Consider the following 144,179-nt stretch of genomic DNA (forward strand, 5'->3'; position numbering starts at 1 on the left):
AATATATGAACACTATGATCAGGGCATTCCTCACAAAATCTAAAGCCTGCAAAACTTACAAGTAGTAAATTGTTCTCCAAGATCTAAAGAAACTTAAGAATGACCATATTTTTATTTACATGAACTCTGGGCTGATCACTATGCTGTTTTTCATGGCATTAAATGATGGTATAGTGAATATATACAGATTATATATTGAGCAACACAGTACAACAGTGAATTGCTCTCAGACACAAAATATATCAATTACCATGTTTTCAGACATGCTGATAACAAAAATAACATTAGTTTTTTGGTATCAACTAACATTGTTGAGATATTTGTATCGCACCCTATAGCGGGACTGTTACTTTCTTCGGGAGCAGAAGGCGCTGTTGTCTCCCTTGGTTTTATTACTCTAAAGGAATGTTAAACCCCCCCAGTTGCCTATTCTATTAATATGAAAGAAACATATGATAGTAGTATAGAAACAAGTCTTAAGGCTTGAACTAAATAGAACACAAGTGGCAGATTTGTGCAGATCTAAAAGTGATAAGTATGCTAACAGGAATGCAGCCAGGATTCACAAAATTTTGTTGTGTTCACTGTGAGTAGGACAGTCAAGATAAGCATAATAATTATAAAATTAGAGTGTGGTCATCAAAAGAAAGTATAGTATTAGGACAAAAAAGTGTTAAACCCTGCCACTTGCTGGTGTCACCAAAATCATTTTCCTCACCTTTGCATATAAAACTTGGGTTGATGAAGAACTTTGTTAAGGCAACAGATATATCAGGAAGGGTATTTCAAATATTTAAGGGGAAAATTTCAAAGGTTGAGTGAAGCAAAACTAAAGGAAGGTATCTTTTACAGGGCCACAAATATGTGATCTCTTGTATGATTCTGTATGAGAGGGGACTCTCATTCCTGTTGAAAGAAAAAAATCCTAGCTTGCTTTTAAATCGGTTTGTGTGAATTTTCTGGGAAACTATAAAGTAGACAATTACAGAGATATGGTGGAAGATTTGTTGAGGGCTTACACGACACTGGGATGCAACATGTCCCTTGAGATTCACTTCCTCCATTTGCACTTAAATTTCGTTCCACCAAACCTTGGTGAGGTCAGTGATGATCATGGGGAAAGATTCCATCAGGACTTATTAGACATGGAAAGGTGATACAAAGGGAAATCAGTGTCCAATGTGCTTGCCGATTACTGCTGGCAACTTATCACAGATATTTCAGAGCCATCTTATAGCCACAAGTCTTCGATGAAAAAGTTTTAAGAAGGCAAGATTCTAACTATATAATGCCGTAACTGAAACATAAATACAATTTTAGAACACTTAATATATTTTTGTTGTGTAATTTGGATTATAGATGATCTGGGTTGAAATTACACCAAATATAATAATAGAAAGTAATAGAAAACCACAAACAAACAACAGTGTACTATATAACCTATGCAGTATGTTGCAGGAAGTTCATCATGTCCTCTCAAATAACTGTTAGGTGATAGAGAAAAACAAGCTTTAGAGTCAAAATCAGCATATGTGAATGAACTAAAATAGCATAGTTTCATTTCTGAGAGCGAAGAAAAGTTTAAATTTGTTGTACTATGTAATCAGCCCGAAGGCTAGTTTGATTCTCAACAGCTCCATCATCAGCAGTCATAAGTGGCGTAGATGTCACTGCAGAGGCATATAGGAAAATGAGGAGTGAGGTAATTACAGATCCAGCGTTTGGACTACATATACCTCTATTTTGACTCTTTATCAACATTTCTAAACCATTACAATTTTGATTAATGGTAATCACTTAAATTCTTACAAATTCAGAAGGGAGAGAAAGAGCAAGCAATAATTATTCTCTATATAGTGTGGTCAGAAACAATGTGACTTGGTACATAACCTTTACAGGGTTGGTCATACTGATAAAAAAAAAATTTTAAAGTTTGATATCTTGCACCATTGCCATTTTATCAGCTGCTAAATTTGGCCAATCGGATCACTTCATGAAATGGACTTGTGATGCAGTGTTGCTAAATCTGCATATGCCTTAAGACCGGCTTGAGAGCACTAAATGAAGAAAAACTTTGCCAGGGTAGGTTTTATGAACATGAGCCTCCAAGCTGACATGATCGCGCCACAGCAAGTAGACTGCGGTGATACCAGCTGAAATCCATGGTATTGTGTTTGATGCTGATTTCTTGGCACTGGATGGAAGCTGCTAGGCGACTGGCCATTTACAGACATGTTTGTTAAGCAGCTATGTTGCATGCGTACAACAGACTTGCAACGCAAGCTTTCTTCAATTGGTGTTTTCAAGCTGGGTCTTACACCATGTGCAGGTTTAGCAACACCACCTAACAAAGCGTATTTGAATTCTCTCGCAAAGAAATCTGATTGGCTAACTTCAGCAGCTGATAAAATGACAATAGCGCGAGATACTGAATAATTTTTAAAAATGATTTATCAATAATACTAATCCTCTAATGCTCATGTACCTGGTTCATGATGTTTCCGACCACCCTACATAACACAAGGGAAGAAATTACTTGCAGCAGATTGATTAATTTCTACTCCATCATTGTAACAACAACAAAAAGAACAGGATGGTATGCAGTACCAAGTCTCCAAAACTCGTAAGCATTAATCCAATGCATGCTAATAAAGGTTTTGTAGTTTTTATTATAATAATAAATTATAAAACATATTAATAGTAAAACTTATACAACAAAGGTACTGTTACAATAAACTTCTGTAATCACTACATTTCCCTGAGGCAAAAAAGAGGAGTTAGCTAAACTTCTTTGTAAACATTCTAGATTTTTACAAATGACTAAATTAAAATAGCTTCTTATGGAACAAATGAGATTATTTTCTCCAATTCCTTACAATGTATATACTGTAAATGAATATCTATTCTCATACACCTGTCTCATACTTTTTAGATGTTGCAATATAGGTCAATTTATATTAAGATGGCAAATAACACAATTTGGTATTTGTCATTTCATCTACCAGTCATTAATCATTGCCCCAGAGGAGTGCGACAGGCTTCGGCAGCCGGCAAAATTTCTATCCTCGCCGCTGGATGGGGCTTCATTCCATTCCTGACCCTGTCGAATGACTGCAAAACAGGCTGTGGATTTTCATTTTCTGTCATATTTTATGCCATCTTTAATCAAACAAGAACAAAGAAAATAATATAAGTAAATTATAATTATTATTCAGGAAACAAGAACCTCACATCAACCAAGGTATATAGAATAGCAGATAAAGTAATGCCACTTACTAGCAGCAGAGAACAGCTGGTGAGTGTGACGTTATCACAGAGAGAAAGTTCTTGGCTGCAGGATTAAATACAAAGTTTGAAGTACTGAAAGCGAGTCTATGAAACGAAGTTACAGTTAATTTTTGAGACAATTTTGAACAGAGGAATGACTAATTTCTATATATCCGATGGGTAACGAGGAAAACAAACATATAAAAGAGATCTATAACTGTGAGGTTTTCAGGCTGTCAAAACTAAGCAGTTTAAATAAAATTAGAAAATACCTGAAGAAAAGTTATTTAATTAGAAAGAGACTGACATGTTTCATTCTTGAAGGAACATCATCACATTCTATCAAATCACACTTTTATTTTATTTTTTAAGAATTGAGGAACATTGTGATGAAGTGTAAAAATATTTTTGTTAAAATGCTGTGTACACTTTCCTAATAACTGTTGAAATGTTTGAAATAATCTTAATTTTTTTGCTAGTTGCTTTACGTCGCACCGACACAGATAGGTCTTATGGCGACGATGCGACAGGGAAGGGCTAGGAGTGGGAAGGAAGCGGCCGTGGCCTTAATTAAGGTACAGTCCCAGCATTTGCCTGGTGTGAAAATGGGAAACCACGGAAAACCATTTTCAGGGCTGCCGACAGTGGGGTTTGAACCTACTATCTCGTGAATACTGGATACTGGCCGCACTTAAGCGACTGCAGCTATCGAGCTCGGTAAAATAATCTTAATGATGTAGTCCTGCTGTGCTTCCTCATGGATCCAATTAGGATTGCATTGCATCGTCCCTGGTGTAACATCAGCTGGTTTGCTTACCGGTAACTTTTCATTACGCCATGCTCCAGTAATGTAAGGAACTGTACATGTAGCCTATTATTACTGCACGTGAAATTGCTTTGGAAATGATTTAGGGAATGTTTAATGAGCATTAGTTAATTAATAAATTATATAAGTTTGAATTGTTGTGCTTTACTGATACACGATTTAATTTAGCAGAGTGAATAGTGGGGAATCTTATAGGTGTGTGTGATTGAGGTTATTCTGGTTGGCTTCTTCTGCAATGTGCAGATTTATTGCCCTTTTTACATTTAATGATTTTATATTACTTGTGATGTGCAATATTTAAGATCTGTGGTGATGTCCATGAAATGGAGGGCACTGTTGTGTGTGTTCACAGAAGGCCTAGTGCCAGTTGTGTCTAATAGAAAGGCCTCTGAACAGGCTCAGTGTGAAATAAAAGTTAATGTGACGTCTACCAGTAAAGATCCAAATATAAACATAATGAGCTGTATCCCCAATACAGGTTTGGAATTTTGGAAGTACAGAAGAGCTGCTTTGAAGAGCGTAGATTTCCAGGATTTCTTTAAATGTTGCCATAGAGAAGTAAATGACCAAAAGCATAATATGCAAGATATCGTTACTGTTTAAGATAACGCTCCTGTTCACTCCCTGGTAGAATGATCAATTCAACAAGGTTGAAGTTTGCTGCTTGGACCCTTACAGATACACATTAACACTCCAACTTTTCAGTTTGTCTTAAACACCCAACCTGGGTCAATTTGACCCAAGCTATAAAATGTTGGCATAATGATTTTATTGTCGATAATATCATTTTTAAATTAAAGAACTATTATTTACGAACAGTAAAATTTATTGGAGATCCAACCATGTGAGTAGCTTCTTCATAAATTACAACAGTACTAGTATTAGAAATACTATCAAAAAGTCAGCAAATACTGAATTTACATCCATGATTTGGAGATAAAAAGAAAATATTAAGAGAAAAGAAAATTACTATGAAGAGAGGGGGAGAGCATTACTCATGCCTTTTTCAATTTATATTTCTGCATCGTTTGTGATAGTTCTGCCTGGATGCTTCGTCTACTGGAAGTACGAAATCATCATCTGATTCATCCGAACCTACATTTCCTCCAAAGATTCTCCATACATAATATTTTGTAATTCTTCCAGGATTTCATCTTCACACAAACATTTACGAGACGTCTTTACAACAAGCTTTCAAGAGAAGCAGACAATGACCACATCATGACAATCAACAAATAAATAGAAGTGTTGTTGCTTTTCTCGCATCTAATGGCCATTGTTGACTGAGTAAATCGGTGACATGAAGTATTTCACAATCGGAGATGCCAACAGTGAAACTTAAATCACTTACAAAGACATAGGTCAAAATGACCTACGTAAACTGCTTTTTTTTTTTTTTTTTTTTTTTTAAGTTCAGTATTTATAAACCTAAGATTTTGTAATAATGAAATATTCACAAAGTGAGTATAAGTCAAGAAAGGAAGTTCTCATAGATCAACTTCAAAAGTTAAAAATAAACTCTTCAACTTCAGCTCGGTCAAACTGACCCAGGTTGGGCGTTCTAATGTTAAATCCCAACGAACATATGTGGAATGTTGTAAAGACAGACATCAAGCGATGTCTCCAGGAGACCTTCCACATTTTAATCAGGGCAATTCAGCTGGTATTCTCACTAAAACTGACTTCAGAATTCATCACCTGGAAAACACTGCATATACTGCCATGCAACCAATTAGACAGAAAAAGTGTCTTCTGATTTTCTAATCACATGCTAAAACATTGTCCTGTCATCATGAGGATGGAAGACTCAACTGTAAAAAACTGAAGCAGTGACTTTGTTACTATAAACTATAGTTGAACCACTTTTTAACAAACCTCAAGTTGACTTGATATATGTTCCTTAAATCAGAGTTTTTCTTAACAGAAGGTCCATGTAAAAAATGCAATATATTAAATGAAATAACAATGTCATTGTTTCCTGAGATAATTTAATGGTCATAATTAGGAATGGGACAACCTATCGAAGAGTGCAACTACTCGAGTGGGACGATGTCTTGAGCGCTGTCTGCGAGCACTTCGGGCGGTCCAAACACAGGCTGGCTATGATTGTTCTTTATTGGCAGATGTTGATTCAAGTGCTTTGGCAGACGCATGTTTCGAAAATATGAATCAATGGCAAGAAGAACAAATTTCTCATTATGCTCACATGCAAAAAAATCTAGTTATTTAACCCTGGAGTGGTCGCGATGGGTCTACGAGACCTGGGCGGACATACTTATTGGTGTTCCTGTTGTTGGAATGCAACGAGCGCTTCCCCATCCCTGGTAGCTTCTTGGCTCCCGACCTTCAACCGAACACAGTAGCCCGCTCTCAGTTGCCTTGGAAACTTTGCGCGTAGCAGCTGTTCAGGGTCTCGCAGACCCGGTGCGACTGTTAACGTTGGTCTTTTTTTGTCAAAGTTCGCATTGTTAGTTTAGTACACTTTTTCTTCTGTGTAACAATGGGTGAAGCTAACTCTGCCTGCATATGTTTTATATTGGAGGAATCTGAAGATGAAGATGTTGGTCATATCTGCCCGACAAACAAAGAGGAAGACATCATTCATCTGCCCCAAGGGCCAAAATTTCATTTGCGGAGAACATGGACAACTTGTCTACAGAATGTGCATATAAATTGATTAGTGTGATGTTTCCCTGTACTTGGATGTGTTTCTAAAACTAATTTGATTTTTATTTTATGAATGATGATACATAATTCACACATACCTAAAAAAAATCCATATTTTTGAACCAATAGTTCAAGTGTGAAATTCTCAAAAATTTGTGGTTTTGACGCTGTGTAGAAAATAGATGAAAGTGTTGCTTTGTGCATGTAGATGCAGGAAAAAGTGAAAAAAATGACGTAAAATACATTTTACCTTTACCATGTTTAACCTTTCACAAGTTAACAGAAAACAATAAGTTTTTAACGCAATAATAAAAATACATTTTTTGGTTAAGAAACGGGATAGTTAAATATTGTAGTCATGTAAAGTGCTGTAAAATAAACGAAATAATGCCCTATAATACTGTAATTGGAAATAAAGTATAAAAATCTAATAGTAAAACACTGAGAAAAAAATGGGTCTGAGAGACCCGATGCGACCATTAATACTGACAAAACCCATGCGACCAGGGTTAATGTACAAATGGAATAATTTCAAAAAATCATCTCAGGTATTACAAAAATCAGGGAGTCATTTCAGAGCAGAAAATAACTTGTGTAAATTTATGGAAACCACAACTCTTGTGCCTGTGTCAACAAATTTATCTTCAGTTTCTCAACAGCAGTAAACGGCACATAACACATCATGAGTCAAGTTAACATCAGTATATCACATTCCATAGCATATTTTTCTTGAACGTTTTTGCAAGGACAAGTAGAAGACATTACCTTTATATTATGCATGTATGCTCTGTAGAATGCAAGGTATTATTCTTTTATTGGTATATTTACAAGCAGTAAATGGCAGCGACCTAGTATGCAAATCCTGCTCCGAGATAGCACTACTGTCAGCCTCATAGTCCAGCATCGATCGAGGGTACAGACTCACTCAAATGGTGATATAACTTAGGAATCTGAGTCCAAATTAATTATAGGAAAAAGATTCTACAGGACTTATACAAGAAACCTATGATGATAATATTTAAAAATCCCACATACTTTCAAATGAAATATTTTAACAAAATCTATAATATGCACATACATTGATAATATTTGTTACTCAATAAAATGTAAAATGATTCTGTATTTTAAAATGATGCTCCAATTCACATTTACGATTACAGTATTAACAGCGTATCTTAAGTAATATTTCTGAATGTTGTGGCTATTTATGAACTCTCTTGAAGTTCGAAGATTTGCTGGTCACTGGCTATGTCATTACCTTTAGACAGCAATTTGATTTGTTGAACAAGTTGTTTCCCTCCATGTTAGTTAGCTAACATTCTAGCTCACTTGTACTAGTCACCCCACTGAGTTTTGTTTAAAGAATGTCAGCGAAAGGCAATCACAGAGAGATAAAGTGATGAGGAATACCATAGATTAAACTACGCACTGAAAAGATGTTCCCCCAACAAAAGGTAGTGGGATTGTCTCACTCATAAGAAAAAGGTTACTTGTTCAGGTTTGTATATCATTCCCGTAGTTGTGTGATCTTGTCTGAGTTTCTAAGATAGAAGAGATATTTCCTTCAGTGTTCGCTGCTATTCTGTTTTTATTGAAACGCTGATTCATCATAAATGTGTGTGCAAAATAATGCCGTAAATGAAGTCTGGTACAAGATCGCGCCCTCCAATACATAGAGGAATTTAAAAATATTTTCACTACAATTTGAAAAATAATATTTTGCCAACTATGTGGTAAAGCAGCAAGTGCAAATCAATGTTCTCAAGTAACCCAGCATTTGTTTGGAAATAAGTGCAGTGCGGCTGCTTTGTGTGTGCACTTGCGAAAATTACTAACAGATGAACCAGTTTCTTCAAATGTAGGACCATCCAAATACTCCCAATATGATTTATGTCGACATTACTCTTGGCAAAATAATCTGGGACTGAGAAATTTCCTAACAAAATACATTAGTTTTAAGCCTCTACCCAAACCCACATTAAAGTAAAACTATCTCCCAAAGTGTTATGAAGAATCTCTAACAAAGAATTTAGGCAGTATGTGACAGCAAAAAACTGTGGGTGAATACTGACCAAACAGCTGATTCAGGTGGCAGAAAAGTAGGAAATTTCGTAGTTGGTGTGTTGTAGAAAGAAAAAAAATTGCTTGTGAACACCCTTATTTGCTAGTGTGTAAGGAAATGCCTGTACAAAACATGTCACTGTAGCTAGGTTGTTTGATGAAGCCATGCACTTTGGCCAAAAGGTGTAAAATACGACAATGTATTGGTTCTACTTACTGATAGTGCAGCTTACATTGACGAAAGCAGCCGAAGGCCTTTCTGTAAGCTTTCCGAAAATTACACTTAACTTGCGTAGTTCGTGCTCTACACAGATTATGTAAACTGTACTGGCTCAGTATCCTAGAGGATAAATTAGTGTCTAATGGTAAAAACGTTTTTGTAAAAGCATCTCCAAGAATCTATCTGTTTAAAGGGGAAAACCCATGTCTTGCACTTACTCGGTACCTGGCTTAGCGCTGTGGTATACTACACAGACAATTTCGAAAGTTTCACATCAGTTGTGAATGGCACTTGATAAAAAATGATGCGTAATCAATTGAGTCAAGAGCTACTGAAAGACAGCTCCTGAAAAATGATTTAGCATTTATGTCTGCCAATTTAAGTTTCCTGTGCAAAACCATAGACATAATTGAAAAATTCACTAACCTGTTGTGTGAAACAGGGAAGGAGGTGCATGATGCTGAAAATAAACTATTTGCTTTCAGTCTCGCAGGTACAGGGACTGCTAAAGGTCAAATATCAAAATTTTTTCTGGAAAAGGTGGGGGGGGAGTTTAAAGTGTGCAAATTTGCAAAGTATTGGATGGTTCTAATGTTGGTGACATTCCACTCTTTAGCTATACACGTCTAACGTGGTATGATGCGGAGCAATCGTTTTTATAGTGTAAGGCATTCTTTAGACATAATTGGTATGCACGCATTTGTGATCGCAAATTTGGAGATGACCTTTGGTTATTCAATGCAATTCTAGGACTACTTGCATGCGATTGGTAAGTACAACCGGTGCAGATTTTTCAAAGACGATACAGTAGAAGTCCCTTATAGTGAGTGCAGAATATAACAAGAACTCCTTTATAACGACAGCATTTTTCTGTCCCTGAAAAATTCCTGTATTAAACTGTGTATTATCCTTCGGTTACAGCAAGAACCATATCACTGATGCATCCGTTATTACGAGTAATTAAGCGTGCATAATTTTTTCTGTTATCAATATTTATGCACTCCAGCGATTATAATGAATGTGATCGATCATGTTCGGTATAGATTTTTTGCTATGTGCACTAGCGAACACTCTCGTTGACATTTGAACTCTAAGGCAATTTCAAAGTCGAATAGTAATACTCGTCAAATGGTGTTCTACAAACACAATTCGAAATGAAAGCGAACGTTTCTGTAATAAATGCGTAAATAACGTGGCCAATAGCAGTAGTTAACTCGTTAGAAATAGAGGCTGAAGTAAACGATCGCTTAATTTTAAAACTATGTACTGAAATTAAGCAAGAATATGATAACTTCAAAATACGGCGCATAGTGGATGACTGATTTTGGAGGTTAGTTTATTGAACAAAACATCATTAGGTGTTTCTGCAGGGAACAAGGAAAGATAATGTGTTAAGCAAGAAAACTTACTTTTGAATACACAAATAAAAACTATCCAACACAAATATGTAAACACTTGATTTGTTTCTATTTCTTCTGGCATGCATGCATTTTTCGTCGTGTATGCACAGGTACAGTGAAAGATATAGGCTATCTACCATTTCTAAAGAGGTCACGAGGTTATTAATAGGCATGAAAAAAAAACAAGAAATATGAAAACCTTTTCCATTGGGGCTTATTAAATAAAAATAGTGTATTAAATGGTGTGTAAAACACCTGACAACACATATAAAAAACTTTGGAGTGGGGCCCCATAAAAGTATCAGCACATTACTGCAGATCACACACTTTCCAAGACAAATGTCAGCTGAAGCCTTATATTTCGAACCAGTGGGTCAAACATTGTTTTCTGGTCACACTCTTCAACCATGAATTTGGAGGTTAAACTCAGGCATGTGCGAGAGAAAAGACTTTGACCGTAATCTTGAATGTGACAACACTTCGATGGACTTGAGTCGAAACTCGAAGGTGCGAGTTTCAACATACGCGCCAGTTGAAAGATGCGGATATCTGTCCACTTCCTGGATTTTATCTTCATTAGTAAGCAATTTCAAGACTTTTTCAGTATCTATAACAGGGCTACCACAAGACAAATATGCACCACGCTAGTCAACTTCACACGATTATGTTTCTAATCCTTATGCAGTCTATCACGCAACAAATATTCGCTACCCTTCACTGTGTTTCTCAACACAGAATATATTCCTAACTTCAGAATGGAATGCAAAATACAAACACAAACAGGCTTACTGGGTTATTCAGCAATATCAATGAAAACTGGAAAGCAAAACTGAACTTTCTTGAGGATAATGGCTTGCTTCCCAAAGCTATACTTTACTCTCTAAATTTCCGGAATTCAAGGCCATTTTCCATCTTCGTGTAACTTTCTCCTACCTGGCTCCAGTGGCAAGGGCCCTAATCTGTTGGAAATAACGTTCCTTTCACAAGGGATCACAAAGAACAATCTGGGAAACATGTGATCATATGGAGCGGTAATAATGAAAATCTGAAACGCAGTGTGTGAGGTATGTTCAAATAGATTTAATGCGACATGAATCGGGACTTTTGAATTTACGACGTGCTAAGTGAGAGATCGTCTTAATGAGGAACGCAATATGAGGTTTCCCTGTACCTTCTCGCGTCTGGTTAAATTTTGGAAAGGCTATTCTTGGGTAATTTATAGCTAAAAGTTTATTATTACTCTAGTGTTGCTTGAAATATGAGGTTAAGTTAGGTTAGGTGACTGTTTGAATAAGAAAACTGAAACAGTTGCCACAGAAGCCACTGGAATGACACTACTAACATTTTTCAGTATGAAACTGAACACGTACGTTCACATTGACTTGGAATTAGAAAAATAACTTACAAGTAAGCCGTTTATGGATATCTGCAAAAACGCAAGTTTTGAACAAACGGATTGCCATTCCATACCTATTGTAATGTGTGCAAGTTTTTCTCCCGTCAACATCATCATCATCATCATCATCATCATTGTGTTGAACTGTAGAAGTATTGTAAAAACTATTCCTTTCTAGGGATCTGCGCTCAGATGGCCTTCATTTCAACCGCAGTGGTACGTATAAGTTAGAAAATTTGTTTGGAAGGGTAATAGGGAGGTACATTCAGGGAAACGGGATGGCCTAGAGAGCGGTGATAAGGGAGCAGGGTACTGGAAATCAAGTAGGGATGACATAAAATTGTTAGTGTTGAACTGTAGAAGTATTGTAAAGAAAGGAATAGAAATAATTTAATAGATATATATATTTACCAGATATTGTAATAGGAGTTGAATTATGGCTGAGAAATTATATAATGGATGCAGAAATTTTCTCACGGCACTGGAGTGTGTATCGTAGAGATAGGATAGGAATGGTGGGAGGGGGAGTTTTCATTCTGGTGAAAGAAGAATTTGTAAGCTACGAAAAAGTTAAAGATGAGAGACATGAAATTCTAGGTGTAAGGCTCATTTCTAAAGATAATAGGCAACTTGATATATTTGGAGTGTACAGATCGGGAAAGGGTAGCACTGATGCGGATTCGGAATTATTTGATAGGATAGTCAGCTATGTGGGAAACGACAATGAAAGAAATGTGATTGTAGCGGGAGATCTGAATTTGCCAGATGTAAATTGGGAAGGAAATGCGCACGACAGGAAGCATGATCAACAAATGGCAAATAAGTTAATATGGGAAGGACAGCTGATTCAGAAAGTGATGGAACCAACCAGAGGGAAAAATATCCTGGATGTCGTGCTGATAAAACCAGATGAGCTCTATAGGGAAACTGAAGTAATAGATGGTATTAGTGATCATGAAGCTGTTTTTGTGGTAGTTAAAAATAAACGTGATAGAAAGGAAGGTCTTAAAAGTAGGAATATTAGGCAGTACCATATGGCTGATAAAGCAGGCATGAGGCAGTTTCTAAAAAGTAACTATGATCGGTGGAAAACGGTAAATAAAAATGTAAACAGACTCTGGGATGGGTTTAAAGAAATTGTTGAGGAATGCGAAAACAGGTTTGTACTTTTAAGGGTGGTAAGGAATGGTAAAGACCCACCCTATTATAACAGAGAAATAAAGAGACTAAGAAGGAGGTGCAGACTGGAAAGAAATAGAGTTAGAAATGGCTGTGGAAGTAAGGAGAAATTGAAGGAACTTACTAGAAAATTGAATCTAGCAAAGAAGGCAGCTAAGGATAACATAATGGCAAGCATAATTGGCAGTCATACGAATTTTAGTGAAAAATGGAAGGGTATGTATAGGTATTTTAAGGCAGAAACAGGTTCCAAGAAGGACATTCCAGGAATAATTAATGAACAAGGGGAGTGTGTTTGCGAGGATCTTCAAAAGGCAGAAGTATTCAGTCAGCAGTATGTAAAGATTGTTGGTTACAAGGATAATGTCCAGATAGAAGAGGAGACTAAGGCCAAAGAAGTAATAAAATTTACATATGATAACAATGACATTTACAATAAGATACAAAAGTTGAAAACTAGAAAAGCGGCTGGAATTGATAAGATTTCTGGGGATATACTAAAGACAATGGGTTGGGATATAGTACCATATCTGAAGTACTTATTTGATTATTGTTTGGTCGAAGGAGCTATGCCAGATGAATGGAGAGTTGCTATAGTAGCCCCTGTATATAAAGGAAAGGGTGATAGACATAAAGCTGAAAATTACAGGCCAGTAAGTCTGACATGCATTGTATGTAAGCTTTGGGAAGGCATTCTTTCTGATTATATTAGACATGTTTGTGAAATTAATAACTGGTTCGATAGAAGGCAATTCGGTTTTGGGAAAGATTATTCCACTGAAGCTCAACTTGTAGGATTCCAGCAAGATATAGCAGATATCTTGGATTCTGGAGGTCAAATGGACTGTATTGCGATTGACCTCTCTAAAGCATTTGATAGGGTGGATCATGGGAGACTACTGGCAAAAATGAGTGCAATTGGACTAGACAAAAGAGTGACTGAATGGGTTGCTATATTTCTAGAAAATAGATCTCGGAGAGTTAGAGTAGGTGAAGCTCTGTCTGACCCTGTAATAGTTGAGAGGGGAGTTCCTCAGGGCAGTGTTATCGGACCTTTATGTTTTCTTATATATATAAATGATATGAGTAAAGGAGTGGAATCGGAGGTAAGGCTTTTTGCGGATGATGTTATTCTCTATAGAGTGATAAATAAGTTACAAGATTGTGAGCAACTGCAACGTGACCTCGAAAATGTTGTGAGATGGACAGCAGGCAATGGTATGTTGATAAACGGGGCTAAAAGTCAGGTTGTGAGTTTCACAAATAGGAAAAGTCCTCTCAGTTTTAATTACTGCGTTGATGGGGTGAAAGTTCCTTTTGGGGATCATTGTAAGTATCTAGGTGTTAATACAAGGAAAGATCTTCACTGGGGTAATCACATAAATGGGATTGTAAATAAAGGGTACCGATCTCTGCACATGGTTATGAGGGTGTTTAGGGGTTGTAGTAAGGATGTAAAGGAGAGTGCATATAAGTCTCTGGTAAGACCCCAACTAGAGTATGGTTCCAGTGTATGGGACCCTCACCAGGATTACCTGATTCAAGAACCGGAAGAAATCCAAAGAAAAGCAGCTCGATTTGTTCTGAGTGATTTCCGACAAAAGAGTAGCGTTACAAAAATGTTGCAATGTTTGGGTTGGGAAGAATTGAGAGAAAGAAGAAGAGCTGCTCGACTAAGTGGTATGTTCCGAGCTGTCAGCGGAGAGATGGCGTGGAATGACATTAGTAGACAAATAAGTCTGAGTGGCGTTTATAAAAGTAGGAAAGATCACAATATGAAGATAAAGTTGGTTCAAGAGGACAAACTGGGGCAAATATCCATTTATAGGAAGGGGAGTTAGGGACTGGAATAACTTACCAAGGGAGATGTTCAATAAATTTCCAATTTCTTTGAAATCATTTCGGAAAAGGCTAGGAAAGCAACAGATAGGGAATCTGCCACCTGGGCGACTGCCCTAAATGCAGATCAGTATTGATTGATGGCATGATCATGATCATCATCATCATCATCATCATAATTTCCCAACTCCAGTTTCCCGGGTGTGGTGTACAAGAGCTCGCCATCTCCTTCTGTCTTCATACATCTTCTGATCCAGTACATCCTCCCATTTGTATCCTCTCTCCTCCACATCTGATCTTACAGTCTCTATCCAACGTTTTCATGGTCTTCCCTGTGGTCTTCTTTCTACGAGATTAAGGTCGAAATATTTTCTGGCAGGTCTTTCCCTGTTCATTCTCATTACATGCCCATACCACTGAAGTCTGCGTTTCTTTATGACACTGATAATAGGAACCTCAATACCAGCTACTTTCCTATTCACTTCATTTCTCCCAATGGTTACAAAATATCGGATATAACAACAGTCTGCTATAGAGAGTAAATTTTTCACTGTTATGAATTCTCACTATAACAGACTTCTACTGTACTTTGTTTTTGCCTTATTTAATCAAAACATTACTTTTTCTTTTTTTTTGTAAACACCATAATATCTACTCTGGTACACCAAATATTAATGTACCATACTGTACTTTTCCATACACAAACATCGTTTTGCCTTAAGGAGCATTTTTTATAGCAACTTATTTTACACAATACTTTATACATATTCACCTCTTGAACATGAGTGATTATGTGATATTTAGAGCTGAATATTTTAAATGTTTTATAAAATATTTTGTTATTTTAGGACATAAAAATCTGCTCCCTATTGCTTGAAGAGGATAGCTGTTAGGTACCTTTCTCTGATTACAGTTTTCAAGTTGAATTCATGAGCAGTTGTAGGATATCCAGGACTGTTCTAGCACCTTTCTACTGTATTAACAATTCTATACAGAAGTCCATTTTACCACAGAGTCCTCTAACAACATGCAGTATATTAAAAAAGTATAAAAATCATGTGGGAGAACAAGGTTTACATTCATAAGGAACAACAATTATTAAAAGACTACCGTAACAAACAATATCAAGCTGGAATAAGACCAGTTGGACCTTACTGAGGAAAAGAACAACATACACACACTCTGGTCTCGTAGCTGATACTATATTTACCCAGATAATTTCTCTCCTTCCATAATTTTCACATCCTTCATTTTGAAATGGAAATTTGGGGAAAAATTAAAACTTGCATAATTCTCCAATTATGATTATGTAAAAATGTTGTCATCAGCAGGTTTTCTATTTATCTTCTTGCAAAATGTGCAGTCAAGAAAACTTCTATTGTTTCTTTTTTTGCAAGCTGCTTTACATCGCACCGACACAGATAGGTCTTATGGCGACGATGGGATAGGAAAGGGCTAGGAGTGGGAAGGAAGTGTCCATGGCCTTAATTAAGGTACAGCCCCAGCATTTGCCTGGTATGAAAAAGGGAAACCACGGAAAACCATCTTCAGGGCTGCCGACAGTGGGATTCGAACCCACTATCTCCCTAATAATGGATACTGGCCGTACTTAAGCGACTGCAGCTATCGAGCTCGGTATCTATTGTTTCAACAACTGGTCAACTGAGAAGCACAAGTAGCAACAATGCTATAATATGACCGCTCGGCAAGCTACACATAGTGCCGGATTATGCACGCGTCACCAGTGCACTCATAGTAATCATGTGGGACGTGCACTTGATTCATAACATATACTGTCACCATATCAATTATTTTTATGTACATAAGTGAATACCGATTAGTGATGGGTAATAAAAATGGTAGTTACAACAAACTTTAAATCAATAGTGATCACGTTGATAGAAAATAATGGCAGTCCACATGTTAAATGTAGAGCCATCACATGTACTGTATATTACTGGTTTAAACAAAAAGAACAGTTGCAGTTAGCCATTTCAGGGACCAAAATTAGGCCAGTATAGAGAAATTGAAAAAGAATTGTTAAAATATGTAAACAGGTTAAGAAATCATGTCCATTCAGTTTCGCACAAACTGCTACACTTAAAGGTGTTGGAGCTTGCAAAGAAGAGCAATATATGAATCTCACAGTTTACAGCAAGCCAAGGACAGCTGTGTGTATTTATTAAAGGAAAATAACTTTTCTGCGGAGGAGGACATCTCTATGTCCGCAATTTGCCAAAAGATCTGAAACTGGTTCACATTCAGATTCAAAATCACAGTAAATTTGCATCATTTTGCATCTCTCCACTCCCCCCCACTTTTTTAAAGGTTAAAATATGCTACATTAGCAGGGAAATTACAGGACTAACTGGAGATTTTTTTTTTTTTTTTTTTTTTTTTTTTTTTTTTTGCCATCCAGATATGTACCAGGGAGGAGAAAATGTGGACAAGTACCAATACTGGTGAGACAAATGCCATGCAGCCATTGGCTGTACCCTTCTTAGAAAAATATAAGCTGAGTAAGACACCAAAAAAAAAATTAACATGACTGGAATCATGGATTTTTATACTGAATCCTTGCCTCAGTAAGGCACTTTTCCTCTCTATTCCTCTTCCTTTTCTTACTCCAGCTTGACAACCGTACAGTGTATACACACCACATTATTGGAGCCTTTAAAATTCCCCTTGAAATACTACAATTTCAATATACAACTATTTAAGGCACTTGCATGTAAATTACCGCACCGATAAATCAGTCTTGTCAATAAACTCTCAGCAATCAATATCGTAACAATGAAAACAAAGAACATATATGGAAATACTAAACAGAAAACGTGACAGAAATATATTAATATGAGATACAAATTCCTCCTTAAATCTGATGCAATTGGAAAACAGGCAATAAAATCCTATTTTTTTAAAGTTGAGCACAATGAAATCAGTACAAAACACAAGTTTTAATCAGATGGTGGCAAATGTGCCCAGTTGATAGGAGTTTTCCCATCACTCTCTAGATGTTTGTTGCACTGTGAAAAATGTTTACAACCAAAAAATCCACGATGAGCCGAGAGAGGTGAAGGATGAGCAGATTTGAGAAGATGATGCTTTTTCTAAAAGAAAAAAGAAAAAAAAAAAAAAGCTGGATTACCTCACAGGTAAACGAAGTGCAAAACTTATTAGAATATGTATATGTCTATTTCTGTTTAATAATAGAGAGGAACAAGATAGATAGATAGATAGATAGATAGATAGATAGATAGATAGATAGATAGATAGATAGATAGATAGACTTTATTTTCTGTGGCGAAGTTAGGGCTCTTGGCCCTTTCTTACACTTAACCACACACATATTATTATTTGTTAACGATGACACTGATTAACTTAAAATACTAAGAACTACAAATAACACTAATTTTTAAGACAAGAATATGAATATACACAAGCAAAGAAGAAAGAAAGGAAAAAGGAACTGCCTAGATAACACAGATTTGAAAAAATACTCATTTCAATACACAATGAAGGAAATACTAATATAAAAATACCAGTAAGCTTAATAAAAATATTAAATGAAATCTAATTGTATCCTTGCAATACTAGTCCAAATACTGTAGTTACTACTAGCTATGTTTAGGCTACTTCTACTTCGTAAATACAGTACAAATGCTTTTAATTTAATTTAAATTATCATATTAACTGAATATTTTATTGTACAATAATCTCATATCATTTTCACACACAATCACTCGTTGTACCTTGCTGGAAGCACTTAACGAGGAACTGCTGGTAAGAGGTTTTAAATAGGCTTTTTGATGCAGCATCCTTGATGTCCTTGGGAAGAGCGTTCCACCATCCAGAAGCGGTGGTATGTGGTTGTTCGGTGGACAGGTATTTCTAGGAGGGACACTGAGCGAGTATCATGGAGATGTAAAGAACCAAGGTGACGAAAATTGCTGAAGAGATAAGCAGGGATGCCTTCCGAAAGTACCTGGTAAATGAGAGTATTTGAATGTAGTTTATGCCTGTCGTCTAGTCGTAGCCAAGATAACTGTTTATAGTAGGGAGAAACTCGAGCATCATACCGTAAATCCATAGCATATCTAAGACAAGCGTTTTGAGTGCGTTGTAGTTTCAAGCTTAATTCATTTGTTATATCTGTAAAAATTACATCACAGTAGTCAAAAATGGGAAATAATAATGACTGAACAAGCTGAATTTTTAGTGATTGAGGGAATACATTTCTGAACCGTTGTAAGGGGTGCAAGCTGCAATAAACCTTTTTACAGATATTCTTAACTTGTGTTGACCAGTTTAGAGTTTCCGTTATAATAACTCCAAGGTTAGAAACTGATTCACAATAAGGTATAACAGTATTAGTTAAAGTTATGGGAGGAATGCAATTTTGTTTTAGAATGTGAAGGTTCTTTGATGTACCGATGATAATGGCTTTCGTTTTATGGGGGTTTAATTTAAGGTTGTTTTTAATTGCATAGCCATTAATTTGCTCAAGATCAGCATTTACATTACATATTGCTTGTTGTATATTATTAGTTCTAGTGTGGTAATAAATTTGCAGATCATCAGCATAAAGATGGTACTTGCAGTGCTTAATTGATCTGGTGATATCATTTATATATAAAGTGAACAGGAGATGGCCAAGGACTGACCCTTGTGGGCTACCAATATTTTTTGTTTGCCATGTTGATTTATTACTATTTGCAACCACACACTGCCCACGGTTCGTGAGGTAAGAATAGAAAAATTGCACCACTTTCTGGCTAAAGTTTAAGGACTGTAATTTGGGAAGAAGCAACCTAGGATCGACAGTATCAAATGCACTACTGAAATCTAAAAGAGTAAATATTGTCACTTGTTTGTTGTCCATTGCATATCTAATGTCATCTGTCACTTTCAGCAGAGCTGTCATGGTACTATGTTTCTTTCTTAAAGCCTGATTGGTAAGAGTCAAGTAAAGCATATTTATGTAAGTACATAAGGATTTGCTCATGTACCAGGCGTTCCAGCACTTTGGACAGGGGTGGTAGGATAGAAACTGGTCGGTAATCTGAAGGAATACTGGGTCCATCCTTTTTCGGGATTGGGATGACGAGGGCATCCTTCCACGCAATAGGGAAAATCCCTTGGGTTAAACAGTAGTTAATAATGTGTGTTACGATCGGCAGAATGGCGCCAATGATATATTTTTAGAAAGGCAGAGGTATGCCATCGTGTCCAGCAGCATTTGATTTGAGAGAATACATAACTCGCTTTACATCATTTATACCAACCTCTTTAAACACAAATGTATCTTGAATCGAACATTATTATTATTATTATTATTATTATTATTATTATTTGCTGTTACAGTGGATTCGGCCGATGTGAAGTGTAAATTTAAGTCATCAAGGGATACATTCGGCGCCTGGTTTAATAACTTTCGACCTATACCCATCGTTCGTAATTGTTTCCATATTTCTGTCGAGTTCTTGCATTTCGATACTTGACATATGCGTTTATATTTACTGTTTCTGATTAACTGTTTAACCCTGTTGCAGAGAACGCGGTAATTTTCAAAGTCATTAGCATTACCCGTTCGTTTCAACCTTCTGTACCATGAGTCATGCTTTGCCATTTCTGGTTTAATCTGATCCACCATTCAGGGTTGTTTTTTTCATTTTTCGATCGTTCTCTCCACGGTGAGTGGAGCGTACGAACAGGACTCGCCTGAGCTCGCAACAGCGGGCTCGGCAGGACTCTCCCTCCTCGAGGGAGCCTCGCCGGAGGAGAGGACCGTGCGGGGCTGTCCGACTCCTCCTTCTCGAAATGTTTTTGATAAAACAATTTCGGTAATGATCCTTCCACAGGTTCACCTACGGAAACCTTGTTACGACTTTTACTTCCTCTAAATAATCAAGTTTGGTCATCTTTCCAGACACATTGGAAACTGCGCGAAGCAGATCCCGCGCACCGGTCCGAAGACCTCACTAAATCATTCAATCGGTAGTAGCGACGGACGGTGTGTACAAAGGGCAGGGACATAATCAACGCGAGCTTATGACTCGCGCTTACTGGGAATTCCTCGTTCATGGGGAACAATTGCAAGCCCCAATCTCTAGCACGAAGGAGGTTCAACGGGTTGCTCGGTCCTTTCGGACTAGGAGGACACGCTGATTCCTTCAGTGTAGCGCGTGTGCGGCCCAGAACATCTAAGGGCATCACAGACCTGTTATTGCTCAATCTCGTGCGGCTAGAAGCCGCCTGTCCCTCTAAGAAGATGTGTTGTCGCCGGTAGCACGAACGGATACCGGATGCGACTATTTAGCATGCTAGAGTCTCGTTCGTTATCGGAATTAACCAGACAAATCGCTCCACCAACTAAGAACGGCCATGCACCACCACCCACCGAATCAAGAAAGAGCTCTCAATCTGTCAATCCTTCCGGTGTCCGGGCCTGGTGAGGTTTCCCGTGTTGAGTCAAATTAAGCCGCAGGCTCCACTCCTGGTGGTGCCCTTCCGTCAATTCCTTTAAGTTTCAGCTTTGCAACCATACTTCCCCCGGAACCCAAAAGCTTTCGTTTCCCGGGAGCTGCCCGCCGAGTCATCGGAGGAACTTCGGCGGATCGCTAGCTGGCATCGTTTATGGTTAGAACTAGGGTGGTATCTGATCGCCTTCGAACCTCTAACTTTCGTTCTTGATTAATGAAAACATACTTGGCAAATGCTTTCGCTTCGGTCCGTCTTGCGACGATCCAAGAATTTCACCTCTAACGTCGCAATACGAATGCCCCCGCCTGTCCTTATTAATCATTACCTATATTTACTGTTTCTGATTAACTGTTTAACCCTGTTGCGGAGAACGCGGTAATTTTCAAAGTCATTAGCATTACCCGTTCGTTTCAACCTTCTGTATCATGAGTCACGCTTTGCCATTTCTGGTTTAATCTCACTAGTCATCCACGGAGAAGGTGGTCGAATTACCCGGATCTCTTTCTTGGGAAAAAATCTGTCATACAGTTCTAACACCAGATCAGATAATTTATTTATTTTTACGTCAATATCATCCACGTGTAAAATATTGTTCCACGGCAGATAATATGCTTCATGTCGTATTCTTTCCTTGTCCAGATTTTTTATATCCCTATGTGTTATATATTTAGGTTCATATTTTGGCATCTTTAATGAATAGCAGACATATATTAGATCATGGGAAGAAATACCTGGCACTGCGAGCTGTCCGTGATTTAAAACTTTCTGAGGATTGTTAGTTATGATCAAGTCAATCGAAGTATGAGTCGTCCGGTTTACTGTAGTAGATGATTAGTAGCATTTAGAGGTAGGATGTTTAGGTCTAAGCTAAAGAACATATTTTGTAAATGTAATGAGTCGTTTGTCGCAGTCAGCAGGTTTGTATTAAAATCTCCCAGTATAATTATATTTTCGTACAGTTGAATTAACTTGGCTAAGCAAAGTTCAAGGTCCGATATATGTCTTACGTCTGGGGGTTTATAAACTACTCCCATCAGTACTTTTTGATTGTTAGCCGAAACTTCCACAAACAAACTCAAGACGATTGGAAATTGTCTGGTCTGAAGTAGCCACTATTTTACTTTTGAGATCATTACGACAGTAAATAGCACACCCTCCCCCTATACGTTTTCTTTGGTCTAGACAATGAATACTCATGTTATTTAGTTCAACAAGGCCTGAGTTTAGTGAGGGTTGTAACCAAGTCTCGGTTACACATATGCAGTGCAAGGTATTACTATCATGAATTGGATTGTATTTCGTCAATGTGAGCCATTAACGATTGCGCTTTAATATGACAACACTGTAGGGCTCGCTGATAGCTTGCAAGACTTTCCCTGAGAATGTTTCGCGCTGACGTTGTTGAAGGGTAGGGTGAGAGGGGAGACTGGGGAGGGGGTGGGAGCGGGTCACTGACATCAAGGACACTACAATCGGTAGAATTAACACTTGTATTGTGACTAGCCATTGTCTAGAAAATACTTCTGCTTACTCACCTTGTCTTCTCCACAAGTACTTCCAGGGGGACAATCACATTCACTCACACACTCACACGCACATTTACTTAAAACTACAAACTATAACATTACGCATTAATGGCATCACAGTAATAAGCCCGTTATCAATGCTCACTCGTATTTTACATTAAACTAGCAAGTTGTACCATTGTAGTAACAAACACTTTTCGTCCATTGTCACGTAGCACAACAATATGACCGTCCTGGCTCCAGACACAACTTAAGCCAAAGTGATCACGTGCGGGATTTAAGATGTTTTTCCTCGTACCCATGAGCGATTCCATCAGAAGAAGGAGCGTGCCTTTTAGCTGACGTTTAGCCCTCCGGATGCGGTCACTAGCAAGTGTCAAATCACCTAATACTGAACGATGGAAACTTAACTTTTAGGCTCTTTCCTTTTCCTGTGGTTAAATTACTTGCATATACTGTCAGCCAAAAAGAAAATTTGTAATCACTAGTGTGCCGTTTCCATTGTTCTAAGAGCAATTTAGCTGAGTCAAACTGCATGCGATTACCGCTAGTGAAATTAAACATTGTGCATAAAATGATAGAATATCAAGGAAATACGGAGTAGCGTGAAAGAGTTATAGTCACGATCGCAGAGACAGTGCATAAGACAAATTACTGTTCGAAGTGTTAACGTCAACACTAATATTTAAAAAATTACAAATGAATACACATCGATGAAAAGCGGATGAACTTCAGTCAAGAAAGAAGCAACTCCTTAATACATGGGAACTCATATAGCAGCGGAAGAAGAAAAGGATATATTGCAATTATATGCAAGAACAACGTATAATTACAATAGTAATATTAATAAATTCATGCTAAATATGTGAAATACTGCAAGATTTAATCAGCCAAGTGTTAAGAAGAAGGCACAGAATAGGCCTTAGCTTGTGAAAGAAAGAAACAACTATAAAACAACTATAAAATGCCATTTATATAAACTAACTTAAGTAGCAATTACATTCAACATAAACGAATAAAGCAAAAGTGGACATATTGAAGGTCTGCATAAAATTAGAGAGATAAACGTCTATTTAAACCGATTCTCGATATCATTGTTACGTTAGAAGGCTTTACTTATGTCCAGATGTTTCAACTAATATCTTCTATGAATTTGTATCTTCAAATTGCTCAAGACAACTACGTCATGGACCTGTAAGAAAAATGTGGGCCGAATGTTCGGGGAAAATCCAGCCGATATGACGGGCATGGGAGAGCTGCATTCCCAAGAACATCCCAGTGACTGGTGGTAGAAAGAACATCGAGGCTGACCAAGGCTACTGAAGGCTAGCCAGAAATAACAATCTCGGTGGCCAAAGGAAAAGATTAAGTTTCATAAAGATATGAATTTAATCGCTACTTTCTGTACGTGGTACATTCCTTGCATTTGATTAATAGATGGTAAATCGTGTATGTCTTTGAAACAAATAAAATTAAGATAGTATTGTCCCCTTCAAATTTGGCGATATTTAGAATATTTACGGCAAGTTAACATTAAAAGTTTTATTGTCCGACGGGAGCTGTATTTATCATTTGGAAAGCAGTCAGCGAGCTCCAAACTGGTTTTTTTTTTTTTTTTTTTGGCATTCAGAAGGGCGATGTATTGATTCGTCTTCGACTGAGTGCAAAGTAGATCACGTGACAAGCCTGTGTTTCTAGCCTGCCACGCGCGGACGACCTGGGCTGTGGGCAAGCTTCCACAACAGTCATAGCCAATTATAAGAGACCCCGTGAACCAATGATCGTCTTCAGAAAGTACACACCTCCCGAGCCAAGACTATAAAATGCCATGTTCAAAGTAAATCACTCTATACTCTACTCTACTCTGCTGTACTCTACTCTGGTCTACTCTGCTAATCTGATCTACGTTATTCTGGTCTGCTGTTCATCGTAACCACGCGGAGGAGAACTTTGCCGTGCAAGCAGACATCCGTTCTGCCGAATTTGGTGAAAGTTATTAACAACTCTTTCGGAGTGAATTCCAACATAGGAGATCTAAGTTAAGTGTATTTCTCCTGGAGAACATTCAGTAATACTACGCGTGTGAGCATATCTTAATATATGTCGTCTCAGTTACAGCCTACACTTCTGGAACGTGACTTCATTCATCCCAGTGATCGCTGTGTACATCAAGATGGATTACTCCTCTACGATGTGCATCTTAATTCCATCGTGCGACGTCTACTGCCTTGTCCCCATGATCTTCTAAGTATGTGAGGCACTTCTGGTCAAGGAAGGAGAGTGACCGGGGAAATGTTTGACTGCAACCTGGGATCGAACCTCATCTAAAACTTGAGTACCATCTAAAAGTTTATTTTCTTTCTCATCTTTGTAAAACTAGAGGATCTCTCTTCTTTAAATTGTAGCTCTATTAGTTTTTGTTGTAGATAGAAGCATTTCATTTTCCATTTCTTGAGGTGTCATGGTAGTCGAGTTACATGTGTGTGTGACTGAAATTTGGAACCTATTAGATTAGATGTGTAGTCTATCTTTGAGGGAGTTCCCATACATAGGAGTTTTATATCTAAAATCACTGACCACACGATAAACTTTAGTTATTTACCTGTAATATTGGAATTAATCTCGATTGAAGGTACATGTAAAATTTGTGAGATAGGATCGAACCTAGTGTCATTTTAAGATCACTTGTATTCTTTAGGATCGAGTCATCTAATTTCACGATATTTCATGAGGATTGATAGATATAACAATCAATTGAATAATAATAAAATCAAGTAAAGATCGGGTTAAAATGGAATTAAACGGTCGTGAGCTATAAATTACCTTAGATTCCTCATATGTGAGATTTAATGTGCTCAGTTCTTGATGTGTCTGGAATACAGCTATCCTGCGGGATGTTAATTGAGTAATTTATTAAGTGGAGAATTTATTATTGGTGAATGACTTGTTGTTGTGTCTTTGGGAGCACAATGAGATTTATTATCGGTGGAGCACATGTTGTGTATATATTTCACGAATAGGGGACAATAATACGAAGTGTGTTTAAAAAAAGACCGAACTTTGTAAATTGCGCGCAAACCGCAAAATTGAGCGAGTTGTGACTGTGGCGGCGCCTAGGTGCAACTTCTGACAACAGACCGCTGCTTTCCGCATTCCATTGCCTGCATTATCAGTTGAGTTTGAGCCTCTGAAGTGATTGCATGTGTCACATGTTCGTCGAATTCTATAATGAAACAGCTTGAGAAACAACGCGTGTCCGTGAAGTTCTGCTTCAAAGTTGGGAAAACGTTTGTGGAAACATTTGAAATGTTGAAGCTAGCATACGGGGAGGAATGCATGAGTTATACACAATGCTACGAGTGGTTTAAACGTTTCAAAGACGGTAGAACGTCTGTCACTGAAGACCCTAGGCCTGGGCGACCTTCCACATCAACAGACGACCGCCATGTCGAGAGAGTTCGTGAAGTGATTCGTGGAAATTGTCGTTTGACAGTCCGAGAGGTTGCTGATCAGGTGTGCATCAGCGTAGGATCATGTCATTCAATGTTAACCGAAAAACTTCAGATGCGGCGCGTCAGTGCTAAATTTGTCCCTCGTTTGCTGACTGACGATCAAAAAGAGAACCGAGTCAGCATCAGTCAGGAAATGCTTGCTAACGCAGATGCTGATGACAACTTCCTGAAGAACATCATCACTGGAGATGAGACGTGGGTGTACGGTTACGATGTCGAAACCAAAAGGCCATCATCACAGTGGGTGGGGAAAGGTTCTCCTCGACCGAAAAAGCATGAATGAGTCGTTCAAACATCAAGGTGATGCTGATTGTGTTTTTTGATTGGAAAGGCATTGTCCATCACGAGTTTGTACCCCGAGGCCAGACAGTGAACAAAGAACTGTACCAGAATGTTTTAACGCATTTGAGAGATGCTGTGCGCAGGAAGAGGCCTGAACTGTGGGAAAACAAATCCTGGATGTTGCACCATGACAATGCGCCAGCACATGCCTCTCTCTCTCTGCCCGCAGTTATCTGGCAAAACACCAAATTCCTGTTGTGCCCCATCCACCCTATTCTCCCGACTTGGCTCCAGTAGACTTTTTCTTATTCCCCAAATTGAAAACCACCTTGAAAGGACATCGTTTCCAAGACATTGAAGAGATCAAGGAGAATGCGACGAGGCAACTTTGCGCCATCAAAGAAAGTGCATTCCAGGAAGCATTCCAAAAGTGGAAGAAACGTTGGCAACACGCTGTTGATAGTGCAGGGGACTATTTTGAAGGGGACAGTCTGTGAAATGATGTAAGTTACATAATAAAGTTTTTCTAGCCACAGTTCGGTCTTTTTTTGAACACACCTCGTATTGCGATTGAGGCTCACGAACGCGATAGTTATGACTTGTAACCCATGTGATGGTGATGATTGTGGAATCTTCAAATGAATTTCAGAAATGTAGATGAATCTCCATCGTTGTTTGAGGAATATTTCAACCTAAGTGATATCACAAATTTCGATCACTAGCCACTATTGAAGAAAGAGTATTTTTATACACGAATTCGTCTTCAGGAAACCATCGATGTGAACATGCTTCAAATAATGGATAAATTTAAAAGGGCAGGATTCGCTCTAAATAATGTATATAAAAAAATACGTGTTACTTTGTATGAATGTGGTGTGTGTGTGTTGTAAATATGAATATTTTCCATGTCTTTTGATTAATCAATGTGATTTAATCTGGTCGTGCATTTATGGCAACAGCACAGATTGTGTTCAACGTTGTTTGCCCCCATGAGGATTTATTTTCCGCACCTTAAGGAAAAGTTTAATAAGATTAGTGTCAAGTAAGACTAGAATAGAATTTAATTTGCTGTTTATTAAGATTTAAGGGAAAGATCGTCTCGTTATTTTTCCGCAAAGGCAAGTGATTTGTAAATTAATTTTCAATTAACTCACACGTGGATAAGAAATTTTCCAATACAATTATATTCAAATTCCGAAATATTTTCAAATTAATTTGAAGTTTTGAATGTTATGCAAGATAAAATTAAATGTTCACAAATGACATAATCGACTTGAATTCTAGTGATAATGTGTAATAATAATTAATTGAAGAAAAATTATTATTTTTTAAATGTGAATTATAATTGCCATGAGGATTACTTAGTGAAATACACTAGTTGGAAAATGCGATTGTGTGATGATAAAGCAAGATGTTACACAGACAAGGTTAGAGATTGTTAATAATAATAATAATAATAATAATAATAATAATAATAATAATAATAATAATAATAATAATAATAATAATAAATTAATTAATTATAAAATTTTGGAATAAATTTCAATTTTCACTAAAGCTTCTACTGGTGTTATTAAAAGACGGAAAGCCAGGAACGAACGGTCCACCTCGGGATCTCTCGCTCACTGGCTGGGCTTAGCCAGGCAATAATGAGGGCAGTATCTGGCAAGTGACCTAATAGTGTGTCATTATAATGAAGGAAATAGGCAGTCTTCATAAAAAAATAAGACCATCTGTAGTTAGGGAAGGGACTAAATAGTATGATAGTGGAATGTCTACGATATAAATGAGTCATAGTGAATCATGCCGTAACATATGCAAAGTATTTGAGAGTTTTTTTTTTTTTTTACTATTTGCTTTGCGTCGCACTGACACAGATAGGTCTTACGGCGACGATGGGACAGGAAAGGCCTAGGAATGGGAAGGAAGCGTCCATGGTCTTAATTAAGGTACAGCCCCAGCATTTGCCTGGTGTGAAAATGCGAAACCACGGAAAACCATCTTCAGGGCTGCCGACAGTGAGGTTCGAACCCACTATCTCCCGGATGCGAGCTCACAGCTGCGCGCCTCTAACCACACGGCCAATTTGCCCGGTCGTTTATGAGAGTAGAATGCTATAGGATATTAAATGAAATGTAGGATATTATGTTAAAGAATATAGGTTATATGTTGTCATAAATGAGTGAGAAGAGGTTAGATATGGATATATAGAAACAAGACATGATGTTAAATGTGAAGACGTTGATCCGATGATAGATTTATTTAATTAAATATGAAGATTGATATGTGTCAATGTAGGTTATGTACAATAAATGTTGTGAAGTACTGCAAGAGATACGAAGTGAAATATGAGATGATGTTATGTGAGGATGAAAATGAAAGAACTGAAATATGAGTATAATGCTACGAGGATAAAATGGAAATGAACGATATATTAAAAGAGAAAGAATGAAGTATTGACGCATACGCGGATCGATAGTATTTATTAAGCAAGAACAATGTTTCTTTGGTTGGAAATCCGTATCGTACAGTAAATGGACATGAGGCATTAGTTATGAATAGTGAGATAGGAGTTGATCATCAAAGATAAATCCTAATATGAATGATTATTCATTTAAATGAGTATTTCAATATGATATTCCTACTCCTATGTTTATGAAATATCGATTATGGCAGGCATTGATTAACACGAGTAGTTATTCCTACTTCTTATTAATAATTTTAAGTGGATTATAGTCACTCAATATCTTTAACCATGGTATTCCCTACACTCATAGTTAAGTTATATAAGGTTGTGCACTGAAATTTGGATTCATTTGAGAGTTTACTTGGTTGTTTATGATATATTTAATTTAAGTTGGAAGCTAAGTTCATGAATAATGCAAGGATAATCAATTAATGTTGTTATTTTGGATGAATTATAGCATATAATTGGTATTGATATACAGTATGAAACTAATCTTATCCTTTCCGCCAATCCTACGCAACGTTGAATAAATAAGAAAAGTATCTGTCCTAAGAATTAAACACAGACTTACGGTAAAATGAGGAGTGTCATACGACAACGAAATTAAATGCCAAATTTGATATTAACTCATGCGAATTTGCAATTGTTAATTTTTTAATGTGATGTACTATGAAAGTGAAGCAGATATCCATTTCAACGTTGATATTAAGGAGGCATGCGACAAATAATAATTATGTATGAACGATCAACTTTGTAATACTGAGCTAATTGATTAATTTTGGATCTCCAATCCATATTAACACATTTTGTCCATCGTATTTTCCTTTTATGAATAAATGATAGTAAGTAAGACATTTTTAAGATGTCATTCATAGATACTTATAATATATAATTTTGATTTAGATATTACATAATTTAATATGACTGGTCTCTCGACGACTCGTTTGATGGAGATGTCCATCACTGTTTTTCTGATTCAACTAAATATTTAGTTACGAGCCGGGTCTCTCTTTTTTTTTTTTTGACACACGTTAAAATACTACGATGATTACTCTCAGATACTCGCTGACCCTAGCTGGAGTTTTCTTGTACGCCGTCCATTCTGGACGCGGGAACGGCACACTAGGGATGTTTTTAAAGAATATGAATTTAAAGAAAACAAAATTAAGTTATAAATTATAATAAAACATCATTTTCCGCTGCTTTTCCACACCCTGGTGGGGTCGGAGGTGCAACCTGTGTTGCATAAATACCTTGGCCATGCTTTACGACTGGATACCAACCCTATGTGGAGGGATCAAGGCTTTACATCGCACTGACACAGATAGGTCTTATGGCGACGATGGGAGAGAAAAGGCCTAGGAATGGGAAGGAAGCGGTCGTGGCATTTGCCTGGTTTTGAAAATGGGAAACCACGGGTTGGCAATGTGGTGTGTTATGTATGTGAAGAGGCGTGCAGTGAGACTATCACAAGCACCCAGTCCACGAGTCGGAGGAGTCAACAAAATCCCCAACCTGGCTGGGAATCAAACCCAGGACACACTCAACCAAAGGCTGACAATTCAGCCAAAGAGCTAGACATAAATAATAATAAAGAATATACGATTAAATTATAATGAACTTAATTACAAAATGCATTTAAAAATCAAATATTTCCTAAGTGTTAAGTGGTTTCTTTTTTTGTCAGCAACATATCTTATTTCTCACAGGACACAAAATCTGCTAAGACTGACCCTCTGCAAGGGTCAATATCTGCCCTCCGTATGAAGCTGGGAAGCAGGAAGCTTGCCAGAAGCTGAGAAATGAATATGTACGAACTGGCAGTGATGAGGAAAGAAACCATCTATGTAAAGATGGTAACGTATGTAAATTTGGAGATTGTCATTGTCCTTTTGTCTTCCAACCCTGATGGTAAAAGGTTCGCATGGCCTAAGGAGTTTCACACCCTTTGCGACCCTTCTCTTGATTTTGCTGATACCTTCGTTCTTAGAAGGGTAGGACCTCTTGTTTTTCTGCCTTCTGATTAGCGTTAAAGAGATAATAGTTGTATGTTCTCCTAAAACAACAATCACCACCACCACATTGTCTTTTTGTGTTCCCTTGTTTGTTGTTGTCTTCTTTCTGTTGTTGCAGTGATTTATTTTTTTAAGTTGTGCAAACTCAAAGTAGTTTTCGGCGATGATAGGATAAAAGGACTAGGATTCGGAAGGAAGTAGCTACGGCCCTAATTAAGGTACAGACCCAACATTTACCTGATGTGGAAATCGCAGAAAAACTATCAGGGCAGCCAAAGGTGGGGTTCAAACCCAAGTGATCCAATTCACAGCACCTTAAGTCATCATTCATATTGCATCTCTGGAGTCCTACTGATAAGACAGCAGAAATAACATTCAGTGCTTGCTGCTGCCATCTGGTCTTCATTCTATGAACTGCTTTCCTATGCATCATCTACCTTTCAGATTCAAGTTTCTCCTGAAGCCACCTCATCACATCAAGTTTTGATGTTACAAAGCCTTGCGGCCAGAGTAACAATTCCGTTAAATGTATTTAGGTATTAGCTGAAAAAATATATATACACACAATACTCACTGGTCTGCATTTAGACCTGTCGCCCAGGTGGGAGATTCCCTATCAATTGTTTCCCTAGTCTCTTCTTAACTGATTTCAAAGAACATGGAAATTTCATTGTATTCACAGTAAGTACACAATACACAAAAATAAGTTAAAAAATGGAATGCAGAAAAAAAAAAGATTACTTGTGCAGTACTATACATGCTTATTATCAAGTAAGTGGCCGTGCGGCCAGTGTCGCACAGCTGTAAGCTTGCATTCGGGAGATAGTGGGTGTCGGCAGCCCTGAAGATGGTTTTCCGTGGTTTTCCATTTTCACAACAGGCAAATGCTGGGGCTGTACCTTAAGGCCACGACCGTTTCTTTCCCACTCCCAGCCCTTTCCTACATCATCGTTGCTATAAGACCTATCTCAGTCAGTTATTGTTCTGCGATGCGATTTTATTTGACGTAAATAAATATCACACGGGAACACGTTAACTTCCTTGTATAAACTACTTTATTTACACTGTAAGTCACAATACGCAATTATACATAGTAGCAAGTGACACTGCAACTCTTAATAGCGGAATACCCTGAAGTCTACTCTGACAAATACAGATAACAACACTGACTCACGCACTATAACATACTCTCTCTTGAACTCACCGACTCCACCTCGGAGCCGCACAGTTACTCTCAGCCCATCACTAGCCTTCGAGTCAAACCCCGACTCCGAATCCAACACTTGACTCAGTCCTGACTTTACTTGACTGACAGCTCGATATATATACTATTCGATCAACCATCTAGAATTATCAATTTCTGGAAGAGTTCTTACAACACTCTAATGGAACACACTCGAAACATCGATCGACCCGCTAGTCAAATGGGTACTCGAACTTTCGTTTACTGTTTACCAATACACATGGAAATCTCTACATCATTCCTAATGTCTCTACATGTATCTGGCTGGATAATAAAGCCTTAAAGTAAGTTTCCAGAACCCTTCATATACACCAAATTATAGTACAAGTCTAACATACGAACATTATGGAATTTTCTACCGCTTTCGACTACATAGATTTTGAGGTTAAACTTATACACAATACGTATTTGAGGTTACACTAATTTATACTACATAATTACTGGGATACCATGTACTAGTCATGTTTAACATTTAATAAAAGATCATTTAATAATTAACACTTTATTAATCATCATAATTAATAAAGATACAGCACACAAATTGTGCATTGTATAAACAAAGTTTGTCATATGTACTGTCACTTCTCACTATTACAAAAGTTCACAATAGATAATCCCCGGTTTTTGCATGTGATTACGTGATATCGACTGCAATGCTCATTGCACAGCTTGCAAACACAGGTTTCGTCGGGGTCATGGAAGTACTCGGTGTTGCACAGTTTATGGTGGTACCCATGGACGGCCATCGAGTTAACAAAATGTCGTATGTCTTGATTGGTCTTTGTCCATGTTCTATTCATCATCGCCTCCGTTGAGTAGAAATCGAACCAGATTTCTTCCCTCTTCTTCACTCTGTCCTGCATTCATTTTTCCCAAGCATCTGTGGATGGAAACCCTCGCTTCATTCGGAGGTTCTCGATGAAGAAGGTTTCCTTTGCAAGCTCATATGCAAGCCGGGTAGGGGCAAATATGGTTCCTCTCCACTTTCTTCGGCCCTTCCACCACTCCTCCTCCAACACTGTGTCCCAGTCCAGGTTTCTTTCTATAGTACTGCGTTGGATTGTATCCTTCCATCTCAAACGTGGTCATCCACGGCCTCTCCTTCCTTGCATTTGCATTTCCATCACCTTTTTTGGCATTCTTTCGTCACTCATTCGCTTTATGTGCCCAAACCATCTTAATCGGCTCCTCTCTATTCTATCATTCATTTTTTTTCCACTCCAATTTCTTCCCGGATTTTCTCATTCCTTACTTTGTCTCTCCTACTCTTCTGTATTATACTTCTCAAGAACTTCATTTTGGATGCCTATATTCGACTCTCATCCTTCTTTGTCATTGTCCAAGTTTCTGCTCCGTAAGTTGTTATGGGTACGTAATACATTTTGTACATAGTATTCTTTGCTTCCAATGGCACATCTTTGTCCCATAACATGTTTCGTACACTATGATAGGAACTTACATAGTATTCTTTGCTTCCAATGGCACATCTTTGTCCCATAACATGTTTCGTACACTATGATAGAAACAACTTCCAGCTTGAATCATCTTATTAATCTCAGCATCCAGTCGAGCATTCTCCATTAATTCACTCCCCAGGTATTTGAACGTTTCCACTACTTCCAGGGGCTTGTCTGCAAGTCTAATCTGACTTTTCCCTTCTTTCTACCCTCTAGTCATAACAAGAGTTTTATTTTTTTATACACTTATTTTCAATCCACATTCTTCGATCTTCCCATTCACCACATTCAACTGTTCTTGAACCTTCCTGTCGTCTTCTCCCCAAATCACAATATCATCTGCAAATAATAACATGTTCATTTCTCTTCCTCCATATGCTGCTTCTGCTGTTCTCATGTTGTCATCCATTACTATTGTAAACAGGATTGGTGATAGAACACTTCCCTGTCTCAGCCCACTAGTTATTTTGAACCAACTTGTCCTGCCAACTTGTGTTGGCATGCAACTACAACATTCCTTGTACAATGCCATGATCATTTTTATTAATCCCTGTGCAATTCCTTTTTGCACTAGACTGTCCCAGACTCTAGTCCTGGGGACACTGTCATATGCCTTTTCAATGTCAATGAATGTCATCACTAGGGCCCGGATTTTTAGGTGGCAAAAACCTTCACTTTAGGTTTTTTGTATTCTTAAAATAGGTTATTTTAAGGTTTTACCTCCAGGCAGCAATACCTTTCTGTTTTCGTAGTTCTGTAAAATGTTTTTATGTACCAGTACTTATTTCACAAATGTTTACATTGTCTTATTCATATTCATAAAAATACACAGAGAATACACTTTACTGTTTCCTTTGTAAGTTATCTTTTGGCACTGCAGTAAATAACAACGTACATACCCTAATTATCTGGCATAAATGATTTCCTATTGTCACGTAACACATTCTTATATGACGAAAAAGTTCTTTCAACAGAACATGACGTCATTGGAGCGTAGTACAATAGATGCTAATGCATTAGGTTGTAGGGGTAATTTTCCTGAATACTTTTCTCCCTGTAATACTGAATTGATGACTTTCATATCTTCAAAACCAGGACTGCGTTGAATCTTCTGCAGCTTCAAAGAACATGCCACTCAAAATGGCCCAGGTATTTCTCTTCTGGAAACAATGCCAATGATATCCAGGGAATCTTTGAGTGGCAAGGTTGCACCTTCCAACTGGAGAATAGCTTCTGGTATAAAACAAGAATGTATCTTAATATATGCTAGGGAAGCGACGAGGGTCGGGCACTTGAGCGATTTCTTGGCCTTGGCAATGCACGAAGCTTTTGTTCCATCCAAGTTAACGATGACATTTTAAATTCCTTCAAGGTGCTCAGCATAGTAAATAGCAGCAGACAGCCAAGTTCCCCAGCGGATAAGAAACGACTCAGGTGGAAAAAGTGTTGTTGGTAGTTTCTCTTTGAACAACTGTATACGTGTTGGGGCTTTTAAGAAAACTTTCTTGACTGAAGAAACTATGCTGTTCAAGTCACTGAAGTTGGTTCTAATCTCCTCCACAAGGTGGTGCAGGTCATGGGCCAAGCACGTAAATTGTAGCATGCTCGGGTAGAAGGACTGTAGAACCTGCCCTGCCTTCAACATGTAGGCAGCACTGTGTCACTAACAAAAGCAACTTACTATCTTGATTCTCTGCTGGCCAAACTATGCGTAAAGCATCCCTCAAGCGCAGGCTATTGTGCTGTTGTTAGTTTGTCCTATTTATTTACAAAGAATTAAATGAGGGTTACCTGGTTCATTTTGATCCAGCTTACCTACTACCACATTCACAATGAAGCGACCACAACTGCCAAATGTTTCATCGACAGAACACCAAATATAGTGATCGCCTATATCTTTTCTTATTTCATCTAATGTCTTCTGGTAAACAGGATGCACATAATTTTTCCTTAAAGTGGATTCATTAGGTATACTGCAGCCGCTGATGTCTCCTAAGAATGTTTTCATGGTCAGGTTACTTAGCACGTTCCATGGGATGTTCACAGACACCAACGCCTGACATAGGCGAAAGTTAAAGTTGCCAACTGTGGAAGAAATAAAAGTTTGCTTACTGTTGCTGCTGGACTTATATCTCCTCACTACGCTAGCCATGTGAGCAGCTGCAGATTTATGCTGCTCAAGATGGGATTTCTGCTCACATTTAACCTGAAATGAAGAATCCAAATCCTAAATACTCTTCAGTAAGCGAGCTAGGGTATTGCAATGCAGGTTTTAGATCAGTTACGGGAAACTTACTTCCTTGGAGCACGCCTGACAGAAAACTACTCGACCATCTGTAGTGTAGTGTCCATCTGTAGCAATCCATTTTCTCAAGTGCAATTTAGGCATTGTTTCACTATACAACAATTACAGTTAGAAAATACTCAGGAACCTGTCACCACACACTCTGCCGGCTCTACTCTCTATGGACGACTGGAGACGAAACTGTTTACTTTCTTCCTGACCTTCTATCAGATGCATCAAGGACCCACCAGATGTCACGTGTAGTGAGAAGCATGGGATGTCCTGCATTTAACGGTAGTAACATGAACTATATCTGTCCTACTGCTTGTAATCGCGATAGAAATAATTTCACAATGCAGGGAAAATAACATTCTTTATTTGAAGAAGGTAAAAAAAGCAATTAGGTTATTTTAGGTGTCAACCCCTCATTTAGGTTTTTATAGGTGCAATGAAATTCACATATTCTGCTCCAGGAAGTGTGAAACGAACAAATGTATTGAAATTTATGAAATAGCGAGGGAAAAAAATAAGTCAAAACCTAAAAATCAGGGCCCTAGTCATCACCATATCATTCCCGTACTCCCATTGCTTTTCCATTAGTTGTCTCATAATGAAAAATGGGCTCTATTGTTGAACTTCCACTTCTGAAACCAAACTGATTTTCCTGTATCTGATTCTCAACCCTCAACCTTATTCTACTTTCCAGTATCCTTTGCATTATATTAGCAACATGGGATATTAGAGTAATTCCCCTGTAGTTCTTCAAAACTTTCTTATTGCCTTTCTTGAAAATTGGGATGATTATTCCTTTTTGCCAATCCTCAGGGACCTCCTTATTCTCCCAGACATTCCTGAGAACCTGATATGTCCACTTCAGGCCTACATCTCCAGCTGTCTTTATCATCTCCACTGAAATTTCATCTACTCCAGCAGTTTTTCCATTCTTCATCTTTCTTACTGCCAATTCAATTTCATTCATTGTAATTTCTTTATCCATTTCTTCGTCAACTAATTGCCTTTCCTGGTCATCCATTGAATGACAGTCATCACTCCTTATGTTCAACAACTTCTGCAAATACTCTCTCCATCTATTTTTTATTTCTTGCTTTGTTAATATTATGCCACCTTCATCCTTAATTAAATTAAAATATATTAAACATAATAATTGAAGGGTTTTCACCGGTTACAATGTTGTACCTACGACACAGTGTGACATAAGGCAAGTTGCATACACGTTTATTATATTACAGTACAAAACTTACGTAGTTAATAATAATAATAATAATAATAATAATAATAATAATAATAATAATAATAATAATAATAATAATAATAATAATAATAATAATAACGAGAAGAAACTAACAGAACTCAAATTGTATACATTCGCTTGTCATTTTCCATGGTTCTCAGCAAGTAACAACTCCATTGAATATACAAAATTAGATGTATAAATGTATGCATTCCCAGTAACTAGCCTATATATTAATTTAAGACAAATAAAAATAAAATACATGAAATACCTTCTTATACTAAGACACAGTACAAAAATTATGTACATAATAATCCATGCAACTCTAATTTTCTACACAGACTTATGATTTCTCATAGTTCTCAGACAGTAACAACTCCGCTAAATATAGAATGTAGATGTAAAAATATAAAACAAACGTTAAAAATGAAATGCCTGTGAAATTACCTCTCCAGTACATCAATACTACAGTTATAGTACACAAATTAAATAATAATAATAATAATAATAATAATAATAATAATAATAATAATAATAATAATAATAATAATAATAATAACAACAACAACTCAAATTTCATACATTAACTTATTGTTTTCCACAGTTCTCTGAAAGTCACAACTCTATTTTACATACAGAATTAGATGTAAAAATACCTGTGTTCACAATAAGTAGCCTACATATTAAATATAAATCAAATAAGTTGCTTTCACGGCCCGTACTTATAGACATGATGCTGTATAGGCTTTTGGGCTTATGCCGTGTCAAGAAAATAAGGTGAAATTCTTTATGTTTCGCAGGGGACTGTGCCCTTCGTCCTCAGAAGAAATCTCGACTGCTCCACGATTATTATTACTTGTATGTATAGCTATGAAGTGTTACATCCATTTAGTATTAGTATTATATTATTACCATCATATGTACATACAATATGATCGAGTTGTTTGTGAGGTTATGTCATGAAACATGTGCTGTACATAAATATTCATATGAGTTCAGTTAATGTACATACCTATAAATTAATATTATATAATTTATTCTCATCTGTATATATAATTTGTAATTCATAATTGTGAAACACACTGTAACTTTCAGAATGGTAATAGGCACTAGAATGATGGAGAATATTCTGTACATTATAATCTTGAATTTTCAAGAAGGTATATTTTGTAATACCAATATAAATGGTCCATCATTAGACATTATAAATTTTCCAGCTAACTCATTCCTGGTTGCCAACGTTTTGCCCCCCGTGTGCTAACTTGGGCTCATCAGTTGGTACTTAGCACACCCACCAAGACGCATGGCTAGTGTAAACCGTGGACGCCACTGCATAGGCTACATGGAGCCACCGGCAATGCCAATGCACTATGAGGGGCACTGACGCCTGCTTGGCCATCAGATGATATAGATCTTGATTCCTATAGAGAACCTGAAATATTTGTCCCGAATGAGTAAATTTATAATACCAATATAAATGGTCCGTTATTGGACATTATAAATTTTATTATATTTCATTATATTATTTATTATATTATATTTCAGGTTTCCTATGGTAATCAAGATCTATATCAAGGTATATTTTGTAATGTAGCTTTCTAGAAGCCTGGTCAGACACATATTTAAGGAGGTGGTCTTGATGGTAACGATGAGTTATTGTTTAGCAAGAGTTTCACTGGTGAACACATGTTGTGGTTAACTGACATGCCGATGCAGGCAGTCAGTAGTCAGCTGTTTCAACTGTGTTTCAAGGTTGTATCTCCACGTGCAGTGTTTGGCATTTTTTTTGTCAAAATGGCGGCTTTGTTGATGTCCTCTGAGTGAAGTGTTTTGTTTGTGATACTGTTATTAAGGTTATGTGTGTGTTTAATTTGTAAATAGAAATAAAAATAATTGTACCAACTGACAGCATCTCGTGTGCGTCTTTGCGGATACGTTAAGGGAAGGAAGTAGCTATGGCTTTAATTAATGTACAGCACCAGCATTTGCCTCGTGTGAAAATAGAAAACCACAGAAAACCATCTTAACGGCTGCCAATGGTAGGATTTGAGCCCACCATCCCCCGAATGCAAGCTCATAGCTACACGACCCTAGCCACATGGCCAACATGCTCAGTCATCTTTGAAAATATATCTTTTTTCTATCAACAGAGGATTTTTTAAATTGTCATATTTTGTATAGGCTACCCAAGGTGTACCGTAGTCCTCTCGTTTTCTGATTAAACATCTTTCTATTTAAGCCATTGCATCAATCGGTTCACTTACTCACTGTCCACATTCACCGGTGATCTTGTGGTTCGATTACTGAAGTCTTGTGCAATGATGCAAAATATAAACTGAGAGAATACTGGCCGGTCCTTCCTAATATAAAATTATGCAATACCTCAATCAAAATTATATAATATAATAAGTAGCTATGAATGACATCTTAAAAATGTCTTACTTACTATCATTTATTCATAAAAGGAAAATACGATGGACAAAATGTGTAAATATGGATTGAAGATCCAAAATTAATCAATTAGCTCAGTATTACAAAGTTGAATCTTTCATACATAATTATTATTTGTCGCATGCCTCCTTAATACCAACATTGAAATGGATATCTACTTCACTTTCATAGTACATCATATAAAAAAATTAACAATTGCAAATTCGCACGAGTGAAATATCAGTGTATAACAAACGTGTTTTGTGTGTTATTGTGTGACTAAGTAGATAATTTTGATTGTGCGTGTGCATGTTACTTCTCACTGATCAGCGATTGTGTACGATTCTTTTAGTGTGCCATGTCCAGTGTACCGATAATGAACCACGTGTTTCACTGATCCGTGATTGCACCACTCAGCACTGTCTGCTGTGAGTGACCTGAATTGCGTGCTGTGAGCTCACCGTTTCTGTGAATCGATTCACTCGAACACTTGAGTGAATCGACACACTGCTTTGAATCACACACTCAGTATCCAACAGTAAAAACAGACACCAAGCCCAAGACTGACAGTGTTGCTAGGTCATATAATTACATTATTGGAAAATGAACAACACATTTAAAATCTATGGATGAAATGTCTGTGGACAATGTATTATGGGACAAAATATGACTTTGGACAAAGTGTCCCACTGGATGAAACATACCTGTGGACAAAGTGCATCATGGACAAAGTTTGCAGGAGGAAAGGTCCTGACATCTTCGTATAACAAAAGTAACTTGCTCAGTTTTCTGTTGTTCTCTCTTCCCACACTGACCTGTTGTGTTTATCCTAGTATAATTATTATTTGCCGCATGCCTCTTTAATACCAACATTGAAATGGATATCTACTTCACTTTCATAGTACATCATATTAAAAAATTAACAATTGCAAATATATGCCTTCACATTTGCTCCATGGACAAATTTAAATTTCTAGTGAAGTATGCTATAATTAAGCATAAGCAAATAACTGTTGGAAATTATCAGTAAGTAAGCAAAGTCAAAACTATAATGTGAAAATATTTTTGTATTATGAAGAAATGCATAATCCTTCATAACTGTTAACCCCTCAGCGCCGACCTCTATACGTGATATAGACCCTCTTTTCTTCCGTAGCCGCCGACATCTATACGTGGTATAGACCCATACATGGTTTCACATTTACGGCTATAGCGCGAAGAGTTTTGGAGTTATGGATACGCAAATTGTTGTGTTTCCAAGAAGAGATTTTGGAGTTTATCAGTGTTGTAAAATAAGAATTGAAGATCGTTAAAATGTAGTTGTTTTTGCAAGGATACATATTTGTCAAGTAAGTCTGAGCCCTAATCTCTGTTTTTCTTTTAAGTCCGTTTGCTTCATTCTTTCCCACAGAATAAAATAAAGAAATGATGATCTGAGTAGTTTGTCTTTTCGCATGATGCTCTTTGCTCTATTTGTACAGTGACAGTGCGGTTTATTTGTTATATTTACCTTTATTTCTCGGCTTGTAATGTTTCGTAACTCTCCACGAGCGCTCTGTGTAGGCATCAGTTAGTGCTGCTTTCTGTCATACGATATGAGAACCAACTGTGCATGGTGTAGATCACATTTGAAAGACGATGTCTCAACCTTTTATCTGAAATATGTATCGAGTTGGTTTATTTCGTCATAAATGTTATTCCCCTCATTCAGTTTCGTACTGCTGCCTTCGGTCTCGCTGCAGCTTCATCAGTCCGTGTGACGCGCCGCGCTCAATGGCTAGCTCCAGCCGTGGTTTGACTGACAGTAACGTGCTTGATATATTGTATAATTCAGATGAAAGTTTAGTCGGAAGTAGTAGTGACAGTATAAGCAGCAGTGACAATGAAATAGATGATTTGGCTGTGGCGGATGCAGTGGTAAATGATGAGAGTGACGATGAGGAGGAACCAGTACTTGGAAATTTCGTGTGGGAGACTATGGATAATTACACAGGTCAGAGGGAAGTTTTCAACAGTGAATTCGGACCAAGAGGTGGTGCACAAAATATCAGGGGAATCGTTGAATGTTTTGAAACGTTCTTTGATATTAGCGTAGTAGAGTTAATTGTGAAAGAAACTAACAGGTATGCGGAGCAATATCAAAATGCTCGTGGAAATCTTTTTTCGTTTCGGTCACCCGTTCGAACCTGGACACCTGTCACAGTAAATGAAATTTATACTGTGTTAGCTTTATTTCTGCTGATGGGCATTGTACAAAAGCCAACATCTCGGTCTTATTTTTCGACGAGCAGGGTCATATCAACACCTGGGTTTTCAGATGTCATAAGTAGGGACAGGTTTGAAATGATATGTAGGTTTTTGCATTTTATAGACAATAACAACTTGTCTACATACCAAGGGCCTCCCAAACTGTTCAAAATATATCCTATTCTGTGTCATTTGAATAACAAATTTCAGTCCCTGTACTTACCACAGCAAAATATTGCTATTGATGAAAGTCTGACTCTGTGGAAAGGGCGCCTCTCGTTTCGGCAATACTTGCCGCTAAAGGCCTCAAAATTTGGCATAAAAACATTCGAACTGTGTGAGTCAAGTACTGGTTATTTGTGGTGTTTTCTTGTATACACAGGGAAAGGAACTTCCATTGAATCAACTCTTATCACACCCGAAACTCCGAAAACTGCAGCAATTGTCTTGAAATTGTTAGAACCTTTGTTAGGCCGCGGACACACCTTATGGATGGACAATTACTACAATAGTCCAGAATTAGCGAGGGCTCTAAAACAACATCATTCAACAGACTGTGTTGGGACACTGAAACTGAACAGAAAAAACGTTCCCAAGGAAGTGAAAGAAAAAAAACTTAAGAAGGGGGAAATAATAGCTAGGCATTCTGGGCCCGTCACTGTGCTAAAATGGTGTATTTAAAGATAAAAATTTCATTGTTCCGTATTGAAATTATTGATGTTAAAAATTAAATAACTGGAGGTTCAACCTATTCAATACTCAAAAGAAAGAAACGTAGCAATCACATTTCTATTTAAATGGGACCGGTTTCGACCTTAGTCTAGGTCATCATCAGCCATCTTGATCTTAAGGCCCATGTAAGAGAAGGCTTTTTGTTTAGCTTGGTTAGCTTGTGCATTTAAAGATAAAAATTTCATTGTTCCGTATTGAAATTATTGATGTTAAAAATTAAATAACTGGAGGTTCAACCTATTCAATACTCAAAAGAAAGAAACGTAGCAATCACATTTCTATTTAAATGGGACCGGTTTCGACCTTAGTCTAGGTCATCATCAGCCATCTTGATCTTAAGGCCCATGTAAGAGAAGGCTTTTTGTTTAGCTTGGTTAGCTTGTGCATTTAAAGATAAAAATTTCATTGTTCCGTATTGAAATTATTGATGTTAAAAATTAAATAACTGGAGGTTCAACCTATTCAATACTCAAAAGAAAGAAACGTAGCAATCACATTTCTATTTAAATGGGACCGGTTTCGACCTTAGTCTAGGTCATCATCAGCCATCTTGATCTTAAGCTAAACAAAAAGCCTTCTCTTACATGGGCCTTAAGATCAAGATGGCTGATGATGACCTAGACTAAGGTCGAAACCGGTCCCATTTAAATAGAAATGTGATTGCTACGTTTCTTTCTTTTGAGTATTGAATAGGTTGAACCTCCAGTTATTTAATTTTTAACATCAATAATTTCAATACGGAACAATGAAATTTTTATCTTTAAAAAAAATTTTTATCTTTAAATGCACAAGCTAACCAAGCTAAACAAAAAGCCTTCTCTTACATGGGCCTTAAGATCAAGATGGCTGATGATGACCTAGACTAAGGTCGAAACCGGTCCCATTTAAATAGAAATGTGATTGCTACGTTTCTTTCTTTTGAGTATTGAATAGGTTGAACCTCCAGTTATTTAATTTTTAACATCAATAATTTCAATACGGAACAATGAAATTTTTATCTTTAAATGCACAAGCTAACCAAGCTAAACAAAAAGCCTTCTCTTACATGGGCCTTAAGATCAAGATGGCTGATGATGACCTAGACTAAGGTCGAAACCGGTCCCATTTAAATAGAAATGTGATTGCTACGTTTCTTTCTTTTGAGTATTGAATAGGTTGAACCTCCAGTTATTTAATTTTTAACTAAAATGGTGTGACAAAAAAATGTTACGTTCGTGTCCACATACCACAATGAAGAAACAAGACGTGTTACTAAGAGGGGGAAAGAAACAGTAAAGCCTTTATGCGCGATAGATTACAACTATGGCATGGGGGGCGTTGATCTCAAGGACCAGTTACTACATATGTTTTTAGTCGAAAGAAAGAGAACAACTAAATGGTATATAAAGCTGTTCAAAAGACTATTGAATGCAACCGTCCTAAATTCTCTAATAATATTCAGACAAGCCACAGGGACAAGCATTGAGCAGTTATCTTATCGGATTCAGCTGGTAGAAGGTTTGTTTACAAAATACGCTCGCACGGGCGGGGAGCGAAACATTCAAGGCCGGCGCGCATCAGATAATACAGTTCCAAGGTTGCAAGAAAGACATTTTATCAGGAAATTAGCACCAAAAAGTGAGAAATCCAAACCTCAGAGACGTTGTGTCGTGTGTTCAAAACACGGCAAAAAGAAGACGTCGGTGTACTGCTGCCAGGAGTGTGACGTGGGTCTCTGTCTCGAAGAGTGCTTCGAACTCTATCACACGAAACTAAATTACTAAGGTAATGTGAAAAAATGATGTCATTATCTGCATGTACATAGTTCTATCATAAGGAATTCCAAATTTCGTGAATATCGTGCTACTCTTATACTTGTAGTAACGCTTTAAGTGAATCACTGTATTTCAGACGCGCGTAGTTGAAATCTCATCCGGCCGCGGGGAAGGAAGCTCTTTAAATGGCTACGACGCTGGGGGGTTAAACAGCAGAGCTTAATTGCTATTTGATGGTAGAAAGCAAAGATTCTGTATTTTATGATATTCTAGTAGAGTAAGTTTAAGTTTGTGAAAAACGGTTTAATAGTTCTTAAGTCATTATTTACGAACATAACCATTCTGCGAGATTCAGTTTTGGCTGACGATGCTCTGTAAGGGAGCGAAACATGTCCCACATAATTTTCAATATTGGTTTCGTGCGCAAACAAACGGTGTTGCACTGACTACTGCTCCACTGAAACTGAAAAGTATGATATCCCGCAGCGAATGACAACTCTCTCCTCTCCCTACCACTCCTAACTGCTGAGTACTGGGCCCCAGGGGCTCTCAACTAGGGAGCGTGGGTTGACGACCACAGGGCTCTTAGCCAGGTCCTGGCTTGTGCTAGGTTCCTCACTTTCATCTATCCTATCTGGCCTCTCTTGGTCAACTCTTGTTTTTTTTTTCCAAACCTGACAGTATTAGGTTTGCGAATCATAGGGAGTTTCATTTTCACACCCTTCGTGGCCCGTATCTTTCTTTGGCCAATACCTTCATTTTTCGAACTCTTGGACCCCTTTTTAATTTTTTCTCTGTGATTAGCATTACATAGAGGATGGTTGCCTAGTTGTACTTCCTCTAGAAATAATAATCACCACCACCACCTGCCAAGTACTGTTCATTTCAAAAACATCTGGTTCCAGTAGGTCACATTGTATAGGGTAGAGATTAAATTGTATTAGGACCAACCTTGTATTATGTGCAGACTTTTTTCAAGTAGAACTAGTTACCCTGTCCATAGTGATTCTGGTCTCGATAGACAGGTGATGAAGCACATCACTCAGGAATGTGTCACTAGAGCCTACAGAGGAGACAAGTATGATTTTGCCGATCCAACACCTGCATTAGTGGACTATATATCTAACTTGGGACATTTGTTTATAAATTCTCTGATGTGTTTTTGTACCATACGCTAATAATGCTATAAATGCAGATGAACTTTCATTACCACATCAACAACAGCGGCCTTCTTCTGAGCATAGGAACCCCACAACAAGAACACAATACCACTGTGGTTTTTACTCAAATATTTGATGACAGCATCAGTCAGCTGCTCCCAGCCTTTGTCTTTGTGTGAATTTGCAGAATGGCTCTTCACTGTCAAGACAGCATTGAGCAATAGAACACCTGAAAATAGGGAAAGCAAATTTAATTCAACAAGTTAATGGATAAAACTGTGTTAGAAGGAATACATATTCTGTAACATATTCAAAACCAACCTTGTTCTGCCCATCCAGTAAGATTTCCATGTGAAGGTCGTTTAAACCCAGGAATATCATCTTCTAATTCTTTATATATGTTCAACAAACTGCAATCATAAAGAAGCTGCTATATTTATGAACATACCACTTTCAATATTACTTGTGTTTTATTTAATTTCATATGAATACTTAATAATTAATTACAGTGTCAGCAGGAAGATACAATTTGAAAGTGGTTTAACACAAAGTTTGGAATCTACTATGAAAACAGATGTAATACACTGGAGAAGGATTGTGTTGCAAGGAGTCACAACTCTTTTGACAAGAGGTAAAGAATGAGGAATGAAGGCTTCAATCAATCAATCAATCAATCAATCAATCAATCAATCAATCAATACTGATCTGCATTTAGGGCAGTCGCCCAGGTGGCAGATTCCCTATCTGTTGCTTTCCTAGCCTTTTCCGAAATGGTTTCAAAGAAATCGGAAATGTATTGAACATCTCCCTTGGTAAGTTATTCCAATCCCTAACTCCCCTTCCTATAAATGAATATTTGCCCCAGTTTGTCCTCTTGAATTCCAACTTTATCTTCATATCGTGATCTTTCCTACTTTTATAAACGCCATTCAAACCTATTCGTCTACTAATGTCATTCCACGCTATCTCTCTGCTGACAGCTCGGAACATACCACTTAGTCGAGCAACTCTTCTTCTTTCTCTCAATTCTTCCCAACCCAAACATTGCAACATTTTTTGTAACGCTACTCTTTTGTCAGAAATCACCCAGAACAAATCGAGCTGCTTTTCTTTGGATTTTTTCCAGTTCTTGAATCAGGTAATCCTGGTGAGGGTCCCATACACTGGAACCATACTCTAGTTGGGGTCTTACCAGAGACTTATATGCACTCTCCTTTACATCCTTACTACAAACCCTAAACACCCTCATAACCGTGTAGAGGCGCGCGGCTGTGAGCTTGCATCCGGGAGATAGTAGGTTCGAATCCCACTATCGGCAGCCCTGAAAATGGTTTTCCGTGGTTTCCCATTTTCACACCAAGCAAATGCTGGGGCTGTACCTTAATTAAGGCCACGGCTGCTTCCTTCCAACTCCTAGGCCTTTCCTATCCCATCGTCGCCATAAGACCTATCTGTGTCGGTGCGACGTAAAGCCCCTAGCATAACCATGTGTAGAGATCGGTACCCTTTATTTACAATCCCATTTATGTGATTACCCCAGTGAAGATCTTTCCTTGTATTAACACCTACATACTTACAATGATCCCCAAAAGGAACTTTCACCCCATCAACGCAGTAATTAAAACTGAGAGGACTTTTCCTATTTGTGAAACTCACAACCTGACTTTTAGCCCCGTTTATCAACATACCATTGCCTGCTGTCCATCTCACAACATTTTCGAGGTCACGTTGCAGTTGCTCACAATCTTGTAACTTATTTATCACTCTATAGAGAATAACATCATCCGCAAAAAGCCTTACCTCCGATTCCACTCCTTTACTCATATCATTTATATATATAAGAAAACATAAAGGTCCGATAACACTGCCCTGAGGAACTCCCCTCTCAACTATTACAGGGTCAGACAGAGCTTCACCTACTCTAACTCTCTGAGATCTATTTTCTAGAAATATAGCAACCCATTCAGTCACTCTTTTGTCTAGTCCAATTGCACTCATTTTTGCCAGTAGTCTCCCATGATCCACCCTATCAAATGCTTTAGACATGTCAATCGCGATACAGTCCATTTGACCTCCAGAATCCAAGATATCTGCTATATCTTGCTGGAATCCTACAAGTTGAGCTTCAGTGGAATAACCTTTCCTAAAACCGAATTGCCTTCTATCGAACCAGTTATTAATTTCACAAACATGCCTAATATAATCAGAAAGAATGCCTTCCCAAAGCTTACATACAATGCATGTCAAACTCACTGGCCTGTAATTTTCAGCTTTATGTCTATCACCCTTTCCTTTATACAAAGGGGCTACTATAGCAACTCTCCATTCATCTGGTATAGCTCCTTCGACCAAACAATAATCAAATAAGTACTTCAGATATGGTACTACATTCCAACCCATTGTCTTTAGTATATCCCCAGAAATCTGATCAATTCCAGCCGCTTTTCTAGTTTTCAACTTTTGTATCTTATTGTAAATGTCATTGTTATCATATGTAAATTTTATTACTTCTTTGGCCTTAGTCTCTTCCTCTATCTCGACATTATCCTTGTAACCAACAATCTTTACATACTGCTGACTGAATACTTCTGCCTTTTGAAGATCCTCACATACACACTCCCCTTGTTCATTAATTATTTCTGGAATGTCCTTCTTGGAACCTGTTTCTGCCTTAAAATACCTATACATACCCTTCCATTTTTCACTAAAATTTGTATGACTGCCAATTATGCTTGCCATCATGTTATCCTTAGCTGTCTTCTTTGCTAGATTCAATTTTCTAGTAAGTTCCTTCAATTTCTCCTTACTTCCACAGCCATTTCTAACTCTATTTCTTTCCAGTCTGCACCTCCTTCTTAGTCTCTTTATTTCTCTATTATAATAAGGTGGGTCTTTACCATTCCTTACCACCCTTAAAGGTACAAACCTGTTTTCGCATTCCTCAACAATTTCTTTAAACCCATCCCAGAGTCTGTTTACATTTTTATTTACCGTTTTCCACCGATCATAGTTACTTTTTAGAAACTGCCTCATACCTGCTTTATCAGCCATATGGTACTGCCTAACAGTCCTAATTTTAAGACCTTCCTTTCTATCGCATTTATTTTTAACTACCACAAAAACAGCTTCATGATCACTAATACCATCTATTACTTCAGTTTCCCTATAGAGCTCATCTGGTTTTATCAGCACGACATCCAGGATATTTTTCCCTCTGGTTGGTTCCATCACTTTCTGAATTAGCTGTCCTTCCCATATTAACTTATTTGCTATTTGTTGGTCATGCTTCCTGTCGTTCGCATTTCCTTCCCAATTTACATCTGGCAAATTCAGATCTCCCGCTACAATCACATTCCTTTCCATGTCGTTTCCCACATAGCTGACTATCCTATCAAATAATTCCGAATCCTCATCAGTGCTACCCTTTCCCGATCTGTACACTCCAAATATATCAAGTTGCCTATTATCTTTAGAAATGAGCCTTACACCTAGAATTTCATGTGTCTCATCTTTAACTTTTCCGCAGCTTACAAATTCTTCTTTCACCAGAATGAAAACTCCCCCTCCCACCTTTCCTATCCTATCTCTACGATACACACTCCAGTGCCGTGAGAAAATTTCTGCATCCATTATATCATTTCTCAGCCATGATTCAACTCCTATTACAATATCTGGTAAATATATATCTATTAAATTAGTTAATTCTATTCCTTTCTTTACAATACTTCTACAGTTCAGCACTAACAATTTTATGTCATCCCTGCTTGATTTCCAGTTCCCTGTTCCCTTATCACCGCTCCCTAGGCCATCCCGTTTCCCTGAATGTACCTCCCTATTACCCTTCCAAACAAATTTCCTAACTTATACGTACCACTGCGGTTTAAATGAAGGCCATCCGAGCGCAGATCCCTATCTCCTACCCACCCATTAGGATCTAGAAATTTCACTCCCAGTTTCCCACATACCCACTCCATAGTCTCATTTAAATCCCCAATCACCCTCCAGTCAGTATCCCTCCTACACAGTATTCCACTAATAACAATCTCCGCTTTCTTAAACTTCACCCGTGCTGCATTTACCAGATCCCACACATCTCCAACTATGTTGGTACTTATATCAGCTTGCCTTACGTTGTTGGTACCAACGTGAAACACTACCACCTTCTCCTTCCCCTCCTCCCTCTCTTCTACTTTCCTCAACATCTGCCTCAACCTAATTCCTGGATAACATTCTACCCTGGTTCCCTTTCCTCCACACACTTTCCCCACGTGTCTAACGATGGAATCCCCCATGACCAGAGCCTCAACCCTACCCACCTCATTTGATCCCCTCCCCTCCTGGTCAGCCCTATCTTTCCTGATAGCTGCAGAAGCTACTTCTTCCTCCCTTTTCTCCTTCCCATGACCCTGTTCCACCTGTCTTTTATATCCTCTTCTCTACATTTCCCTTTCCTACCTTTTCCCTTCCTCCTACTTCCATGCATCTCAGCAACAGTTCCCTGTCCCTCATCTTCCCTCTGTTGTTCTACCTGAAGTGACTCGTACCGATTTCGCACAGACACCTGTCCTGAATTCTGATCCTGAATAGAGCCTTTGGCCTGCAATCTCCTTCCCCTTAGAACATTAGACCACCTGTCTTCTACAACTCCTCCCTTTCCTTCCCCTCCCTCTTGTACACCTACTGTAACCTGTACATTGTTTGAGGGAGTCCTATCTTCCTTCCTGTCTTCTGTGAGAATCCTAATTATCTCCCTCAAACTTTCCAACTCCTCCCTCATACCCCTCAATGCCTCACCACAACCACAATAAGCACACTCGCGCTCCTTAGCCATTCTTTACGGGGGAAAAATTATAAATTAAAAAAAATGAAGTAACTTATTTGCAAAAAAATAAATGAACGGAGGGATATATTGTCTGGGATAGTACACAACAATAAGGTAATTAATATACGACTACACTACAATACTACTTAGTCGTGCTCTATTTTTTATTATCCTACAACCCCTAACAGGATAAAAACTGCTGTTAATTACTGAATATCGAAAGTAATACACAAGAACTACACAATTCCAAACTGCAATTAAGCCTATCCTAATTTCAACAATATTTTAGTAAGAGTTTCTACGGATACCTCTACTACACCAGTACTACACAAATATTTTACAATAATAAAATAAGCACACTAAATTCTAATAGGATATTACTCGTATACTACTGTACAGTACACTACAGTAATTTTTAAACTACTTTCAGACGTATCCTAATTACGATACCGGTACCGTACCGTATGTCACTACTAAGCACAACAGAAATGAAATTTGCAAGAACTACTGTACTCAAAGATTACCAACGAAGCTAAATGCTTAGACAAATTATTATTAGTATTAGGGTATAATAGATACACACGAAAGATAACACACGAATATAGCAGGCAAGATACGGCACTATCTAAATGTACCGTACTGTATCTATACTACAATGTATCTACACTACACTATACTGGGTTTGGTTAAATGCTTAAGTATCAAAAGGATTGCCGTACACGAAGAAAAACACGAATATAACTGGCAAGATACTATCTAATATATTATACCTTATCTTCACTACAATTCTACTATAATAATAATAATCGTATGGCCTCAGCTACCATGTGCAGACATTTCAATTTGACGCCATCTGGCTGTCTGCTCGTCAATTTCGACGTTCCGTTTTACTCTAGGCCCCCACTAGATGGCAGACCGAGTAAACCGAAACTCTCTTGGGCGTCTATGGCTGAGATTTAATGAATTTTGTCGGGTAAACACCAAATGTGTCACCAGAGATCTTTTACATGCCGACATTGTACGACATGGAGTGTCGAATGGACTTTTTTCCGCCCTTCAAAAATCCGACTACCTCTGCCGGGTTTGAACCCGCTATCTTGGGATCCGGAGGCCGACACTCTACCGCTGATCCACAGAGGCAACTACTACAATTCTACTGAAATGTGGTTATGTGATTATTACAGCTGGTGGATTACCATTATTTTCCCTACTCCATGGGATGGAGGGGAAAAAAAAAAAAAAGAACGCCTACTGAAAAATACGAGGTTGTCTACAATAATTTCTCAAATATTTCTGTCAAAACTACTACTACTATTACTCCAGGGACTTGAACTGCAATTACTGGGATATATGAACTTTATTATTATTAGCTAACCACTCATAAATACTGAAAGATCGAGGGAGCGAAATATAAATTACGGATATTAACTACCTACTCAGAAGTACAAATGAATGGAATACAAGGTCAGCTGATTTTTATTTATATTTACTTGACTACACTACACCCTTTGTTCACGACTGTAGCCAACAATGCAATATTTGAATATGAGGAGCGACAATAATCAATAACAATACGACTGTTAACTATTACCGTGTAATCTCTTTAACTTCTTTTTAAATGGAAGTTTACAGGCGTATCGTGTTTTTTAATGTAGTAAATTATTACCTTCGCGATAGTTTGAACGTATATCTATACTAAATACCGGACAAGTTGCTGCAGAAGTTACGATACTATTCCTTATGATAATCTGCCTTTGTAAGTACAACCAACGAACCTACAGATACCGGTATTTACAAATATTTTTAAAGTTAATATTGTTACCTAAAGTATTACCTAAACCTAAATTCGAAACAAGGTGCACCTAGCTAGCCTACTTAACCTAGAAAACGTAATTTACTGAAGACCAACTGAATTACTTGTTACAAAATTTAAATAATTATTACTACTTCCAATTTCTATGATGATGATTGTTTTTGTTGTTGTTTCAAAGGACCAAACACTGAGGTCATTGCATGAGAAAGAATGCCAAAATTATGGAAGTACAAATGAAAGTAAAGAAAGACCTAAGGAAGATAAAGCTTATGTTGGATGGATCTGGTCTAGAAGAGCACAGGCTAAAGGGCCTGAACATGGTTAATGGATGAGGAGTAGTAGGAAGATAGAATAAAATAGAGAGGAATCATACTTCTCAAACCCAGTTGCATCTGGATACTGAAAAATGATGATGAATAAAATGTATATAAGTACATCCAACTAAGCTGCATATTCCATATTTGAGTCAGCCTAGGATACGAATCTGTCCCAAATTGCATCAATAGCATCTCAAGAAGAATGAACTGCTGAAGTTATAGCAGAAAGCCAGGAAATTTATGAACTAAAATCTGATAACCTTACATTCAAAATAAATTTGACAAAGGAGTAGTCTTGTTGCAGATTATAATGTCATCCGTTTAATTAAAGAGCATACCTGGGAGGTGGGTCAACTCCACGAGGAACACTAAAGCACAGACCTAGAAATGAAATAGCAACAATTAACATTCTTGGCTTCTCTCTCAATAGGAACTGTTATCATTAACATTTTTTATTCAAGTAACAACATTGCATCATTAAGAGGTAAATTAAATATAATCTGAGTTTGTAACCACCCTTGGAACAATGAATCACCTGCCAGATTGTCCGATCACGAATGGAGTAGCTCCCTTTGTGAATCAGTGATAGAATATGAGCTTCCGGAACCAAAAATCACAGGTTCAAACCTGGCATAGGTATTATAATTGTTGAAGGGCAGGAAAAATCCAGTCCCCACCCCAGGATAATCGTAACAATGTAAATGACCTCTGGTGACATATTTGGTATTTAAGCTACACAAAGATAAATTAAAAACCCAAGTCACAGCTCATAAAAAAGGAACCATTTAACTCTACCATCTAGTAGAGTAGAATGGAACATCAAAATTGATATGCAGAAAGCCTAAATGACATAAAATAAAAATGCTTGCACATTTTAGCAAGGCCACACAATCATGAGTAGTATTACTATTAAATCTAATCACAATATGTAGCTTATTTCACATGAAAAATATGCATAATATTAACAAGTCGGCCTTAGTATTCTCTGTACTTATCACAGTGATAGTAGAGACAGTCAGTATGACCTTTCACCAAAGGGATCAAGGTTCAAATCCTGATTAAAGCATGTTAAATTTGTAGAAAAGAAATAGAGACAGGACAGGTTTCTTTCAGACCTCCAGTTTTCCTCCCTATTTAAGAAGTGAGCCATGACTATTTATTTCACATCATCCTTGAGGAGAACCTCATTAAGGAGATGATTTCAGTCCTTGACAACATTTTTATCTATTTGTCATCTATAAAATAGCAAAATGCAAATAAAGAAGCAGATTATTACTCCTTAAGTCACGATGGAAAAGAAAAGGGGGACAGAACACAATCAGGGCACAAACACAAATCCTTTCCATTCCTCCTTTAACTTTTTATCACATAAGGACAATGATAATCACATAACTTTAGAATCAGCCAAATGTCACAAGACTTGTAGTAGGCCAAGAGGATGGTTGCGCAATTGTATTTCCTCATAAAACACTAAACACCACCACCACCACCACCACCACCGGTATATTGGACCAAAAGATATTACAGTAGAAGTCTGCTATAGCAAGAATTCAAAACAGCGAAAAATTTACTTGCTATATCGCACTGTCGTTATATCCGATTTTTTGTACAAGCTGGGAAAACCCCTATTCACGTTAAAATCGGTATGAAACGGCAATCAGTATGTTCAAAGCTTGCGTTTTCACGGATGATACCCACACTATGGCTTACTTGTTTGTTATTTTTCTAAATCCGAAACTACGTGAAAGTGTATGTTTAATTTCATCTAAGACGACCTTCAATACAATACGACCCCCACTTTATCTTTCAACAAATTTAAATCAGGCTCAAAAAGTACTTTGTAAAATCATATGAATGCCTTTCTTGTACAGTACGCATTTTTAGACCATCTTTGTCTTCACGCTAACGCTGAACACTGGCTTTAGTTATGCTGTATTAATTTACGGCTACATAATTACAGTCTTCTTTATTTCCGCAGGTGTAAAAACCATTAATTTAAAACTGGCATCGTATTATCGAAGAGAACCCGTTGAAAAGTTGCCGCCAATATCTATTCCAAGCGTCTCTACAATACGACGATCCATCAGGAAAATATTCTTGATGTCTATAAAACTGTTAGTTTTACCAAATACAGTAGAGACAATATGCGACACTTCCGGATTTAGCCTTGTTAAAATGGAAGACAAGTCGCAAGTGGCGCTCCTAGTGGCGTGACCTGAAAATTCTCGCTGAATTCAAATATCAATGGAAATGTATATACGGAAATGGATAAATAAATTACATCTAGAAAGAAAGTGTTACTAAGATATTAACTTCAAAGTTGCTAAAGCAATTCTGGATAAATGAATGAAGAATTATGTAACGGGTTATTATTTAAAAGACTGAAATTAGACATATAATCAAGATGTGAAATGGACTGCTGTGAAAGGGCTTGATCTTTCAGTTATGCATTACTTTTTTAGCTTTAGCATTCCATGCCTGAACGTTCATGGCTAGATTTGTCTTTTTTCTCACTTAAAAGCATTGTATCATCACATTAAAACACTTGTCAACAAAAATATCGACACATTCATTACACACATGATGCAATGAATTTACATTTAAGAGCTGGACGATTTTCCTTTTAACTTGAAGCCTACTAACAGAAAGAAAATCTATAAATTTAGCCTCAAAAACATTCAAACTTTCCCTATAAGCAATACTTGCCATAATGCCATTACATTAGGGTAAAGCAAATTTGCATCATCATGTTGTTTCAACAAAAATACATTTCTTAAATCACCCATTTTTTTCTTCAAGCTTGACAACGCATTACGGCATTCCAAATGGGGTAACTTGGAACACAACCAGCCACACAGATATGCATATGTATTTTCCTGAATTAAATCAAACCTACAGATCACATCTACAACAACACATCGGTATTGAAGGTTAACTGCTGTACTATACAATAAAATAAGCTTATTATATTTTGTGTATGTATGTTCAGTCATCAGACCTAAGGCTGGTTGGATCCTCAACAGCTCCACCATCAGCTGTCATACACGGCCTAGGATTCACTGAAGAGGCGAACTAGGGAAATGCGGAGTGAGGTAGTTTCCCGTTGCTTTCCTCACAGAGCCAGAAGTTGCTATTAACTATCAGTCTGCCAAGCCCACTGAAATGCATACACCAACCGACCCTATGAGCAACATTTTCACACCATTTATAGCAGGGACTGACTGCATAACAAATAGCATTACTAGCATCGCTCATATCTCAGTCACTTTCATATTGTCAAAGCCAAGGGTAAGACAGAGACAGATCAATGAAAGTAACAAAATTGCTCTAGCCTATACCAGAAGACTTAGTGCACTGTAAACACTGGGTCCCGCCAGCAAAGGCAGTATTATATTTTAAGGCAGTTAAAATGTGGATCGTGCAGGTCAGAAGTTTAGGAAGTACTATAAAAATCTCTTTGTAACTGAAAGAATATATATGCAAACACAATATTTACTTACATCTTCTTGTCACGAGGGGAACGGAAGAAAGACCGCAAATCCTTCTGCACTTCATAGTTATTGCAGCCAAACACAGCACAAATATTTCCACTCATACTGAGAGGAGATATTAAAGGAATGACACACGCTACTATTTACTTATGTCTACTTAATGCAAACGCATAAAATTACGCCAAAAATTTCACAAACAAATACACGTGCTCTTACGACAGAATCAGTAACTCTCAGGTCAATCCGCTAGATAGAGCTCTAATCGCTGTCCCTCGATATCTCGCAGAGTAATAAATCTCATTGTAGACCGTATTGGACATCAGATATGAACATTAAAACAAGAATAATAGTTAACACCACCTTTCCAATACTTATCTTTCCTTATATTTAGGAAATAAACATTACAACAGGCGTTGTAAGATGGGTCATGTTTCGCTTAACAGTCGTAAGCATCATCAGCCAAAAATAAATCTTAGCCTAAAGTTAGGTCAGGGCCCTGAACCTAGTGTCCTTAACATATATGGCACCCTAAGAATCAACATTTATATTTAGAAAATGAAAATAGGCTTAAAACTAGTGTGAAAAAACATGGAATGTTACATCATGGCTAAGAGAAAAAACACAATCGAGTTGAGACAGAGGATAAGAACAGAAACTACAATACAGAGCTGGTGTTGAAATAATTAAAATCATTAGGATATCATTGTTACCAGTCAGTCAATCAGAATGTTCAAACATAAAAACAAGAGTGAAAATATATAAGAGTGTTCATCATGGCTGAGTTAGAAAAAACACATAATCGTGTTGCCAGAGGTTAAAAACATAAGGTACAACACAGAGCTGGCAGTGTAATAATCAAACTCATGGCTGCCAGTCAGTTAATAAGAATGTTCATATATAACAAAACATGATGGTTATATTCTTTTAAGTGAAGAAATAATTGAATCCCACTCTTGTATAGATACGTGAGAACGGGCGAGAGAAATCATATATTGTAGCAGACGTGGAGTAGTAACACTTCAAACAGGATTGATCACGCCTGAAGCCGCTTCATTTTTGCTGGGATTTCAAGACCAAAACGGAAAAAAATAAGATGCCAAGTGCGTGAACTGAAATCTCTTATAATAAAATTCTTCCGGGCTGTTATGCCGTGGTCCACTCCTCTCGCTTCTCCCAGACGTTTCGACTACTGCTGCGGTAGTCATCTTCTGTGGCGTCGTGTAGATACGCCCGCAGCAGTAGTCGAAACGTCTGGGAGAAGCGAGAGGAGTGGACCACGGCATAACAGCCCGGAAGAATTTTATTATATTGACACCGGCCGTGAAAGCCTTCATACTTTAATGAAATCTCTTATGTTGGATGAGCGTTGAGCGGAGACATTAGCCATTCAAGGGGATCTGTTAAATTTATGCCCGTTGCTGCGTGTGTTGTTCTAACTCAGCCATGATGAACACTCTTATATATTTTCACTCTTGTTTTTATGTTTGAACATTCTGATTGACTGACTGGTAACAATGATATCCTAATGATTTTAATTATTTCAACACCAGCTCTGTATTGTAGTTTCTGTTCTTATCCTCTGTCTCAACTCGATTGTGTTTTTTCTCTTAGCCATGTTGTAACATTCCATGTTTTTTCACACTAGTTTTAAGCCTATTTTCATTTTTTAAATATAAATGTTGATTCTTAGGGTGCCATATATGTTAAGGACACTAGGTTCAGGGCCCTGACCTAACTTTAGGCTAAGATCTATTTTCGGCTGATGATGCTTACGACTGTTAAGCGAAACCTGTCCCATCTTACAATGCCTGTTGTAATGTTTATTTCCTAAATATAAGGAAAGATAAGTATTGGAAAGGTGGTGTTAACTATTATTCTTGTTTTAATGTTCATCTCGCAGAGTGTCGCGTACTGTTTCTACTGTATTTGCTTTTACTCAGCGTCAGCTACAACCGCTCGCTACACGCACATCTCGCTTGCCAGGTTCGGCGGCTAGCGATGTATAGGCCTATTCACGGGCGTTGAAGTTCAATGAACAAGTTTACTGCGCCGTGGTATGGACATTCCGCCCTTGCGTTATTCGAGCATATACCTCACAATTTCATCTTTGACTTCTTTAAAGCATCCTTGTTGCGGGCCACTGAATGCATTTTTTTGTATAGTACGCATTTTTAAGCTATCTTTGTCTTCACGCTAACGCCGAACATTGGCTTTAGTTAGGCCTATGCCGTATTTTCTTGCGGCTGCACAATTATTCTACATTTCTGAGTGTTTAATAAACATTAACTGAAAATTGGCATCATATCAACGAGAACCCGTTGAAAATTTGCCGGCAATACCCGTTCCATGAATTTTACAATATGACGATCTATCACGAAAATATCCCTGCTGTCTATGAAACTTAATTTTACTAAGCACCAGGTACAGTAGACGCATTATAACTCTGCCACTGAGCCGTGGCCTGTATAAGAACTCCAAAGCTCGCATGTTTTGACGCCAATCTGCAGATTTCAGAAACGTTTTTGTAAAGGCTAATAGAACGTCATTCACTTTTCACTATTTCCCGAGATCCAATGACATTACACAGAGGCACTGTACAACCGGTTGCCGCAGGTAGCGATGTATAATAAAGAAGCGGTCGTTTATTGCCAGCGAGTTTTGTGTGTGTGTTCGCACGCACGGGGGGATGAAAAGAAGCAGCGTGGTTACCGCGGTAGCTGCCAGTGGTGTTCATTACTGTTATTCCGTGAATGCAAGACGATCCTTGATTTTTCACATAGGATTCTGAGAAATAAACATCATCTTGGATTCGGAGAAATACGGTATAACTCCGAGGCTTCTGTGGCAAACATTGCTGTTTCCTTCTTCAAACATTTTGAACACATGTAAAGAAATGAGAACCTCCTTGCTGTAAATTTACATGATAATAGCCTTTCTGTAATTTAAACAGATGCGAGAAAACATAAACTAGCCTCTGAAATCAATGATCTACTCTGCCAGATCTTGAAATGTATCCCATTCTTACTTAATTGCAGTATTTAGCATTAAAATTAAGAGGTCGTTTATTCAGCCTTTATTTTTAGCGAGTGAACAACTTTTATCGGACACGTTACTTACACAATTATTACGAAAATATGTTCTCTTTCATTGCGAATTTTCTTTACGGAACAGCAGTCGGCGGGTATTACTAATCGACTCCGACATCGCCTTCAAGGCGATAGCGCTCGTTAGTGGACATAGCGAGGAAACGATGCCGAGACTGATCGATCGTACGCAACATATTCGCTGGAGTGCATAAATATCGGTAACGAAAAACTCGCGCGTGCTTATTCGCTCATAATAACAGATGCGTCAGTGATAGGGCTCTCGCTGTAACTGAAGGATAATACACAGTTTAATATAGAACTTTTGAATGGACAGACAAAACCTGTCGTTATAGCAGGGTTCTCGTTATATACTGTACTCGCTATACCGGGCTTCTACTACTTTGGAGATCTTTCCAGGCAAGAATTATTTTCATGACAGAAACTGTTTCAACAATGCTAACTTGTTTTATTTAGTGGACTTCCTCTTAACCAGCCTTGGGTTAGCCAGCCGATGCTGTGAATAATGTCACTTCCAGGTTTCCACGATTGCCAGCACCAGCGCTGTCTCCTGCTCCCCAACCCAACTAATGCATAAGATTCAACTTTGCCTTAAAAAAGTCACTGAACATAAAAAAACTGTGATATGTTGTGTTTTATTCAAAATCATTGAAGTTTTCAAGACTGACTCTTATTTAAGATCATTTTGTGAAATTATTGGACACCCTATAGGCCATGTGCCAATTTTGATGCTATTTGCATCTGGTTACACCACATCGCGATGTTTTCAGAATATCGCCAAGGACAAAAACTCCTGTGTGCTTTTTGGGTATATAAATCTGCCGCCCTATTTACTGTTTCTTAACATCTATCTTTCTGGAGGAGTACGCAAGAGGCTGAGATCAGGCATTCTTGTGTCGAACAATCAGAAATATGTATATTTCGAAGAAAATTGTTTCTCTGCCTTAGGTTTATATTCTTTAAATCCATGTAGTCCAAAATAACAGAAGGGCTCAATGACTTAATTTCTTACTTATTATACACTGACTGACAGAGCAAATGCAACACCAAGAAGGAGTGGTCAGAACTTTATGCCAATTGCCGGGTAGACTGACGTCACTGAGGTATGCTCATGATGTGAAATGCGCCGCTGTGCTGCGCACGTAGCGAACGATAAATGGGACACGGCGTTGGCGAATGGCCCACTTCGTACCGTGATTTCTCAGCCAACAGTCATTGTAGAACGTGTTGTGTGCCACAGGACACGTGTATAGCTAAGAATGCCAGGCCGCCGTCAACGGAGGCATTTCCAGCAGACCGACGACTTTACGAGGGGTATGGTGATCGGGCTGAGAAGGGCAGATTGGTCGCTTCGTCAAATCGCAGCCGATACCCATAGGGATGTGTCCACGGTGCAGCGCCTGTGGCGAAGATGGTTGGCGCAGGGACATGTGGCACGTGCGAGGGGTCCAGGCGCAGCCCGAGTGACGTCAGCACGCGAGGATCGGCGCATCCGCCGCCAAGCGGTGGCAGCCCCGCACGCCACGTCAACCGCCATTCTTCAGCATGTGCATGTTCCAATATCGACCAGAACAATTTCCCGTCGATTGGTTGAAGGAGGCCTGCACTCCCGGCGTCCGCTCAGAAGACTACCATTGACTCCACAGCATAGACGTGCACGCCTGGCATGGTGCCGGGCTAGAGCGACTTGGATGAGGGAATGGCGGAACGTCGTGTTCTCCGATGAGTCACGCTTCTGTTCTGTCAGTGATAGTCACCGCAGACGAGTGTGGCGTCGGCGTGGAGAAAGGTCAAATCCGGCAGTAACTGTGGAGCGCCCTACCGCTAGACAACGCGGCATCATGGTTTGGGGCGCTATTGCGTATGATTCCACGTCACCTCTAGTGCGTATTCAAGGCACGTTAAATGCCCACCGCTACGTGCAGCATGTGCTGCGGCCGGTGGCACTCCCGTACCTTCAGGGGCTGCCCAATGCTCTGTTTCAGCAGGATAATGCCCGCCCACACACTGCTCGCATCTCCCTACAGGCTCTACGAGGTGTACAGATGCTTCCGTGGGCAGCGTACTCTCCGGATCTCTCACCAATCGAACACGTGTGGGATCTCATTGGACGCCGTTTGCAAACTCTGCCCCAGCCTCGTACGGACGACCAACTGTGGCAAATGGTTGACAGAGAATGGAGAACCATCCCTCAGGACACCATCCGCACTCTTATTGACTCTGTACCTCAACATGTTTCTGCGTGCATCGCCGCTCGCGGTGGTCCTACATCCTACTGAGTCGATGCCGTGCGCATTGTGTAACCTGCATATCGGTTTGAAATAAACATCAATTATTCGTCCGTGCCGTCTCTGTTTTTTCCCCAACTTTCATCCCTTTCGAACCACTCCTTCTTGGTATTGCATTTGCTCTGTCAGTCAGTGTATATTGTATGTCTTAACCTTACTGGATTTGGTATCTGTATTTTCATTTTTTTTATGTTTCATGTTTAGTTTAATACTTTAATATTATAAAAATGTAGTTACTGTGATCATAAATCTGTATTGTATTATAAGAAGACGCTACATAAAGGGGCTTTTCAGCCTCAGTGGCATTTAATAAATTCAATTCAATTCAATCACGCCCGCGTACTTCTAAAAGAACGTGGTAGCATGGCTTCATTCTGATTTGGGTCTCTTGGAGATTGAAAGTGCTGTCCAGAACGCTTACCATTTATGGGAGGATTACAGCTATTTCCCTTGGGGTAACCACTTGCTAATTTTCGATCTTACGGTTTAAATTATTTTAACTTAACTTCAGTAACTATGTGCAAGAGTTTCCCCGGTGATTTCTCTTAAACTCAAAACCTTTAAAACGATATTTTGATGGAGCAGTTTTGTTAATCAACTTTGATCCGCACCTCTAGTAGAGGCAAGTCAATTTTAAAAACTGTTTTGATAAATGTAATGCATTCCATTTGGCTTAGCCTCAGTAGTGCTGTATAATTTTTATATATTCCTTCATTCCTTTGGGATATGACAATCCCCAATCAGGTTGGAGAAGAGGGCTTCTCCAAAGTTTTAGGAGCGCGCTGAGGCTTCCCCATGTAATTTTCGATGTGGGATCTAGTAGAAGAGCTTGATGATTTTCCAACACTAGTTGGGGAAGACTTTCTCCCCCACCCTCATGGGGTAGCACTTTCCAGCCAATCGTGCGTTGGAAGAGTCATTCCCAGACAACGCCAGCAATGGTGCACTTGTGGTATGAATACCTTCTTGGGACCATCACTATTCTTCCTCACAACAATTATTGGTATGTTCTGTTGGTGGCTACTTAACAATTTGACAAATTCTTGTAAGAAATCAATTTTACTTTTAATCCATACTGACAATAATATTGATGTTAAGTAAAAGAGAAGGAGTCCACCTTTTTCAACACAAGTTAATACTAAAAAAGAACACAGTTACAAAATCATCACAGTACATGTTTCGTCCCTGTGAAGGACATCCTCAGCTGTGTCAAAATCAGTTATAAGAAATCCAAATAATTATTAAAAATTGGCTATAAAAATAAGCATGCACTTAATGAAATATCCTAAAGAACAGTGAATGTCCAATACTGGATCCATCTGCATTGAAATGCCAGGTCCAAAAGGAGTTAACATTAATTGCTAACAGCCAATAATGAGTAGATTTAAAAACACACAGTAAAAGTGAACAATATACCGTTAAACTGTTCCTGAAATGAGTGAATCTAGTTGAGGTAACATTAGTAAAATTCCTTGACTGATCCTGACGAACTCTCTGGTGAGAGCAAACTTTTCAGTGAAAAACTCCAGAGCAGCTAAGGATTTGAACTTTCTCTGGGTGTCTGGATAAGAAATATTACCCACAGTTTTGATCTCCTTCCTGAATGTAGAATAGTCCTTGGATATTGCAGCAAATACACCAGGGTAGTTGAAGCACTTGACACCAGCATCCTCGTTTTTCCACACATCTTACAGATTGTCAAACCTTGACAATGCAATGAGGTGTTGCCAAATTTATAACATTTATAGTGCAGTTATAACACCACAATGGAGCTGGTATGTATGGGCAAACAGTTAAACAGTACACGGCAACTTTCACATACACGGGAAGTGACTGGGTGTGGAAGGTCAAAATAAAAGCGCCCATATCGAGCAGCTTTATCACCGACAAGCCTTTAACCTCCACATGTTAGTAACGCTCCGACATGCGAGGTTTCTGATCATATTATCATCAGAAGCCTTGACAAAATCCCTATGAAAGATTTCTGTTTGCAGGAGTTCAGGAATTTGTGCTTCTCGATCTTAATAGGCACGTTCCTGGAATCATAGCATGCAGTGGACATTTATTCTGTTTAGACATTGTCTTAATGAGGATTGATCCATCACCAAGTTTCCTCATTTCATCAACATCGCAACCAACTATATTTTCAACAGAATTGCCGATTAAGAAAGGACTTTTAGGGACAAACTCATCCGTCAACTATGGGGGGAGGGGGGTGACCAGGTGTTGAGGTACCTGTTTGTCACTTTCAGTGCTGATTGAAAGTGGTGTAAACCTTTTTCTTATCTTACATTTAAAAGACGTTATTTAAAGGGCGGCATGAACAGCTAGGGAAGTAAAAGTTCAATCTCCAGCAGAGCCCTCCATGTCAAAGTAAAGCTTAATACTCTAGAGGGTAGCTGGTATCTGGAAGTGGATCGCTACTCAACCAGCAGCCACACATCACTTCGGCACATCCCGAAACTTGTGACTGGGGGAGGATGAAACCTCCACACACTCTTGCTCAGTAAACAACAAACAACCATTCTACCTGAAGCAGAGAGGCTGACTGTCATAGAAATAAATTTTAAGGTCAGGGTAAAAAAGGAAGAAACAGAAATGAAGAAAAAGAGCACAGAGGCCCTTCAGGCAACTCGGAGGACACCTTGTTTGTTTGGTTCTATTCTGAGGCCGATCTAGCATGGGTAACCCTGATAATGATAATAATAATATGTTTTATCCTGGCAAAGTTAGGCATGTACACCCTTTCTTACACTTAACCAGTCTTATCCTAGAACACTGTTAATAATAACTACTATTGACAATAATATGAAAACAATGTTAACAATAATAGTATTAATAATAACACATGTAAAAGAAACAAATCATATCATCTATATAATACACATCGTACGTAGAGTACATTAAAAATATATGAATAATGAGTACTATACAGGGTTATTACAAATGACTGAAGCAATTTCATAAATTTACTGTAGCTCCATGAACTGACATATGGTCACAAAACTCAACAGTCATGTAGAAAAACTCAAAAAGTTTTGGTCTGCTGAAGTTGCACTTCAGATTTCTGCCACGAGAGCACAGCAGCAGTGAGGAGTGCGCAGTGAGACAACATGGCAACAGGAGCCGTGAAAGTGTTTATTGTGCTTGAAATGCACTCACATTAGTCTGTCATAACAGTGCAACGACACTTCAGGACGAAGTACCACAAAGATCCACCAACTGCTAACTCCATTCAGTGATGGTATGTGCAATTTAAAGGTTCAGGATGCCTCTGTAAAGGCCGGTCTCCACTGATTAACATTTAACAACAACATGTTAAATGTTAAAAGTGTTAAATGTTAACTGGTGACACCATCAACATATTAAATGTTAAATGTTGAATACTGTTTCATTTAACATTGTGTCCACACTTAATAAACATGTTAAACTTAACTTTCTTGTTTATATGTAGGTAGTTCATCATATCAGTATGTGGTAATAAATTTAAGTGGTGTCTAGTATTTTCAAACAAGGACAATGGACTCAGATGAAAAATATTTGGCCTTTGTTATTGCCACTATTGCTTTTTGTTATGATTTTCAAATGCAGTTTTATTAGACACATTTCCTCCCCTCATCCTGCTCATTGCTTCAAAAGCAAGATACTATGAAGTATAAACTTCGTTCCCGCCCTTCGACTTCAGACTTTTTCTGATTTTTTGCAATACTCGACTGTACTGGGAGCGGAGGTACGCTAGGTTTTTTTCGATGCACTGGCGGGAATAATTATAATATAGAGTTCCCGGAAACTGTTGGCTTTCTTCGCTTTATCTCTGTATTCCTTTGATGAGACATCCTACAAACAAGGCCTTTCTATTATATCATTAATTAAGTCCAAAGGAATCTTGCTCCACTCCATTTCTGACTATAAATTTTAGTATAGTGCAGACAGAACGACAAGCGTACGCATACCGGTACTGGTACTGTATTTGTAGCTTATAACAAAGAGAATGAGTGTTGCGGAGTGTTGTAACTATAATCCTACTTCACGAGAAGCACGCCGTTTGCGTCGTTTGGCTATCTGTTGACATGGAAATGGCAAGGAAGTTGCCGAAGCTGTGCCAACATCTCACGAACAACGAATTGACTTGACATGTTTTCCACTTGGAGCGGAAAACACGCCAACATGTTAAAAGTGTTAACCTCAACATTCTGAGTTAACATGCAAAGTCAATTGGAAGACACAAACACAATATACATGTCAATTGTAACATGTTAAATTTAACATGTTGGTGTTAAATGTTAATCAGTGGAGACCGGCCTTAAGTGAAAATCAATGGGCCGGCCTGCAGTGACTGAAGAAACAGTTGATCATGGGCAGGCAAGTTTCACGCGTAGCCCACAGAAGTTGACGGAGAGAGCAAGCAGAGAGTTGAACATACCACAGCTGACTGTTTGGAAAATCTTATGGAAACGACTAAACGCAGAAGCCTTACCGCTTACAATTGCTACAAGCCCTGTCACCCAATGACAAAGTCAAATGCCTTGAATTTTTGGCCCCATTGCAACAGTGTATGGAAGATGATGAGTTTATTACGAGACTTGCCTTCAGTGATACAGCAACATTTTTTGTTAATGGTGCAGTGAACACACACAATGTGCTAATCTGCCGGGGGGGGGGATATAGAGAATCCTCACGCTATCGTGCAGCACATTCGAAATTCACTGAAAGTTAATGTGTTTTGTGCAGTCTCGCGGTTTAAAGTGTACGGCCCCTTTTTCTTCTGCAAAAAAACCGTTACAGGACATGTTCATCTGGACATGCTGGAAAATTCGCTCATGCTGCAACTGGAGGACAGTGCGGACTTCATCTTCCAACAGGATGGTGCTCCACCCCACTTCCATGGTAATGTTCGTCAATTCTTAAACGGAGATTGCCAAACCGATGGATCAGTCATGGTGCAGCTGATAATCAGCAATTCATGTCATGGGTTCCACGCTCTCCTGACCTAACCCCATGCAATTTCTTTGTGTGGGGTTACATGAAAGACTCGGTGTTTACACCTCCTCTCCCAACAAACCTGCCAGAACTGGGAGCTCATATCAACCGTACTTTTGAATTCATTGATAGGAACATGCTGCGCCGAGTGTGGGACAAACTTGATTATATGCTTGATGTCTGCAGAATCACCAAAGGGGTGCATATCGAACATTTGCCAATGTCAAAAGAAACTTTTTGAGTTTTTCTATGTGTGTGCAAAGCCTTGTGATAATGTCAAATAATAAAATTATTGTCGAGCTTTGGAATTGCTCAAATCATTTATAATAACCCTGTATATATTACTTAAGAGAAAGTTTCAAAAATATATCAATTTTATAATATACCAAGATATCGCCTTCAATTGAGAGGTGAAGAAAGGATTAGGAAGAAGAAGAAGGATTGTGAAAAGAGGGAATTAGTGATGAAGAGGAAGTAAGAGGAGGTGTTTTCAGGTCAAAACTTTATTCATGCATGTTTACCTAGTATTTCGACACAGGCATGTTTAAAAGCTGAGCTGCTGGACATGCTTCTGATGTCCACTGGTAAGAGATTCCATTGTCGGGCTGTGGTAGCGGTGAATGATTTCATGTAGATTGTTGTTCTGTGTATAGGAAGAGATAAACACATGGTGCTGCAGGATTGGGTATTTTTGTTATGGTCTGTAGAGAGGAGTTTGATGCGATCATGGAGATAGGCTGATTGAGAAGTTTTAAGAATGGTATGCAAAAATCAAAGAGTATGAAGTGTGCATCGTTCTTGCAGCAAAGCAATCCGAGATGTGTGTACGACGGTGTGACATGGTCAACGTAATGAAGTCCACAGATAAATCTTACACGAGTATTCTGAACACACTGTAATTTCCTTCCCCATTCTACTCCTAGGATGTTGTAAACTATATCGCAATAATCAAAATAAGGTCATGCAAAAGAGGGAAAGTGAATTGGAATTTAATGAGATAGTATACCATTCCATATATTTTTCTACACAGAGATATAGTTTGGGCAGACCAGGCCAGATGATCGTCAAATATTATACCAAGATTCCTTATGTTTTGGCTATAATGTATGAAAGTATCACTTATGGACAACTGTGGTAACACTGTTCGACTGAGTTTGCATATCTAAAAGAAATTTAATCACAGAATTTGAATCTAGAAACACTATTCAATTAAAATGAGGGCTAATCCCAATCTACACAAAGGTAGAAATAAGACCAAACACAGAGGTGCAGAAAATCCGCATCACTACCTAAAACACTTCAGGTAATGTGCAGATTTTCAGTACTTATATAAGACGACAAAGAAATATGGGGAGGCAAACCCGAAAGATTATTACATCATAAGTAGAGCCCGGATTATGTGATTACATATTCTGTTCCCATGTATGTAGCTAAAAGGAAAGCTAAAATGTCGGCGAATCATACTAAAAGGACCATTATGCCAGGAGTTTAAAGTTACATATTCTTACATATTTCAATGCATAATAAATATTCTTCTTCTCTCGGTGCCTATCCGTTTCGGATGTTGGCGATCATGATGGCTATTTTCATCTTGTTTGTGGCAGCGCGGAACAGTTCAACTGATGACATATTGCAGGATATAGCGCATTTGAAATTAAACACAATTGTTTTTTCACTAATTTTTCATCGATTTAAGTTTTTAAATTAAACACCTGAAAGTAGCTTAAAAAGCCTCTACATCTCTCACATCTAAGAATGGTCCAGCTCCATGGCTAAATGGTTAGCGTGCTGGCCTTTGGTCACAGGGGTCCCAGGTTTGACTCCCGACAGGGTAGGGAATTTTAACCTTAATTGGTTAATTTCGAGACGTGCAGGTCGCCTACGGCCGTCAAATCAAAAGACCTGCATCTGGTGAGGCAAACTTCTCCACGGACACTCCTGGTGCTTAAAGCCATACGGCATTTCATTTCATCTAAGAATAATTTAAAGTAAGGTATTCTGTCAAAAAACTGCATCCTATAGCTATGTTGACGATGCAAGTCTTGGGTGTCTCGAGCTGTGTCTATCAACCTTCCCTTGCACAAACTTTGTCAGATTGTTCTCATCTCAGATTTCTTTTGTGATCCCTTTGCCAGTCCTTGGTTTAATGCCATATGTCAAAAGCACCCTTTCCCTTTCTTTCTTTCTTCTTCCGTTATTGCCCATGCTTCCCTGCCATAAAGGGATACACTCCACACAAGTCTTCAGAAAAATATTTCTAATAAGCATATTTGTGTTTGATGAGATCAAATTTCTTCTCTTTTAATAAGGACCTTCCTCGCTTGAGCAAGTCAACAATTAAAGATTTCTTTTTTTTTTTTAAGTTGCTTTACGTTGCACCGACACAGATAGGTCTTATGGCGATGATGGGACAGAAAAGGCCTAGGACTGGGAAGGAAGCGGCCATTGCCTTAATTAAGGTACAGCCCCAGCATTTACTTGGTCTGAAAATGGGAAACCACGGAAAAGCATCTTCAGGGCTGCCGACAGTGGGGTTTGAACCTACTATCTCCCGAATACTAAAGATTTCTTTGCCGGGCAATTTGAAATATGCACCAGTGACTTCATGTGAAGTTGAAAGGTCTTTCTCTATATTATACGAGTAAGAACATCCTAGCAGACAGACGACATTCGATGACAGCAGAAAATTTGGAAAAATATTTAGTTATTAACTTTTTCCTGTTTTCTTTTGTTTTCTATGTACAAGAATACATCAAATAAAGCTTAGATATTAAGTTACATATTATCTTTATTTATTACATATTTAACTACAGAGTTTGTCAATTTAAGCTACATATTTATCATTTTTATATTACAATATAATCCGTGCTCTAATTATAAGTTACAAAGTTAAGATAAAAAAGGTAGTGGCTCCAAAACAAAAGGTACAAGATCTTAGCTGTAAAGCTAAGTCATTTTGACAAATTTAGTGGTGAACATGAAACTCGAGCTAAACTCCTGCATAAGAAAAATTATTTCATTTAAATGAAGTTAAAACCAAAATAAACATAGAAACAGTGCTTATCCTGAGACCAGGTTTTCCCACGAGGGGAACCAAAGGAGGAGCATGACCGCTCGCTACGATGGTCAGATGATCAAAAGACCCAGATCCTACCTTGCTCCCACAGAAGGAGCAGGGTAAGATCAAGAAACAGGAAATGGTGCAACCACTGAAGAGAACCAATCAGAATACGGAATTTACCCTCGACTTTCACATTCATCAATTACAATTAACTCTTATTTTCTCCAATCAAAAGTCTCTTCGTACTTGCTGACAAATGTTCGAGACAAGTCTTCGTTTATGAAACAGGAAATATGCTTACAGAACTGTACGTGCAGGTACAACAGAAAATATATATAATAATTGATAATATGATAATTTTGATACAACACATAAAAAGGAGTTTCTAAAACAGAATTCTTGCAAGTCCAAACATAATGAAATCCTACCCAACAAAATAAAGAATTTTTAAACAATAAATTAAGAAATATCAAACAATTCCCACTGCTGTCTTAATACTGCCACATTTTTGAGAGCAAAAGAAAAAGCAAGCTTATGCTGGGAACTTTTCACATTACCTTCAACATATTGCTGATATCAAGGCTGATTAACTCCTGACAATGGCCAAACATCATGGCAGGGTTTCTGGAAAACTTGTTTCAAGGGCAAACATTCCACTTTCATAGGGCTACCTGGCCTCAACCGTCTGGTGAAAAGTTTATATATTTTGGGTGCATGTTTCTGAACAGTGAATAATACCAGATCTTGGAGAAGTGCTCTAATGCATAGCTTACCGCAGCAATATGCTTACAACATGCCTTGGGGCCTGCTCCAGCAACACATTCATATTACCCTGCTACGTCACCACGTACTCCTAAAATAAGCTTCACATTATAGGTCTTATGTTTTGTGTACTCTGATTTCACAGCACTGCATATTAGAATTTCACCCGATTGAAATAAACATTTTAGAAACAAAACAAACTTTTCAGTGAAAAATCTGTATCCAGCATCACACAATGATTTGTAGTTGGAAACAGCTTTTTCCAATTATCTAGATATGAAATAATCCATCAAATGCATATTTGTGATAGTGATCTTCATCTTATGGCTGATGGTCAAATCTTCAAAGGAACCAGCACTGGAAAACTAAAGAAATTCACATGCCTTTGGTGGCTGACAAGGCTGTATCTGCAGTTTCATGTAAACCATCAACCTAAAACAAATACATGGATCGAAGTCTATAAGCAAGAGGAGCAAGTGCATATTTAAATCTCTATGGTTTAAGTCTTCTGGAGGTATATTTATCATAATAATTAATTAATGTTATTTGCTTTACGTCCCACTAACTACTTTTTAAGGTCTTCGGAGACGCCGAGGTGCCGGAATTTAGTCCCACAGGAGTTCTTTTACGTGCCAGTAAATCTACCGACACGGGACTGTCGTATTTGAGCACCTTCAAATACCACCGGACTGAGCCAGGATCGAACCTGCCAAGTTGGGGTTAGAAGGCCAGCGCCTTAACCGTCTGAGCCACTCAGCCTGGCGGTATATTTATCAGTGTACAATACTCAAGTAATTGAAATCTTTAGGAGAAGGCATGCTGACTCCTATTCATTATTTGGATAATAAAGCGTGGTGTTTTGTAATTACCGCTGAACTAATTCTTCCTTCCTCCCGCTAGTTTCTCACAACACAAATAATATCAATAAGCAAGAGTGTTTAGCATGACCCGGGATTATTGCAAGCAATACAAGAATAATAATAATAAACAGAAAACTTACCAAGAAATCCCAAGAAAAGGTCGTCGCGAGTTGTGGAAACAAGGGCTCCAGAAACCGAGTGGAACAATTAAAACTAAGTTTTAATTAATAGTTGGCTGAAATAACAAATCCTCAGATTTGATTTTTTTTAAAGGAAACTTTAACTGAGGCTAAATTGATTAAAACAAAACTTCCGACCCTGTCTAACAATCTACGAATTAAAATATTTTAAAATATCATTCGTCAATTGAAGATTATTTAAAGGTATAAAAAAAAAATTATTAGCACCAATTTTACAATGCTTGAACGCTAGAATTAGGATACCAAACTGAAAACCTTTTCTAATGCACTCTCTCGGTTGTACTTAATATATGAAAATGGTATTTCATCGCAAACGTCATGCAACCCGAATTATCCCAAGAAGAAAAATCAATTGTCATGCAATAAATACCCACAAATAATTGAGGGACAAATAAATAAATAAATAAATATTGCTACTCCAAGAGACACATAAATCAACTAAATATCACCAGACCGCAGGAAGGAGTCCCGCTCACAGAAAAATCATATCTCTATCAGGCGAATATCACATGCCATAATAATCAATTGACACTCACATGTCAAACTCAACAGAGTAACGCCCACTAACAGTTTGCATTCTGTTACATGACAACGAAACACGTGACCACCACCACAAAAAAGATGGCTACACGAAAGAACCGAGGAGTCCATTAGAAAAGCTTTCTCCTAATTATCTCACTTCCCCAAAAGGTGGTTGAAAAATCTTCAAAATAATAAACATGATTTTTAGAATAAATTAAATAAAATGAAATTAAACCACCTTATAGATCATTATACTCATACTATGTACATAACCACTCTTTCTTAGGAGCTCCTCTAACATTGATTTGTTATCTTACGTCCATGAACCATTTAAACAACCGCATCATGAAGCTAAAATTAATTACATCATTACAATTACATTGAAACCCCAAGGATAAAATTCAACATCACATGGATAGGATCACAACCTGTTTCTCAAATATTTCTCAATATCGAATTTCCGAAAGATTGAATCCGTAATTTTTCACCTCCTTATAACACCAAAACAGTTTCTATTTTCCTTAAATACCATGCATTAGTAGATTCCGTTGACTAGATTAGTCCAGTAGAGAAACACATTCAAATATACTCGCACGTCGGAGAATAACAACTCTTAGAATAACAAACCAAGTCTTCGGGCGTAATCGCCCAGATGGACGATCATTTACCCAAAATCCAGTCCTAAAACCATCTTCACAGTCCTCGAATGTGTAGTTTCATTCCTTAATGTATAACCAGATCGTTGCCAGCAATCTGCCTTCTTCAAACTAATAATCAGAAACAACTGCACTCCTCATTCATTGTCGTCTTACATCAGTCGATTGCAGAGTCAGTTCAACTTCTCGCAGCTAGAGAGCAGCACATACTAGCGACAATGGAGCCTAGTACCATCCCAGCCGCTAGAAGGCGTACAATTACCGAGCGGAGAATAAGGCAATGCCTACTACGATGTTCAAGTTCACTCAACAGGCAACAATTACATGAAGGCATAACTGAGCCGCAAAATACTTCATGACTCGCGACGAGTAATTCAAAATCCATTATAAGTTTTAGCACCTCTGGTCTGTAGCTCATTTTGCAGATGTGCAATGCTTAAACACTGAAAATTTTCCATTATATACTAGGGGATGTACCTATAAAATTAATATAGTCTTTGAGTAAAAAGATATAATCGGCTTTAGCTTCAATCTATACATTCCTCGCAACTGACTGGGAAAAACATAAGAATCGCATTGCACTTACCCAGTACCACACGAGCGCTATCTGGCACAAACTTTCTCTACCTACACCCCTATTAGTGTGGTGGGTTGGTCTGAGGAGTAAAACTGTCATGTTACATGCTCTGAAAGTATTACAGCACAGCCTGCAGGATCGAGCACACAAGCCCCCTTACTTTTGACAAGGTCACAGTGTCCCTAGACGGGGTAGGTGAGGTGAATCCAATCACTAACTTATTGTACAGACTAAAATGTAATCGTCTACAAATGTGTGAATTTGATCACTATTTTGAGTTAAAAAAATAAAAAAGAATTAGAATATTTACAGCAATGTATCAAATTTGATTTTGAAACTTTCTTCAGCTTATCCCAGGTATTTCTGTGGTTGCTGGAACCACCCAGGCACATTTTGGTTTTGGCTGGAGGTTTAAACCCGAATGTCCTTCCTAACGCTACATGATTTTTGAAATGAAAAGTCTCAACCCAGGACTGACCAGGATTCAAACCCCAGCATTCTGGGTGGGAAGTCAGCAGCTAAGCCACTGAGCTAATCACGCTCCACAAATGTACCACATTTAATTCTAACAGCAGTGCCAGACAAAACATTAGAATTAAGAATCGTTTCTGTACGAAGTAGCCAGTGCTACATGAGTTTCAAGTGGAAGAAGATGTACTATCAATATTATAATAATTTATGCCATTAAATATATGTTTACCACGCCTTCAACCTCCATATTATCTAAAACGTGATATGGAGCAGTATGAGGCAAATGAAAATGAAGACGTGGTAAATGTGAAATTTAAAAAATATATGATTTTACCATAATAAAATATCCTACCAAAGAAGGACTATATATTTTATTGGCAGAATTGGAACCACAGGAGATGGTACATATGAACTGACATTTATGAAAAAAGAAAGATGTTGACGATAAAGTTCACTTTGTCTTCCCAGAAAATGAAATTGCAATCGAGGCAGAAAAGGAAAAAGGTGTTCAATGCATCATGGCGGTAAACAGTGATCTAGTATCCTCTCCACATGAAAAATTTGGCAATAATGTGAGTACGATGTGCAATGGAACTAAAGACGAAGGTAATAATAGTCTTAATGCCTGTTATACGTGCATGTTTAAGAACACGATTGGTACCGAAGTGTCGGATCCAGCAGATGATAAGTTGCAAGTTATAAAATTCATTGTTTTTTTAAAGCGTATTGAAAGTAACTCCTTTTAAAATGTGTAGAATTTATTGTGTGTTTTTTCCCACCTATTCAATACAATCAATCATAAGATTTTTTTTTTTGCTAGGGGTTTTACGTCGCACCGACACAGATAGGTCTTATGGCGACGATGGGATGGGAAAGCCTAGGAGTTGGAAGGAAGCGGCCGTGGCCTCAATTAAGGTACAGCCCCAGCATTTGCCTGGTGTGAAAATGGGAAACCACGGAAAATCATTTTCAGGGCTGCCGATAGTGGGATTCGAACCTACTATCTCCCGGATGCAAGCTCACAGCCGCACGCCTCTACGCGCACGGCCAACTCGCCCGGTAATCATAAGATTAATGTTGCCGTTAATGCTTTCACGGCCCATACTTATAGACATGATGCTGTATAGGCTTTTGGGATTGTGCCATGTCGACTGACCACGAGATTTCTTCTGAGGACGCAGAGCACAGTCTTCTGCGAAACGTTAAGAATTTCACCTTATTTTCTTGACACGGCATAAGCCCGAAAGCCTATACAGCATCATGTCTATAAGATTTATGTTCTTTTCTCACTAAACTATGAACATGGGACATGTTTCGCCCCTTTTCTTCACCTAAATACCAAAACAGGTACCTGTTTAGTTATGACATAATCTAAAAATTCTTATAATTTAAAACATTAACATGATGTATAGTCATTATTTAAGAAACTTGATGAGATATGAGAATCATTAAATGCTAAAGGCCTAATGCCTTGGTCAAGAGTAAGAAGTGATTAACTTATATGGTACAATAGACAATGGTAAAATTGAAGTGAGTTAAAACATTTTTAAACAAAATCTAAAAAAGAAAAACATTCCAACAGGTAAAGTTTTGACATATTATTTAACTATATGCTCAGATCTACTGATTAGTTTCTTATCAAAGGTTGATAAATTTGGTGTTTGCAACTTCCGAAGCTAGAAGTTATTTTATTGTTGTATTCTTAACTGAAGGCTTATTATTGAATACTATATTTGGTGGTGCATTAAAATAGTGTCATTGACTATCTTCTTTGTATACACTAATCTTGTGGTGTTGGCATGCTGCATTGATGTTGTGGCATTCTAATGTTAGCTTGTTGATCAAAAAGAGAACAGGCTGTGGGACAGTTGTGATGTCACGTTGTCGGGTGTATGTAAGCTCTTTTACCCATTTGAATGTTACCTTGATGTATGAGTACTGGTGGTCGCTGATGTTCTCTTTTTGATCAACAAGGTGTATGAAATACAGTTGGTAGAAAGGGAATCAGTTCACAGAGGACAGATACACAATCCTAGGAAGGCACCAAAGACATCAGTAAAAAGGTTAGTTGAATACTTTAGAGGGTATTATCAAAATATAAATGGACTTAGAAGCAAACTACCTGAACTTAGAATTTCTTCATGATTAGATGACTACTACTTCATGATATTAACAGAAACAAACTTAAGTGATGAAATTAGAGATAAGGAACTCTGCCTCGAGAAATATTGAATTTTCAGATGCGATAGGTCTTCTTTAACAAGTATGAAGGCATCACATGGGGGTGTAATGATCTGTATTAACAAGAAGTTTAAACCTTCTCTGATACCATGTAACAGCACAATTGAACAGCTGTTTGTGTCCCTGACTTTTAACACCACAAAATTAATCATTGGTGCTGTATACATTCCACGCAGGTCTCCTGTCCAAAAATATTTCGACCCTTACATTGCTGTTGAAAAAATTATCTCAAATTGTGACAACCATTTATTGCTCCTTCTTGGAGATTACAATCTACCACATCTTAATTCGATATTAAATGATGAAACATTTCCTGGCTTTATGTCAGTGGGAAACCACATGGTGCTGTCCAGTTTTGTTATAGACACATTTCCTCAGCTCAGTTTTTTAAATCAGTTAAATGATACCCCAAATTTTCAGAATCATTTTCTTGATTCATTTTTCAGTAACTCCCGTTCCATTGAAGTAAAATCTAGTAATGAAAGTATTGTCCCCCTCGATAGACACCACCCAGAATCAGAGATTGCTTTACCTATAAATGAGCTATACAATTCCTTACTTGCTGTTAGTTATTTTGGTTTTTTAAATGCTGATTATAATGAACTAAATTATCACCTCTCTCAATTCATCTGAAAGGTGATGTTTCAGAATGTATCAACTGATAAAGCAGCAGAAACCTTCTATTTGGAACTACATTATGGCATGGAATTTTACTTCCCTACACGGAATTTTAAGACTCCCAAATTCCCAAATTGGTATAATCATAAATTGAAATCACTGATTATTGAAAAGAAGAAAGCACACAAGGTGTACAAAATATCAGTTCTCAATAGTGATTATTAGCATTTTTCTAAATTAAGAAGTGAATGCACGTCTGAATCCAAATCCTGCTACACAAAGTATGTCTCCAAATGTGAACAAAGTATCAGTTCCAATCCTCAGAAATTCTGGCAAGAAGTTCTAAAAGATCATGTAATATATGCCTTCAACACTGCATCTTAATGAAGTTACGGCAGATACTGGTGAAAACAATATCAATCTTTTTGCCAAACACATTTCATCTGTTTATTCTATTAGAATTAATTTTTCTTCTGCACTTAGTGTCGTTAAAAATTTGACATGATGTGAAAAAATAGTTCGTAGTGTCTGTAGTATTTTTCATATCTATGGTAGTGGTTTTTTTTAATTATTCAATTGCTTTATCCAGAGATTGTGTATCCAACCTTCTCGTACCAGAACCCCGCAAAATTTATTATTACTCTATGACTGAAACTATGATTCTTTTGTCTTTTTGTGCCGAGTGATTGCACAATGTATTGTTAAGTGTTGAGTTGAGACAGAAAGTTTTTAATAAATTTTTCTAATCAATTATTGAGAGTTGTGCCCAAATTTATTTCTGATAGGTTATGGGCCCAGTGCGCCAATAAGTCGTGAGTAAAAATGGCATCAGTTGCGGATACGCCGAAGATTGAGAGACTTGGGCCGAAAAACTATATGGTGTGGTGCAAACGAGTGAAGGCTTTCCTAACAAGAAAGAAATGCTGGGCTGCCATCGATCCTGGTTACAATGATGATGATGATTTAACTACAGACTAAGAGAACCTAAATGCCACTGCACTTAGTTACTTGATGGAGTTGGTAGAGGACTGTTACTTGAGTGATGTAACCAGACATGAACGAGCAAAGCATGCCTGGAACAGATTTAAGGCAATCCATTTTAAGATCTCTCCTTTCAATTTGTGAGTACCATGGACAAATATTGGCAAGCTGTATCAAGAAACATGATGAACCTGTTTTGGAATATCTGAACTGGGTTGACCAATTAGTGGAAAAACTGAGAAATCATGGATCCCAACATCAATGATCAAGACCTGGCGGCCTACATGCTGAGAGGTTTGAAGCAAGAAAATTACAAACTACTGCCCATGTGATGGAGTTAAGTGAAGAAAAACTATCGTCTGAAAATGTGAAGAGTAAATTGTGCTTGAAGAAGATAGACTAGAGAGAGAGAAGGATGAACGTGAGAAGAAAAATCAAGAATTGAGAAGCTATGTTATGAAGAACAAAGGAAAATTCAATGGTTTTTAGAAGAAACACAATTTCTCTGATGAAAAATTCAGCTCTTCCGATAGATCCTGTCACTGCTGTGGTCAACTTGGGCATTTTGCAAGAGTGTCCAAAAGTAAGGGAAGCCAAGTCAAGAGGAAATGTCATTTGTTACACTAGTAGCAAAGAGGGACATCTTTCGTTTAAGTGTAGAAACTCTGAGGGTAATACAAGTGACAATAGGGGCTCATACAGCAATGCCCATGACAACAAGAAGCCACAGAGATAATTCAAGAATAAAGTTGCCACTTATGAAGAGAAGAAAGAACTGGAGACAGAAGAAAAGAAGATTGGAAATAGCACTGTGAAAGTGAAATATGCTGTACATTTGATGAGAGGACCTGAGGACAAAGAATGTAACAGGACGAAAAGTCAAGTGATGCAAATACTTGGACTGTGGACAATGGTTGTAACCATCACATTATACCTCACTGTGAATTGTTGAACAACTTTGCAAGAAATGTCAGGTTTAGTGCAGATGGGAAAGAAAAGTGTCGTATGTGATGTGAAAGGCAGTGGGTCCATTGTGCTGAAAATAAGTGATCAGTGTGGTGGATGGACTTTGAAACTAACCAAAGTGCTGCGGGTTCCAGATGCATCTGATAATATTTTGTCGGTGAGGCAACTTGAGAAAACTAATGTGTGTTTTGAGATAGACAATGGAAAGCTGACTGCTTATGACATGACAAAGGGAATGGAGATGAAGAATTGTTCAGTGCCTGTGCAAGAGAAGATGACATGTATATCATCAAATGTGATTGGTATGAACTAGAGAAATCTGACTGTCAAGATAGTGATGGTGAACAGGAATCTGTGTGTGCAGTTGCTTGCAAGATGGTGACAAGAGAAATATGGCATGACCGTTTTGGGCATGCTGAAAATTTGCCTGACAGTGATTTGATGGGCAAGCAAAAAGGTAGTGAGAAGTGTGAAGTGTGCATGAAAGGCAGAGCTAGAAGGGCTCCTTTCCCAGATAGACTAGTGAAATCACCAGCTCCCTAAGATCTTGTTTACTCTGATGTTTGTTATGTAAAACCTGAAACCTTGGGAGGAGGGAAATATTTCCTAACATTGACAGATGACTATTCCAAATACACTGAAGTGAGTGTGTTAAAATACAAAAATGGGGCTTGTGAAAAAATAATTACATTTAAAAAAAAAAGCTGAGAATATTGAAATGGGAATGCCCTGTGAGCATTTGCGTTCATGTATTTCTTGAGGAGAACAACACCCGAATGAATGGATTCAATAATGTAGAGTTTGAGGGATGTTCCACCATTCAACACATTACAACAACTTATTCAATTATAAGAAGTCCGGTTTCAACTCCATGGAGTCATCATCAGTTCTTGGTGAAAATTAAATTAAGGGGAAACTGTTAACAATCATCATAATGAAAAATCCATGCACCTATAGGTGGTTGCTTGGAAATACATCATTGAGTTGATAGATATTACCTAGAAATGTAACATACACTTGGCAAGGAGAACTTGGAGCTTAGAAAGTTCCCAGTTCTGGCTCTAACAGTCTTGTGTTCATAGAACAGGGAACACTGGAATATATACAAAACACAACAAGGACACTTATAATGGTGTGGAAAACTTGACTCTTTAAGAGCATTCTTGGATTTGACAGTCCTGTTTCTGTCTGAAAAAGATTGGATGAAATACACACAATGAAGCAAAATGTATAAAGACATAGATCTAGTCTAAACTGTCGCGCATTCATGTACACGGAACACTGGGAACACTTGTATTGTTTGATAACACACTCGTTCAAATAAAAACACTTATAACCATATGAAATATTGGCGTTACAAGAACGTTTATGGGTGTGACTGTCCTGCTTCTCCTGACTAAACTACTGAAATAAATATACGTTGAATGTTAAAGATAAACTACTTGGTATTTAAAGTTCTGGTTTTTGGTTTCAAAAATTGTCATGTGTTCGTGGAACACAGAATAGAACTGCTGGTCCTGCTTTCGTCTACTGGAAACTAATGCATTAACGCAGTTGAAATTAACTGATTGAAAGTTTATACCATCTTCTTTGAGCGGTCGAAGGGAACTCGTCTTATCTTTGGCTAACCACCGAATGACAACAACGTTCCCTTCCAACTAATCCGCTCACCTCAACACGCCCAACAGCAAAGAGCCTTCTTCTTCTTCTTCTTCTTCTTAGCATGCCTGTCCGCCTCGGACGTTGGTGATCAAGATGGTCTAATGACACCTACAAAGACTTCAATATAGCCTACGGCACCAACATTTCCAACTACTATTATCTCAAAAGGAACCAGACCATATGAAAATTATCGAATATTTATAAGCAAATAAATGAAAATCAATATTTTATAACTTCAAGAACCAACGACCATCACCATTGCTCAACTTTTCATACGTTTTTAACAATATGCCATCTGACAACTAAATGGAATGTGTTTTCTGATTTTTATCTCTATTGTAATATGTCATAATCGTCAAATAATTATCATGTTTTCAGACTCCAATATTATCACCAATATTGTCAAATAACAGCATACAACATTTTATACTGTAATAGTGTTTAACAATATCCAATACATTTTAAACGACATAGTTTTAAACAGCATTCATAAATTATTTCCAATCAGGTACCTGATCTATCCTAAGGCGAAAAATGTGGCTGATGATGCCTACTATTGATAGGCAAAACATGTACCATATAATATATTAATTTCATGTTAACAACTTTGATAAGGACAATGTCCTAATTTTTAAAATTGTGTTGTATTGAATAGGTGGATGAATAATAAAACATTCAAGTGTTATTTAATACATACCACTTAGTCGAGCAGCTCATCTCCTCCTTTCTCCCAAGTCTTCCCAGCCCAAATTTTGACACATTTTTGTAACGCTACTCTTTTGTTGGAAATCGCCCAGAACAAATCGGGCTGCTTTCTTTGGATTTTTTCCAGTTCCTGAATCAAGTAATCCTGGTAAGGGTCCCATACACTGGAACCATACTCAAGTTGGGGTCTCACCAGAGACAAATATGCTCTCTCCTTTACATCCTTACTACAACCCCTAAATACTCTCATAACCATGCGCAGAGATCTGTAACCTTTATTTACAATTCCATTTATGTGATTATCCCAATGAAGCTCTTTCCTTATATTAATACCTAGGTATTTACAATGATCCCCAAAGGGAACTTTCACCCCATCAACGCAGTAATTAACTGAGAGGACTTTTCCTATTTGTGAAACTCACAACCTGACTTTTATCCCTGTTTATCATCATACCATTGCCTACTGTCCATCTCACAACATAATTGAGGTCATTTTGCAGTTGCACACAATCTTGTAACTTATTTATTACTCAGTACAGAATAACATCTGTGAAAAGCCTTATCTCTGATCGAACTTCTTTACACATATCATTAATACATATAAGAAAACATAAAGGTCCAATAATACTGCCTTGAGGAATTCCCCTCTTAATTTTTACAGAGACAGATAAAGCTTCACCTACTCTAATTCTCTGAGTTCTATTTTCTAGAAACAGAGCCACCCATTCAGTCACTCTTTTGTCTAGTCCAATTGCACTCATTTTTGCCAGTAGTCTTCCATGATCTACCCTATCAAATGCCTTACACAGGTCAATTGCGATACAGTCCAATTGACCTCCTGAATCCAGGATATCTGCTATATCTTGCTGAAATCCTACAAGCTGAGCTTCAGTGGAATAACCTTTCCTAAACCCAAACTGCCTTCTGTCAAACCAGTTATTAATTTTGCAAACATGTCTAATATAATCAGAAAGAATGCTTTCCCAAAGCTTACATACAATGCATGTCAAACTGACTGGTACCGGTATATAATTTTCAGCTTTATGTCTAACACCGTTTCCTTTATACACAGGGGCTACTATAGCAACTCTCCATTCATTTGGTATAGCTCCTTCAACCAAACAATAATCAAGTAAGTATTTCAGATATGGTACTATATCCCAACCCATTGCCTTTAGTATATCCCCCGAAACCTTATCAATTCCAGCTGCTTTTCTATTTTTCAACTTTTGTATCTTCCTGTAAATGTCATTGCTGTCATAGGAAAATTTTAATAGTTCTTTAGCATTAGTCACCTCCTCTATCTGGACATTATCCTTGTAACCAACAATCTTTACATACTGCTGGCTGAATACTTCTGCCTTTTGAAGATCCTCGCATACACACTCCCCTTGTTCATTAATGTTTCCTGGAATGTCCTTCTTGGAACCTGTTTCTGTCTTAAAGTACTTATACATACTCTTCCATTTTTCACTAAAATTAGTATGGCCACCAATTATGCTTGCCATCATGTATTCCTTAGCTGACCTCTTTCCTAGATTCAATTTGCTATAAGTTCCTTCAATTTCTCCTTACTTCCACAGCCATTTCTAACTCTATTTCTTTCCAACCTGCACCTCCTTCTTAGTCTCTTTACTTCCCTGTTATAATATAGTGGATTTTTACCATTCCTTACCACCTTTAAAGGTACAATCCTTCAACAGAAGTACATACATTAAAATAAAACTACAGCCCTGAATGGCCTTGGCCTACCAAGTGACTGCTGCTCAGACTCAGGGACTGCAGACCACAAATCCTCTCAGCCATAATTCTTGACTTTTTAGACTGAGGCAGCTATCTCATTGTTAGGTAGCTTCCCGACTGCTCTCAAGTAAGCTGAGTGGACATCAAACAGGCCCTGAGATCCAGGAAAAAAATCCCTAACGTGGCCAGAAATCGAACCAGTGGCCTCCAGAGAAGAGGCAGGCTCGCTAACCTAAGACCGCAGAGCCAGCATAGTACACAAAAATACGAGATGATAAAATGCTTAACAAAGTGCAACAAACAACAATACAATGTTCTCCTCTTAAACCTGTCACCATATTCCAAATGTTAACAAAAGTAATATGATATTATTACCATGTGCTTGTCCTGGATTATGATATGGATCCTGACCCAGTATTACGACTTTAACATCTGAAACAGAGCACAGCCGAGTCCATGTCCATACTTCCTCCTCTCGAGGAAACACAGTGCTTCTCCTACGTTCTTCAACCAGAAATTGACTCAACTAAAGGGAGAAAGAAAAATAAATTATTTTTCAAAAAGGGGAAGCAATAGTGAAATTTTTGTATAAAATGGCTAAAAATTGTAAAAATATGGACTTTTATTAAACTGGTGCAATGTGAAGAATATTGTATCAAATTTTCATACCTATAAGAGAAGCACAGTTAAAGGCCAAAACCACCAAGAAAGAAACGAATGTGCATAGAGCAGAACTTCCTTTCCACAAGCAAATTTCAAAGAAATATCAGCATTCAGCTTTGAAATATTGATGCTAGTAAAAAATTTGAAATGATTTTCTCTCAAGAATAACTTAAATGTAAAAATTTCAGCCATAGATCAACCAGCAGACGAGTGTGACCTATACTTAAGTGCAAAGTAAGTACCCTATTAATATGAAGGTGAACACAGCAAAAAAGAAAATGAAAAACCCAAGAATTTTCTTGAAAACTGGGGACTTACAAAGAAAATGCAAGTGACATTTCTTGTAAAAAATTCAATTTCAGTGTCACGTGGTGCAGTTAATTTTTACGCATTATTTTAGTTAATGTGGGACAAAAAACTGCCCAAATCAAGGACATACCCCTGTAAAATCTCACACTAGTTCCTCTTCTTTTCCTACCACTTTTCCCACACCTGTGGGGTCATGGATGCGAACTGTGTTGCACATGTGGATTTGGCCCTGTTTTACGGCTGGATGCCCTTCCTGCCACCAAAACTACATGGAGGGATGTAATCACTATTGTGTATTTCTGTGGTGCTTGGTAGTGAAGTGTGTTGTCTGAATATGAAGAGGAAAGTGTTGAAAATCTCCCACTAGTTTAAAACAATGAAATATATCAAAATCAAAAGTATCCCTTGCATGACTGCGGGTTCCAAGCTACATCCTTACCAATTTTCAGCTCAATCGGTCAACTAGTTTTTAAGCCTAACCTAAACAAATAAAACAAATAGACACACACATCTCATTTTTATTAATACTACAGATGTTAAATTATGTAAATAAATTCAAAATGTCCTCAAATACATAAGAGATAATGTACTATACCTCAAAATATGGACAAATGATGGAAAATAAAATATGTTTTCAATCACTCCAAATATCATAATTTATAAACATATGACAAAATTTAAACTGACCTAATAAGGAAACAAATATTACATACATACATTATAGACCATTATGCCATTCAGCGTTCAGTCTGCAAGCCTCTTTGAATTTACGAAATGTCGCCACAATCCTCTGTTTGCAACTAGTGCCGTGGCCTCGTTTTTTTCTATTCCTGTTATCCTTAAATCGTTAGAAACTGAGTCTAACCATCGTCATCTTGGTCTCCCTCTACTCCTCTTACGCTCCATAACAGAGTCCATTATTCTCATAGGTAACCTAGCCTCCTCCATTCGTCTCACATGACCCCACCACTGAAGCCGATATATGCGTACAGCTTCATCCATGGAGTTAATTCCTAATTTAGCCTTTATTTCCTCATTCCGAGTACCCTTCTGCCATTGTTCCCACCTGTTTGTACCAGCAGTGAATAAGATATCCTCAATCCACCCAGCTTTCGCTCCCGTAAAGCAAAGTTGGTCTGAAAACAGACCGATGTAGAGATAGTTTCGTCTGAGCTGACCTTCTTACAGAACACTGTTGATCGCAATTGCAAGCTCACTGCATTAGCTTTACTACACCTTGATTCAATCTCACTTACCATATGACCATCCTGGGAGAACACACAACTTAAATGCTTAAAATTATCGACCTGTTCCAGCTTTGTATCACCAATCCGACATTCAATTCTGTTGAATTTCTTACCTACTGACATCAATTTAGTCTTTGAGAGGCTAATTTTCATACCATACTCATTGCACCTATTTTCAAGTTCCAAGATATTAGACTGCAGGTTTTCGGCACAATCTGCCATTAACACCAAGTCGTCAGCATAGGACAAACATTTCCACCTAACTAAATCCCTCCCTGCCACTTCATACCTTTCAGCAGATGATCCATCTGTACCTATGATCAGCAAAGGTCTTATCTAACCCCAGTAAGTAACATGAACCAAGAACTCATTCTACCATCAATTCTCTCTGCAGCCCAATTATCAACATAAATGCCTTTGATTGATTTTAATAATCTACCCCTAATTCCATAGTCCCCCAGTATGACAAACATCTTTTCCCTCGGTACCCTGTCATATGCTTTCTCTAGATCTACGAAACATAAACACAACTGCCAATTTCTCTCGTAACATTTTTCAATTACCTGGCATATACTGAAAATCTGATCCTGACAGCCCCTCTGTGGTCTGAAACCACGCTGGTTTCCATCCAACTTCCTCTCAACCAGTGATCGCACCCTCCCTTCCAAGATACCAATAAATACTTTGCCTGGTGTACTAATCAATGAGATACCTCAATAGTTGTTGCAATCCTTCCTGCTCCCTTGCTTATAGATAGGTGCAATTACTGCTTTTGTCCAATCTAAAGGTAATTTACCAACACTCCATGCTAATCTTACTATTCTATGAAGCCATTTCACCCCAGCCTTCCCACTATACTTCACAATTTCAGGTCTAATTTCATCTATTCCTGCTGCTTTATGAAAATGTAGTATATTTACCATCCTTTCCACTTCTTCAAGCGTAATTTCACCAACATAATTTTCTTTCTCCCCATGAGCTTGGTTGTTTGCCGCACCACCAGGAAGAGTTCCTTTTACGTTGAGAAGATTTCCAAAATATTCCCTCCAGCTGTCTAGTGATTCCCTGGGATCTGTTATGAGTTCACCTGAATTACCCAAAACACTGTTCATTTCCTTTTTCCCTCCCTTCCTAAGATTCATTATTACTGTCCAGAAAGGTTTCCCTGCTGCCTGACCTAGCCTTTCCAGGTTATTACCAAAATCTTCTCACGACTTGTTTTTGGATTCAACAACTATTTGTTTCGCTCTGTTTCTTTCACCTACGTACAATTTCCTGTCTGCATCGGCCCTTGTTTGGAGCCATTTCTGATAAGCCTTCTTTTTACGTTTACATACTGCTCTCACTTCATCATTCCACCAAGATGTTTGCTTTTCCCCGTCTTTACACACTGTCGTTCCTAGGCATTCCCTTGCTGTTTCTACTACAGCATCCCCGTATGCCACCCATTTTATTTCTACATCCTGAACCTGCTTGCTGTCCACTGTTCAAAACTTCTCACTAACCATTTCCATGTACTTCTGTCTAATTTCCTCATCCTGGAGATTTTCTACCCTTATTCGTTTGCAGACAGATTTCATTTTCTCTACCCTAGGCCTAGAGATACTTAGTTCATTACAGATCAGATAGTGGTCTGTATCAAAAAATCCCCGAACAACCCGTACTTTCCTAACAGACTTCCTGAATTCGAAGTCTGTTAAAATATAGTCTATTATGGATCTGGTACCACTAGCCTCCCATGTGTAGCGGTGAATAGCCTTATGCTTGAAGAATGTATTCGTAACTGCTAAACACATACTAGCACAGAAGTCCAGCAAACGCTTCCTATTCTCATTGGCTTCCATATCTTCCTCACATTTACCAATCACCCTTTCATATCCTTCAGTTCTATTTCGAACTCTCGCATTGAAAACGCCCATTAGCACAATCCTATCCTTGCTGTTGACTCTGACTACGATGTCACTCAATGCTTCATAAAACTTATCAACTTCATCCTCATCTGCACCTCACATAGTGAATACAAGGAGATAATTTTAGTCCTAATTCCTCCAACTGCCAAATCTACCGACACCATTAACTCATTTACATGCCTAACAGAAACTATGTTGCATGAAATAGTATTCCTGATAAACAGCCCTACCCCATACTCTGCCCTTCACTTTTTAACACCCACCAAGCACACTTTATAATCTCGTATCTCTTCCTCGTTATCTCCCCTTACCAGAATATCACTTACTCCTAGCACATCCAGTTGCATCCTCTTGGCTGACTCAGCCAGTTCTACTTTCTTTCTTCCATAAGCCGCATTAATATTGATAGCTCCCCTTCGAATTCCATTTCGTTCACCAAGTTGTTTCCAAGGAGTCCCTCGCCTGTCAAATGAGAGCGGGACTCTGTTACTCCCATAGGTCCGAGGCTTGCTTAAAATGTTGAGTTTGGTACATTCATGAGGCAGGATGCTACCCTACTTAAACGTAGTCCAAGTGAGGATCTCTCCTCTGACGGGTTAGGGACCACAGTGGATTGTATAGTTCTGGCCGCCTGAGCATAAGGAGGGCCGCGACTCGGAATATGTCAGAGATGCCCACTCCCATTCCATAGCAACTTGTATCCCGACTCTCAGGACCACTTACTAGGCCACTCAGCCGTTGTCCATGGTTCCCGAACTAGGATGCGACTACAGTAACCCACACCATGAATCCTAGCCTTGATTATAATACAATTCAAATTTGTTTGTCTTCTTTATGGATATTTTACTTGTGTTACATTCAAAAAGCGAGTGCCGGTAGACTTTATACTGCCCCATTCATTAAATGATAAGAGAAACTCTTCTTCCCTAGGATGACATCAATGAGTTTCAGAAAGTATCAGAAAATTGAAATTACAAATCCTTTCCAAAGAAACAGCAACTTATTTTATATAGAACACATCACAAAATGGGAAACAAATACAGTATCAGAATATACATAAAAATAGGACAGAACTGCCACGAAAGCTGTAGGCTCCCGCTTGTACTGCTGCACGATGTACGTTGCTGGAGATGTAGGAACTGCTACCAACTTGGTTTAGGTGAGCCCATAAATTAAATTTTCACCATTGGTTTATTTACAGCATAAGAGGTAAAACTTTTTTTAGAAAAGTGTATGTATTAAGTTATCACCACTGGTTTCTTTACAACATAAGAGGTTAGAATTAGTTTGCTTTTGCCTGCTGTGCTGAACAGCTCAGACTGTAGAAGCCTTCTGAGCCCAATTGGGCAGGTTCCACACTGGCTCATTGCAATGTATTTTAAAGTGTTAAAATACCTCAGCCTCGTGACGGTAGATTCACTGTCACGTAAAAGATCTGGAGTACAAAATTCCGACAGCTTGGTGTGTCTGGAAACCATGAAAGTGGTTAGTGTATTGTAAAACGAATAATATTATTATTATATTTAAGATTACTGTATTCATTGTGCCGTGGTTGATAATGACGGCCTAGATGTGTTGAGATTTCAACATTTTTTCCCCTTTACATTAGAACGTTGTTCAATACTATAGAAATTGTCAAACTGACAGGCATCCACAAGTAAAAATAATTAAAAAATTAAACTTTTCTTATGTATAGTTGAAGTTGCTAAATATCTTTCATGGCCAAGCAAAATGACCAGCAGTTGTTGATCAACATTCTTTTATGCCGGTGGTTTAACATCGCACTAACACGTCAAAAGTTTCTGACAATGCAAGGATGCGAAAAGGCTAGGATTGTAAAGGAAGCGGCCATGGCCTTAATTAAGGTACAACACCAGCATTTGCCTCATGTGAAAAGGGTGGGCTGCCAACAGTGTGATTCAAACTCACCATCTACCGAATGCATGCTAACAGCTTAAGCAACACCAACCGCGTCGCCAGATCTCTCAGGGTTGATAACTAAAAAAGGGGTAAGGAAAGTTTTTATAAATATTAGTCTCGTTTCCGAGATGTGCAGGAACACAGTACAGAACTCTGATAATTGAGGGAAAGTATTTCCTAATGTGTCTTAAGCACAAGGAATGCACCTGCCTTCACAACCACCTCTACAGCCAGTTATTCACCCCGTGTACCTCAAGCCAAGAAAAAGTGGAAAGAAAAAGTGTTTGAAAACAACAATTAACTTTCTACTTCAGTACAGAAGTATCCTCCCAAGTGCGTACTCTAGGTCTGTGCAAGGAAAATGCCAAAACTGAAACTATCACAAAGTGTATTTGTTAAATCGGCTAGTGAATGAATTTGGAAATGACGAGTTTACAACAGGTGAGCATACTTTATCTTGTAAATTGTGCAGTAAATTAGCAGCAACTATTTCCGTAAAACAGAGAGCTCTGCAGTGAATAGAACAGGGATATATTTCTTGTGAAACCATTGTTACACAGTCACCAGAATTCAGCTTAGTCAAATACTTTTATTTTATAGCATTTTTCCATACATATAAAGGCATTTTATTGAACATTTTCAGTTATTTTTTCAGGTCAACATCTGCCACGAACTAATGAGTGCCAACATTTACGAAGGTAATCCCAAAAATAAGGTCTCCTACATTTTTATAAATACATAGACCCATTTATTTCTACTATGGTTTACATCATTTTACAGTTTGAACATTTAGCTATTTTTCTACATAATCACCATTTCGGTCGATGCGTTTTTGTAGACGCTGGGACAGTTTTTGTATGCCCATGTCATACCAGCTCGCCGCCATGCTGTTCAGAAAGTTGTGAACCTCGTTTTTCACCTCATCAAAGATGCTGAATCGCTTTCAAGCCAAATGTTCTTTCAACTTAGGGAACAAGTGATCGTCACTGGGCGCCAAGTCGGGACTATAGGGTGGGTGATGATGTTCCACTGAAACTGTTGCAGGAGAGCAACGCTTTGCCAGGCGACATGCGGGTGAGCGCTGTCATGAATGTTTACGCCCTTGCTCAACATTCCTCTTCTCCAGTTCTGAATTGCCCGTCTTGAGTTTTTTCAGGGTCTCACAGTACCTGTCAGCATTAATTGTGGTCTCCCAGTGGGCATAAAGTGGACCAACAATACCCCTTTTCAATCCCAAAACATAGTTGTCATGATCTTACCGGCAGACTGTGTTTACTTGATTTCCGCAGCTTTGGCAAAGAGGGACGCCGTTACTGGCATGATTGTTGCTTGGTCTCAGGTGTAAAGTGGAACGCCAAGGTTTCGTCACCCGTGACAATTGAGTCCAAAAAGTTGTTCTGTTCGGCTGCAAAGCGTTGAAGAAAAGCGCGGGAAGAATCAACTCATTGCTGTATGTGGTCTTCAGTCAGCATGCGTGGCACCCATCTTGTGCACACCTTATGGTATTTCAACTTTTCCGTTAAAATTCTGTGAGCGGCGCTTCGGGAAACCTCAGGAACCAAAGTGCAGAGATCATCCAGGGTGATCCGCCGATCTTCACGCACAATTTGCTCAACCTTCACAACTGTCTCGATGGAAATTCACGGTGTCCCGCTCCTTTGTTAGTCGTGAATTTCAGTCCGACCAGCTGCAAACTCTCTACACCACTTACGAACATTTTGACATCCATGCACGACTCACCATATACTTCCGTCAATTGGCGATGGATTTCAATTGGTTCAGTACCTTTTGCGTTCAAAAACCAAATAACTGTGCGCATTTCGCACTTGGCAGTAACATCCAACGGAGCTCCATTCTCAACAGCTGCCAAGCCAAGACTGAATGCCTCAGCAAGTGCGGAAAACTCTCTTCACAATATTGTGACCAACAGCCATACAAACAGAGTTCTGTATTTATAAACAAATATAGGAGACCTTATTTTTGGGATTACCCTCACATTATCAAAAACCTGGCCATTCCGCCAGAAAAATCTGTCTGTGCTAGTACCTCACCTCTCAGCCACCGAGTGCTAGCATTTGGCCCGTTTGAAGCACCCAGGCTGTAGTTGGTTACTGCAACATGCTGTACTTAAAATAATTATTTAGTCATAGAACGTAGATTGCCATAATTTATGGTCGTGTTGCACTATGTAATAACACTAAGGGAAGAGATAAATAAGTGCCAAGCCATGAGTTTTCGTGTGATAGCCTTGTAAGAGAGAAATGGTTAAAGGCTATTTCCCACCAGGGTAAACACTGGTACCTATTTGTTTTGTACTTTCATTAAACATGCATAATGGTCCTCTTGTTTGAATGACCACTCTGTCATCTGCACTGCACGTATTCTTGATGAAGATTATAAAAGTGGAACCACACAAAGATATCTAAAATCAATCAATCAATCAATCAATCAATCAATCAATCAATCAATCAATCAATCAATCAATCAATACTGATCTGCATTTAGAACAGTCAAACAGTCGCCCAGGTGGCAGATTCCCTATCTGTTGTTTTCCTAGCCTTTACCTAAATGATTTCAAAGAAATTGGAAATTTATTGAACGTCTCCCTTGGTAAGTTATTCCAATCCCTAACTCCCCTTCCTATAAATGAATATTTGCCCCAATTTGTCCTCTTGTGTTCCAACTTTATCTTCATATTGTGATCTTTCCTACCTTTAAAGACGCCACACAAACTTATTTGTCTACTATCAATCAATCAATCAATCAATCAATCAATCAATCAATCAATCAATCAATCAATCAATCAATACTGATCTGCATTTAGGGCAGTCGCCCAGGTGGCAGTTTCCCTATCTGTTGCTTTCCTAGCCTTTTCCTAAATGATTTCAAAGAAATTGGAAATTTATTGAACGTCTCCCTTGGTAAGTTATTCCAATCCGTAACTCCCCTAATGTCATTCCACGCCATTTCTCCGCTGACAGCTCGGAACATACCACTCAATTACAAGTATTGTATTGTACTGAAGAGGTGGATCTATAAAGACTATTATAATATTTGTGATATACATACCACTCAGTCGAGCAGCTCGTCTCCTTTCTCCCAGTTCTTCCCAGCCCAAACTTTGTAACATTTTTTGCAACGCTACTCTTTTGTTGGAAATCACCCAGAACAAATCGAGTTGCTTTTCTTTGGATTTTTTCCAGTTCTTGAATCAAGTAATCCTGATGAGGGTCCCATACACTGGAACCACACTCTTGTTGGGGTCTTACCAGACTTATAAGCCCTCTCCTTTACACCCTTACTACAACCCCTGAACACCCTCATAACCATGTACAGAGATGTGTATCCTTTATTTACAATCCCATTTATGTGATTACCCCAATGAAGATCTTTCCTTATATTAATACCCAGATACTTACAATGATCCCCAAAAGGAACTTTCACCCCATCAACGTAGTAATTAAAACTCAGAGGAGTTTTCCTATTTGTGAAACTCACAACCTGACTTTTAACCCCATTTATCACACCATTGCCTACTGTCCATCTCACAACATTATCGAGGTCATTTTGCAGTTGCTCACAATCTTGCAACTTATTTATTACTATATAGAGAATAACATCATCCACAAAAAGCCTTACCTCTGATTCCACTCCTTTACTCATGTCATTTATATATATATATAGGTCTATAGAAGAAAACATAAAGGCCAATAATACTGCTTTGAGGAATTCCCCTCTTAATTATTACAGAATCAGATAAAGTTTCGCCTACTCTAATCCTCTGAGATCTATTTTCTAGAAATATAGCAACCCATTCAGTCACTCTTTTGTCTAGTCCAATTGCACTCATTGCCAGTAGTTTCCCATGATCCACCCTATCAAATGTTTTAGGCAGGTCAATTGCGATACAGTCAATTTGACCTCCAGAATCTAAAATATCTGCTATATCTTGCTGGAATCCTACAAGTTGAGCTTCAGTGGAATAAAGTTTCCGAAAACCGAATTGCCTTCTATCGAACCAGTTATTTTGCAAACATGTCTAATGTAATCAGTTCTTAATTTACCAAATGTCAATTGGGAAGGAAATGCGAATGACAGGAAGCATGAACAATAAACGGCAAATAAGCTAATATGGGAAGGACAGCTGATTCAGAAAGTGACGGAACCAACTAGAGGAAAAAATATCCTGGACGTGGTGCTGATAAAACCAGATGAGCTCTATAGTGAAACCGAAGTTATAGATGGTATTAGTGATCACGAAGCTGTTTTTGTCATAGTTAAAAATAAATGTGATAGAAAGGAAGGTTTTAAAAGTAGGACTATTAGGCAGTACCATATGGCTGATAAAGCAGGCATCACCCTCCAGTCAGTGTCCCTCCTACACAGTATTCCACTGATAATCTCCGCTTTCTTAAACTTCACCCGTGTTGCATTTACCCGATCTCACACATCCCCAACTATGTTGGTACTTATATTAGCTTGCCTTACGTTGTAACGTGAAACACTACCACCTTCCCCTTCGCCACCTCCTTCTCTTCTGGTTTGCTCAGCATCTGCCTCCATGTAAACAGACTCTGGGATGGGTTTAAAGAAACTGTTGAGAAATGTGAAAACAGGTTTGTACCTTTAAAGGTGGTAGGGAATGATAGTTAGTGGGCCTTGCTCACATAGTCAAATCAGGAAGTGTGCCGTCAGTGTTTGGTAACAACCCTAAATACAAAACAGTGAAATATGAGCAACCAAGGAGACAGTTGAAACGAAGCTATGAACAACCCAATTTGTAATGAAGGTAAAAAACAAAGGTGTAGCAGAATATTACCACCAGTGTGTGTAACAACAGTAACTCAATGGATCAGGATGCACAAGAACTACCAACTGCATCCTGTGTGTAAGGTATGGCTTAATTAATAATTAAAGATTAATTCCATGGTATTTTAACTTAGTAATTAGTATCACATGAGACGCAGTGTCAAATGCTTTGCTGAGATCTAGAAGTGTGGCACTAGTTACTAAATGAGACTCCCAGTTTCCAGGACAACAGATGCAGATTCTACCACATTTATGGCAATGATGGGAGAGAAAAGGGCTAGGATCAGAAAGGAAGGGACTATGGCCTTAATTATGGTACAGTTTGGTGTGAAAATGGGACACCATGAGAAACCATCTTCAAGGCTGCCAATATTGAGATTCAAACCTACTATCTCCCGAACGCAAGCCTGCTATATGACCCAAACTACGCAGCCACTTGCTCTGTTTTCATAGTAGTGTCAATGAATGTACAAGGCTTCTCACCAAAACATTCTCAAGAATGAAGTGTGACATACTGTGTTCAAAACATTTACCATGCATCGGCCACCTCCTGTTCCAGAAATGAGTTCAGTTCTTTAACTCATCTTTACTTTAACCAATTAACATCACAATTGACACAGGGACTTTAAACCATATTTCCCTTTCAACTCTCTGTATAAGAACCTGCAGTTGCACCTTCTAACTAATAACAGGCGCCAGGAAATGTTCTCCGCAGTGCCTACCTGCTGCTGCATGCGGGAACATCAGCAGTTTAGTTGGCAGCACAGTGTCATATCTGTCACCCTCGCTCACCAAGAGGCCAAGGTCAACAGGATAGCCATACAGGAAAGGCCACCACAGCTGTGGGCTGTGAAAATCGTCAGAGTGTATTGCATTAAGCGAGCATTCATATAGATCATTTGAATAGTGCAACAGCATACAAGCGGTAATGTTTACTACTGAAGAGAAGGCTTGTTTGGTGGAATGCGCTTTGCGCGAAGGCGATCAGTTTACAGAAAATGTAAAACTAAAATTTCAAGCGCAGTTTCCTCATTCAAAGTGTCCAAACGGGATACCGTTCAGGATTTGAAAAGTACATTTTGTGTGACTGGCTTAGTTCACAATGTACCAGGAACAGGCAGGCCTATGGTTTTAACAAACGAAAGAGGATTGATGAACTTAAAGTGAATATCATTAATTATGTGCAGTCTATTATGCAAGACACTTTAGTGAAAATCTTCGACAATATGTGTAGACGTGTTGAAGTCTGTCTTTGAACACAAGGACAACACTTCCAGCATCTGTTATGAACTGATGTGGTGAGTACAAAGTTTACTGTTTGTTTATTTGTTTTGATACAAGCGGCAACAGCAGTGCTGCCAACCTAACTGCTGATGCCACCTCGCGCAGCAGCACGTAGGCGCTGCGGAGAACATTTCCTGGTGCCCTGTATAAATACAGATACTTACCTGCGAGCACTCTTCCTCGCTCTTACAACGTACTTTAAGAAGACTGCAGACTTATCCCATCACACGAAATTTAACAACAAACTAGCAACTTTAAATTTTATTTTATACCCTACTTGAACTGATCAAAAATACTTTTCTTCGTCATTATTCTAAAGATTAAACTGTTTAAGCTCCAAATTTATTTCTTACACCCTCAACCTTTATAAAGACCCTTTTAACAAAATTCAATTCAACGCAGAATTAACTGTATTTTTATAGATCTTTATAATTACAGCTATTTACTATCAAGCATTTTTCCTCACTCCTACAATGTAATTTAAGAAGGCAGCAGACATATCTCATCACAAAAGATAACAACAAACCAGCAACTTTAAAATTTATTTAAACTCCATATGGAGTAATCAATAACACTTTTCTTCATTATTATTCTAAAGATCAAGCTGTTTAAGCTAAAGCTTATTTCTTACAGGGCACCTTGCAACAAGGTTCAATTCAACACAGCAATAATTGTGTTCTTTTAGAACTACTAATATGCAACTTGTTACCACATTTTTGACAAGGTCATTCATAAAATTATATAAATTAAGACTGTTTGTAAGGCTTTACTATAAGAATATTTGAACTACTATCACCCCTCTCGCTCACTTTTTGACGCATCTACCTACATCATTCCTCACATTTATAATTTTTCTTAAAAAACTACAATTAAGAGCAATCAGGATCCTGATTCATTATCTTTCAGGTTTGATATTAAGGCTGAAGATACCGGGCGAGTTGGCCCTGCGTGTAGAGGCGCGCGGCTGCGAGTTTGCATCCGGGAGATAGTAGGTTCGAATCCCACTATCGGCAGCCCTGAAAATGGTTTTCCGTAGTTTCCCATTTTCACACCAGGCAAATGCTGGGGCTGTACCTTAATTAAGGCCACGGCTGCTTCCTTCCAACCCCTAGGCCTTTCCCATCCCATCGTCGCCATAAGACCCATCTGTGTCGGTGCGACGTAAAGCCCCTAGCAAAAAAAAAAAAAAGGCTGAAGATGCCCTTAAAAAAAAGGGCAAAACATGTCCCTACAGTTTACTTAATTCAGATTACTCTTTATGTACTGAACAGGTGGAATTTAATAAACATTAATATTTCTTTGACTTTTAAGTGTACGATCCAAGCTGTTAGAGGAATGACATTGGCAGACGAATAACCTTGAAGGTACTTGCATTTCTCCTTTGTTTTTCATTTATCGTTTTGTTCTTATAAATCATGTTTCACGATCGATTGTAATTAATTTGTAACACATTTATCACAGTGCATAAATAGATGCTCCGAGTAGTTCCCTAACAAAACCTACTGTCATCACAAAATATGCAACACTGCGATAGACAGAGTTCTTTACTAGTGAAAGTAAAGTAAATAAAGTCTGTGTTCGGTGAAGTTTTGTCAACAGAAACACTGCCATTACCTAACACAGTCGAGATATTTTACAGCAATAATCATGCCATTTTACTTAACTTCAGTGGTCGGTGTTAGCTGTCATGTACTTCTAATGTTTTGAGACTATATTTTCAGGAAGAGAGATATCGCTAGGCTGCTGCTAGACAGACACAGTGGGCCAAGTGGGCACATTCCTCAGCCTAGCAATCATGTCAGCAATGGACAGTACCTACCATCACAGAAACACGCAAAAGTGAATACATTCTTCCACATAGAGCTGGCATCAGGAAGGGCATCCAGCTGTAAAACAGGGCCAAATCCACATGTGCAACACAGTTCACACCCATAACTCCACCAGGGTGTGGGGAAAGCAGTGAAAAGAAACTAGACAACCGTTATTCTGCCTTGGTTTTGTGTACAGGATGCACACTGATCAATACAGCCTGCCTGACAGCCATGAACGTTCCGATGTCAAGTCTGTATGGTCCAACACTGTGATTTGCTGGTTCAAGTCCTATGGTGAAAAAAAAGTCACCATCAAAATGTTGGCTAGCAGGATAGGAGTGGTGGTGATATCCAATTTATAATCACTAGAATGCATGCCGTAAGCATGGATTCTATTCCGAGTGTTCAAATGGCACGAAGGCTTATGATGCTGCCTAAGGCCTTTGCCCGTCTGATGGAGAAGTTAAGCCTTGAGCAGACCCCTTCGTTCTCTTCAACAGGAGTGGGCTACGTGACAACACCGGATGTCACCCTCTCCCTATCTCTTTATCATTATCATCTTCATCTCACACCCAGAGAAGCAGGTTGTCCATACGCATTAATGGGAAAGACAGCACCAGGCTCTCTGGATGCCACATGCAGTATATTACTTGGTACAATTCTAGGATGGAGGATGCCAGAGAGTAGAGATGGAGGTTGTTGTTAACGTAGGAGAGAGCCAACAGGAACATCCTTACAACTGAAGGGTTTAGATTTTGTTTACAGCTTTTCTTTGTTGGTTTGCACATGTCCTGGCTAGTGACAAATAACCATCAGTTTAACATGTCAGGAGTGTTTAGCTGAAAGTCTCTTGAAGGAAGTGAGCCCCCATGTGGGAGCTCTGTTTTGTGTTAGCCATTGACCCAAATTTGAGGTTGAGGTTATAATCCAATATACCCATTGGATGTTGAATGCTCAACCAGGAGGCAATTTGGACCTCAACAGCTCCGCCATCGTCCATCACAGGTGGCCCAGGCGTCGCTGAAGAGGCCTACTAGGGAAATAAGGAGAGAGTAGTTTCCCGTTGCTTTCCTGACTGAGCCGGAAGTTGCTATTAAATCTCAGTCTGCCAAGCCCAATGAAATGCCCACACCAATCAACCCTATGAGCAACATTTTCAACAATGCATAGTTGGCAATGACGTCTAACTGCCTTGAATTATGGCAATGACAGTATGCTTCATAAAAATGCATCCAATAGTAGCGAGTGTTCAGCAGTGGTTTGTGGGTAATGGCGCAAGATTTTTCTGTGTTCGGTTATAAAAGTAAGTTTCCTCTGGAGGTGGGATGGTGGAATTTTGGCATTGATGATGAACACATCTCTCTTCTACTGAAAATGAAATGACATATGGCTTTTAGTGCCGGGAGTGTCTGAGGACATGTTCAGCTCGCCAGATGCAGGTCTTTTGATTTGACTCCTGTAGGCGACCTCTGCCTCGCGAGGAGGATGAAAGGATGATGAAGACGACACCTACACCCAGCCCCCGTGCCAACAAAATTAACCAATGATGGTTAAAATTCCCGACCCTGCCGGGAATCGAACCCGGGAGCCCTGTGACCAAAGGCCAGCACGCTAACCATTTAGCCATGGAGCCGGACATCTCTTCTACTAAAATTTTATGCTAGCATTCATATATTTTATTTCCCCAAGAAATGTGTTATAAGCTGGTGTACCCTGTCCTAGAGTGCTACCTTATTCAAAATAGACTAGAATGGAACTGAGCCAAGGCAGCGTAAGTGTTTTTGTGTATCGCAGTGGGTAGAGGACAGCAGGCACATCAGTGGACTGAGTACTGGTACAGTCATCACACAAGTCCTACATTACCAATAGTACAAGATTAATTTCAGAGAATAATTTGTGATTTGCACTAAACCCTTCACAAATTACACTATGCTAAACTACATAAAACAAAACAAACAAGAAATATAAATCCACAGGATGTTAAGAGCGAAAGGAACCACTGCCCAAGATCTGAGTAGTCTCAGATTTAGTGTGCTACTGTACCAGACGTAAATAAGTAGTAGTTCCTTACATATTTTGAACATGTAATACCTGTTTCAATGGCTGCATAATCTAGGAGTGGATGCTTTCAGAAAATTAAGGGGTCAGTGAACATATATCCAGGAAATTTCATTATAATTCTTGTCCTAAATGGAAGATAATTGTTTTTATGTATTTTTAGAGTAAAATTAGCAGTAAATTAATAAATACAGTTATTACCAGAGAAATATATACATACATACTTTGCTGCATTACGACTATGAATTCTACTACGTCACAGCGCTTCAATACGATTTTTGTTCATTATTAAATGTTAAACAATGAATTTATTAAATTGAATTTCAATACAGTCAATATGAAAATAATCACTTGTAATGACTTTTGTTCAAGTAACACTTTTGTGTGTGAAGTCTTTGCTCACGTAACTTCTTTACTTTGATGTTACTTGGTGGGGTGAATTGTTGACTTGTGCCCATAACTCGTTAATTAATATAATTATTGGTCCAGGGATCATGCTATTTTTCTTTTAACAAAAATAATTTCTGTGTTATTTACAATATACTTTTCACTTCCATTTTCCTGTTTGAACTGCCCGCGCTAGTCATGATAAAAAAAGATACTGAGAATCACAGACATAGCACTTACATTCATCAGTGTTAGCCCTGGACCTCAGGAAGGAACATCTCCGATGTATTATTTAGTTGAAAGTGTAGATATGTTTAGACTTCATCAATGGTTTAAATTAAGACTATAAATTGTATCACATCAGTGTTTATATCATTACTGGTTATATGTGTGCTCATGTCTTCCAATTGGAACGTGGCTGAAGATGACCCAATATGTATGGGGTCGAAACTAGTCCCAGTTTTATGACAATATACAAACTAACAGTATTCAATAGGTGGACCCTTCCTACCCTTTGATAGTGATCAACTGTCAATACGGACCATGCAGAATGCCACGGAAGAGAATCGTGTCTATAGCGAAATAGATGCCGTAATTATGTATCTATGTTTCTCTAGTAATAATGGTACCGGTATTTATTAACTTACTGCTAATTTTACTGTTGATTTATGTGAAAGCAATTTTTATCCTCCACTTAGGACAAAAATTACAATGAGATTTCAAGGATATGATTCGTTTACGAAAGTAAATTAAGAAGTGAAACCTTAAAAGAGTTCCTTTTAACATTAGAGGAAAAACTAAAAGGCCTTGGCTAACATTCCACCCATTCTAAGAGTACTCTATATAGGCCTACAGCAGCCATGGCAGAGCACCTTGGAGTTCATATGCTCAATTATCAACAAAACAGTTGCTGTCCAGAAGGTACTATGTTCTGTTTAATAACAGGCCTGCTAAGTACAGCTTTAAGATTGTTGTGATGTGCAATATATTAGTAATAAGGAATGATAAATGTAATGATGATTTTTTTTTTCTTGTGAAGGAAACAATTTACCATTTTCTCAGCATGTGGTATGGTATTCACATCACAACTTGTTAAATTAGTCTTTCCAGATTCTTTATTTGAGCAATCAAAGTTTTCTGCCAATACTCTCTTCACAACTGTACGTTTCACAAAAGCCAAAGATACAAATAACATTCTTGGAAACAAGAGACCTAAGCTTCAGGAATGCAAGTGATAATTATGCAGCTCTGAAGGGGTCTTCTCACCAAAATAACAAAAGGTATCAGAACTAGGATTTTTATCAACTGGAGAGAGTAGGGGCATGTACCATATATATATAAGTGGTTTTATGTTGCACCGACACATAGGTCTTATGGCTATGAAAGGATAGGAAAGGGCTAGGAGTGGAAAGAAAGCGGCCATGACCTTAATTAAAGTACAGCCCCGGCATTTGCCTGGTGTGAAAATGGGAAACCACAGAAGACCATCTTCACGGCTACCAACAGTGGGGTTCGAACCCACTACCTCCCGAATGCAAGCTCACAGCTGCGCGCCCCTATCTGCACGGCCAACTTGCTCGATCCTTATAATATTCCAACTTGTAAAATTACTGATCAGAATAACAAACTGAACCAAAGCAATGATCCGACTAACAAGGCATAACTTACATTATGTATTTCTGAGTCGTATTAGCCAATAATCTCAAATAAGAATATTTAAAAACTTTTACCTGAAAAAAATACGGTTCTTTGAACTCCGGCTCCAATGCTTTGAACCACGAATGACCAATGCTAGGGTGCAAGGCTGGGAATTTCTTACAAGTCAACTTTATTTTTGCAATGATCTGATTTGGCCACTCTCTTTTCTGGTCAATTACAGGTTTCAACTGAGATTTTACAACAGTTTCCTCAGCACACGGTGTAGTATTCTCGTCACAATTTGTTAAATCAGTCTTTTCAGTTTTCGGCTTTTTAATTTGTGCTTCAGTTGAGCGATCAACATTTTCTGCCAATCCTCTTTTGACAGTTGCACGTTTCACAAAATCCAAGATACTCTTTTGAGCCATTTTTCACGAAATAATAGAAACAGCATTCAAAAAACACTTTTATTAACAAAACTAACGCATTAAATTTTTTCCTCAACCGCAAAGAGGATGTCGTGTCCGGGTACAAGAGGAAAACTTTCACCAACCCAACCACAGTATATTGACATCCGTCCGTCCCGCTAACACAAAGGATCTCAATTCCCGCCTTTTCTGACTATCAGCATTGTCACAAGCGCAAATGAAATTACCCTAACATCATCAACACTTTACTCTAAATTACCCTAGATTTTTAAAAATACTAATACTTCAAAAGAAAATGAAATCCACAGCCTGTTTCCAGAGAACAACTTCCAGTTATTTTCACTCCTATTATAGTAGCTAGTGCCCATTAGTTGAAGATACTAAAGAATGGGGGAAAATATAATTTTCTGTAAACCAATCAAAGGAATAAAAATGTTTGAGTTAGCAGAGATAAAGTTCTATTTTGTAAATGTGCTTAAACTAGTGAATGCTCAGAATCTGCTAACTTAAATCAGAATAATGTTACCGGTATTGGATTTTACGTCCTACTAAATACGTTTACGATTTTCAGAGACGCCACATTTTGTCTCGCAGTAGTTCGTCTACGTGCCAGTAAATACATCATCAAATACCGCCGAACCGAGCCGAGATCGAACGCGCTAACTTTAGCTCAGAAGGCCAGCGCTCCACCGTTTGAGCCAAAGAGAATGAGTTTGAGCTACCATACTCAGTCCGGCCAATGAAGTCACTGAAGGTAACATTTGATCGATATTCACATTATTTGCATAATGTCAAATTCAGTGGCGGCTGGTGGTATCTAAAGCTGGGTGTAACACCAAAATTTTCAGTGTCACGTTTTTATAGCTTACGGAAATAACAAGAGACTCTGTTATCGTTAAGTAATGAACTAAATTCCTACTAAAACTGAAATATATCTGACAATTTCAACCCAGGAAATAAGAGGCTAATTATACACTATAACTACAGTTACATTCAATAATAATGTTTTTGGCTTTACATCCCACTAACGACTTTTTTTACGGTTCTTGGAAACGCCGAGGTGCCGGAATTTAGTCCCACAGGAGTTCTTTTACATGTCAGCTAATCTACTGACATGAGGCTGACGTACCACCTTCAAATACCACTGGACTGAGCCAGGATCGAACCTGCCACGTTGGGGTCAGAAGGTCAGCGCCTCAGCCATCTGAGCTACTTAGCCTGGCACAGTTACTTTTGCCTAACTTGAATTGAAAATTTGCCGAACTATTTTTCACCGAAGCAAGATGTTGGTAATATTGTGGGTGGTGTGGTATGGCGTGGAAAAGAAATAGCAGTACCCAGCAAGTTAGTCGCGCGGTTAGCGTGGCGTAGCTATGAGCTTGCATTCAGGGAATAGTGGGTTCGAACACCACTGTCGGAAGCCCTGAAGATGGTTTTCCACACAGCCACAGCATTTGCCTTAATTAAAGCAACGGTCACTTCCTTCCAACTCCTAGCCCTTTTCTGTCCCATCGTCGCTGCGTAAAGCAAAAATTGTAAATTTTAAAAATGTAAATGAAATTACCTTTGTGAGAGGAGATAAAGTAGGAATGAAGTAATCTCCGCAGAGTGGTGGTATCTAACGGGGACATTTGGAATTGTTTCTTGGTAGGGGACTTGCTAGTCTCGTGCAACTCCCTGAAACAGATACTGGCGAAAATGCTACCTGTTGCTAGGCAGGCTTAGGCTCGTCCTTGCTAAGGTACACAGCGCCGCGCGGTCCGCTAGGGAGTTGTCATAGGAAAGCACACCTCCTGAGTTTGATTTGAAGCCAGCAGCGTTTATTGGTCCATTACAAAGCATTAGTACAGCGAACAACCAAAGATGGTTGGTTTTAACATGTTTTTGAATATATGTCAGGTTTATTAAACTAAAACAATAGAAGAAAAGACAATAAATGAAGTGTAAAATTATTGCGACCTGTGCAACACTGCAACAATACCACGCACCGACCCTGGTCATATTACAGAATACTGACAGAAAATAATTGATTATTGACCATGACTATTTAGGTTTAAAATCATGGTCATTTTCAATTATTGTAAATAGGTTTCTTAAAATGAAAAAAGCCAAAGACTAACAGATGTTCCGTATCTGAAGGTGGCTTTCTCTCAACTAACGTCCCATAGTAAAATGCATTGGAACAGATATTTTTTGTTAGTTAAAGCCAGTGCTGTAGTCCCAAAATGTTTACCAGGTATACTCAGATCAGAACATCCAACTCCTTGACTAAATGGTCAGTGTTGAGGCCTTCAGTTCAGAGGGTCGAGGGTTCAGGTATTTTAATCGCGTCTGATTAATTATTCTGGCTCGGAGACTGGGTGTTTTCCTAACACCTTCCTCTTCATATTTAGACAACACATCATACTACAAACCACCACAGAAGGATGCAGTAGTGAATATATACTGAGCCGTAAAACACGGCCAAGTCCATGTTGTCCAAATTGTATAGAATAGGTGGTATTAAAATTACTCGTTGTATAAACTTTGTGATTAGCTATTTTTCAATACGGAATAATGACGAGAATAATGGTTTGTAAAGTTTGCACACACGATCTTACAGGTGTGAGAAAAGCGGCAAAAGAAGAGGACGACTCTAAACCCAGATGCCAGACAACCCTGGCACCAAAATTTAGTGGGTTACAGCTACAGTTACTACCCTCAATTTGGTATGAAGGAGGTACTGGTGCCAGTATATAAAAGGCTTTTTAAGATGAAAAAGAAGAAATCCATATTTTAATCCACTAGTTTGCTTAGATAGTAGTCTTCTACTAGACCTTTTTCCAGCTATGTATTAAAAAAACTCCAAAGTGTCTGTTTTGATTCGTGATCACACTTCTCGTTGGAACAAACTCTTGAATTGGTGTGTGTTGCAGTACGGTGGTTTTGAGCCTCATCTTTTCATATTTCACAGGCTTACATAGGTCAACTGGTGGGGTATTTGAATCAATAAGGCTAGAGACATAAGCAACAAACAGTATGACCCTTAATCAGTGACGAACTGATGACTGATGAAGTTATTTGTCAAGCTGAACCTTCAATGTTCACGATTATGAGCATAGTCAGAGAGTAAGAACTCACTTACAGAATGGCAAAATTAAAGAGAAAATAAACCAGAGCAGAAGATATATGCAAGAAATCAGAAAGCATTCTCTAACAAGTGGAGTTAAGCAGAGGGCATACAGTATATATACGCTCATACACCCTCAACTACGGCCCTGAATAAAGCTAATAAAAATTGCCACACAAATCAGCTAAAAATAGACCCGATAAATGCAATTGTGCATACCAAACATGACGTTCAGCATTGTGTTAAATTTGAACCCTCAAGAAAACTGTTAGAGCAGAACTGATAATAAAACTAGCTCAGTTTAATTTTATATTGTAGTCAAATAATGCTTCAATAAGCAATTTCTTCTCCATATTCAAAACATCTATTTTTCATAGTCTGTTTATGTGTATGACTGTTAAGTCGTCAGCCCAGAGGCTACTTGGATCCCCAAATAGCACCACCACAGGTAATGTGGTTATAGGGAAACCGCAAAAACCAATGGCAGCCCGAAACGAGGCGTACCGTACTAGGCAAGATGAGAAGTGAGGTAGTTTGCTATTGCTTTCTTACTGGGCCAAACAGTGCAACTGTTGACCCTCTGCAAAGAAGTCTGCCACCAGTGAACTCAGGTAGGTTCTTACAGTGTCTTGAAGCTCTTCGTTGGTAGCGAAGCATTGTCCACCTAACCATGCCTTCATTTCTCGAAAGAGGTGATAGTCACTGGGTGCTAGGTCAGGACTGTAAGGTGGGTGGTCAAAGACTTCTCACTTGAACTTTTGGAGAATTTCTTTTGTCACATTGGCACTATGCGGTTGTGCATTGTCATGGATCAGAACCATGCCAGATGACAGCATGCCTTTTCGTTTGTTTTGCTTCGCTCTCCGGAAGCGACATATGATCTCACAGTAGACTTCCTCATCTGGCATAGACTGGCGGCAGATTTCTTTGCAGAGGGTATAGGAACGCTGGTCTCTCGTTATGACAAATGCTGAACATGTGCATGCCGAAAGGAACTATGTATATTTGCCAGCCATGTGATCTTGGGTTCTTCCGAAAACTAAAATGTTTAGTCCATCAACAGTAAAACATTTGTTGAGTAAGGAATTAACACAACCAGTCAAAATTAAAACTCAGAAACAGACCTTTCATTAGAGCTAGTCATACATTAGCGTATAACCAATTACAAGCTGTCTGTTTTGTACCAAAGCTGAAACATGCTTGGAAAGCAGTTGGTATTTCATTACTAACAATATACCAAAATCTGATATTGTCTCACAAACTAATTTTCATGATTTGATTGATAAACGTTGTATCAATTTCTCGTTTATAAGATCCGTACATTGTTCTCTTGTGTTTTATTATTCACTTTTTGTGCTAGATTTGAATGTAATGGTAATGAAGATGATATTTGATTATGTATTATTAGTGTGTCAGGTATTGTTTTGTTGAAACCGTTATTTATTGTTTATTCATTCCAGAATGAATAATCTTTGTAAATAAATATTCTAAATTAAGTCAGGTACTGTAGTCTTAATTTAAAAATCACCTGCAGATTGTTAAAATAAGGAATTTTCTTCTGCGCCTATTATTGTTACCAGTGGGGTTCCCAAAGGGTCTCACCTTGCACCCTTACTTTTTACTCTCTACATAATTGACATTAAAAGTATACTTAAGAATTCTGAATTGCTTTTGTTTGCTGATGATGCAAACAGTTTTATGCCAATTAATTGTCCACTTGATTGTTTAAAACTTCAAGGAGATCTACATCATCTGGAAAAGTACTGTATTCAAAATGGGTTGAAACATAATCAGAAAAAAATGTAAAATAATATCACTTTTTAAAAACAAGAAGAAAATATCATTTCAGTACAAATTTAGTAACAACAACATTCTAACTCCTGTTTCAAAAGTTAATGACCTTGGTGTTTTATTCAGTTATAACCTATCATTTAATGAACATATTGAAAATATTTGTAAGAAATCACTACAAAGATTGGGTTGCATTACTAGATATTCCAGAGAATTTTCAACCATAGCAAGTTGATCAGTTCATTTGTAGTAAATAACTTCTTTACATTCAATAACAAAATTTACCAACAGGAGGGACTAGTGATGGGCGACCCGATATCTGGAATCCTTGCTAACATTTTTATGGATCACCTCGAGACTAACAAGATAATCAATAAAATCAATGGTCTATAGCTTTGGCTAAGATACATCGATGACACATTTGCCATCATTGACACGCATCGCAATAATAGTGATAACATTTTAAAGACCCTTAATGACCTTGACCACAATATCAGGTTCACTAAGGAAGATGAAGTCAACAGGTCTTTAAACTTCTTGGACTTAACCTTGACCAGAGCCAGTGCTAATTTTATTTTCCAAATTTATAGAAAGCCCTCCACTGCTCCTTTGACAATAAAGAATGAGTCGTTACATCCCAATCTCATGAACAAGCAACTTTCTACAGTTTAGTTCATCGAGCATTAAATATTCCACTATCCCCTTCTAACCGAGAAAAAGAGTTTGAATATATAAAAGAACTTGCAAAACTTAACGGCTATAAACCTAACCTGATCGATAACATTATTGGTAAAATAAAATCAAAAAATACTACAAATTTGATTCCCAATCTCATGAACAAGCAACTTTCTACAGTTTAGTTCATCGAGCATTAAATATTCCACTATCCCCTTCTAACCGAGAAAAAGATTTTGAATATATAAAAGAACTTGCAAAACTTAACGGCTATAAACCTAACCTGATCAATAACATTATTGGTAAAATAAAATCAAAAAATACTACAAATTTAATTCCAGATAAGCCCAAAAGAATAAACACTACCACCTTCACCTTCACTAACCCCGCCATACACAGCATTACTAACCCATTTAAGAAGCATAACATCAGAATTGCCTACCAAACTCGCAATACTAATCGGAATATATTCTTTAATTCCAACTTGGTAAATACTTCTCAAGACAAATTTTCAAACTCTGGTATTTACAGACTCAAATGCCCCCAGTGTGAATTTCTTATATCGGACAAACTGGCCACAGTTTTAGAACTAGATACTTGGAACATTATAATGCCTTAAAGCATAAAAAGTACTCTGCCATGAGCAACCACATGAGGGATTCCGGCCACAATTATTCTACAATTGATCAGGACCTCCACATTATAAAATATGTAAATAAAAGCAGCTTAATGACATTTTCTTGGATCAACTTTTTAATAATAATAATAATTTGAATGATGTACCTGAGAACAACAGCCCATTAATTGAACAAGTCCCCAATTTACTCACTAATCTTAATATAAATCGTAACAATTTCACAAAAATCTTCAATTATAAACCTTAAATACCCCTCCAGTCATCATAACAGATTCCACCTTACCCCCTCCCCATAATACAAATCCGCCGCCAGCTTCCAGCACTCTCATTGTTGCACCTACCCCTCCCGTCCCAACTTACTCTCTGCCTAGGCAAGCACACAGATACAACACATGCAGCAACGGGCATAAATTTAACAGACCCCCTGGAACGGCTAATGTCTCTGCTCAACGCTCATCCAACATAAGAGGTAAGCGATCTTAGTCTCCCATTTTGAACACCCTATTTTCAAGGCCCCAGTATATCTTTTTCCTTTTTCCATTTTCAGATTTCAGTTCACGCACTTGGCATCTTATTTTTTCCCGTTTTGGTCTTGAACTCCCAGCAAAAATGAAGCGGCTTCAGGCGTGATCAATCCTGTTTGAAGTGTTACTACTCCATGTCTGCTACAACATATGATTTCTCTCGCCCGTTCTCACGTATCTATACAAGAGTGGGATTTAATTATTTCTTCACTTAAAAGAATATAACCATCATGTTTTGTTTTATATGAACATTCTTATTAACTGACTGGCAGCCATGAGTTTGATTATTACACTGCCAGCTCTGTGTTGTACCTTATGTTTTTAACCTCTGGCAACACGATTACGTGTTTTATCTAACTCAGCCATGATGAACACTCTTATATATTTTCACTCTTGTTTTTATGTTTGAACATTCTGATTGACTGGCTGGTAACAATGATATCCTAATGATTTTAATTATTTCACTACCAGCTCTGTATTGTACTTTCTGTTTTTATCCTCTGTCTCAACTCGATTGTGTTTTTTCTCTTAGCCATGTTGTAACATTCTATGTTTTTTCACACTAGTTTTAAGCCTATTTTCATTTTCTAAATATAAATGTTGATTCTTAGGGTGCCATATATGTTAAGGATACTAGATTCAGGGCCCTGACCTAACTTTAGGCTAAGATTTATTTTTGGCTGATGATGCTTATGACTGTTAAGCGAAACATGTCCCATCTTACAACGCCTGTTGTAATGTTTATTCCCTAAATATAAGGAAAGATAAGTATTGGAAAAGTGGTGTTAACTATTATTCTTGTTTTAATGTTCATATCTGATGTCCAATACGGTCTACAATGAGATTTATTACTTGTAAGTGGTATGTTCCGAGCTGTCAGCGGAGAGATGGCGTGGAATGACATTAGTAGCCAAATAAGTTTGAGTGGCGTTTATAAAAGTAGGAAAGATCACAATATGAAGATAAAGTTGGATTTCAAGAGGACAAATTGGGGGAAATATTCATTTATAGGAAGGGGAGTTAGGGATTGGAATAACTTACCAAGTGAGACGTTCAATAAATTTCCAATTTCTTTGAAATCATATAGGAAAAGGCTGGGAAAACAACAGATAGGGAATCTGCCACCTGGGCGACTGCCCTAAATGCAGATCAGTGTTGATTGATTGATTGAACTGTAAGCAGCCATATGTTATGGGGGACAGAGGAGAATGGAATATGCGGAGAGGGAAGGTGAGTCAAGAGAGCCGTTGGCTGTGACCACTGATGGGAACCGGCATGTACTGTACAATTATTCAGGTCGCACACCACAACCTTCGAGCTCCCAAACCCCAACAACTAGGGAAAAATTAGACCCCCAATCCCTGTTTCAGCTCAGAAAAGACCTTCACCAATATATAAAAATAAAACTGAAATTTGACGTCCAACTTCGTACCTCTCTCTCTCATTAGAAAATTTCAGTTCCTTTCTAATCTGTCTTTTTTACAAAAAAAAAAATTAACACGTCATATAATGTAAAACAAGTTTAGGGATAATGTCCACTACATGGTTTTTACAACACCCTAATATTTTGGAATTAATTCTGATACTGTATAAATTGTAACTCGTAAAGTAGACTAAGTATGCAGGAGAGTTTTTCTTCCACTACATTTTCAACTTGGATGTACACATTAAAAATAGCCCTTGAAGGATAGTGCCGGCAGTTCTGTATTTATGTTTATAGTTCCTAATAAATGTGAGGGTTGTGGCAAGTATATGTTCTGTGGGCTTTACGCATAGCAGGATGACATATCTATATATATAAAAATAAGAGTTTTGTCAATTCATTGCTCAGAATTTAAAATGGATTGTATTTCTGTATCTGTCATGTCCACAGTAACAAGGAAACGCATTTTCCGTAATGTCTGTCTGTCTGTCTGTCTGTCTGTCTGTCTGTCTGTCTGTCTGTCTGTCTGTCTGTCTGTCTGTCTGTCTGTCTGTCTGTCTGTCTGTCTGTCTGTCTGTCTGTCTGTCTAATGAAAGTACATACATCACAAGAAAATTGGTATGCAAAGTCGGGGAATAAGTCGCTACAATCTAGGCCATAAATAATTTTATTTATGCTGAGAGAAATGCTAGTTCAGGAGAAGGCCTAAAATTTAATTCTAAAATATTTAAGTTATTAGTGGTCCTATCAAAATCGATACACAAAGTCAGAGAATTAGTCACCACAATCTAGGTCATAAATCATTTTTTTCATGCTGAGCAAAATGGTAGTTCAGGGGAAGGCCTAAAATTTAATTCTCAAATATTTATGTTATTAATGGTTGTATTGATAAATACTACATAATTAAACTTATATAGTATTAAATTTCTGATCATTTATGTCTTATACATTTTTAGCATACCGGCTATGATCACAGAGATATTAATGAATTTGGATTTTTGTTATTAAGTCCATATCAGCACCGAGTTACAAGAAAATGGGTAAACAGAATTTAATGAAAATCAGTATGTAAAGTTGGAGAATAAGGAACTACAGTCTACACTATAAATAATTTTATAAGATGCCCTAATATCACAGAGTCGAAAGAAAACTAAGTGTGAAGGCCTACAATATAGAAAGCTCATAAAATTGACCAACAATAACATTACATTGTGCATTGTTGTGATGTGCTTTGTGTCTTCTGTTGCCACTCATCTCCAATAGGTAGGATTACTGCTGCATACCGAGTATTTTTTAAAAATTTGCTTTACGCCGCACAAATACAGATATGTCTTATGGCGACGATGGGATGGGAAAGGGCTTGTCTCAAATAAGATTACACATTTATAGAATGGGGCTTAATTCAGCAGAATAAGCAAAATACTTATGGTAAATGCTAAATAAGCTTAAAGACGAATTCTTTCAGCCACAATTGCTTGTATATAGTAAGATAAAGTTTGTAATTTTATCACAATACTTGTAATTTTGTAAGTTTTTAAGAAAAGTTTTTATTGAAAGTATAAAATAGTATGTCATGAAGGTCCTTAAGAGGCATAAGATAAAAATGTAAATATGATTCTGATATAGCTGAGGATGACCTATAAAGGGTCAAAACCGGTCCTAGATATGTAATATTTTACATGTAAATAAATGTATTGATTAGGTGGAATATTCTTTTCCTTTTGTGACGATTCGTAAATATCAATACGGAAAAATGAAGTTCATAAATCAAGACATACCACTTAGTCGAGCAGCTCTCCTTCTTTCTCTCAATTCTTCCCAGCCCAAACATTGCAACATTTTTGTAACGCTACTCTCTTGTCGGAAATCACCCAGAACAAATGGAGCTGATTTTCTTTGGATTTTTTCCAGTTCTTGAATCAGGTAATCCTGGTGAGGGTCCCATACACAGGATCCATACTCTTGTTGGGGTCTTACCAGAGACTTATATGCCCTCTCCTTTACATCCTTACTACAACCCCTAAACAGCCTCATAACCATGTGCAGAGATCTGTACACTTTATTTACAATCCCATTTATGTGATTACCCCAATGAAGATTTTTTCCTACCGGGCGAGCTGGCCGTGCACGTAGAGGCGCGCGGCTGTGAGCTTGCATCCGGGAGATAGTAGGTTCGAATCCCACTATCGGCAGCCCTGAAGATGGTTTTCCGTGGTTTCCCATTTTCACACCAGGCAAATGCTGGGGCTGAACCTTAATTAAGGCCACAGCCGCTTCCTTCCAACTCCTAGCCCTTTCCTATCCCATCGTCGCCATAAGACCTATCTGTGTTGGTGCGACGTAAAGCCCCTAGCAAAAAAAAAAAAAAAAGATTTTTCCTAATATTAACACCTAGATACTTACAATGATTCCCAAAAGGAACTTTCACCCCATCAACGCAGTAATTAAAACTGAGAGGACTTTTCCTATTTGTGAAACTCACAACCTGACATTTTACCCCGTTTATTAACATACCATTACCTGCTGTCCATCTCACAACATTTTCGAGGTCACGTTGTAGTTGCTCACAATCTTTTAACTTATTTATTACTCTATAGAGAATAACATCATCCGAAAAAAGCCTTACCTCTGATTCTACTCCTTTACTCATATCATTTATATATATAAGAAAACATAAAGGTCCGATAATACTGCCTTGAGGAATTCCCCTCTTAATTATTACAGGGTCAGATAAAGCTTCACCTACTCTAATTCTCTGAGATCTATTTTCTAGAAATATAGCAACCCATTCAGTCACTCTTTTGTTTAGTCCAATTGCACTCATTTTTGCCAGTAGTCTCCCATGATCCACCCTATCAAATGCTTTAGACAGGTCAATCGCGATACAGTCCTTTTGACCTCCTGAATCCAAGATATCTGCTATATATTGCTGGAATCCTACAAGTTGAGCTTCAGTGAAATAACCTTTCCTAAAATCGAACTGCCTTCTATCGAACCACTTATTAATTTCACAAACATGTCTAATATAATTGGAAAGAATGCCTTCCCAAAGCTTACATACAATGCATGTCAAACTAACTGACCTGTAATTTTCAGCTTTATGTCTATCACCCTTTCCTTTATACGCAGGGGCTACCTTAACAACTCTCCATTCATCTGGTATAACTCCTCTGACCAAACAATAATCATAAATAAGTACTTCAGATATGGTAGTATTTCCCAACCCATTGTCTTTAGTATATCCTCAGAAGTCTTATCAATTCCAGCCACTTTTCTAGTTTTCAACTTTTGTATCTTATTGTAAATGCCATTGTTATCATATGTAAATTTTAATACTTCTTTAGCCTTAGTCTCCTCCTCTATCTGGACATTATCCTTGTAACCAACAATCTTTACATACTTCTGCCTTTTGAAGATCCTCACATACACACTCCCCTTGTTCATTAATTATTCCTGGAATGTCCTTCTTGGAACCTGTTTCTCCCTTCCATTTTTCACTAAAATTTGTATGACTGCCAATTATGTGTGCCATCTTGTTATCCTTAGCTGCCTTCTTTGCTAGCTTCAATTTTCTAGTAAATTCCTTCAATTTCTCCTTACTTCCACAGCCATTTCTAACTCTATTTCTTTCCAGTCTGCACCTCCTTCTTAGTCTCTTTATTTCTCCATTATAATAAGCTGGGTCTTTACCATTCCTTACCTCTCTTAAAGGTACAAACCTGTTTTCGCATTCCTCAACAATTTCTTTAAACCCATCGAGTCTGTTTACATTTTTATTTACCGTTTTCCACCGATCATAGTTACTTTTTAGAAACTGCCTCATGCCTGCTTTATCAGTCATATGGTACTGCCTAATAGTCCTACTTTTAAGACCTTCCTTTCTATCACATTTATTTTTAACTATGACAAAAACAGCTTCATGATCGCTAATACCATCTATTACTTCAGTTTCACTATAGAGCTCATCTGGTTTTATCAGCACCACATCCAGGATATTTTTCTCTCTGGTTGGTTCCATCACTTTCTGAATCAGCTCTCCTTCCCATATTAACTTATTTGCCATTTGTTGGTCATGCTTCCTGTCGTTCGCCTTTCCTTCCCAATTGACATCTGGTAAATTCAGATCTTCCGCTACAATCACATTTCTTTCCTTGTCGTTTCCTACATAGCTGATTATCTTATCAAATAATTCTGAATCCGTGTCAATGCTACCCTTTCCCGGTCTGTACACTCCAAATATATCAAGTTGCCTATTATCTTTAGAAATGAGTCTTACACCTAGAAATTCATATGTTTCATCTTTAACTTCTGCCGCAACTTCTCCGGTATTTCGAATAGATATCCGTTCAAACTATTACAAAGGTAATAATTTACTACATTAAAAAAACGATTCACCTGTAAACTTCACTTAAAAAGAAGTTAAAGAGATTACACGGTAATAGTTAATAGTCGTTGTATTAGTATTGATTATTGTCGCTCTTCATATTCAAATATTGCGTTGTTGGCTACAGCCGTGAACAAAGGGTGTAGTGTAGTCAAGTAAATCTAAATAAAAATCGGTTGATCTTGTATTCCAATCATTTGTAGTTCTGAGTAGGTAGTTAAAGTATCCGTAATTTATATTGCGCTCCCTCGATCTTTCAGTATTTATGAACGGTTAGGTAATAATAATAAAGTTCATATATTCCAGTAATTGTAGTTCAAGTCCCTGGAGTCGTAGGAGTAGTTTTGACAGAAATATTTTTGAGAAATTATTGTAGACAACCTCGTATTTTTCAGTAGGCCTAATTAAGGACACTTTTATTCTCCGTCCCGTGGAGTAAGGAAAATAATAGTTATCCACCAGCTGTAATAATCGCATAACCACGTTTCAGTTGATAATCATAGTGAAGATAATGTATATTAGATAGTATCTTGCCTGTTATATTCGTGTTTTTCTTTGTGTACGGCAATCCTTTCGATACTTAAGCATTTAACCAAACGCAAGGTTTCGTTTCTATTAGAGCATAGTAGGATATAGTTATACCCTAAAGAAATAATCTTCTGTCTACGCGTTTAACTTTGTTGGTAATCCTTGAGTACGGTAGTTCTTGTGAATTTCAAACTTTAGGCCTAATTTCAATTTTCATTTCTATTTGTGCTTATTAATAACCTATTGTAATTAGGATAAGTCTGAACTTAGTTTAGAAACTGTTGTAGTGTATTGCAGTGGCTTATTAGGATTTAGAGTGCTTATTATATTATTTTGAGTAGTCTTGCGAATTTCAAACTTTAATTGTAACTTCCATTTCAGATTGTCCTTAGTAATAACCTGTTGTATTATAATTAGGTTATATCTGAACATAGTTTAAAATCATTGTAGTGTATTATAGTAGGTATTTTATTATAAATTTGTGTGTTTATTCTATTACTGTGAAATAGTTGTATCGTATAATATCTGTAGTATCTATAGTATCTGTGGTATCTGTATTAACTCTCTTACTAGAATTCTGTTGCAGTAATTAGGACAGACTTAACTGCAGTTTAGAATTGTGTAGACCTAATTCTTGTGTATTACTTTTGGTTTTAAGTAATTAACAGCAATTTTCATTCTGTTAGGGTGTTGTAGAAAAAAATTTGTACTACTAAGTACCGGTAGTATTGTAGCGTAGTAATAGCTTATATTAACCCTCGGATACTCGCGCAGGCTACAAGTTTAGCCCAGTCGTATATTTTGTTGTAGTACAGAGCATATTCGTTGCTAGGAATGTTGATACTCTCTATAGCTGCATGTCAATGTTGCAATTAACTGGCGACTGTGTTTCCGGCTTGACTAGGCACGCCATTTAGAAGCCAGACGGATTAGAAGTGGTCTGGGCTACAATAGTAGCCCGCGCGAGCATTGCTGTTTCAGTGCTGACAATGATCGAGCAAAGGAAACGTCGCCAAGTAGATTACTTCTAAATCAGTCAGTGGTTAGATGAAAGAAGTGATAGTATTGTTAGTGGCAATAGTGACGATAGTGAACAGGATGTACGTACACACAAATTACACCAAACTGAATCTGAAGAAGGTAAAAACAGTGAGGAAGATACCCCATCCGAGTGTTCAGCGACAAATGATGATGCAGGTACCGGCAGCAATAATTTCAGATGGTTCACTGCCAAGGAGAATTATAAGTGGCTAAGGGATCATCCATGTACTAATGTACAAGAGCCCATAATTTTATCGTGCACTTTCCTGGTCCTAAGGGAATTGCTCGTACTGTGAAAACTGAACTTGAATGCTTAGAACTTTTTATAGATAGCAATATAATACAGATGATAACCACAGCGACACATATGTATATAGGTGAATTAAGAGAAAAGTTTGAACATGATCGTGATGCAAAATTTACCAATACTACAGAAATACCTGTTTTGTTAGTGCTAAAATTCCTTAAAAAAACTCACAGAAACCCTAAGGCAGTTTTTTAACCTGATATTGTTTTTAATTATTTACTAAGCAAATATGTTCTAATATAGGTATTTGGGTATAAATATCAATAACTTTAAAACCTGTAATTACCGGGCGAATTGGCCGTGCGCGTAGGGGCATGCGGCTGTGAGCATGCATCCGGGAGATAGTAGGTTCGAATCCCACTATCGGCAGCTCTGAAGATGGTTTACCGTGGTTTCCCACTTTCACACCAGGCAAATGCTGAGGCTGTACCTTAATTAAGGCCACAGCCGCTTCCTTCCAACTCCTAGGCCTTTCCTATTCCATCGTCGCCATAAGACCTATCTGTGTCGGTGCGACGTGAAGCCCCTAGCAACAAAAAAAAAAAAAAAACTGTAATTCTTTTATTTCTGTTTCCATGGCAGATTACCCTTAGTGTGAGATGCAATAAAATTTTTCTTCAAGGGTTTTTTTTCCTCTTCGGAACAAAAGATAAACCTATGTATGGTCTTCAAATTTGGCTTAGAATATTAATATATACTACTATTTAAGATTATTACCAAAGAAACCTAAAAATAGCACGTACGAGTCATTCTGATTGAATTTCAGTTTGGGCTACATCCACGCGAGTAATGCTGAGTCGATTCCTACCGTGAATGTCTGAGGGTTAATTACCTTGTTGTTGTGTGATTTTTGTGAACAATCCTAGACAAAATTTCTTTCCTCTCATTTTTATAGGCAATATTTCTTTCCTTTCATTTTTATTTGCACAGAATAAGTTATTTTATTTTTCCTTTTCTTCCCATTATTCCGTAAATAATGGCTAAGCAGTGCTACTGTAGGAACTGTGGGTGTGGCCAGGCATTAAGGAGTATGAGGGAGGAGTTGGAGAGTTTGAGGGAGATAATTAGGATTCTCTCAGAGGACAGGAAGGAAAGTAGGCCACCCTCAAATAATGTACAGGATACAGTAGGTGTAAAGGAGGGATGGGAAGGAAATGGGGGAATTGTAGAAGACAGGTGGTTTAATGTTTTAAGGGGAAGGAGATTGCAGGCTAAGGGCTCTGTTCAGCATCAGAATTCAGGACAGGTATCTGTTAGAAATTGGTACAAGTCACTGCAGGTAGAACAACCGAGGGAAGATGAGGAACAGGAAACTGTTGCTGAGATGTGTGTGTGGAAGTAGGAGGAAGGGAAAAGGTAGGAAAGGGAAATGTAGTGTAGTGGAAAGGAAAAGACAGGTGGAACAGGGTCATGGGAGGGAGAAAAGGGAGGAGGAAGTAGCTTCTGCAGCAGTGAGAGAAGATAGGGCTGACCACGAGGGGAGGGGATCAAATGAGGTGGGTAGGGTTGAGGCTCTGGTCATGGGGGATTCCATCGTTAGACATGTGGGGAAAGTGTGTGGAGGAAAGGGAACCAGGGTAGAGTGTAATCCAGGAATTAGGTTGAGGCAGATGTTGAGGAAAGTAGAAGAGAAGGAAGAGGGAAAGGAGAAGGTGGTAGTGTTTCATGTTGGTATTAACAACGTAAGGCAAGCAGGTATAAGTACCAACATAATTGGGGATGTGCGGGATCTGGTAAATGCAGCACGGATGAACTTTAAGGAAGCGGAGATTGTTATCAGTGGAATACTTTGTAGGAGGGATACTGACTGGAAGGTGATTGGGGATTTAAATGAGACTATGGAGTGGGTATGTGGGAAACTGGGAGTGAGATTTCTAGATCCTAATGGGTGGGTAGGAGACAGGGATCTGCGCCCAGATGACCTTCACTTAAACCGCAGTGCTACATATAAGTTAGGAAACTTGTTTAGACGGGTTATAGGCAGGTACATTCAGGGAAACGGGGTGGCCTAGGGAGCAGTGTTAAGCGAACAGGGAACTGGAAATCAAGTAGGGATGACATAAAAATGTTAGTGCTCAACTGTAGAAGCATTGTAAACAAAGGAATCGAATTAAGTAATTTAATAGATATATACTTACCAGATATTGTAATAGGAGTTGAATCATGGCTGAGAAATGATATAATGGATGCAGAGATATTCTCATGGAACTGGAGTGTGTTACAAGTAACTATTCTCATTTTGGTTCCGTATTGAAGTTGATGTATATCTCAAATATTATTATAATATTTATAGGTCCACCTGTTCAATACAATACAATATAATCCCCTATTTCATGTCATTAAAATTTATACATAATACATAACATATAAATTTAAAATATAATTTAAAATATAAAATATAAATTTATACATAATACATAAAATATAAATTTTAACCACATGAAATAGTGGATTATATTGTATTGTATTGAACAGGTGGACCTATAAATATTATAATAATATTTGAGAGATACTGGAGTGTGTATCATAGAGATAGGATAGGAATGGTAGGAGGGTGAGTATTCATTCTGGTGAAAGAATTTGTAAGCTACGAAAAAGTTAAGGTTGAAAAACATGAAATTCTGGGTGAAAGGCTCTTCTTTAAAGATAATAGGCAACTTGATGTCTTTGGAGTGTACAGACCGGGAAAGGGTAGCACTGACACTGTTTCAGAATTATTTGATAAGATAATCAGCTATGTTGGAAACGATATGGAAAGGAATGTGATAGTAGCAGGTGATCTCTATTTACCAAATGTCAATTGGGAAGGTAATGCGAACGACAGGAAGCATGACCAAGAAATGGAAAATAAGTTAATATGGGAAGGGCAGCTGATTCAGAAAGTGTGGAACCAACTAGAGGGAAGAATATTTTGGATGTGGTGCTGATAAAACCAGATGAGCTCTATAGAGAAACCGAAGTAATAGATGGTATTAGTGATCACGAAGCTGTTTATGTCATAGTTAAAAATAAATGTGAAACAAAGGAAGGTATTAAAATTAGGACTATTAGGCAGTACCATATGGCTGATAAAACAGGCATGAGGGAGTTTTTAAAAAGTAACTATGATTGCTGGAAAATGGTAAATAAAAATGTAAACAGACTCTGGGATGGGTTTAAAGCAATTGTTGAGGAATGTGAAAATAGGTTTGTTCCTTTAAAGGTGGTAAGGAATGGTAAGGATCCACTATATTATAATAGAGAAGTAAAGAGACTAAGAAGGAGGTGCAGACTGGAAAGAAATAGAGTTAGAAATGGTTATGGTAGTAAGGAGGTATTGAAGGAACTTACTAGGAAATTGAATCTAGCAAAGAAGTCAGCTAAGGATAACATGATGACAAGCATAATTGGCAGTCATACAAATTTTAGTGAAAAATGGAGGATTATGTATAGGTACTTTAAGGCAGAAACAGGTTCAAAGAAGGACATTCCAGGAATCATTAATGAACAAGGGGAGTGTGTATGCGAGGATCTTCAAGAGGCAGAAGTATTCAGTCAGCAGTATTTAAAGATTGTTGGGTACAAGGATAATGTCCAGATAGGGGATGTGAGTAACAGTAAAGAAGTATTAAAATTTACCTAACAATGACATTTACGAAGAAACAAAATTTGAAAACTAAAAAATCAGCTGGAATTGATAAGATTTCTTGGGATATACTAAAGGCAATGGGTTGGGATATAGTACCATATCTGAAATACTTATTTGATTATTGTTTGGTTGAAGGAGCTATACCAAATGTATGGAGAGTTGCTATAGTAGCCCCTGTGTATAAAGGAAAGGGTGATAGACATAAAGCTGAAAATTACATACCGGTGCCAGTCAGTTTGACATGCATTTTATGTAAGCTTTGGGAAAGCATTCTTTCTGATCATATTAGACATGTTTGCAAAATTAATAACTGGTTTGACAGAAGGCAGTTTGGGTTTAGGAAAGGTTATTCGACTGAAGCTCAGCTTGTAGGATATCAGCAAGATATAGCAGATATCCTAGATTCAGGAGGCCAAATGGACTGTATTGCGATTGACCTATCTAAGGCATTGGTAGGGTAGATCATGGAAGACTACTGGCAAAAATGAGTGCAATTGGACTAGAAAAAAGAGTGACTGAATGGGTGGCTATATTTCTAGAAACTAGAACTCAGAGAATTAGAGTAGGCGAAGCTTTATCTGACCCTGTAATAATTAAGATGAGAATTCCTCGAGGCAGTATTTTTGGACCTTTATGTTTTCTTATATACATCAATGATATGTCTAAAGAAGTGGAATCAGAGATAAGGCTGTTTGCAGATGATGTTATTCTGTACAGAGTAATAAATAAGTTTCAAGATTGTGAGCAGCTGCAGGGTGACCTCGATAGTGTTGTGAGATGGACGGTGGACAATGGTATGATGATAAACGGGGTTAAAAGTCTGGTTGTGAGTTTCACAAATAGGAAAAGTCCTCTCAGTTTTAATTACTGCGTTGATGGGGTGAAAGTTTCTTTTGGGGATCATTGTAAGTACCTAGGTGTTAATATAAGAAAAGAGCTTCATTGGGGTAATCACATAAATATGATTGTTAATAAAGGGTACAGATCTCTGCACATGATTATGAGGGTATTGAGGGGTTGTAGTAAGGATGTAAGGGAAAGGGCATATAAGTCTCTGGTAAGACCTCAACTAGAGTATGGTTCCAGTGTATGGGACCCTCACCAGGATTAATTGATTCAAGAACTGGGAAAAATCCAAAGAAAAGCAGCTCGATTTGTTCTGGGTGATTTCCGACAAAAGAGTAGCGTTACAAAAATGTTGCAAAGTTTGGGCTGGGAAGATTTGGGAGAAAGGAGACGAGCTGCTTGATTAAATGGTATGTTCTGAGCAGTCAGAGGATAGATGGTATGGGAGGACATCAGTAGACGAATCAGCTTGAGTGGTGTCTTTAAAAGTAGAAAAGATCACAATATGAAGATAAAGTTGGAATTCAAGAGACAAATTGGGGCAAATGTTGTTTATAGGAAGGGGAGTTTAGGGAATGAAATTACTTACCAGAGGAAATGTTCAATAATTTTCCAATTTCTTTGTGTATCATTTAAGAAAGGGCTAGGAAAACAACAGATAGAGAATCTGCCACCTGGGCGACTGCCTTAAATGCAAATCAGTAGTGGTTGATTGATTTGATACTTTCATCATAAGGGTTAGGAATAAAGCATATCACCTTCACTTCATTCCCATTCATTCCTAAGTATTTCAGTACCTTTTTATTAGACTGACATCTGTCTAAAGTGAAACCAATACTTCTGGCATCAATTTGCTCCAGTTGTAAGACCCCCTGGATTAAAATTTGAGACAAAATATCACCATACGTGGAATTTTGGCTTGCATAAACAGCAACCGGTTGAACCCAATTGTGCAATAAGGGCACAGCGCAATAATCACCTTTTGCTTTTTGCTTAATCTCAGCTCAGTTAATTTGATGGTGGGTTTGTATCGCACTGTCGGCAACCTTGAAGACTGTAGGATGCTAAAAGGTTTGTTTTGTCACCTACTCAATACATATAAAATTTTTTACAATTTAGAAATTTATTATTAATTCCACTTGAGACATGTTTCACCCTTCATTGAGGGCATCATCAGTCAAATTATCTCCTCAAGGCAAAAATCAGGTACCTTGTTAGTAGTTGACATGCACAAATTAATACACATTATTAATACACATTACAAAAATTAAGTATGAGAAACAGTTGTACAATAGTGATGGTTGAACATATAAGTTTATAGAATAAGAAGTCGGCACCAAGCGTAAAATTAAAATAGTAGAGTTCAGCAGTGGTGCTCTGGTGAATAATTGACGCACTCATAGGAAAATATAAAGTTTTAAAAATATTTACATTATAACAATCAGGGGAGAAAGGGTGTAGTGCTCGGCGTCAATGTTTGTAACCAAAAATTAATGTCAATGGTTGGTAACTATACGGTATTTACATTGTCCAATTGAACAGTTGAGAATTTTACAATTTATATTTTATTTGGTTTATATTTATATTATTTACTAGCAAGATACCCGTGCTTCGCTACGGTATTATACTGAAATTTATAATTGAATGCTTATTGTTTTAGATATATAATCCGCCGAAATTCGCAATCTGACTCGTTTTCTGCGAGAATCCACCAAAATTCCCGATCTGACTGGTTTCCTATTATTTTACGGCACGTTTCCTCCCATATTTAAATCTTCCTTTCCAGCAATCGATTTCGTACTTCCCGAGCTAGGCTCAGGTATTCCTCCCGGTCAGTTGGGTCCGTAAATCTTTGCCATCTTTTCCTATAATATTTTTAATATGGATAAAATCCTTCAGGAGATCCGGCGTGCTGTCATATTGGGTGCCTTGGCGGCACTGAACCCGCGGCCGGACTGCATTCTTAGTCATTATCCGTCCAGGAGCCGTTTCCAGCGCGGTCCGCACATTTGACGACGGTCCGGAATATTATTATTATTATTATTATTATTATTATTATTACTATTATGTGTTGCTGGAATGGCTGATGATGGGGAAAACCGGAGAAAAACCTGTCCCGCCTCCGTTTTGTCCAGCAAGAATGCCACATGGAGTGACCGGGATTTGAACCACGGAACCCAGCTGTGAGAGGCCGGCGCGTTGCCGCCTGAGCAACAGAGGATCCTTTTAAGTACATTAATAACAGTAAAATCAATTGGTCTCACCTCCTTTTACACCCCACCTCCGTTAAGTTTATTTACCGCCACCCCCCCCCCCCCAAAAAAATAAAAGAATGCTTGTTTCTTTATGTTTAACAGAGATTCCAAACACCAATGTTCACGTCTATTACCTTCAGTTTTGAGACATAAGTATCCCCATAAAATGATTTACTTTTTTTCACTTCATTTCACAATAATCCCCCCCCCCCCCCAATAAGTGAATTTTCCAGCAAAAAATACTTGTTTCTTTAATAGTAAAGGATCTTCTAAATACCAATTATCACGACTCTAACTTCTTCATTTTGATTTATGTGTCCTCATGAAAGGAATTCAACTCCTTTACACTCCCGCCCTCCAAATGGTTTCTCCACCAAACCGCGTTTTTCTTTGTTTTTAAAGGAGATCCAAATACGAATTTTCACGCCTGTAACAACTTTAGTTTTTATTAGATGTATGTATTCTCATACAATTAAGTCAATTGATTTTTCAATTCTTTCACCCCCCCCCCCCCCCCCCTTCATTGGATTTTCCGAGAATACGTGTTTCTTTACTTTTAAAGCAGATTGCAAATATCAAATTTCACGTCTGTAACATCTTCATTTTTGAGATATCACTAGCCTAATTAAAATAATTCATCACCATTTTCAGTTACGTTTACCCCCCCCCCCAAGTGGTATTTCCGAAAACTAAAAGTACACTTTTCTTTATGTTTAATAGAGATTAAAAAATACCATTTTTCACTTCTGTAACATGTTAAGTTTTTTTAGATATACTGTAAAAATTCTCATTTTGAAATTTCACCCCTTTTGAGTTCCCCTTAAGTGGAGTTTCCAAAAACAAATCACCAATATTTCTTTACATTTACAGGAGATTTACACCCACTTTTTACGTCTGCAACATTTTACGTTTCCAAGATATTCTGTAGATATAGTCTTTCAAAAAATTCACCCCAATTTGTCACTCCTGTTTAACCGCCATTAATTGGCTTTTCCAAAAACTAAAAAATACGTGTTTCATTATTTCTAAAGGAGATCCCATATGCGAATTATCAGTTCTGTAATATCTTTCGTTTCTGAGATATGTGTATCCTCATTAAAGGCATTCAACCCATTTTTCACCCTTTTACACCCCTCCTATTAGGATTTACAGGAAACAAAAAAATACATGTTCCTTTATTTTTAGAGGAGATTCTAACTACCAATTTTTACATCTGTAAATTTTAAAGTTTTAAGATGTAGACACACTCATTTTAAAAATTTCACCCCCCCCCCCCCCAATATTTGTATTTTCCAAAAACGAAAAAATACGTGTTTCTTTACTTTTAAATTAGATCCAAAATACCAATTTTCAGGTCTGTAATATATTCAGGTTCTGAAATATAAGTAGCCTCATGAAAGGCATTCAACCCATTATTCACCCTTTTACACCCTTCCTATTGGGATTTTCCGAAAACAAAAGAATACGTGTTTCTTTATTTTTAAAGAAGATTCTAAATACCAATTTTTACATCTATAACCTTTAAAAGTTTTGAGATATAGATACACTCAATTTAAAATATTACCCCCTTTTCACCCCCCTTAATTGGGTTTTCCAGAAACAAAAAAATACGTGTTTCTTTATTTTTAAAGGAGATCCCAAACACCAATTTTCAGGTCTATAATGTCTTCAGTTTCTGAGATATAAGTACCGGTATCCTGATTAAAGGCATTTAACCCCTTTTCCCCGTTTTTCACCCCTCCTATTGGGATTTTCTGAAAACAAAAAAATACGTTTTTCCTTATTTTTAAAGAATATTCTAAATACCAATTTTTACATCTGTACACTTTTAAAGTTTTGAGATATAGATACACACATTTTAAAATTTCACCCCCCTTTTCACCCCCTTAGCGACGTAATATCCAAAAATCCTCTCTTAGCGAGCACCTACATCTTAATTTGAATGTATCCTCAAAATTTCATTTCTTTATGTCCAGTAGTTTTGGCTCGGCGATGATGAATCAGTCAGTCAGTCAGGACAAGCTATTTTATATATATAGATATTTGGTTACAAACATTGACGCCGAGCACTACACCCTTTCTCCCCTGACTGTTATAATGTAAATATTTTTAAAACTTTATATTTTCCTATGAGTGCGTCAATTATTCTCCAGAGCACCACTGCCGAACTCTACTATTTTAATTTTACGCTTGGTGCCGACTTCTTATTCTATAAACTTATATGTTCAACCATCACTATTGTACAACTGTTTCTCATACTTAATTTTTGTAATGTGTATTAATAATGTGTATTAATTTGTGCATGTCAACTACTAACCAGGTACCTGATTTTTGCCTTGAGGAGATAATTTGACTGATGATGCTCTCAATGAAGGGCGAAACATGTCTCAAGTGGAATCAATAATAAATTCCTAAATTGTAAAATTTTATATGTATTGAATAGGTGACAAAACATACCTTTTAGCATCCTACATTCAGTATCTTCAATACGGATAACAATAATTTTTTTCACTTGCAACCTTGAAGATTGTTTTCTGTAGTTTCTCATTTTTGCACCCTAGTTAAGACTACAGGCACACCTTCCCAACCTAGCCCTTCCCCATCCTTGTGGCACCAAAAACCTTCAGTGTGTTAGTGCGATGTTAAACCATTAGCAAATAATAATAATAATAATTTGATTGTATTGATTTAGAATCTCAGTTGTTTTATTTAGCAACAAAATCTTAGAATAAAATATTTTATATTTATTATGGAGAGTCATTAAATTAGATTCCTATCTCTTTATTTTTTTGTAAGTGAACATACTGTGTTTTTTGGTTGCACTTGAACCTACTTTATTACTTTTAGCACTCTCGGAACAAGCACTTTAATTTAATTTGCGGTGAAGCGTGTGTGATTATTTACTTAAACTTTTCTCAGTCTTTGGATGCTGTCTTTTGCAGGGTAATTTCCATTTCTTTAATTGTTTCATGAGATATTGTGGCAAATTGGGGAATATATCATCCCTACTATGGCAAACTAGTGAAAGTGACGAATAAGGGAACCTGTAGTTCTAAACTTTCGGTCTAGATTTTATTATTATAATAATAATAATGTTATTTGTTTTACGTCCCACTAACTACTCTTTTACGGTTTTCGGAGATGCCGATTTTATTATTTATATAATGTCTACCCTCTGACAAAGTCTCACATTTGCAGCTCATTCTCTATGGATAACACATAAGACCAATCATTAAGTATAAAAATTGATTTGACATGAGTAATCTCATCTTCTTTCAGCTCTCCTAAATTTTTGACAATTCGCACATTCGTTAGTTTGCCAGAGGAGGGAAGATATGAGGGATCACTAGATTCCATCTGTGTCTCAGAATTTGTACCTGTTCACTTTGTTCTGCAAATGAGTCTGGTTTAACTATAAATTCATCAGAAAAATGTGAATTGCATATATAACACTTATCAGAAAGACTTTTGTCTTTTCTTGGAATCACCTCTTTGCATTTTGAATATTCTACTTCATCTATAGGTGGCTTGAAGAAATGTTAACCTTTAGAATTTTTGTAACCAGACTTTCAGCCTGGAACAAAGCAAGTGGGTATTTTATTCCTCCTGAGTATGTTTGTATCACATTTTGTTTGTAAGTATTATAAGCTCAGTACTATGTTTATCCTAATTAAATTAATAATTCATACCTATCAGAAAATCACACACTCTTCACTTCTATTTGACAATAATACATGACTCTTAAGTTCTTGCCTTCACAGAAAAACCATACTGAATACAAACTTATTACAACTACAGATACTAACCCTCAAATATCAACAGTGCTTCCTCTAAGTCCTTATACTGGGGAGTAGTAAACTACTTAACAGCTCACACGTTCTCTTCTACTGGCTGTGGTCATGATATCACCTGCTAGTTGCTTCTCATTTACTCACACAGAAAGTAAATTTTCTATATCTTCCAGAACATGTGGCCACTGCTTTGATACTCTTGTGACCCCCCTTTTGCCACATCTAGAGCGTTTAGTGCTTCTTTCTTTAATATTGTGCAAATAGTTGGTGTAGAAGATTAGTATAAAATATTGCAATATCTATCATGCATATACCTTCTTCATACTACTTGATGATTTTCTTCTTAACTTCCACTGTAAACATCTCCTTCTTCTTACCATCTTTCTTTTCAACCGGTTTCGTCATGGGGCTCATTGCTGTAGTGAAGTTATTAAATTACAGACACACATGGACACAAAATAAAAAATGTATGCTCATATGGATGTTGACTATGTAAGCAAGACACGCTAACTGAAGTTAAACATGAGAAAAAAATTAGCCACAATCCTACAGTGCAAGGGAGGGGGGAAGGGAATTGATTGACTCTGTTGTCTGGCAGCGCTGCTTACAACAAGTCTCCTAAAGTCTAAATGGACTTCAACATGCATCACAAGCTATTCCATTTACACCTAAGGATCCAGTTGAACTCTTCTTCGGACTTACATAGATGATAACTTAATAAGCTTCACGACGTAGGCAGCATACTTGCATATTTAAAGAGAAGAAGAAGTAATTTGTTATATAAATGAGACTTGATCAAGCATCCTCTACTAGTTGCCATCTACCTAGCATATTCACTTTATTATTAATGAAGACTCTCGTTTCAATAAAGAAAATATTTTAAGCTATAGAAGATGTTAACTAATCCACAAATCATTTTAAGCTAAATGTATTGATTCTTGAATATACTGAAAAATTCTGTGTAAGTATTTTGATTCCCCCTTGACTTCAATTATCAACCCAGTATCAACATTATTAGTGTTAATATTATTTTATATTATCTCCATTAGATGTGAACATATATATGATATCTCAATAGAATTTTAAAACAGGATTAACCAGTACCATGCAAATATGACTATAATGTCCTTATACATCAATGCAAATTATTGTAAACAATTAGTTTTTAAAAATAGTTTTAATATAACATCTACTTCAGAGTTCTGATTTAGAGCATAGAATTTATGGCTGATATGCCTGCGATGACAGGTGAAACATGTACCATTACAACCTTAGAATGATTATATAAGTCTTAAAGACTGTAAAGTATTGAATAGGTGGTTTTAAATAAATTAATTGTAAAAAGTTTTAATATATTGAACTTCAATATGGTCTAATAATGAGATTAATCACATACCACTTAGTCGAGCAGTTCATCTCCTTTCTTCCAAGTCTTCCCAGCCCAAACTTTGCAACATTTTAGTAACACTACTTTTTTGTAAGAAATCACTCAGAACAAATCAAGCTGCTTTTCTTTGGATGTTTTCCAGTTCTTGAATCAAGTAATCCTGGTGAGGGTCCCGTACACTGGAACCATACTCTAGTTGGCATATGCCCTCTCCTTTACATCCTTACTACAACCCCTAAATATCCTCATAAACATGTGCAGAGATCTGTATCCTTTATTTACAATCACGTTTATGTGATTACCCCAACGAAGATCTTTCCTTACATTAACACCTAGCTACTTACAGTCTCCCCATAAGGAACTTTCACACCACCGACACAGTAATTAAAACTCAGAGGACTTTTAATATTTGTGAAACTCACAAACTGACTTTTAACCCTGTTTGTCATCATACCATTGCCTACTGTCCATCTCACAACATTATCGAGGTCATTTTGCAGTTGCTCACAATCTTGTAATTTATTTATTACTCTATAGAGAATAATATCACCCGCAAAAAGCCTTACCTCTGATTCCACTTCTTTACTCGAATAATTTATATATATAAGAAAACATAAGTCAAATAATACTACCTTGAGGAATTCCCCTCTTAATTATTACAGGGGTAGATAAAGCTTCACCTTTCTAATTCTCTGCAATCTATTTTCTAGAAATATAGCAACCCATTCAGTCAATTTTTTGTCTAGTCCAACTGCACTCATTTTTGCCAGTAGTCTCCCATGATCCACGTTATCAAATGCCTTAGACAGGTCAGTCGTTATACAGTCCATTTGACCTCCTGAATCCAAGATATCTGCTGTATCTTGCTGGAATCCTGTAAGCGAGCTTCAGTGGAATTACCTTTCCTAAACCCAAACTGCCTTCTATTGAACCAGTTATTAATTTTGCAAACATGATTAATATAATTAGAAAGAATGCTTTCCCAAATCTTACATGCAATGCATGTCAAACTGACTGGTACCGGTATGTAATTTTCAGCTTTATGTCTATCACCCTTTCCTTTATACACAGGGTCTACTATAGCAACTCTCCATTCATTTGGTATAGCTCCTTCATGCAAACAATAATCAAATAAGTACTTCAGATATGGTACTACATCCCAACCCATTGTCTTTAGTATATCCCCAGAAATCTTATCAATTCCAGCTGCTTTTCTAGTTTTCAACTTTTGTATCTTATTGTAAATGTCATTGTTATCATAGGTAAATTTTAAAAGTTCTTTAGTATTAGTCACCGTCTTTATCTGGACATTATCCTTGTAACCAACAATCTTTGCATACTGCTGACAATACTTCTGCCTGTTGAAGGTCCTCACATACACACTCCTCTTGTTCGTTAATGATTCCTGGAATGTCCTTCTTGGAACCCGTTTCTACCTTAACGTACCTATTCATACCCTTCCATTTTTCACTAAAATTTGTATAACTGCCAATTATGCTTGCCATCATGTTATCCTTAGCTGCCTTCTTTGCTAGATTCAATTTCCAAATCACCGCCACTGAAAATGCCACCTGTGTTTAGTGGTTACCCCACTCATAAACAAATATGTGCTAAACGCAGAAGTGATCCTTAATCAAAAACCAGAAAGAATTCAGTCAATTACAGCTTCACAAATGGAGAAACTCTTCAACCTCCGATGACAAAAGTAGCAATTGACGTATAAATCCTACCTCCAAAAGCATCCCAAAGAGCTAAATGCAATAGAAACCGAAGGAACCCGACCTTGTTGAGGAAGGCAATTTATAGATTTAAGAAAATAATTTATAAGCTTTGATAGAAAATGAATGAATTAAAATCTGAGAAGTACATGAAAACACAAAATTACAGAAGAAAGTAATCAAAGTAAATTCAGTTGTAAAATAATGCCAGTAATGATGATTTCAATTCACTATTTCTTTTAGAGTAGCTAGAAGCATAAAAAAAGAAAAAGTATGGGGATTACATTGGAGCTGTATCGAGTGAGGATTGGAAGCTGTCAGTGCAAGTGTAAGAGGATTTAAGGGAGAGAAAATAGGGAAGATGGCAGGGATGCTGGTGGCGGTGATGATGGTAGCACTGTTGATAATTACTAGGAGATGTGGGGATTAACCCAGGGCCTGGTCCTTTGGGCGCCCTTGGGTGGGAAGAGACTGAGGCATTGAAAGATGCGGTGAGGGAGGCATGTCAGATAGACAAAGTAAAGGAAATGATAATAATAATTTTATGTGGCTATTTTTAGCCAAGTGCAGCCCTTGCAAGCAGACCCTCCGATGAGGGTGGGCGGCATCTGCCATGTGTAGGTAACTGCGTGTTATTGTGGTGGAGGATAGTATTATTTGTGGTGTGTGAGTTACAGGGATGTTGGCGACAGCACAAAAACCCGGCCCCCCAGGCCACTGGAATTAACCATTGAAGGTTAAAATCTCAACCTGGCCAGGAATCGAACCCAGGACCCTATGAACCGAAGGCCAGTACGCTGACCATTCAGCCAACGAGTTGGACAGTAAATGAAATTATAAGGGATCATTCCAAGGAGCTAAAGGACTTAAGGCAGTGTGTTACGAAAGAAGTGGAAGGGATAAAAAAAAAAAAAAAAAGCTGAGAGTAAGGTGGAGGAGGTGGAAATAATGCAAAAGAAAGTGCAGTTGCTGGAGGGAGAGGTGGCAAATCTGAAGAGAGAAGTAGCGAACTGAACCCAGGAACAAAGGAAGAAGAATATTTTTATTTATGGAGTAGAAGAAGCTATGAAAGGAGTTGAAGTGACACTAGTATATAAGGTGGTGGATAAAATACAGAATAGAATGAAGATAAACTTTAGTGAGGCAGATATTGGTGAGGTCCAGAGAATGGGAAGAGTGGAACGGAGAGGCGGTAAGCCAATTAAACTGACATTTATATCTACCCTGATGACTCAGATTGTTCTAAGGAATGTAAGGAACTTAAAAGAAGAGAAGATCTGGATGAAACAGGATATAGGCAGGGAAGCGAGTAGAGATTTTAAAGTATTGAAAAGACACACAGGGAGAGCGAGGCAGCAAGGGCTGAGTGCGTTCATTAGAGGCCAGCGGTTATGTGAACGATGTTGATCCACGAAATATCACTGTAATATTTGTCACAAACGAAAGGTAATCATTGATTTACTCAAATAAAGTCTCAAATCCCAGGTTGATTAAGAAATACTGTCATTATTAGCAAGAAATATGTATAGGTATTTACTGGCTGTAAATAGGAGTCCACGGTGTTGCATTCCGCTGCTTGCGCTGTCATTTGTTTCTTTCTTGAGGTCCAGGGCTGGCACCAATGAATGGGAGTGCTATGTCTGCGATTTTTGTTATCTTTGGCCATATGTCTTGCATTCCGCTTCTCACGCCGTCGTTTTTTTTTCTCTCTTGAGGTCCAGGGCTGGCATCAACGAGCTGTCTTTCAAGCGAATGGGATTGCGGGTATTTTGTTGAAAAATAGCATGATCCTTGGCCCAATAAATCATTTAATGCATCAGTTAATGCACATGAAGTGACAGCCCATCAAATTACATCGAATGAGAAAATCAATAAAACGACACCAAAGAACGTCAGTGAGCAAAGACATCACAGATGACAGTGTTGGACAAACAAAACACTTACGGAAGCACTGCGACATAGCATAAATAGTTGTTGTAAGGCAGTTAAGTATGCATTCTCTAAAATAAAATATTTCGTATTATTTCTTAATCAACCTGGGATTTGAGACTTTATTTGAGTAAAAGCAATTATCTTCCATTTGTGACAAATATTACAGTGATATTTCGTGGATCAACATCATTCACCTAACCGAGGCCAGCAACTGGTGGTGGGGTATGGCATATGGTCAAGAGAATGGTCGGCTGATAAATTACAGGAAATGGAGAGAAACTATCAACAGGCTGTTATATAAATGGTAGCAGAAGGTGTAAGAAGAGATGTGGAGGGTCCGGCTGGTGATGACGAGGCAAAGGCTAAAGGTGATGATAGGAGTAAAGTTTAGGGCTAGGTAAGAAGAGTCAGCAGAGAAGAACGGAAGGACAAGGAAGTGGCTGATCAACGAGTGGCGAGAAGAGGGGACAGCGGAGCGATACCGGCAAGTCATGTGGTGGTGGGGGAGGAGAAAAGCCGGAGAGAGGTAAAGAGCAGGGCTAGAAGCTTAAGTCTAAAAGATTTGTGGGGGATGAAAAGCAAAGGGCAGGGAGAGTTAAAGAATTGGCTAAAACATCCAAAAAGGTAGAGAGCAGTGAGGAAAGAGAAGGAATGTGAAGAACTAGAAGCAAAATGACAAATACATGGGGTGTAGGTAGAAATAAGGGAGAAAAATAGTGGACAAAAGAGGGCAGATGATAGCTACGGTGGGAGATAGGCTTTGTAAATATTGAAGGGGTAGTAAGCAAGTTGGGTAATGAAGAAGTAGGTAAGCTGGTGGAGAGTCTTGATATAGTGGCCTTCCTAGAGACATGGCTCAAGAGGGGGAAAATTTAACATGGAAGGGATTCATGGTAAGGAATACGAGGAAGAAGCAGGGAAGGAGGGAAAGAAACCCTGGGAGTATATCGATACTTTTAAAGGAAGAAATAAGTGATCTAATAGTAGAAATAGAAAATGAGATGGAAGAGTTGATGTGGGTTAGGTGTATGATGGAGGGAGAAGAGGGGAAGAAGGTCTGCCCAGGTTTTATATACAACCATCCAAGGGGCTTGATATATGTGAATGTATATTTTTTTGAAGGATTGATGGAGGAAATAAATATGATTAGCAGAAAATACGAAGAGGATGGATTAATTTTGTTAGGAGATTAGAATGCTAAAATAGGGAGCTCTAGCCCAGTGTATAACAAGGAGGGGTCGGGTTTAAAGATGGGTAGCAGGAGAAGTGAAGATAAAGGGAGAAATGGCTACGGTCAGAAGTTGCTAGAAGTATGTTGGGTGAGCAACTTGTACATTTTGAACGGATGGTGGAAGGGGAATAGGGAAGGGAAGATGACATACATTACAAAAGAAGGAGGAAGTGTTATTGATTTGGTAATTAGCTTGTAAGATATGTTAGATAGAGTAAGCAAGATTGAGGTTGTTGATTGGATGAAATCACACCATTCCCCAGTATATGTAATCATGAATAGAAGAGGGGCAGTAGAGGAGAGGGGAATAGGAGAATGGGAAAAGAGATAGGGTGTAGAACTCCCAAGTATGTATGGACAGAGGAGGGAAAATCAAAGTAAAATAACTACTTTGAAGATACAGAATTTCAGATTATTAGGATAGGTATCGATGTACATTAGAGGGTAATAATATTGATAGGGAATTAGAGTTACTGGAATTTCCTTGCAGGAGAGTGGCCATGGAAAAAACATGTAGGAAGATGATTAGAGAAGAGGGAGAGGGCTGATACAATAAAGAGTGTTGGGAGAAGAGGAAACCAGTGATGAGAGCTCTAGGTAAGTACAGGAAATATTGAGGGAGGGGTTTAAGGGAACAGTTTTGCAGTTGTGAAAAGAATGTAATAAAATGGTAGTAGAGAGAAAAAAGGCTTGGCAAAATGTCCAAACGAAAGTGATAAACAGGGAGTGTAAAGACAGGTAAGGAGGTAAGGTATGGTTGAGAGTAAATAGAATTAATAGGGGTGCAAGTAGAGCTTCAAAGTAAAAAAATTAAGTATGGAATATGGATAAAATATTTACAGAAACTATTAGGAGAGAAGGAGGTGTGGGTAAGGGCAGAAGGAGGATATTAGTTGGAAAGGGGGTTAGAGGGGGGTAGTCCTGATTAGATAGAGGAATAACAAATGTTGAGTTGGTGGAAGTGATAAGTAGATGAATGAACAGGACAGCAGGAGGGGAAAATGGGATGACTAATGTTTATTGGAAGGAAGTAATAAAGAATAGTCAGATGAGGGAGAGTTAGGTTATATTTCTAAATAAGGTATTTGATGGGGCACATTTCCTGAAAGAATGGCAGAAAGGAATCATATGTTCTTTTTATAAAAACAAAGGAGAGAGGGCCAACCCCAGCAATTATAGAGGTATAACCTTGCTGGACTCCCTGAGCAAGGTATATACGGGTATTTTTGCAAATAGGCTGAGGAAGTGGGCGGAAGGCTACTCTATTTTATCAATATTCCAGTGTGGCTTTAGAAAAGGGAAGAGGATGACAGATAATTTAATGATCGTTAGAACAATAATAGATAAATACGTTAGTAAAGGAGGTACCAAAGTGTTTACAACAGATATAGACTTTCAGAAAGCATTCGATACGGTGTTTGAAAGACTGGGAAGAGTAGGGGTAGGGGAGAAGATGAGAATAGCGATTAAAAGCATTTGTGAAAAAGTCTGCTGAAGAATTAGGGTAGAAGGCGGGGTGGTTAGTGGATTGATTGATTCAAAAGTTCGGCTGAAACGGGTGTAAATTGTCGCCAATTCTTTTCTTGTTGTTAATAAATGATTCATTAGGTGGCCACCGGGAGAGAAAATGGGCCTGTCCAGTTGTAGGGGCACAAGAAAATCCAGGGTTGATTTTTGCTGATGATGTATTATTGATGACGTTGACAGCTGGGGGCTTGCAAAGGAGTTTAAATGAGGTTTGTACAAAGGGCATACTATATTGTTTTGCACTTTTTTTTCCTACCCAAATGAAGTACATTACACATCAGTTGTCACGTTCACCTTCTCAGCAGAATCTCCTTGTAACTGTATGCACTTTTGCCATCGATGTGTCGGTCTGTCTAGACCTTCCTGAAACCATTTTTTTTGGAGTGCTGTGTACCCATGCCTTGACATCTGTGTCCAGTTCTGAAAAATCCGTAAAACGGTGACCACACAGAGGTTTCTTCATGTTCCCGAACAGGTGATAATCACATTTCTTTGGCGGCAGACTGCCCCTTTTGCTTCCATTGCATTGCTTGTTATTTTGTTTGTGGCTCGTGATAATGGAGCCATGTCTCATCACCAGTCACAAGCCTAGTCATGAAGTCAGCTGGATCTTGATTATGGCATTGCAGAAGTTCTCTGCACACGTCCACATGCCTCTGCTTTTCATCTGCAGACAAGTATCAAGGCACCCACGTGGATGACACCTTCCCCAACCGTACGTGGCCGTGCACGATCCGCTGCAGGGTGTTTTGGCTAATTCCCGTGGCTGCCTCCATTTCTATAAATGTGATGCATTTGTTTCCTTGGATTGCCTCTTCGACCCGGGCAATGTTGGCTGGTGTTGACACTGTCACATTCCTTCCAGAACTGGCTACCTTCTCCACCGATGTGTGCCCTGTTTTCCAACCTTCCACCCAGGTGTAAACTGTTTTCCATGATGGCGCACATTCTCCACGGACTGTCACCAAGTGCCAACAAATTTCTGCAGCGGTCATGTCTTCTTTCCACAGGAACCAAGTCGTATAGCGCTGTCCCTGATGGTTGCTTTCCATGTTGTCTGCTCCTATGCTGACAGTGTTGTTACGAAATGGCTATGACGGGTGCATTTGTTGGCCCCCTGTATGTATGCTGAAACCAAATGGTGGAACAAGACACTGCATGTCACCACCTTCAAAAGTGAAATGCGAACCATACCTAGAAGTACAAAAAATAAAGTTTAAAGCAATATAGTTTGCCCCTCGTAATTTTGCAAAGAAAAGGTCACTGAAGATAAACAGTAGCAAGACAAAGGTGATGGTTTGTAGGAAAGGTAACAAAAAGAAATGTGGGAGAAAGTGGATAGTAAATGGGGAGGAAATAGAGGTGGTAGATAAGATGAAGTACATGGGGCTGATGATAACTAGAAATGGTAGTTGGGCCGAACAAATTAGGCGTGCCAAATGGAAAGGCCAAGCAGCACTTTCTGTAATTAGGATACTGGAAAATAGATTTTGAGGCGTATATTATGGCATACAAAGAATGGTGTTTAAGTCAGTGGTGAAGAGTAGAATGCTGTACAGTTCAGAGATTTGGGGGTTGAGAAAGAATGCGGTATGTTAGAACAGATAGGGAGTAAGTGTAGCCGTTTTGCACCACAAATGCAGAAGCAAGTGTTATGTGTAATAAGTATGTAAAGATAATAGACATTTTAAAAAGGGTGCTTGGTTACTGGTGTAGAATGAGAAAAGGTGAAGGGGGCCTAATTCTGCAGTTGGCTTACCACTATCAAATAAAGAGCAATTATGGCAATTACTGGGTAGCCAAGGCAAAAAATGCTTTAGGTAGAATGGGATCAGGAGACTATTACTGTTACGAAGTTATCCGTGGTAGTTAGAGGTGAAAGAAGGTGCGGGCTGGAATAGGTCTCAACTACAAAAGTAAAGTTAATTTAAAACTTTAACAAAGGTTATATTTTCTTTTCAAAATCAACAGATAACAACAACAGAGTAACAGGTACCAAGTAGCAGGAAAACAACTTAAGAAATTACAATTGTTACAAGATTTGGGCTTTGAGCTCCAAGATTAATTTCTGAGCTCTCAGCTCACCACCACAATAGCCAAAGGGCAGAAAACCCCTAAGTACGAGGAGCACTTGCTCCTAATTACAATGTTAAGAGGAAAAGAGCAGACCGGCTCTCAATTTTACAAGCCTATCAAAGGCTACAACAAACTTCATTCCTAACTGCCCTTAAGGCACACATACAGTGAAACAGCGGTATCTTGTACCCAACCTACAGGGCCTTCACATGAAGAATACAAACTCTGGGTTAATTAAATGGCCCAAAAAACCAAATTGACTGGAGGCGTAGCTTGCACTCCTACATGAAACTTCTTAAAACCTAGGTGGCACTCGGCCAGTTATAAAGGGGCTAATCCCATACTAGGGAGGTGACTCGTAGAAGAATAATTTATTACACTAAGAAGAGAAGGAAATCGGGTATGAAAATGTAGTCACCTCAAAACAGCACGAGTGGGAGCTCGAGAGGGTTAAGTACTCTCTATCCCAAATTGCGGTTAATTTACATGAATATAGTAGGGTTTACATTAAAAAGGATTCGAACCTTCCCCCGCGGGTTAAAACTGCTGAGCTAGCAAGAAATGAAGATGTTAACAGGCCATTACCTTTACAATGGCGAAAAATGAAAGTATCCTCCTATTCAATACATCATATATTCCGTCATTAGACGGAGTAAACAAGTTCAGACATGTTTCGGCTCGTTTGAGCCATCTTCAGTGAAAAAATGAGGGGGGTTGGAATAATTTACATAATATGAGTTGAAAAAATGCTAAAAAACATAATGAAAGCGCAAATGAAAAAACAAACAAAAGAGAGCCTAGACGGAAACAAAATAGCACAAATATACAATATTTACATCAAAATGCAGAGCAAAAAACAACTTATTGCAACAAAATTCAGTGAAACTGGAGTTAATTTGAACTAATAATTGATACTAAAAAACTGCGTTAACCTAAGAAACAAGGGAATGAGAAAACAAATGATGCAGATGGAAATGAATAATGGTAGCACATGGTGAGGTTGTGGACCTCATAGTTTACAAATTATTAGTTTATAAAAACGACAAAACAGTTTGAAATCGCTGTCAAAATCCTAGTGGAATCCCATCACATCAAAATGGTCAGGAGGAGAGTGGTAGCAAACATTTTGAGAGAAACCAAGCCTGAATTAACCTGCAGGCGAAAAGCCTGTGATAAGGAGAAAAAACACCTTAAATTTAAGGCTTCAGAAATAGCAGCATTCTTAATATCTTCTCAAACTAGTGGTCCCTTTCTTCATTATTGCTTCATAATGTTCATAATTTTTCGCCATTGTAAAGTGAAAACCGTCAATACGGAATGATTCTAATATCTTGTAAAGGCCATTACCTTGTTGATGAACTGCTGCCCGAAGAAAGAGGCGCTTCCCGCCCCCTGCTACATAATCGCACACTAAGAGAGATGTTACAGAAGTGGCCCCGAGACAAGAAAATCATCAGTTTATATACCCTCGTGGAACATTCGAGACCTTTCATGAATGATAACAACCTGCCCACAAACTTTTATTGGCCGACAGCAAAAACTAATACGCAAGACGATGAAGAAACACCTTATTGGTGGAAAATTAATTACAGAAATTTATGATTGGCTAATTTCAAAACTGGCAGAAGGAAAGGATTATATTGCCAACCCACAAACCACAGAAGAAAATTTAGTAAAAATAAAACTTAGGAATACAATATTTCTTCAAGAAAGTTCATTCCATTGCACCAGAGTGCGTTACCATAGTTTTGGGTAGCGACATCTGTTAGAGAATGTTCAAACTTCTTGATACGGAGCAAACAAACACAAATCAAAATAGACACAGTTCAGAACACTTCAAGATTACCAAATTTACAGTAGTGACATCTTCCGAGAAACCGTTGAGTTAATACAGTTTGTTAAAGTTCAGGGTTTCTCCTGTAGAGAGGTTTCAACTGGTGCAATATTTGAATTTGCGGCGTGGAGGTGTACCGCCTGGTACAATTACGATATAGAATGGGAGAGGAGGAGAGGTGTATATTGGAAACATGTGATTAAGAGGGCAAGAGACATTGCAGAACAAGAGCTGTTGGCTGAATGCAGAATGAGAGTTACCCTAAAGATGTTTATGAGGTTAAATCAGCTATTGAATTTGAAAGTGGCAAATGTGAGCAGGATGGTGAGAAGAGGCTTAATATGGTGGATTTTAGGAATGTATATGAACAGAGGATGGACTAAGTAAAAAAGAAAATACGGTGTATTTATTGTGTGGTGATGAGAGTGAGGATTTTAGTTTATTGACAGTGTGTAAGGAAATTGTTGAAGAGAGACGTATATTTATGACTGAGCAGCAATTGAAGATGATTGCTCAACCGTGTAATGGAGATAAGCTTTTAAAGTGGTTAGTGGCAGAATGGAAGTGTCCGGGAAATTTATGTAAGTTTAGGAGCAGAATTAGGAGTATATGTTCAGCCGCATTAAAAGCTAAATCTCGGGTGTGTCAAGTTGAGAGAGACAATGGACTAGGGAGTGGGTAATACTGATGCAAGTAAGGTGAAGAAGATCGCTCTCGCCTCAGTGCAGGAGAAGGAGGTCTTCCCCACTACTGGCTGACAGTGGGAGGGGAAGAGAAGTGGTGAGCGCATGTGTTCCCGTGGAGGGATCCTAGCATACACGAGAGTGATTATGCTAGGTCAGGAGAGATAGGGTAACACGTGTGACCACTCACCCAGTAAGTAGTTTGGAGATGTTGTTAACCTTTTACTGCTTTGTTTGCTACGTTGCCATTGTTGTTTTAAGTTTGTTTTTATTTGTATTTCCATTTTCTGTTTCCTTCGTAAAGATCATTAGGTGCAGTAACTGTACAGATATGGAGAAAATAGAGGTTATTTTGCACATTGTACAATTACTTACTTACACTACAAGAAAAACATTTGGTGAGACTACTTTAATTTTTTTTTTTTTTTTGTTGCATAGAAAAACACTTAATGGTTACATTTTAATTAGATCAATGGGTTGCCTAAAACTCCCACACAGGAATACGATAAAGAATTACTTTGGCTACATTACTGGAGAGAGAGGAAAATGTTGAAAATTTAAACACTAGAGTTGGGTCGGTTCTTCAAAATATTGTAGACTGATACGGAGTAAGTACAGAATTAAAAAAAGTTAGAGGAACATGTTTTTGAACGTATGCCATGCTCCACAAAACAATACCTCACACCCAGGTATATTACCAACTAAACCCTTGTTCTTTACAATTGAAGTATAAAAAAGAATATCTATGGATTCACGTTCATTTTTAGAACACAAACGGGGAAATGTCCAAATAGGGGTGAAAACAAAGTGATAACAGTCCTCCAGGGTGGATTTTTATCACAGTTGGAGAGCTTCAGTATGGTGTATGTTCTCCACAAGCATTTATCACAGCTTGGCACCTATATATACATTGATTGAAAGTTTATGCACACTCTCGACTACGATAATGCATTTATTTCCAAAGATTGCAGCAGGACCAACGGTTCTATTCTACATTCCACGAATACTTGACAATTTTTTGAAACCAAAACCAACAACTTTTAGATGCCAAGTGGTTCGTCTTTGTACATTTAATGTATATACGTTTCTTCTAGTTTAGTCAGTTGGAGGCAAGACTGTCAAGCCCAGCAGCATTCTTGAAACGCCAATTGTTTCATATTATTGTAAGTGTCTCATATCGTAAGTGTGTGTTATCAAACCAGTGCAAGGGATTCCAGTATTCCGTGTATAGGAACGCGCAACAGTCTAGACCAGAACCATGTCTTTGTACATATGTTTCAAGGTGTGTGTCTTTTATCCAGTTTTTTCAGTTAGGAACAGAACTGTCAAATCCAGGAACACTTATAGAGAGCCAAGGTTTCATATCACTATACGTGTCCGTGTCAAGTGTTCAACAGTGCATGTGTTTCGAGTGTTACTTTTTCCCTGAACACAGGACAGTTTAGGCCAGAACTAGGAACTTTTTAAGTTCCAAGTGCTGCTTGCCATGTATGCGTTGCATTTCAAAGTAATGTCTTGCAACCCATTCATGTTTCTCCAGGCAATCACCTTTAAATTTTTTTATTATGATGATTGTTATCAGATTCCCCTCGATTTAATTTTCAACAGTAACTGATGATGACTCCAAGGGAGTCGAAACCGTTCTTCTTATAATTTAATATATTTTACAATGTGTTGAATGGTGGAACATCCCTCAAACTATCTTATTAGTTAAACATCAACACGGAAATGAAGATCATAACCTACAAAACATCTGTACGGCCATCAATACTGATGCCACCGCACACATCACAGAATTACAAGATTGTCCAAATTATCCAAATCAGTTGCCTTTCTGGATAACATGTGGGATGTACTGCTCACCACAGTGTCTCTGTACACGTTGACGACCATCACGCTGTGTCAGGGGAAATCTGGACTCATCTGTGAACAACACAGATCTCCATTGGCGAAGTTGCCAGTTGACGTGGGTACAGGCAAAAAGACGGTAAGCTGCGCGATATTGCTGTGTTAAACAGGGCACTCGAACAGGACGTCTGGGTTGTAAGGACACTTATATTAACCTCTTCCTTACTGTCTGGTCAGACACCTTGACTCCAGTGACCCTCCTGAGGTCTTGTTGCAGTTCTCTGGCAGTTGCTGAACAATGCCGCAATGCACAGATGGTCAGATATCGGTCATCCTATGGGGCTGTCATGCTTCCACAACTTTGTCCAACCCTCCTTGTGAACTAGCCTGTCTCATTGTTATGATTCCACAAGCATTGAATAACTGATGGAGAGATCCACAGCAACACGACGAAAAGTCCATCCTTCCTGGATCAAAGTGACGGTCCTTGAGACTTGAACCTCTTTAAGATGTCTCATGGTTTACATACAATGTGCTCATATAACCGCAGTAGTCTGTGTACCTCACAACAACACATGGACGCACCGCTATTCACTTTGTTTTGAGGGGTCACCTGACAGTTTAATGCATGGCTATGCATACAGAAGGAGTATAACTTCGATTTGACATACCCTGAGTAGCTAAGGTCTCAAGGTATGCTATACAACCATTGGAACCCCATCTACCACATTAACATTCATATAGCAGATGTACAAAACATGCTCCCCTAATTTTTTTGAACTGTGTATTATGTGATTTAAAGTGATTCATTTTGTGAAAATGTTACCCTTCTTTATAACATTTTTATGAGTTTATCAGGTGAATATCAATAGATTGTGTTATTTCCCATTTAATAGCATTATGTAGGTCAGCCCACAAAGATGACATCTAGCGGTGTATTCTGGAACTCTCCGCAACCCCATCAGCTGGACAGCATTTCGAGGCCTTGTATAATTATCGTGTAAGCGACGGTTAAACAAGTTCTTAAAGGAAACGCAAGAGGATAAAATGACTGGTAAGACAAATGAAAAATGTGATCCCAGTGCAGCCTCAGGGAATACAATTGCTTGTAAATATAGCAAACACCCCCCCAAAAAAAACTGAGTTCAAGAACAATGTACCAGTCACGTAGAACAACTCCTGCGGGACTAAATTTTGGCACCTTGGAGTCTTCGAAAACCGTTAAAGTAGTTAGTGGGACGTAAAACTAGTAACATTAAAAAGAAATGTTTTCAACGTTAAATTCAATGTACCAGTACAAGGCAGTGCCGTAGAACTTGTAAATATTAGGTACCGGTACACAAGTTGTTGTGGAAAAACGTTTGCCAGTAGTAACCAAAAACTTTAATGTAGAGATAATGGAAGCTAGCTGTGCACTTCCCCATTCTACTCCTGTATACTTCTTCACCATAAAACATTTGCTACTCTAAATTGCAACGGCATAATAATGTCCGATTGAACATTTTTTAAATATAGTCAGAGCACAAGGCACTATGTTCTATCGCAAGCTCCCGATGTTATCAGCAACACCGTTACAAAACAAATTATACTAATACGTTCAGGAAGAATGCTGGTTTCAATGGTATATATATATTTTACCGGGCGAGTTGGCGGTGCGGTTGAGGGCGCGCAGCTGTGAGCTTGCATCCGGAAGATAGTGGGTTCGAACTCCACTGTCGGCAGCCCTGAAGATGGTTTTCCTTGGTTTCCCATTTTCACACCAGGCAAATGCTAGGGCTGTACCTTAATTAAGGCCACGGCCATTTGCTTTCCATTCCTACGCCTCTCCTGTCCTATCATTGCCATAAGACCTATCTGTGTCGGTGCGATGTAAAGCAAATTTTTTTGTAAACAACTTTAAATCATTTTTAAACAAGTAAATTTAAATTAGAAAATCGTGTACCTACTGAAAATTTCACTGCAGGCGGCTGCAGTTCATGCCAAGAGGAAACTATGAATGCATAAAAACAAAAGGGGATTAGACTCTGTAGCTGTATTGTGACCGATGTTACCATTCTCATCTGCAAGCAGTTTCTTATTTTTTACTTTTATGTGTTACACTAAGTAAGAGATTCCTTTTATTGTAAGCAGCCTAAATAGTAAACTTTGCGGGCCTCCCGATGACCCGGGCAACGTGCATTATATAATTATATGTATAACTAGCAAGATACCCGTGCTTCGCTACGGTATTATACTGAAATTTATAGTTGAATGCTTTTAGTTTTATATATAACCCGCCGATATTCGCGATCTGACTCGTTTTCTGAGAGGTTACGGCAACATTCCTCCCATTTTTCAATATTTTTTCCAGCAACTTATGTCGTACTTCCCGGGTTAGGTCCAGGTATTCCGCCCGGTCATTTCGGTCCCTAAATCTTTGCCACCTTTTCCTATAAGCATTTTAAATGTGGATCAAATCCTTGAGGAGATCCGGCGTGGTGTCGTCTTGGGTGCCTTGGCGTTACTGAACTGGCGGCCGGACTGCAGTCATAGTCATTACGCGTCCAGGACCCGTTTCCAGCACGGTCCGCACATTTTGACCACGGTCCAGAACATTATTATTATTATTATTATTATTATTATTATTATTATTATTATTATTATTATTATTATTATTATTATTGATGTTGTGGACCCCACAGCAAGATGCAAGACGGTAAATTACATCTGCTGCCATTGTCATTGATGACAGTATGACCAGCACCATTGTCGCCCGTAGGCAAGTGCGCAGGACTTCTGGCAATACGAATGACATACTTCCGTGCATTATTGACCTTATTATAGACGTGAACAATTGCACGGTCAATCTTATACCTATCGCTTATTTCAAATGTGTTTAAATTTTTATTTATATGCCAGAAGAATCTACTGCAATCTAAGATGGTTCTCCAAAGGAAAAGATGGCTGTTGAAATCGAACCCAGGAAAGATTAAAAATGATCGGTTTATGATCAGAATAAGTACATCGAAAATATACAGCCTGTTTCCAGTCAATCGACAGGGTAAGGAATGGAATGAATAAAGCCCCATCTAGCGGCGACAATAGGAATTGTTGCAAGTGACTAATCTCATGTTTTAATCCATATTGAAATCTGTTGATATACAATAATAAAGTTTTATTATGAATCCACCTGTTCAATACATTATAATGTTGTTACATTTAAAATAACTTCATTAGTTAAAAAGTTATATATGGGACATGTTTCGCTCCCTTACAGAGCATCATCAGCCAAATCTGAATCTCAAATAATTGTTATTTACGTAAGTAAAGACTTAAGAACTATTAGAACAATTTTTGACAAACTTAAAACTTATTCTATTAGAAAAATCATAAAATATAAAATCTTTGTATACATGGCTTAATTACATGTGCTTAATAGGAAGATACATTAAAATTATGGAAGAGAGAGTACTAAAATATAAAATAAATAATATATATATATTATGTTACAAAATCCTAGAAAGACGTGAAATCAATCTTAGGAGCTAAATTTGAGGATTTTCTTGGCAATGAGATCTGGTAAAAAAGTTATTTATCCCTTGTAGATAAGAGTCTGTAAAGATTCAAATTTATCGTCAATTTGATGATTGAACTTATAACAGGATAAATGTTGGTCTTCAAGAAATTTAATGCTTGTTGTCATGTGACCTCGGCGAATGCTGTTGAAAAGATATGTTCTTATAGATGTTGAGGACTGTTCGTTGAACTAATGGATTTGATAAGGATGATTGAAAGGGACGTAAATCAACGTTTATATTGAAAACTGCTGCTTGGTTTATCTTGTTGAATGTCCCTCCAATTGCTGTTTGTCGGTTTGGTGTTGTCCGAGGTTATGTGGTCAGATTCAGATTTGGCTGATGATGCTCTGTAAGGGAGCGAAACATGTCCCATATATAACTTTTTAACTAATGAAGTTATTTTAAATGTAACAACATTATAATGTATTGAACAGGTGGATTCAT

At 38.0% G+C, this 144,179-nt stretch overlaps 2 protein-coding genes across 2 annotated transcripts; one reads left to right on the plus strand and one right to left on the minus strand.

Annotated features, from left to right (window-relative positions):
• Positions 1 to 15,399: 15,399 nt before the first annotated feature.
• Positions 15,400 to 101,142, minus strand: LOC136867064 (uracil-DNA glycosylase). The gene is made up of 6 exons (XM_067144168.2): positions 100,668 to 101,142; positions 82,915 to 83,065; positions 52,990 to 53,032; positions 46,021 to 46,109; positions 45,750 to 45,928; positions 15,400 to 17,965 (listed from the first exon to the last, which is right to left on the minus strand). The coding sequence occupies exons 1-6, from the start codon at positions 101,001 to 101,003 to the stop codon at positions 17,813 to 17,815; spliced, it is 951 nt and encodes a 316-aa protein (XP_067000269.2). The 5' UTR covers positions 101,004 to 101,142; the 3' UTR covers positions 15,400 to 17,812.
• LOC137499002 (piggyBac transposable element-derived protein 4-like) lies at positions 42,546 to 44,548 on the plus strand. The gene is made up of 2 exons (XM_068227011.1): positions 42,546 to 42,729; positions 43,980 to 44,548. Exons 1-2 carry the CDS (start codon positions 42,546 to 42,548, stop codon positions 44,546 to 44,548), a joined length of 753 nt encoding a protein of 250 aa, XP_068083112.1.
• Positions 101,143 to 144,179: the final 43,037 nt, after the last annotated feature.

Source organism: Anabrus simplex, chromosome 3, assembly GCF_040414725.1.
Source record: "Anabrus simplex isolate iqAnaSimp1 chromosome 3, ASM4041472v1, whole genome shotgun sequence".
Lineage (NCBI taxonomy): Eukaryota > Metazoa > Arthropoda > Insecta > Orthoptera > Tettigoniidae > Anabrus > Anabrus simplex.

Coding starts and splice junctions, on each gene's coding strand:
- LOC137499002 (XM_068227011.1), top strand. CDS start 42,546: ATGGACAATTACTACAATAGTCCAGAATTAGCGAGGGCTCTAAAACAA. Junction 42,730..43,979: donor CACTGTGCTAAAATGGTGTA/TTTAAAGATAAA, acceptor CTAAAATGGTGT/GACAAAAAAATGTTACGTTC.
- LOC136867064 (XM_067144168.2), bottom strand. CDS start 101,003: ATGGCTCAAAAGAGTATCTTGGATTTTGTGAAACGTGCAACTGTCAAA. Junction 83,066..100,667: donor AAGAACCGTATTTTTTTCAG/GTAAAAGTTTTT, acceptor TTCTCCCTTTAG/TTGAGTCAATTTCTGGTTGA. Junction 53,033..82,914: donor TAATCCAGGACAAGCACATG/GTAATAATATCA, acceptor TTTCATTTCTAG/GTCTGTGCTTTAGTGTTCCT.